Source organism: Oncorhynchus keta, chromosome 13 (genome assembly GCF_023373465.1).
Source record: "Oncorhynchus keta strain PuntledgeMale-10-30-2019 chromosome 13, Oket_V2, whole genome shotgun sequence".
Classification (NCBI taxonomy): Eukaryota; Metazoa; Chordata; class Actinopteri; order Salmoniformes; family Salmonidae; genus Oncorhynchus; species Oncorhynchus keta.
Genome location: NC_068433.1, coordinates 27,606,475 through 27,728,370, shown reverse-complemented (window position 1 = coordinate 27,728,370; position 121,896 = coordinate 27,606,475). Strand labels below are relative to the sequence as shown.

The window sequence follows — 121,896 nt, the reverse complement described above, 5'->3', positions numbered from 1 at the left end:
GGTGGGTCAGTCATGGTGTGGGGTGGCATTTCTTTGGGGGGCCGCACAGCCCTCCATGTGCTCGCCAGAGGTAGCCTGACTGCCATTAGGTACCGAGATGAGATCCTCAGACTCCTTGTGAGACCATATGCTGGTGCGGTTGCCCCTCGGTTCCTCCTAATGCAAGACAATGCTAGACCTCATGTGGCTGGAGTGTGTCAGCAGTTCCTGCAAGAGGAAGGCATTGATGCTATGGACTGGCCCGCCCGTTCCCCAGACCTGAATCCAATTGAGCACATCTGGGACATCATGTCTCGCTCCATCCACCAACGCCACGTTGCACCACAGACTGTCCAGGAGTTGGCGGATGCTTTAGTCCAGGTCTGGGAGGAGATCCCTCAGGAGACCATCTGCCACCTCATCAGGAGCATGCCCAGGCATTGTAGGGAGGTCATACAGGCATGTGGAGGCCACACACACTACTGAGCCTCGTTTTGACTTGTTTTAAGGACATTACATCAAAGTTGCATCAGCCTGTAGTGTGGTTTTCCACTTTAATTTTGAGTGTGACTCCAAATTTAGATCGCCATGGGTTGATAAATTTCATTTCCATTGATCATTTGTGTGTGATTGTTGTCAGCACATTCAACTATGTAAAGAAAAAAGTGTTTAATAAGAATATTTCATTCATTCAGATCTAGGATGTGTTATTTTAGTGTTCCCTTTATTTTTTGAGCAGTGTATATCATATCTAATTTTATTTGTCACGTTTTCATAAACAACAGGTATAGACTAACAGTGATTCTTACTTTTGGGCCCTTCCCAACAATGCAGAGAAATAATATAAAAATAATAACGCAATAAATAAATTCCCAATGATTAACAATGACTCCACTATATACACGGGGTACCAGTACCGAGTCGACGTGCAGGGGTAGAAGGAGGTAGATGTGTACATAGAGTGTACAACATATTACGAACACCTGCTCTTCCCATGACTGTCCAGGTGAAATCTATGATACCTTATTGATGTCACTTGTTAAATCCACTTTAATCCATGTATTTTATTAGGGATCCCAATTAGCTGTTGCCAAGGCAGCTGCTACTCTTCCCTGGGTCCAAAAACATTAAGGCACATCACATAAAAAATTGCAAATAAAACAGATCATATAACATTACTACACCCCTACTTATCCACAACACAAAATGTACAATAGCACCATACAACAATACCATTATGTGTGGAGTGCGTGTGCTAGCATGTGTCTCCTCACAGTTTGTTGTTCCATAAGGTGTTTTTTTTTCAATCTGATTTTACTGCTTGCATGAGTAACTTGGTGTGGAATAGAGTTCCATGTAGTACTGTGTGTTTCAAGGAGTCTGTTCTGGACTTAGGGAGTGTGAAGATAAGGGGAGAAGACCGGTTAAAGAAGGATTTTTTAAGACTTGAGTCAATTGAGACATGGATTGTGTATTTGTGCCATTGAGAGGGTGAATGGGAAAGACAAAATATTTAAGAGCCTTTGAACTGGGTATGGTAGTAGGTGCCAGGCACACTGGTTAGTGTCAAGAACTGCAATGCCGCTGGGTGTTTCACACTCAAGATTCCTGTGTATCAAGAATGGTCTACCACCTGAAGGACAACTAACTGTGGGAAGCTTTGGAGTCAACATGGGCCGGCATCCCTGTGGAATGCTTTCAGCACCTTGTAGAGTCCATGCCACAATCAGTTGCATTGTCTTAGTGACGTTGAGCGAGAGGTTATCCTGGCACCACATTGCCGGGTTTCTGACCTCCATGTAGGCTGTCTCATCGTCGTGTCGTGTATTATGCTTTGAAATCCCTTCCTATAACAATAACCCTCTCTGTTCTAGGACCAGGCTTATAACAGGACCAAGAGTACAGAGCGAAATCAGAGGAAGCCATTCTCTGACAACAAACTTCACCAAACTTTATGGGGACTGAATGCTGAGTTAATAAGGCTGCCAGGCTTGCTAGGACAGACCAGATGCAACTTCAATTAGCACTGGGGTGTGAAGTGAGAGGTGTTGAGGCCTTTGGGCCCAACAAGTGCAGGAGTCCCTCGCAGCCTGCCCCACCCAAATCCAAAGGCCTTTGAAGCCCCTTCCTGCTGTTCAGAGACCATCCACTGGCCTTTTCTACAAGAAATCTGCCTCCAGAAATAAAAGCTTCTCTCAAGTGGGTGTGTCACCTACTCCCATTGCCTGCTGCACTGCTGCTTGGATTCCACCTGGCGATCTGTTCACCTTCTGTCTCCCCCTGTCAGGTACCCCCAAGCTTTCGCTCGCATCGAGCACACACGCACTGTTGGGGCGAGTGACTCTGAACTTACAATGACTAGCCCCAAGTCGTTATATATGAAACATTTTCCGTGTGCATTTTGCTATTTTGTTTTTTGCCTCATGACTCCTGCATGCTTTGTTGACTATGAACTTTCTTGTTTACCCAACCGTGGGACAGACTGTTTATTCCCACACTCGAGACTCTGACTCTCTATTGGTTACACTGACTTTTGGCCTTCCATCCTATTCTAACCACCTCTCTCCGGCTTTGTATTAATGTTACTGAAATTGCTGTATAATATGATCTTGTTGACATCTAATGCACATTCAAATGTCATAAATCAACACTGCAGAGCTCTCCTTGTCCTCTGCCGTGCCTTGATTGTATTACTGCTGATGATGTCTGGAAATGTGCATGTACACCCTGACCCATCTACTGTTGCTAGCCACAATTCTGACTTGTGCTCTGATATCTGCTACACTGATTTCTGCTCTCGGAAAAGCCTGGGTTTTCTGCACTAGAAGCTTATCACCTAAAATGGATCAATTAAAAGTGTGGGTTCACAGCTCCAAGCCAAATGTGTTGGTTATTACTGAGACGTGGTTAAGGAAGACTATTTTGAATACTAATGTTAACCTTTCTGGTTGTAACCTTTTTCGACAAGACAAATCTTCCAAAGGTTGGGGAGTGGCAATCTTTACCAACAATCACCTTCAGTGCTTGGTTGTCTCCACCAAGTGTGTCCCCAAACAATTTGATTTGCTGGTTTTAAGTATTAAACTTTCAAATACCTCTTTGTTGACTGATGCTGGGTGCTATCGTCCTCCTCCAGCACCTGCCTGTACCCTACCTGCCCTAAACTCTCTTCTGCCCCCATACACTAAGTATGAATGTGTCCTGCTAGGTGACCTAAACTGGGACAATCTTAAACCATCTGACCAAGTCCTAAAGCAATGGGACTCCATAAATCTTTCTCATATTATTATCAATCCTAAAAGGTATGACTCCATACACGCAGAAAAGGCTCCTCTTCGCTATGTTAACCTCAAAAATAAAAACAGGTTCAGCCCCTGGTTCGACAGTGATCTTGCGGATTTACATGCATACTCAAGCACATGCATACTCAGGCTGACTGGCTCTTGTTCAGACAAATGAGAAATAAGTGCACTCAGGCTATCTCGAAGGCCAAAGTTAGTTACTTTAAGGAGCGGTTCTCTCTCTGTGGGTCTAACCCCAAGAAGTTCTGGAAAATGGTTAAAGACCTGGAGAATAAACCCTCTTCCTCACAGCTGCCCATTTCCCTCAATGTTGATGATGTGATTGTTACTGACAAGAAGCACATGGCTGAGCTCTTTAATCACCACTTCATTAAGTCAGGATTTGACTCTGCCATGCATCCTTGCCCATCCAACATTTCCTCATCTCCCACCCCTTCTAACGCGACTATCCCCGATGCTTATCCCTCTTTTTCCCCTGCCCTGCTACAAAGTTTCTCCCTGCAGGTGGTCACTGAGTCCGAGGTGCTAAAGGAGCTTCTTAAACTTCTGAGCTTCTTAAACTTCTAAACATGGTTTAGACCCTTTCTTCTCAATTAAGGTTGCTGCCCCTATCATTGCCAAGCCTATCTCCAAACTTTTTAACCTGTCTCTCCACTCTGGGGAGGTTCCCATTGCTTGGAAGGCAGCCATGGTTCATTCTTTATTTAAAGGGGGAGCTCAAGCAGATCCTAACTGTTATATGCCTATTTCTATTTTGCCCTTTTTATCAAAAGTATTGAAAAAACTTGAATAATCAACTGACTGGCTTTTATTTTTATTTATTTTTTACCCCTTTTTCTCCCCAATTTCGTGGTATCCAATTGGTAGTAGTTACAGTCTTGTCTCATCGCTGCAACTCCCGTACGGACTCGGGAGAGGCGAAGGTTGAGAGCAATGCATCCTCCGAAACACAACCCAACCAAGCCGCACTGCTTCTTGACACAATGCACATCCAACCCGGAAGCCAGCTGCACCAATGCGCAATGAGACAAGGATATCCCTGCCCGGCCAAACCCTCCCTAACCCGTACGACGCTGGGCCAATTGTGCGCCGCCCCATGAGCCTCCTGGTCGCGGCCGGCTGCGACAGAGCCTGGGCGCAAATCCAGAATCTCTGGTGGCACAGCTAGCACTGCGATGCAGTGCCTTAGACCACTGCGCCACCCGGGAGGCTTGACTGGCTTTCTTGATGTCTAAAGTATTCTCTCGGATATGCAATCTGGTTTCCGCTCAGGTTATGGACTGTGACACTGTAACCTTAAAGGTCCTCAATTATGTTACCATTGCCCTTGATATTAAGGAATTTTGTGCTGCTATTTTTATTGACTTGGCCAAAGCTTTTGATATGATAGACCATTCAATTTTTGTGGGCCAGCTAAGGAGTATTGGTGTCTCTGAGGGCTCTTTAGCCTGGTTGGCTAACTACCTCCCTCAAAGAGTTCAGTGTATAAAGTCAGAACATCTGCTGTCTCAGCCACTGCCTGTCACCAAGGGAATACCCCAAGGCTCGATCCTAGGCCCCACGCTCTTCTCAATTTACATCAACAACATAGCTCAGGCAGTAGGAAGCTCTCTCCTCCATGTATATGCAGTTGATAGTCTTATACTCAGCTGGCCCCTCCCCGGATTTAGTGTTAAACGCTGTACAACAAAGCTTTCTTAGTGTCCAACAAGCTTTTTCTACCTTTCACCTTGTTCTGAACACCTCCAAAACAAAGGTCATATGGTTTGGTAAGAAGAATCTCCCCACAGGTGTGATTACTACCTCCTGAGGGTTTAGAGATTGAGCTAGTCACCTCATACAAGTACTTGGAAGTATGGTCAGATGGTAACACTGTCCTTCTCTCAGCACATATCAAAGTTACAAGCTAAAGTTCAATCTAGACTTGGTTTCCTCTATCGTAATTGCTCCTCTTTCACCACAGCTGCCAAACTAACCCTGATTAAGATGACCATCCTACCCATGCTAGATTACGGAGACGTAATTTATAGATCAGCAGGTAAGGGTGCTCTCGAGCGGCTAGCTGTTCATTACCATTTGGCCATCAGATTTGCCACCAATGCCCCTTATAGGACACATCACTGCACTCTATACTCCTCTGTAAACTGGTCATCTCTGTACACCAGTCGCAAGACCCACTGGTTGAGGCTTATTTATAAAACTCTCTTAGGCCTCACTCCCCCCTATCTGAGATATCTACTGCAGCCCTCATCCTTCACATACAACACCCGTTCTGCCAGTCACATTCTGTTAAAGATCCCCAAAGCACACACATCCCTGGGTCGGTTGTCTTTTCAGTTAGCTGCAGCTAGCGACTGGAATGGGCTGCAACAATCACTTAAACTGGACAGTTTTATCTCAATCTCTTCATTCAAAGACTCAATCATGGACACTCTTATTGACTGTTATGGCTGCTTTGCGTGATGTATTGTTGTCTCTACCTTCTTGCCCTTTGTGCGGTTGTCTGTGCCCAATAATGTTTGTACCATGTTTTGTGCTGCTACCATGTTGTGCTGCTGCTATGCTGTTTTGTCATGTGTTGCTGCCTTGCTATGTTGTTGTCTTAGGTCTCTCTTTATGTAGTGTTGTAGTGTCTCTCTTGTCGTGATGTGTGTTTTGTCCTATAATATTATTTTTTAATCCCAGCCCCGTCCCCGCAGGAGGCCTTTTGCCTTTTGGTAGGCCATCATTGTAAATAAGAATTTATTCTTAACTGACTTGCCTAAATAAAAGCTGACTATGACTAGTAGAGTAAAGCATTGGATCACACTGAAAAATCTTACATGTTCAGAGAAGAAAATAATCAAGACTCTGACAAGCATGTTCTATTGTAGTTTTGATTATGGGTCTTTTCATTTTTTTTGTATGCTAAAATCTTAAACTTTTGCATAATATATAAATTACAAATCTTTACACAGCAGAAAACAAACTATACCAATATATCTACCCATAAAAGTGAATACAGTAATGCACACTTTATGCCTTATTAGTTAAGAGCTGCACTGACGCCCCCACACCACGAGGCGTCGTGAGTCATTTAGTATCACAGAAACCTTCATAAAATGATACCCTTCGGGATTTGTTTTACTCTTTGCGGAAGTTGCAAGTCTCATAACAGTTACGTACACATTGGGTTGTATATGTTGGATATTGTAGTGGTATAATAAATACGTCAACTTAATTAAAGTGTTTATTTACGAAATGGTCAACCTTGGACTCACAAAAGTGGACGATGCGCTTGCAGCAAAACATCCGGTTGGTCCTTTCTCTTTTTACTGCTTCAACCTTTTACGCAAGACACTGCTGAATGGTTGCTGTAGCTCAGCTGTAGATTACATGTGCTTTGTGTTTTGACGTTTTAAACACGATTATATAAATTTGCTAGGTTTTACAGCTTCCTTGCTAGTTGTGTTCTCAGATTTCTTACCAGAGCTACCTAACCTGGGACACATATTGCACATAAAATAATCTCTCATGATGATTGCATTTTGTATTCAACCCATTTGCGATCTTTCTTCTCTCTCAGGGTTTACAGCAGTATGCTGCCTGTCAGTCTCATGCCTTCATGAAAGGGACAGCGACCTTTATATTGGGTGAGTGACACTCTCCCAATGCTTTGTTTTCACTTCATATAATATCAATTTATTTATGCATGAATGCATCGTGGAGCCTCTTTCATGTACCCTAACATTTCCTGTACTCTATTGTAGGGACAAGTGGATTATTTCTCATACAAAAAGTTATTCAGAAGAGGCTTCCATATCCTTTGCAGTGGAATCTGCTGATTTCAACAGGTGAGAGTGTGTCTGTGTACTCAAATTACAGAATGTGATGTTTAGCTATAACTTGCAGTAATATAGAGTTTAGAATGATTGTCTAAACGTCAATCATGTCTACCTCTTTGTCTCACCTTGTTCCTTTCATTGCCCTCTCTATTCCCCTTCAGCGGCTTCGTCAGTGGGCAGCTATGCAGTGACACGCTGGGAGACAATGAAGTGCACTGACCTATGGATGCTAATAGAGACAGGGAAAGTACCAGACCGAATACCACACAGTGAGTATAGCTGTGGTTCTACTCTATTCTATGCCATTCTATACTACGTGGACTAAATCTCAATGCGGGTTGTGAAGACGGACACAAAATAAGAGGGGTAGACATTAGGTCAGCAGTTTATTCAGCTCTCAGGTCTCTGACATCTCTCTGTGTCTGTCTGTATTGCAGTAGCAGAGCCTGCCCCTGAGGAACCAGCTGGGCCTAAGAAGACCCCATATGGAGATGTGATGGAATGACCACAGGACATACTCATGTACAGGCAACCCCAGTCCTCTGCTTCACATCTCAACCACTCAACCCTATCAATAAACACATTTATTTAGGTATTATGGTTCAACTGCGTCACCATTGGACAATGTTCTGCCATGCTGGACTTAGTTTCACGTGGGTTCAGTGATTGAACCCTTTATATAGATCAGAAAACCTTGTAAATTGATCATGGCATTTTGTCAGATTGGGCCACCCTGACTTGTGTCCAGATGAGTACTATATAGTGCATAGTTGATTTAATATATGGAAAAGGTAAGGGAAAAACATTATATGTTATAGAGTGGGCTTGAGGGTTGAATAAACAATGTCCGTTTGATCACATCCTGTAAATACTTCACCTGTTGTATTCGGCGCATGTGATAAATAAAAATTGATTTACTGGGTTTAATGCGATAGAAATCATGTCTATCATTAAGCTTTTATCTCCTCAAAGGTAAACCACTGTTGACACATGAGTAAGGGTCAGATTTCCAGACCAATAGGCTGTGAGATTTGGATTTGGAGCGCAGGGTTTTTTCTGGATCAAAAAGGGTGGTTGGTAGGGGGTGTGGCAAAGAGCGTGGCTACATTTTATAACACATTTTAGAGGCTCCCATCTTGGAGATGAGAGTCTAAAGCTATTTATCTTGGGCTTCCTGAGTGGTGCAGCGGTCTAAGGCAGTGCATCGCAGTGCTTGAGGCATCACTACAGACCCGGGTTCAATCCCAGGCAGTGTCATTGGCCTAGCGTCGTCTGGGTTAGGGGAGGGTTTGGCCAGGGCGGGCTTTACTTGGCTCATCACTCTAGTGAACCGGGCGCCTTTTGTAATGCAGCTGAGAGAAAATGTTGCATTTTAAAACTTCTTCGGGTTTGGTGTCTCTTCCACGGGACGGTAGAGCTAACGTAGGCTAAATCGATTAGCATGAGGTTGTAAGTAAAAACATTTCCCAGGACATAGACATATCTGATATTGTCAGAAAGCTTCAATTCTTGTTAATCTAACTGCACTGTCCAATTTTCAGTAGCTAATATAGTGAAAGAATACCATGCTATTGTTTGAGGAGGGTGCACAATTTTGAACATGAAAAGTTATTAATAAACAAAATAGGCACATTTGGGCATCTTGATTTAAAATTTTGAACAGAAATTCAATGGTTCATTCAATGGTTAATCTAAAATGTTGCACATACACTGATGCCATCTTGTGGCCAAAATCTAAATTGCACCTGGGCAGGAATAATACATTATGGCCTTTCTCTTGCATTTCAAAGATGATGTATTATCTTTTACCAGATCTATATTGTTATATTCTACTACATTCCTTTCACATTTCCATAAACTTCAAAGTGTTTCCTTTCAAATTGTACCAATAATATGCATATCCTTGCTTCAGGGCCTGAGCTACATGCAGTTAGATTTGGATATGTCATTTTAGATGAAAATTGAAAAAAAGGGGCTAATCCTTAAGAGGTTTAATGCTCATTTCCCACGATTCTACATATTCTGCCATGGAGCTGAGGATTTTTTTGTTTTGTTTTAAAGGTAGTTTCTTTTGCTCAAACAATAAAAAAATGAATACTGCTAAATTGTTTTGGTAATTTTCCTTTCTCCCTGCAGTCTAGTTCTTATTTTGGTGATTGTTAGTTCCCAGAGATTATATTATTAAAAAATATATAGGTCCATTATCTTTTCAACATACTTTATATCTGGTTTTAGTCGTTTAAGTTTACACTTTGTTTTTTTGTTTTTTTTACACTGTTTGCACTTAGGTGACCCGAAAAAACGCTTAGTTGGGCCCGCCCAAGGATTACAATGGCAGAAAAATCCCTGGAGCAGGATACGAGGGCAAATGTTGCATTTTGACAGCGTTCCACAAATTTGTTTTCACTTTTTGGGGGGATTCAAATTTTAAGCTCATGATCCAGTATTATTTTTTATGCCTTGGTTGGCATGCTGTACGGCTGAAACAAACCAATAGTTTCCTAAAGTGCCACTAGTGGTTAGTATGGATCATTGAGGTTTTGTAGAATTCTTGCACATTTAACACAGTTTGGGAAAGGTTATACTAGCAACATAACATACAGTACATACCGTATATAACTAGGTATAATGCTTTGTTTCTCTTTCATTCAGAATTGACTTTATTTAGCAACTCCTCAACTTTAATTTGAGTCAACAGAGGGTGTGAGCAGGATGCTTAACAAAACTGTTTGACAAAGGTCTTCTAGAATTGCATTGTAAGGACTGTACTGTCTGTATTCATCCACATGGTGAATATGTCTCACACTTTATGTAGGCTAATACTACATCAATTTATTTAGGATATTTTATGATTATAGCTTTAAATACTTAGTGGATTTTTTAAATTAACACATTTGTGAGTACTTTGCATGATTTGCCTAATTCTGTTCAATTTAAAGTCAATGGAATTTGCGTTGATGAGAGATGGCAAAGAAGTGATGACCGGAGGGGAGGGAAGTCCACACGAGGGTACGCTAATGTGAAGATGCCTGTAATGATACATGACATAATGTTCATTGAACTGAAGCAGTTTAAAATTATTAGGCTAAAACAGATTAGCACAATGTGTTGATTTCCTGTTAGTGATAAGCATTAGTGTTAACGACGTATGGGATTTATCTCTGAAACATCCATTAAACAGATCATGTTTGCCTTTGTCACTTACAGTATATATATATATATATATATATATATATATATATAGTAAATGCTGTGAGTCTGGAGAGGGGGCTTTGGTCACCATTATTTAGACATGCCACCACTAGCTGGCTCACGTAAATGTAATGCCACTCACATCTCTCGTGCGGATTTGCTCATTTGGTTGAAGAAGAGGCATGAGAGCGTGAAACTATGACCATTTGACACTTCAAGTCAGTGTATTCTACCTCATGTCCTGTCTCATTGCAGTAACGGCATATAGTCGTATGTGTGTCTTAATCTTCTCATGTCCCAAATGACCAGCTTAACTCATTCTATTGACTCTGAATGACTTTTCAGGACATTCAACACAATGTGTACGTCCCACACAATGCATTAGCTGATAATCCAAAAACGATAACACCAAGCTTGATCCGGTGTAGTAGTGGCCACGACACCATTTTGCTCCTCCCTTTCTATAGGTATACACTTTTACAAGCACTTTGCTACACCCGCAATAACATCTGCTAAACACGTGTATGTGACCAATAAAATTGTATTTGATTTGAAGATTGTCAAGGATCTCAGCCACCCGAGCCACCATCTACAAGGCGGAGACAGTACAGGTGAATCAAAGCTGGGACTGTGAGACAAACATTCTCTATCTCCAGGCCGTCAGACTGTTAAATAGTTTCACTAGATGGCCTTCGCCCAGTACCCTGCCCTGAACTTTAGTCACTGTTACTAGCCTTCTCTAGAGCAGAGTTTGTAAGGATTCAAAATATACTGATGCTGGGTAAAACATGAAGATGTAGTATGGTTCAAGCTCCTTTTCTCAAGGCCATTAAAAATCATACTTGAAACTAGTGCTAACAGGCATATTGGAATTGGTCTGATATTTCTGTCTTTATACATACTAGAGGAACAGTGTCATTAATATGTAGTTTGGTATATACACTGATTAACAATGCTTCGAAGAACAAGAACACATTCTACATAAGCCGCCTGTCACGTGATGAATTTGATAGATGGCTTAGACTAGAGCAAGACATGCATTACAATCTATAAATACATACTGCATGTATTTATAGGAGTCTGAAGAATTTGGCTAAGATATCAGTCCTTTGCATCATTATTGTTATAAAAAACACAGGATCAGCTTCATGGGTGGTAAAAATCAGTATGTGTGTAAATAGAACACAATGAGATTGTATTGTATCTTAAACCCTACTGTGACACCATTTGCATAGCTGAACTAGTTTCCTTTTCAAATTTGTGCAAATATGTGTTTTTCTCTCTTAATGGAGGCCTGTGAAACAATAGTCTTTTTACACATAACTATCTGGAGAACCTAGGTGACCAAAGTCCATTCCCTTAGGCACCCAGAGAAGTGCTTAAATAAACCCTCTTAATAAACCCAGAAACACCAGAAAAGCAGGAACAGAATGAAGGCTTGGAAATGGGGGATACCTAGTCAGTTGTACAACTGAATGCCTTTAACTGAAATGTGTCTTCCGCATTTAACCCAACCCCTCTGAATCAGAGATATGTGGGGGGCAGCCTTAATCGACATCCACATCTTAAACACACAGGGAACAGTGGGTTAACTGCCTTGCTCAGGGGCAGAATGACATATTTTTACCTTGTCAGCTCAGGGATTTGATCCAGCAACCTTTCGGGTTCCTGGCCCAACGCTCTAACCACCAGGCAATCCTTGTCATAGATGAGGATTGGATTGGTTTCATTATTTGGGAATAGACATTCACAGTCTAATCTGAAGGCTAAATGAGATAAAGACTTGGCACTATCTGTTCCCTCCTTCAGCCTCCATCGCTTAAATGTACTTCCACTTTTTCTCTGTCTTCCATTATGACTCAACTTAGGATAAAAGTCTAAGATTTGAAGCACTTCCCAAAAATAATGCAGTGACCCAGCTCTCAAATGGTTTGCCACATGCACAGCGATATTGCTGAAGGGAGAGACAGAGATACAAAGCACAAGTAAAAAATATATATATAATATGTGTGCGTGTGAGTTGGCCAGTGGGGTGAGGGTAAACCTATGGTTCTAATAAGTAAGATAAACAATAGCAGGGTCAGGGATAATTCCCTCAGTGCACTCATGGTTTAGCTTCCACTGATGAACTGTGGGCACTGTAGTGTGTGTGTGTGTGTGTGTGTGTGTGTGTGTGTGTGTGTGTGTGTGTGTGTGTGTGTGTGTGTGTGTGTGTGTGTGTGTGTGTGTGTGTGTGTGTGTGTGTGTGTGTGTGTGTGTGTGTGTGTGTGTGTGTGTGTGTGTGTGTGCGTGTGCGCGCAGGCTTATGTGTTTGTGTGACTGTGGCAGTGTATGTGCGTGACAGGGTGAAAGGAAAAGGAGGGGAGGGAGGCTGGTAGAGAATTGAGGATTAAATTGTCTGACTCTGAACCTGCCGATCAGTAAAAGAACACCACTCACATTGGCAGTGCAGTCTATCTCTCCCTGTCACGTGCACACACACACATGAGCATGCACACGCACGCACACACACCATCTTTTTCTCTAGCTATGCTACTACATAGGAGCGTGCACTAGCTGACCCCGGTGGAGTAGCCAAAGAGGGTTTACTGTTAGGATAATTCCTTCCATTACTGACCAAAGCCACTGTGTGTTGGACTTTCTACTGTATGCAATTGTCAGATCCTTTACTATGACAATCAATTTGATCTCACCCTCAGGCATTCAGTGATTCTGTTCGCAAAATCAATATGTTATCAATAATGACTAGTACTGTGTTGGTTGGTTTACAGTGGGAGGAGAGAGTAGAAACAGGGATACATCATAAATGTAGCCTATATAAGTTGCAGCATTCCCTGTGACAGAGTGAAACTTAAATTACATCAAATTAAAAGTTGTCCTCAAGGGATGAGAGAAGAATTCAAGTCTGAGCAAGCGAGGCTTGAGGATGAAATGGAAGTGACTGCTCTCCTCTAATGATGTATCTACATGGAGGAAAGACGAGATAGCTGTGACTTGTGTTAGTTATAAGAACCTTTTTTCTAAAGATATATTACGATATGTTTGGTCATATAAAGCTTACAAAGCCCTATATGTTAAACATTGTGAAATATTAGTGGCTTAGTCAGTTAAAACACTTTCATTTATGGAATATAGTGGTGATACAATGCTCTAATCTACAATGTCTCACTCATAGGCTACAGTGTATCATATGCCTATTACTGTGTATAAACATTATTGTAAACATCTTGGATAAAGAATGACTATTTTTTAAATTTACAATTAGACCCAGATGTAGGGTAAACACACATATTTCCTCACTCATTAAGTGGGTAGGGTATGAATCCTTGGGCGAATAACTTCCGGCTCTATGAATAACAAAAGCACAACTCAAACTTCTACCTTCCACAAGTTCCTACCAATAAGCGCACGGCAATTCTGACGATGACCAATGGCTGTGTCCCTAGACAAATCTGCGCAGACGTTTGAAGGACTGTCCAGTTGAAATAAAGTATCCTGGAGCTGCAAATCCGGAGAGGGAAAGCAGTGTTTCGTCAATGGAAGGCATAAAGAGAAATGGGTAGAATTTCTCATTAATTTTGAATAAATATAGTAGGCTAGGCTACTTATTACAAACGAATAGTTGTTGTATCACGCGCAAAGTAATAAGACTTTATAACCACGTTCTAAGATATATCTTGGTGAGGTTTGAGTTTGCCATTATTCAGTTCAACGATTGATAAATGAATGGCTCTGATAGTGACTGATCGGAGGAGCAAATTGAACGGGTCATCGACAATTTACGGTAGGATTGGCACAAGAAGAGAAGGCAAGACCAGCAGAACCGGTAAAATGCAGCCTAAAGACACGGAATATTCAACAGATGGGTTACCCAAAGCATTTTTACACAGTTTGAGGACACTCTTTGACATCCTTGATGACGGGAAGAGAGGGTATGTGCACATATCGGAGATTGAGAGTCGATGGCAAGGGGCAGATACTCATGATTTGCCCGGCGGGGTGCTGGAGTGCCTGAGGAGGGTGGCCCCACCGCATGGTTGCCTGACATTTGAGCGCTTCGTGGCGGGGTTACGATACTCGATGCTGAACCCGGACAACAACAACCAAATGAAGGGCCCGTCTGCCGTGCACCCGGAACACCCGCACTCTAAACAGCACCATCTGGCAGCGCAAAAACCAGCCCCGCTTTCTGCCTGCTCTGTCGGAACTCGGATTGAAAACAAAGTTATTCCACTGGATCCGAGCAACGGGACCAATAAAACGCATCACAACCGCGCGTCCTCACTTCAGAGTCGGTCCAGACATGAGGAGGGGAACACTGGATACCCAGTCACCTCTGCCGCAGGTGGCCCCGTGCGGTACACCAATGCGGGTTATGAGAGATCAGGCAGAAGTTTGGAACGGATTCCCATTGTGCTCGAAAGCGGTTCGTATCGAGAAGATTCGGTTCGAATGGTGAAGCAAGCTCATCCACAGCAGAGTCGGGTGAGGTCCATAGAGTCCCTTGCGCTCGAGTCACCAAGCCTCCAAAAACCAAGTAAGTTTGAATGTCACTCTTGATTGATTTCACATTGTGATAAATTAAATACATATCTGAATGAGTATTGAGTGGGTCTGCAGGAGAGATGAATTATCTAAGATCAGGACCAGTCATCCATCTCTCTCTCTCGCTGTCTCTCTCCATGGGTGTATTTTGTTTCTCACTAGGGTAAGCGATCGGGAAAGACTCAATGATGTAAAGCTCATTGATCGTCACTCAGTAATGAGATCAAGTGGGTTGTAAACCGGTCAGGGCTATTCTGCTGTCTCAGTCTCATTGACCCAGGTGTGGACATAGAGGGGTATGAAACACACACACGAGCACTTATCATCGCTATACCAGACACGCAGACATCCTCTCACTTAACCTCTGCAACACAACAGGTTAAGTTCCAGGTTACAAAATGTTTAGCATCAAACTAAATCAGTGGTGTAAAGTACTTAAGTAAAAATACATTAAAGTATCTACTTAAGTTGCTTTTTTGGGGTAGCTGTACTTTACGATTGATATTTTTGACTACTTTTACTTTTACTGAACTACATTTCTTAAGAAAATAATGTACTTTTTACTCCATACATTTCCCTGACACCAAAAGTAGTCATTACATTTTGAATGCTTAGCAAGACAGGAAAATGGCCCAAATCACACAATTATCAAGAGAACATCCCTGGTCATCCCTACTGCCTCTGATCCTCTGGGCACACTAAACACAAATGCTTCGTTTGTAAATTATGTCTGTGTGTTGGAGTGTGCCCCTGGCTATTTGTACATTTTAAAAACACTAAAATGGTGCCGTCTGGTTTGCTTAATATAAGGAATTTGAAATTATTTATACCTTTACTTCTAATTTTGATACTTAAGAATATTTTAGAAAATACATTTACTTTTGATATTTAAGTATTTTTAAAACCAAATACTTTTAGACTTTTATTCAAGTAGTATTATACTGGGTGACTTTCACTTTTACTTGAGTCATTTTATATTAATGTATCTTTACTTTTACACAAGTTTGACAATTGGGTACTTTTTCCACCACTGGACTAAGTGTCAGCTGCCCTCTGAGCTCTTGATGCATGCAGTCTCGCAGGTTGACGTTTATTGTCATGAATCCTGCCCTGGAGGCAGAACTGAGCGATTTCCTCTAGATGGGCCAGCTGCAAAGTCAATATTGGCTATGTGTGATCCACCGCCTCCATTCAGCCTTATGTAGACTAGTAACATTTGATATTGCTTTTTGAAAATACACTTCATCTAGTACTTGGCCTATATCCTAATCTGACTTTGAATGTGTCCAGATAAAAATATTTTATTTATATTTTATAATTAGCATATTAGATGATGCTTACCCAGACACTTGTCGAAGTTGATGGGTCATGTGAAAGACATGCTATAACCACCCCCAACCACATCTAGAAAAGTGGATGGATCACTATTGTCTAGACATGTACAGTACACATGTTCATGATATACAATAGATGTCCGTAACCACCCCCAGACATACCTGGCTAACTTGATGGGTCATGTAATCATTCTATTGCGAAGTAGAGTCTTTTGTTTAGACATGTAGCCAGCTAGCTAGCTAAACAATGAACCATAATCCCAGCCCATAGCTACAGTACAAATGGATTGTCATAGCTAGCCACTATGCATGAAATGATAGAGTATGAATCTGCAGGTAGGTAAAACTGTTAATGATAGCTAGATAGCTGTGTACTGTACATGTCTAGACAATAGTGACCTATCCACTTTTCTTGAAAGTCCAATATCTTAAAATCTTGACTGCTGACATGCAAAACATTTTGGGACTGTATCAACAGTGGACTAATGAAAAAGATACCAAAAGTTAGTTTTTGAGTGGATTTTCCATTTAAGATTCAGTGCTGGCAGTCAACATATAATAATAAAATAATAAAAAACAGAACACATTTCCTGGAATGACATTCACTCTCACAGGTGGCCAAAAATAACAAACTGAAAGCCACAGCCCCAATAGGCCAGGCCTCCAAAATCACATTGATCTGTCAAAGTTGTTATTTGATTTCAGACTAATTGAATAGGTTGAAAGAACCAAAGCGTATTTTTGGATCATACCAATCAGAAAAAACACTTCAGATGAAGAACTGTGCCGTCCTACTTTTTACAGTGCAGGACAAGTACTGTGCAATAGGCTCCATTTTGAGTCAGCTAACTGATTCCCAGATCTTTTGATCACATCCTTTCTTTTAGTGTGAAGGTGCCTACTCTGAGCTTGTCATCACAGCCTTGTAACTTCTAATTTGACCTCACCTACACACATGCTAACACCAAACCTTACCCTACACTACACCCATACTGCTAGTGTCAGTGTTTATGGACAGCTCTCTTCAATAACTTAGCTGTTTGTTCTCTCCCTCTATGTGAAGATGATAAGACCAGCCAGGCCGCTGCTGTACATTTCCTAGCCCTGGAACCACTGGAACCACAGCCAAATTGCCACATTAGAACAGAGAACCAGAGCCCACAGCTAGGGGCCACAGCTAGGGGTCAATCCTTCCACACTCACTGGTATTTTACTAATGGGTGAGCTCAGCTAACTAACCACCATTATTTCAAAGCCCTGGTATGCCTTTTAAATCTCTCCGCTCTAGTGAAAAGTGTGTAATTCAGTAATTGGCCTCCAACTTGTCCAGCGTGAGTCACAGATCATGTCTCAAATTCCTCAGGATGCTTAGCCAGAGTTTAGACTGGGGTTTGGACTGCTGCTAACGGGATCATCAGCCCAACCTTTACTGGTCCTTTCCCGGTGCCCTCATTAGACTGGCCTGTGTTCACCGAGGTCGGGAAAGCCATGAAGAAAATCCTGCTTTGTCACATGCATCTCACACACACACACACACACACACACACACACACACACACACACACACACACACACACACACACACACACACACACACACACACACACACACACACACACACACACTTTCTCACTCTCTCACACACACACACACACTCTCTCTCTCTCTCTCTCTCTCTCTCTCTCTCTCTAATGGCCTTGCTGAATCCAAGCATGTCTGTCTGTATAACTGGGAATGTCTGAAGCTATAACTGTGACATGTCCGTGAAGAAGCAGCCTGGAGGCCCTGGCTAGCTACTTACGTCAGTGCCACAGAGCCACTCTAGAGGAGCCTGTACATGGGATTGGAAAGTGTGGTGAATGGTGATGTTAACTCCCCCAGCAAACCCGCTGGATTAGAGCAGATTACCACACGCAGGGTAATTGAGGCACGGCAGCTGTGAAATCCTGCCCACCCCTGAAGAAGTGGCCATTACCCTGCACTCCCTCTCTCTCTGGCACCCTATTCTCTACATAGTGCACTGCATAGGGAATAGAGTGACATTTGGGATGCTGTCTCTTCTTGGGGGATGTCCACAACCATGGATAGAGGTCACGGCTGCCCCTGTGGTACTCAGTGAAGAGGCTGATGTGGTATTGGAGCAGGGTAATGGGCCAGCGGCTGGTGCTGGATTGTGGGCTATGGTTTACAGAGCTACTGAACCCAATGCTTTAGTGTCCTGCCAAGGTTATGCTGAATTAAAGGCATAATAACAATTATCATTCCTCTGGAGCACTGGAAAATAATTCCCACGCTTTTAAAGGCAGCTTCTGGACAGCATCACTGTGTGGGTGAAATGACATCCATGTTATATGATGCTCTAAACATTAGGAAAGATTTAACATTTTTCATGGCTGCAGATCCTGCCGTTCTATCTCTGTGTATCTGAGCAGTGAGCTGTATGCAGCCAGACAGGCAGAGGAGGCTGTGTGGAAGTGGTTGGACAGAGAGAGAGAGAGAGCCTGTCAGAGCTTGCCTTCCTGACCCGTCTGACTGCAGATTAGCTGTGAGGTGTGAGGAACAACTCACCTCAGGAAAAACTGGCTCTAGAGAGAGAGAGAGAGAGAGAGAGAGACAACAGGGGAGGCGCAGAGTACAGGAGGGACATTCTTTGTCAGCCGTTACTGCTCAAGACAACATGACATCACCTGTGGATGCACGGAGCAATAGAAACTGCTATAAAGACGTCCCTCAACTGCCTGGAGTGTTATTCATTCACAGCACAACAGAGTTAGGAATGTAGCACAGGCAAAGTCAGTGCCATATGTGATAATGTCAATATTTCCATCAACACTGAGTTAATAATAGACAATGCTACGGTAAATGTTAAACTATTGTTAGCCTTCTATCCAAGCGTTAAAGAGACTATAATGAGTGCAAATAAAATGAGCTGAGTCTAGATCAGTTGAGTGTGATAGAATAAGCCTACAGATTCCCCCGTGGGTCACCATTTTATCTTCAGCTGAGCAGCATTCATACTCTGTAGGGCAGATTCTGACCCTGATATGATGATTTCAATACTAACTCACTATCTTTCTTGCTGCCTCTCCCACTGTCTCGCTCTTTCTCTTCTCTATACTCTCTCTCACTGACTGGCTCTTTCTCACATGCTCCCTCAAACTAACCTCTCCTCTGCTGTACAATCAAAAAAGTTTTTCATCACAATTTCTTGCTGCTGGAATGGAAAAACAATACATGTTGTGTTTATGTGTTTAGATCAAATGGGAAATGGCACATCAACAGAGGAAACCATTTCAATTAGCAATGCTGTTATAAGGTGTGCAAATGAGGCTTACGTACACTGGTAAACAATATCCTCTTCGGGTGCCAGAGTCCAACTTGAAGACTATCTAGAAACACTAAACTAGGAGCTTTACATATGTCTCCTTACATATTTGGCCACTCTGAACCCCACATACTTCTGCCCTCAAGGAATTATATCCAGTTACCGATTAACAGGATTTCTGGGAGTCATGACACAACATGGAAGACTATCATGTTTTTTCTGCTCTGTTATCTACTATCACCTGAACTTGCATTTTCTTCTCATCTTCCCCCTCAGAAATGTAACTTGTCCACATTCAAAACAACCAGAGAGAAACCTCTTGTCTCTCAGTTGATATTGGTTAGCAGGGAGGTTAGCTTCCTCGTGTGGCCACCATAGGCACTGCAGGATGTCTCACACACAAAATCAAATCAAATTCTATTTGTCACATGTGCCGAATACAATAGGTGTAGACCTTACAGTGAAATGCTTACCTACAAACCCTTAACCAACAATGCAGTTTTAAGAAAAATAAATGTTAAGAAAGTATTTACTCAAATAAACTGAAAATAAATAAAAAGAAGAAAATAGAAAAATAACAAATAATTAAAGAGCAACAATAAAATATCAGTAACGAGGCTATATACAGGGGGTACCGGTACAGAGTCAATGAGCGGTGGCACAGTTTAATTGAGGTAATATGTACATATAGGTAGAGGTAAAGTAACTATGCATAGATATTAAACAGAGTAGCAGCAGCGTAATGCAAATATGGGACGACAATGCAAATAGTCCAGGTAGCCATTTGATTAGCTGTTCAGGAGTCTTATGGCTTGGGGGTAGAAGCTTTTAAGAAGCCTTTTGGACCTAGACTTGGCAATCCGATACCGCTTGCTGAGGACTTTGGCAAATTTTATGGGGTTCCTCTAACACCGCCTGGTATAGAGTTCCTGGATGGCAGGAAGCTTGGCCACAGTGATGTACTGGGCCGTATACACTACCCTCTGTAGTGCCTTGCGGTCGGAGGCTGAGCAGTTGCCATACCAGTTGGTGATGCAACCATGCTCTCGATGGTGCAGCTGTATAACTTTTTGAGGATCTGAGGACCCATGCCAGGGGGAAAAGGAGTTGTTGTGCCCTCTTAACGACTGTCTTGGCGTGTTTGAACCATAATAGTTTGTTGGTGATGTGGACACCAAGGAACCTGAAGCTCTCAACCTGCTCCACTACAGCCCCGTCAATGAGAATAGGGGCGTGCTCAGTCCTCCTTTACCTGTAGTCCACATTCATCTCCTTTGTCTTGATTACGTTGAAGGAGAGCTTGTTATCCTCTGCCAGGTCTCTGACCTCCTCCCTATAGGCTGTCTCATCGTTGTCAGTGAGACACACACACACTCACAAGATTTGGGGTGGGTTTGTGGTGATAATGTGTTAGACTGATGTTATCTCTGGTGATTCAAACTCAAATTTGCCTGATGTGAACCATGCTTCAAACAAAAGAGAATTGTTGACTTGCATAATCAAATCAAATGTATTTATAAAGCCGTTCTTACATCAGCTGATATCTCAAAGTGCTGTACAGAAACCCAGGCTAAAACCCCAAGCAGCAAGCAATGCAGGTGAAGAAGTCCATAAAGCTGGAAAGGGTTACAAAAGTATCTCTAAAAGCCTTGATGTTCATCAGTCCACGGTAAGACAAATTGTATATAAATGGAGAAAGTTCAGCACAGTTGCTACTCTCCCTAGGAGTGGCCGTCCTGCAAAAATGACTGCAAGAGCACAGCGCAGAATGCTCAATAAGGTTAAGAAGAATCCTAGAGTGTCAGCTAAAGATGTACAGAAATCTCTGGAACATGCTAACATCTCTGTTGACGAAGTCTACGGTACGTAAAACAATAAACAAGAATGGTGTTCATGGGAGGACACCACGGAAGAAGCCACTGCTGTCCAAAAAAACCCATTGCTGCACGTCTGAAGTTTGCAATAGTCACCTGGATGTTCCACAGCTCTACAGCAGAATATTTTGTGGACAGATGAAAGTTGAGTTGTTTGGAAGGAACACTATGTGTGGAAAAAAAGGCACAGCACACCAACATCAAAACTTCATCTCAACTGTAAAGTATGGTGGAGGGAGCATCATGGTTTGGGGCTGCTTTGCTGTCTTAGGGCCTGGACAGCTTGCTACCATTGACGGAAAAAGGAATTCCCAAGTTTATCAAGACATTTTCTAATACAATAAAATTGTATTTGTCACATGCGCCGAATGCAACAGGTGTAGTAGACCTTACAGTAAAATGCTTTCTCATAAGCCCTTAGCCCTTAATCATCAATGCAGTCTTAAGAAGTAAAAAGTAATTGAGGAGCAGCAGTAAAATAACAGTAGTGAGGCTATATACAGGGGGCACCGGTATAGAGTCAATGTGCGAGGGCACCGGTTAGTAGGCTGTGTCATCATTGTCGGTGATCAGGCAAACCACTGTTATGTTATCAGCAGACTTAATGATGGTGTTGGAGTAGTGCCTGGCCGTGCCATCATGAGTGAACAGAGAGTACAGGAGGGGACTGAGCATGCAGGAAGTCCATGATCCAGTTGCAGAGGGAGGTGTTTAGTCCCAGGGTCCTTAGCTTTGTGATGAGCTTTGAGGGCACTATGGTGTTGAATGCTGAGCTGCGGTCAATGAATAGCATTCTCACATAGATGTTCCTTTTGTCCAGGTGTGAAAGGGCAGTGTGGAGTGCAATAGATTACATCATCTGTGGATCGGTTGCGGCGGTATGCAAATTGGAGTGGGTCTAGGTTTTCTTGGATAATGGTGTTGATGTGAGCCATGACCAGCCTTTCAAAGCACTTCATGGCTACAGATGTGTGTGCTACGGGTCGATAGTCATTTAGGCAGGTTACCTTAGTGTTCTTGGACACAGGAACTATGGTGGTCTGCTTGAAACATGGTGGTATTACAGACTCGGACAGGGAGAGGTTGAAAAAGTCAGTGAAGACACTTGCCAATTGGTCATCGCATGCTCAGAGTACACGTCCTGGTAATCCTTCTGGCCCAGCGGCCTTGTGAATGTTGACCGGTTTAAAGGTCTTACTCACATCAGCTGCGGAGAGCGTGATCACAGTCATCCGGAACAGCTAATGCTCTCATGCATGTTTCAGTGTTACTTGCCTCGAAGCGAGCATAGAAGTTATTTAGCTTGTCTGGTAGGCTCGTGTCACTGGGCAGCTCTCAGCTGTGCTTCCCTTTGTAGTCTGTAATGGTGATACTAACACATCCGATGAGTGTCGGAGCCGGTGTAGTATGATTTGATCTTAGTCCTGTGTTGAAACTTTGCCTGTTTGATTGTTCATCAGATCAGGCAAATCAGGATTTCTTATAAGCTTCCGGAACATATTCCAGTCTGTGCTAGGAAAACAGTCCTGTAGCTTAGCATCTGCTTCATCTGACCACTTTTTTATTGACTGAGTCACCGATGCACCCTGCTTTAATTTTTGCTTGTAAGCAGGAATTAGGAGGATAGAATTATGGTCAGATTTGCCAAATGGAGGGCGAGGGAGAGCTTTGTACGCGTCTCTGTGTGTGGAGTAAATGTGGTTTAGAGTTTTTTTCCCTCTGGTTGCACATTTGACATGCTGATAGAAATCAGGTAAACCAGATTTAAGTTTCCCTGTATTGATGTCCCCAGCCGCTAGGAGCACCGCCTCTGGATGAGCATTTTTCTGTTTGCGGTATACAGCTTGTTGAGTGCGGTTTTAGTGCCAGTCTGTGGTGGTATGTAGAAAGCTATGAAAAATACAGATGAAAACTTTCTAGGTAGATAGTGTGGTCTCCAGCTTATCATGAGATACTCTACCTCAGGCGAGCAAAACCTTGAGACTTGCTTAGATATCGTGCACCAGCATTTGTTTACAAATATGCATAGACTGCCAGCCCTTGTCTTACCAGAGGCTGCTGTTCTATCATACCTATGCAGTGTGTAACCCGCCATCTGTATGTTAATCATGTCGTTGTTCAGCCACAACTCGGTGAAACACAAGATATTACAGTTTTTAATGTCCTGTTGGTAGGATATACGTGCATTTAGCTCTTCCAATTTATTTTCCAGCGATTGTGCGTTGGCCAGTTGTACGGATGGCAAGGACAGATTAGCCACGCGTCAGCGGATCCTCACAAGGCAGCCTGATCTCTTTCCGCAATATCTTTTCCGTCTCTTTCTCCTGCGAATGACGGGGATGAGGGCCTGTTCGGGTGTCTGGAGTAAATCCCTCTCAACCGACTCATTAAGGAGAAATGCTTCATCCAGTTCAAGGTGAATAACCGCTGTTCTGATTTCCAGAGGCTCTTTTCGGTCAAAAACAATGGTAGCAGCAACATTATGTACAAAATAAGTTACAAAAAATGTGAAAAAACTAACAAAATAGCATGGTTGGTTAAGAGCCCATGAAACGGTAGCCATCCTTTCTGGCGCCATTACATTTTGCAGGAGAATGTTAGGCTATCTGTCCGCCAATTGAAGCTCAACAGAAGTTGGGTGATGCAACAGGACAACGACCCAAAATACAGATGTAAATCAACAACAGAATGGCTTCAACAGAAGAAAATATGCCTTCTGGAGTGGCCCAGTCAGAGTCCTGATCTCAACCTGATGGAGATGCTGTGGCATGACCTCAAGAGAGCAGTTCACACCAAACATCCCAAGATTATTGCTGAACTGAAACAGTTTTGTAAAGAGGAATGGTCCAAAATTCCTCCTGACTGTTGTGCAGGTCTGATCCGCAACTACAGAAAACGTTTGGTTGAGGTTTTTGCTGCCAAAGGAGGATCAACCAGTTATTAAATTCAAGGGTTCACATACTTTTCCCACCCTGCACTGTTAATGTTTACACGGTGTGTTCAATAAAGACATAAAAACATATAATTGTTTGTGTGTTATTAGTTTAAGCAGACTGTGCTTGTCTATTGTTGTGACCTAGAGGAAGATCAGATCTAATTTTATGACCAATTTATGCAGAAATCCATGTATATCCAAAGGGTAGCCTAGCTCTATGTATTTGATACTAACATTATATAAGAGCAAAGATACCCAAACACTAACATGTACCTACAGTGTATGTTATTCCTCACAGCAAATGGTTAGGTTTTCATTTAATGTGTTAGGTGATGGGTACCCAGAAGCATATACAGAGTTCCAACAGTAATTACACATAATTACACATTTTTCTTGTTGTTTTGGCTCTGTACTCCAGCACTTTGGGTTTTAAATGATACAATGACTATGAAGTTAAAGTGCAGACTGTCAGCTGTAATTTGAACGAATCATGAATAATGACGAGTGATAAAGTTACAGATGCACAAGTATCATACCCCCAAGACATGCTAACCTCTCACCATTACAATAACAGGGGAGGTCAGAATTATTTGGAGGGGTATGATATTTGTGCATCTGTAACTTTGTCACTCATCATTATTGATGATTCATTCAGGATTATCCGTAATCATGGTAGCATCGATATGAATGTAGAAGTGTTTAGAAACATATTCTATTCTTATTTACAATAAAAGTGAATCTAAAATGACGCAATACATTATTTACCATTCATTTCTATTGGGCAACAAAATAATCTGAAACACAACCAAAACAAGCAACATTTCCGTAGACATATGGAAATGTCTGCTTTATCCAACATTACAACCAACTAGTTGCAGCATGACCACAAAAAATGGAGGAGACAGGTAGAAGGGGGAAAAGTAAGGAACTTGTCTGTCAGCCCTGCATTAAAGACCATCATTTGTTAAAGAAAACTTTGATAAATAAAAATATATACCAGTTTCATTTAAGGACCAAAAAATTGACAGCTGTGCCATATAAATTGCAAAATAGTTGGGAACAGATTTTTGATATACCGATTCCATGGCACATGGTTTATGAATTGACACGCAAAACGACGCCGGATTCAAAACTTAGAATTTTCTATTTAAATGATTATACAAAATTCTTGCAACCAATAGAATGTTATATATGGGGGATACAATCTTCCCAGCTCTGCAGATTATGCTGTGTGGAGGCAGAGTCATTAGATCATGTATTTTGGTACTGTCCATATGTAGCTTGTTTTTGGTCACAGGTACAGGAATGGATGAAGAATTGCAACATTTACCTAGAACTAACACTACAGACAGCAATACTGGGTGATTTGAAAAGTCATAGTCAATAGATTATTAAAATAATATTTATTTTAGCAAAAATGTGTATCTTTAATTTACAATCTGTAGAAACTATAGGTAGGTATATTCTTTAAAAAAAAGTGTGTATGTGTATATACAAGTTTACATACACCTTAGCCAAATACATGTAAACTCAGTTTTTCCACAAATCCTGACATCTAATCCTAGGAAAAATTCCCTGTCTTAGGTCAGTTAGGATCACCACTTTATTTTAAGAGTGTGAAATGCTTTTATGAAATGCTTTTCACATTCCCAGTGGGTCAGAAGTTTACATGCACTCAATTAGTATTTGGTAGCGTAGCCTTGAAATTGTTTAACTTGGGTCAAGCATTTCAGGTAGCCTTCCACAAGCTTCCTACAAAAAGTTGGATGAATTTTGGCCCATTCCTCCTGACAGAGCTGGTGTAACTGAGTCAGGGTAATAGGCCTCCTTGCTCGCACACGCTTTTTCAGTTCTGCCCACAAATGTTCTATAGGATTTAGGTCAGGGCTTTGTGATGGCCACTCCAATACCTTTACTTTGTTGTCCTTAAGCAATTTTGCCACAACTTTGGTAGTATGCTTGGGGTCATTGTCCATTTGGAAGACCCATTTGCGACCAAGCTTTAACTTCCTGACTGATGTCTTGAATGTTGCTTCAATATATCCAATATATTTTTATGGCGGTTTTGGAGCAGTGGCTTCTTCCTTGCTGAGCGGCCTTTCAGGTTATGTCGGTATAGGACTCATCGGTATAGGACTCGTCGGTATAGGACTCGTCGGTGTAGGACTCGTACTGTGGATATAGATATTTTTGTACCTGTTTCCTCCAGCAGCTTCACAAGGTCCTTTGCTGTTGTTCTGAGATTGATTTGCGCAAAGTACATTCATCTCTAGGAGACAAAACGTGGTACCTTCAGGCGTTTGGAAATTGCTCCCAACTATGAACCATACTTGTGGAGGTCTAGAATTTATTTTTTGAAGTCTTGGCTGATTTATTTTGATTTTCCCATGATGTCAAACAAAGAGGCACTGAGTTTGAAGGTAGGCCTTGAAATACATCAACAGGTACACCTCCAATTGACTCAATTGATGTCAATTATCCTATCAGAAGCTTCTAAAGCCATTACATCATTTTCTGGAATTTTCCAAGGCACTGTCAACTTGGTGTATGTAAACTTCTACAGTGAGTTATTAGTGAAATGATCTGTCTGTAAACAATTGTAGGAAAAATTAAGTCCTACCTGACATGCCATAACTATAGTTTGTTAACAAGAAATTTGTGGAGTGGGTGAAAATGAGTTTTAATGACTACAACCCAAGTGTATGTAAACTTCAGAGTCAACTGTATGTATAAATGTATGTGTATGTATGCATATATATGTATGTATGTATATATATATGTGTGGTTATGTATGTGCATGTATGTATGTATATATAGATACACATATATTGGGTGGAATATATATATATATATACCAAAAATATATATGGGAGATTGGAAATGATGCAGACAATTAACATTGATGGAAGCACAATCTACCTGCAATATTAAAGCTGATCCACCTCCCCCCCAAAAAACAGCTGAGTCACAAGCTTGATGTAGTCATTGTGTGCTATGAATATGAAACTAAATGCTTTACCTTTTACTACTTTAATACACATATAAGTGAATTTGTCTCAATACTTTTGGTCCCCTAAAATGGGGGGACTATGTACAAAAAGTGTTGTAATTTCTAAACATTTCACCCAATATGGATGAAATTACCATCAAATTAAAGCTGACAGTCTGCACTTTAACCTCATAGTCATTGTATCCAAAGTGCTGGAGTACAGAGACAAAACAACAGAATTTTCACTGTCCCTATAGTTTTGGAGCTCACTGTACAATGTACTAACCAGACAGTTGATACCTGTGTTCCAGACAAGATCTGGAAGTCTGTTGGTGACCACCCCTTCCTGCCCTCTCTCTGGTCCAGGTATTGTGGAGGCTGGTTTGCCGAGGTCCCAGAGTGAATCAGCCACAGGATTCACTGCCTCCAGACGCCATGGGCGGAGCCGGGATGAGCAGAGACGCCACACTATCACCAACGGAGTGGGTTACGGAATGGTACGTACACGCGTGCACACTCACACACACACACACACACACACACACACACACACACACACACACACACACACACACACACACACACACACACACACACACACACACACACACACTGTTGCACAGATTTAAGAGGGGCAGTCAAACAACCATGTTCTCAACGCTGGTGATGTTCAGTGATGGTGTTCATGTTAGGGGTCATTTTATCTAGAGGGTGAAGCTGAGAACAGTTCCATATATAAACAGGCCTTTCTGCTCTGTGCAGACTTCTACTGCTCTCTGGCACTTTGTTTCTGTTGGCCAACACCCACCATTCCACCCCTCTCCCTACTTCCCTCCCCTTTTTTCTCAGTCCAACCCCTCTCCTATTGTTGCCCTCCGGATCTCCTGCCCCCCTTCCATGCCTTCTCTCTCTCTCTCTCTCTCTCTCTCTCTCTCTCTCTCTCTCTCTCTCTCTCTCTCTCTCATCCTCTCTCGCTCATCCTCTCTCTCTCTCTCTCTCTCTCTCTCTCTCTCTCTCTCTCTCTCTCTCTCTCTCTCTCTCTCTCTCTCTCATCCTCTCTCTCTCTCTTTCTCTCTCCCCCTGCCTCTCATTTCTCTGAACCCTACTCTCTCTCCCTTTCTCTCTGTCTTTTCCTCTCTCCTTCCACTCTTTCTCTGCGTTGAGTTGTAGAGGGAGCTGCTCCCCCTCCCCCTTCCTCCACCCCCCTCTGATTGCCTGTCCACATGGTAATGAGCCGGGTCGGACCCAGGGGCCTGGAAGCAGGGGACTCGCTTGGTCCACCCGGCCCAGCCTGGACAGCCGTTTGGGCAGCCTACACCACTGTCTTCATCCCTCTCAGCAGCAGTCTGTACAGCAGTAAGGCGCTGCACTTTTTCCTTTGGGTGAGTGAGAACAATTACAGGAGAGACAAAGAGAAGGAGGGATATTTAGACTGGCCATTGAGGAGTTTCCATGTATATATATGTCTACTACCCACTCCAGATGCGTGTCAAGCTGTGTCAATATTTAACTATGGAGTTATGAGCAGAGTCAGAGAGAGATAACAAGTTGTCAACTAGCTGAATTTTTGACAGTTCTGTTGTGTGTCTGTGGTTAATGAGTTGTTGAAGCTAGTGAACAGTGCCAGTGGACACTGCTAGTGTGGGGTTGTCATCTTAATGCTCTCGCAGTTGTATGGTAGTTTGTACTGTTTGGAGCTGCTTCTCCCTGTATTCTCCCTGTATTGGATTTAGGTGATATTGTTTATATGCTTCTCCCTGTATTGGATTTTGGTGATATTGTTTATGTGCTTCTCCCTGTATTGGATTTAGGTGATATTGTTTATATGCTTCTCCCTGTATTCTCCCTGTATTGGATTTAGGTGATATTGTTTATATGCTTCTCCCTGTATTGGATTTTGGTGATATTGTTTAGATGCTTCTCCCTGTATTGGATTTAGGTGATATTGTTTATATGCTTCTCCCTGTATTTGATTTTGGTAATATTGTTTATATGCTTCTCCCTGTATTGGATTTTGGTGATATTGTTTATATGCTTCTCCCTGTATTCTCCCTGTATTGGATTTTGGTGATATTGTTTATATGCTTCTCCCTGTATTCTCCCTGTATTGGATTTAGGTGATATTGTTTATATGCTTCTCCCTGTATTCTCCCTGTATTGGATTTTGGTGATATTGTTTATATGCTTCTCCCTGTATTCTCCCTGTATTGGATTTAGGTGATATTGTTTATATGCTTCTCCCTGTATTGGATTTTGGTGATATTGTTTAGATGCTTCTCCCTGTATTGGATTTAGGTGATATTGTTTATATGCTTCTCCCTGTATTTGATTTTGGTAATATTGTTTATATGCTTCTCCCTGTATTGGATTTTGGTGATATTGTTTATATGCTTCTCCCTGTATTCTCCCTGTATTGGATTTTGGTGATATTGTTTATATGCTTCTCCCTGTATTCTCCCTGTATTGGATTTAGGTGATATTGTTTATATGCTTCTCCCTGTATTCTCCCTGTATTGGATTTTGGTGATATTGTTTATATGCTTCTCCCTGTATTGGATTTTGGTGATATTGTTTATATGCTTCTCCCTGTATTCTCCCTGTATTGGATTTAGGTGATATTGTTTATATGCTTCTCCCTGTATTGGATTTTGGTGATATTGTTTATATGCTTCTCCCTGTATTCTCCCTGTATTGGATTTTGGTGATATTGTTTATATGCTTCTCCCTGTATTCTCCCTGTATTGGATTTAGATTATATTGTTTATATGCTTCTCCCTGTATTCTCCCTGTATTGGATTTAGGTGATATTGTTTATATGCTTCTCCCTGTATTGGATTTTGGTGATATTGTTTATATGCTTCTCCCTGTATTCGATTTAGGTGATATTGTTTATATGCTTCTCCCTGTATTCTCCCTGTATTGGATTTAGGTGATATTGTTTATATGCTTCTCCTTGTATTGGATTTTGGTGATATTGTTTATGTGCTTCTCCCTGTATTGGATTTAGGTGATATTGTTTATGTGCTTCTCCCTGTATTGGATTTTGGTGATATTGTTTATGTGCTTCTCCCTGTATTGGATTTTGGTGATATTGTTTATGTGCTTCTCCCTGTATTCTCCCTGTATTGGATTTTGGTGATATTGTTTATATGCTTCTCCCTGTATTCTCCCTGTATTGGATTTTGGTGATATTGTTTATGTGCTTCTCCCTGTATTGGATTTTGGTGATATTGTTTATGTGCTTCTCCCTGTATTGGATTTTGGTGATATTGTTTATGTGCTTCTCCCTGTATTGGATTTTGGTGATATTGTTTATGTGCTTCTCCCTGTATTGGATTTTGGTGATATTGTTTATGTGCTTCTCCCTGTATTCTCCCTGTATTGGATTTAGGTGATAATGTTTATATGCTTCTCCCTGTATTGGATTTAGGTGATATTGTTTATATGCTTCTCCCTGTATTGGATTTTGGTGATATTGTTTATATGCTTCTCCCTGTATTGGATTTTGGTGATATTGTTTATATGCTTCTCCCTGTATTCGATTTAGGTGATATTGTTTATATGCTTCTCCCTGTATTCTCCCTGTATTGGATTTAGGTGATATTGTTTATATGCTTCTCCTTGTATTGGATTTTGGTGATATTGTTTATGTGCTTCTCCCTGTATTGGATTTAGGTGATATTGTTTATGTGCTTCTCCCTGTATTGGATTTTGGTGATATTGTTTATGTGCTTCTCCCTGTATTGGATTTTGGTGATATTGTTTATGTGCTTCTCCCTGTATTCTCCCTGTATTGGATTTTGGTGATATTGTTTATATGCTTCTCCCTGTATTCTCCCTGTATTGGATTTTGGTGATATTGTTTATGTGCTTCTCCCTGTATTGGATTTTGGTGATATTGTTTATGTGCTTCTCCCTGTATTGGATTTTGGTGATATTGTTTATGTGCTTCTCCCTGTATTGGATTTTGGTGATATTGTTTATGTGCTTCTCCCTGTATTGGATTTTGGTGATATTGTTTATGTGCTTCTCCCTGTATTCTCCCTGTATTGGATTTAGGTGATAATGTTTATATGCTTCTCCCTGTATTGGATTTAGGTGATATTGTTTATATGCTTCTCCCTGTATTGGATTTTGGTGATATTGTTTATATGCTTCTCCCTGTATTCTCCCTGTATTGGATTTAGGTGATATTGTTTATATGCTTCTCCCTGTATTCTCCCTGTATTGGATTTAGGTGATATTGTTTATATGCTTCTCCTTGTATTGGATTTTGGTGATATTGTTTATGTGCTTCTCCCTGTATTGGATTTAGGTGATATTGTTTATGTGCTTCTCCCTGTATTGGATTTAGGTGATATTGTTTATGTGCTTCTCCCTGTATTCTCCCTGTATTGGATTTTGGTGATATTGTTTATATGCTTCTCCCTGTATTGGATTTAGGTGATATTGTTTATATGCTTCTCCCTGTATTCTCCCTGTATTGGATTTAGGTGATAATGTTTATATGCTTCTCCCTGTATTGGATTTAGGTGATATTGTTTATATGCTTCTCCCTGTATTGGATTTTGGTGATATTGTTTATATGCTTCTCCCTGTATTCTCCCTGTATTGGATTTAGGTGATATTGTTTATATGCTTCTCCTTGTATTGGATTTTGGTGATATTGTTTATGTGCTTCTCCCTGTATTGGATTTTGGTGATATTGTTTATGTGCTTCTCCCTGTATTCTCCCTGTATTGGATTTTGGTGATATTGTTTATATGCTTCTCCCTGTATTGGATTTAGGTGATATTGTTTATATGCTTCTCCCTGTATTTGATTTAGGTGATATTGTTTATGTGCTTCTCCCTGTATTCTCCCTGTATTGGATTTTGGTGATATTGTTTATGTGCTTCTCCCTGTATTTGATTTAGGTGATATTGTTTATATGCTTCTCCCTGTATTCTCCCTGTATTGGATTTAGGTGATATTGTTTATATGCTTCTCTCTGTATTCTCCCTGTATTTGATTTAGGTGATATTGTTTATGTGCTTCTCCCTGTATTCTTCCTGTATTGGATTTTGGTGATATTGTTTATGTGCTTCTCCCTGTATTTGATTTAGGTGATATTGTTTATATGCTTCTCCCTGTATTCTCCCTGTATTTGATTTAGGTGATATTGTTTATGTGCTTCTCCCTGTATTCTCCTGTATTGGATTTTGGTGATATTGTTTATGTGCTTCTCCCTTTATTTGATTTAGGTGATATTGTTTATATGCTTCTCCCTGTATTCTCCCTGTATTTGATTTAGGTGATATTGTTTATGTGCTTCTCCCTGTATTCTCCCTGTATTGGATTTAGGTGATATTGTTTATATGCTTCTCCCTGTATTGGATTTTGGTGATATTGTTTATATGCTTCTCCCTGTATTGGATTTTGGTGATATTGTTTATATGCTTCTCCCTGTATTTGATTTAGGTGATATTGTTTATGTGCTTCTCCCTGTATTCTCCCTGTATTGGATTTTGGTGATATTGTTTATATGCTTCTCCCTGTATTGGATTTTGGTGATATTGTTTATATGCTTCTCCCTGTATTGGATTTTGGTGATATTGTTTATATGCTTCTCCCTGTATTGGATTTTGGTGATATTGTTTATATGCTTCTCCCTGTATTGGATTTTGGTGATATTGTTTATATGCTTCTCCCTGTATTGGATTTAGGTGATATTGTTTATATGCTTCTCCCTGTATTTGATTTAGGTGATATTGTTTATGTGCTTCTCCCTGTATTCTCCCTGTATTGGATTTTGGTGATATTGTTTATGTGCTTCTCCCTGTATTTGATTTAGGTGATATTGTTTATATGCTTCTCCCTGTATTCTCCCTGTATTGGATTTAGGTGATATTGTTTATATGCTTCTCTCTGTATTCTCCCTGTATTTGATTTAGGTGATATTGTTTATGTGCTTCTCCCTGTATTCTTCCTGTATTGGATTTTGGTGATATTGTTTATGTGCTTCTCCCTGTATTTGATTTAGGTGATATTGTTTATTTGCTTCTCCCTGTATTCTCCCTGTATTTGATTTAGGTGATATTGTTTATGTGCTTCTCCCTGTATTCTCCCTGTATTGGATTTTGGTGATATTGTTTATGTGCTTCTCCCTTTATTTGATTTAGGTGATATTGTTTATATGCTTCTCCCTGTATTCTCCCTGTATTTGATTTAGGTGATATTGTTTATGTGCTTCTCCCTGTATTCTCCCTGTATTGGATTTAGGTGATATTGTTTATATGCTTCTCCCTGTATTGGATTTTGGTGATATTGTTTATATGCTTCTCCCTGTATTGGATTTTGGTGATATTGTTTATATGCTTCTCCCTGTATTTGATTTAGGTGATATTGTTTATGTGCTTCTCCCTGTATTCTCCCTGTATTGGATTTTGGTGATATTGTTTATATGCTTCTCCCTGTATTGGATTTTGGTGATATTGTTTATATGCTTCTCCCTGTATTGGATTTTGGTGATATTGTTTATATGCTTCTCCCTGTATTGGATTTTGGTGATATTGTTTATATGCTTCTCCCTGTATTGGATTTTGGTGATATTGTTTATATGCTTCTCCCTGTATTGGATTTTGGTGATAGTGTTTATATGCTTCTCCCTGTATTGGATTTTGGTGATATTGTTTATATGCTTCTCCCTGTATTCTCCCTGTATTGGATTTTGGTGATATTGTTTATGTGCTTCTCCCTGTATTCTCCCTGTATTGGATTTTGGTGATATTGTTTATGTGCTTCTCCCTGTATTGGATTTTGGTGATATTGTTTATGTGCTTCTCCCTGTATTGGATTTTGGTGATGTTGTTTATATGCTTCTCCCTGTATTGGATTTTGGTGATATTGTTTATATGCTTCTCCCTGTATTGGATTTTGGTGATATTGTTTATGTGCTTCTCCCTGTATTCTCCCTGTATTGGATTTTGGTGATATTGTTTATGTGCTTCTCCCTGTATTCTCCCTGTATTGGATTTTGGTGATATTGTTTATGTGCTTCTCCCTGTATTCTCCCTGTATTGGATTTTGGTGATGTTGTTTATATGCTTCTCCCTGTATTGGATTTTGGTGATATTGTTTATATGCTTCTCCCTGTATTGGATTTTGGTGATATTGTTTATATGCTTCTCCCTGTATTCTCCCTGTATTGGATTTTGGTGATATTGTTTATATGCATGTGGCAACCCCTGCAATCCGTTTTAATGATAGGTTAAATATAAAACATTGTGATTTTAGATATGACAACATCATCAGTGTCATGCCATTGTTGGTGTTGTATGCTTTGTCATTTTAACACGGGTGATGTTAGCCTTGTCAGCTAGCTGGGACATGTACCCTCTCCCCTCTCTAACTTTTCTATCATTCCCCTTGCACTTTCCCCCTCTCTCTACAGAGCTGCCCTCTCTGTGGTCCACCACACAAACACACAGCCTGACACTGGGTCACGCTTAATTCCAGCCACAATCCCCCCCACCCCTCTCCGTCTTTCTCTGCTCTCTCTCTCTTTCATCTCTCTTTCTCCTCTCCTCTGTCCTCTGTTTGCAGGTCCCATTCAACCCAGCAGGGCCAGAGCTGAAAGGGAAAATGTGTTTAGTATGCAGTGATGGCACAAGAGGTTTATCCTGGCTGGTTATAGTCCAGATCAGATAACAACAACAGTATCAGCACACTCTGACAATGCTGGTTGGTTTATGTCATTGGGAAATAGGTCTTTGTACAGACATGGTTTTCCCAACAGTGATAGTGTATAGAGAGAGTGGATGACACATCAGGTGGCTGAATGCCAGGAATGGGGCCTGTCCTGTGCTGGGCTGTGCCACTGGAGGATAAGATGGTCAGCACAACTCAATGCTGTCTGCCTACCACTGGGACAGGACGGCCTGTTGGAGTGGCTACTGTTTACCCATTCTCAGGTCTATGCACGGTTACCATGGCGCCGGGCTGATTGCTCCTATGAATATTTCTCTTCCTTTTGAGGTCGGGGTACAATGCTGGCACAATTGGCCCTGGGCCATTGTCTCAGGACAACATGTAGAGATGTAGCTTTTTGACCATCATAAATGTGACATGCAAGCTTAGCTAATACACAACATTTACCCTGGGATGATTGTAAATTAAATCAAATCAAATCAAATTTATTTATATAGCCCTTCGTACATCAGCTGATATCTCAAAGTGCTGTACAGAAACCCAGCCTAAAACCCCAAACAGCAAGCAATGCAGGTGTAGAAGCACGGGACCCCTAAATTAGGGACCCCTTTTTTGGGACTCAGGATGAGTCTAAGCTTGAGGAGCAAGCAGCAAGCATACAGAGTCGCCAAATGACTTCAGGTTAGTGACCCAAATTGATGATCATAGTGAGATAGATGTTGACTCCCTCTTGCTCCAGCTGAAGCAGATGAAGGAGTTGGAACAGGAGAAGGACTCTCTGCTGGCTGGTCTGGACTTGGTGGAGCGGGCTAGAGAGTGGTACCAGAACCAGATCCACAATGTCACAGAGAGACAGAGACACGTGGGCCAGAGCAACCACTGCACGGTAAGGACTGTTCATGAGGCTGCAAAAAGAAGAAAACAAACTGAAACAGGGAGGGACTACCTCCTGGACTTGTCCATTTTTATTTTAAAAATTAATATGTCCCGAAGGCCTCCGAAGAGGCATAGCGGTCTAATGCACTACATCAAAGTGCTAGAGGTGTCACTACAGACCCGGGTTCCATCCCAGGTTGTATCACAACCGGCCGTGATCGGGAGTCCCATTGGATGACGCACAATTGGCCCAGCGTTGTCCGGGTTAGGGGAGGGTTTGGCTGGGGGGGGCTTTACTTGGCTCATCGTGCTCTAGCGACTCCTTGTGGCGGTCCGGGCGCCTGCAGGCTGACCTCGTTTGTCAGTTGGACGGTGTTTCCTCTGACACATTGGGTGGCTGGCTTCCGGGTAAAGTGTGTGGGTGTTATGAATTGTGGTTTAGCGGGTCAAGTTTCAGAGGAATCATGCCTCGACCTTTACCTCCTGAGCCTGTTGGGGAGTTGCAGCGATGAGACAAGATCTAAATTGTGGGGGGAAAAGCGAGTAAAAAAAAAATATATATATGTGCTGTATATATATATTTTTTTAAATTACAAGTAAAAAAAATATGAATATTTCCTAATGAACATGACCCAGGTCATGTACAGTATAATGCAGTACAATAGGTATGGATAATATATAAATTCTCTGAAACTGTCTAGTTCTTACTGTTTCTCTTTCTCTCTCCCACCAGGATTTCTTCACAGAATCCCAGAATCAAAGTCGCATGGATGTTCTGCTTCCCAAGCTGCAGGAAGCCAACCGCTGCCTTAATGACCTCATTTCCTGCTCTGGAATGGTGAATATTGATGATTCACCTTGAAAGAAGACATATTACCTGACTGTGTGTAACTCAGCCTCCTCACTGCCCTATGAGGAATGGTTGTCTCATATAACTGTGCAATTTCAATTTCTAAGTTCAAGTTCCAGTAAGAGGAAAACTCTTACTGAAATCCTCTCAGTGGCAATTATATGTTGAAAGTTTTTTCTATGTTTTAGACAGAGAGTATAGTCAACCCTAAACACTGGAGTCTTTACTGAAACATGGTAAATAATGGTGAATAATTTATTTCTCTCTCTCCCTCTTAGCAGTCTTTCCCATTCTCTGGCACCCAGCCCACCGCAATCTCCTCCAGCTCCCAGCCTCCTGCCACTGCCCCACCACAAGCCATTCAGAGACTGAAGGACCAGAACCGCCTTCTCACCCAGGTAAACTGAAGATACTGTTAGATGTCAATTAAATGTACTGTATATACTGTGTATGTATCCGTCCCCACTGTCCCTCTATGATCGTCTAACCTCTACCTATCTCTTCTCTTCTCCCTGCTGCATCAAAGCTCTGTATGTACACTCCTTAAATGCACAATAAAAGCTTGTTTAAACTCTCTTCTCCCCGGTCCATGTCTCCCCTCCTCATTTCCTCCTCTACCACTCCTCCTCTCTCCATCCCTCCATCCCTCTCTATGCCCTGGTGTAGGAGGTGACTGATAAGAGTGAGCGCATCACTCAGCTGGAGCAGGAGAAGTCTGCTCTGATCAAACAGCTGTTTGAGGCTCGCGCCCGGAGCACGCATGACAGCAGCACCATGGACTCCACCTTCATCTGAATACAGACACCATAATACAACTGTAGTGGTCTCCAGCTCTATCTGACCCCCCCCACTCACAACAAGACAACTGTATCAGACTCAACTCACCACTCCTGGCATGATGAAAGCACCTTGAACTTTGACCCCCCCCACCCTCTGGATCTCCCCAACTGACAACTCCACTTAAAATGGCCTGCACACTAATCTGGGCCGACCCCTCCTAGAGGAGAGGGACCCCCGAGTCCACCGTCCTCTGATACCTCACCCACTGGGCAGAAAGCCTGGAACACCATAGTCTAACCATTCCTAACTGGGATCTTCCCAGGATTCTACTCCCCCTCGAAATACTCCATGGATCTATTGTGATCCACTAGGATCCTACCTTATTTGACCAGACTTTCCAGACTTCCCTCCCATCACAGTATAAGCTATGTGATTGGACATCATGAACTAAATCTCAAACCCCTACATGGAGCTACTGGATCCCTGACAATCACAATGACAACAGCTCCTGTACAAATGCATTGGAGGGATTCCATTGGACACACACTACACAAAATGTATTTATTTTATGAAACATTTATTCCAGATACTTTGATCTCAGTCATACTTTGGTAGATATTTCTCCCCTTGTATTCCAATATATCCATTTGTGTATCTCAAACCTCATTGAAATGGTTGGTATGATGAGAAGCTGGGCTCTCCTGACCTGGAGGAGCTTACTGGTTTCTAGAGAGCTTTTCCCATCCCTGGGCGCCGAAGACGTGGATGTCGATTAAGGCAGCCCCCCGCACCTCTCTGATTCAGAGGGGTTGGGTTAAAAGCGGAAGACACATTTCAGTTGAATACATTCAGTTGGACAACTGACTAGGTATCCCCCTTTCCCTAAGGAGGACAACATGACTGTATAGTATCTCATTTACTGTTTGTCACTCTTTGTACCCTTAAGTGAGCCAAATACACATGATGTGAAGCACTAGTATATATAGTCTATTAAATACTGGGTGGTTTAAACCCTGAATGCTGATTGGCTGACCACTATGGTATATCAGACCGTATACCACGGGTATGACAAAACATTTATTTGTACTGCTCTAATTACGTTGGTAACCAGTTTATAATAGCAATAAGACACCTCGGGGGTTGGTGGGGGGTTGGTGGTATATGGCCAATATACCAAGGCTAAGGGCTATATCCAGACATGCTTTGCGTCGTGCGTAAGAACAGCCCTTAGCCGTGGTATATTGGCCATATACCACACCCCCTCGGGCCTTATTGCTTAATTACCCATCATCTTAAGAGTATAACAGAAGCGCAGCATGTAACTGTTGTTTTGTTTCCCTTAAAGGGAATGTATTGAGAGCACTTGAAAAGTGACACATGTCCTACAAGCCAAGGAGACCTAGTAGAGGAGAGGGTAGGAGAGAAGTTTGCACGTAGAAGAGACTTGAAGATGAGAAGGATTGGTATTTTCTGAATGTGTTTGAGCCCTGGTCCCTGGTGGCAGAGGGACCACTGGAACGGGACAGGGTTCAGAGAAGAGTAATGTTGGATTGGCTAGTGGGAAAAAACGAGTCCTCCTTGGTTGATAGACTTCAAATGTAATGTAATGTGCTGTAATGATTCATGCGAGACTGGCTTTATAGTGCCACTTCCTCTCTGCCTTCCTACAGAGGTGTCTCAGAGCCTTTGTGTCAAAAATAAGTAATGCCATGTTAGTACAGGATGAACAGAATGTGCTTTGTGAGACCTGGTTCGCTGAGAGGTTAAAACCAAGCATAGGTACTGCTGCTCTTTCAATGCTGTGCTCATAATGGTCCCACCGAACCAGAATCTAAACCAGTGGCCTCATAAACCACATAGTCAACTGGGCCCATTCAGTCTTGAATCCTCTTACATTTCTAATTGAGAAGATGTTTTTTAGTGGCAGTAATTGCTATTTAACGCAACTATGTAATGATTTTGCAATGCAACTCTTATTAGGTACTGTTGTGAAGTCTGCATATAAATACTCTCTGCTGTGACTGACTGCCTAGCTGTCTCTCCTGTTTGATTTGATGTCTTTGGTCTTGTGATTATCTTGCTTCACATTGCATGTTAGTGAATGCCTCGCTATCCTTTCCTCTTTCTATTGAAGTATTCCCACTTAACAGTAAAATGAACTTGACCATAAGGTGCTATATTCAGGCCCCCTTTTTATTTATCTTGCAGTGTTTCACCTTGAGATCACTTTGGCTTCACTCTTCTATTCCTTTGTAATTACAGGGTCAATCCAGATGGTCATCAGTGGAAGAGGGTTTTGAAGATTTGATATATTGCCTCTGGTTGCACAAAGTCTACTTGATTTAGAAAGAGGTCACCTCTATTCAGGGGGATGTTACAGGATGTTGACTGAAAAGCTGTTGGGTGCAGGTGTCTCCAAGTCATGTTTTACATGGCACAGTTGGGAGCTTAGACCTTTCATATTACTCCTCAATTAATATTCCAACCTCTTTTCCAGCACGGCAAACATTTAGAAAATGAAGTCAAATAGAAAAAATACTTACTTTGGTTAAACAAATGTTTATATGGACAGCACACTGGGAAAATATGACACATTTGCATTAATCTTTGATTGAGTTGTCAGAAAACATGAATTCAAATCGAAATCAACCAAACCTTGTTGTTGATTTTGTAGTTGGAACCTGGGTTAAATTTAGAAATCGGAAACACCTATCAAAGAGCCATGTCGGGAACAACGTAGTCTCAAACAATGTTTACATTATGGGAACAACGTAGTCTCAAACAATGTTTACATTATGGGAACAACGTAGTCTCAAACAATGTTTACATTATGGGAACAACGTAGTCTCAAACAATGTTTACATTATGGGAACAACGTAGTCTCAAACAATGTTTACATTATGGGAACAACGTAGTCTCAAACAATATTTACATTATAGGAACAACGTAGTCTCAAACAATGTTTACATTATGGGAACAACGTAGTCTCAAACAATGTTTACATTATGGGAACAACGTAGTCTCAAACAATGTTTACATTATGGGAACAACGTAGTCTCAAACAATGTTTACATTATGGGAACAACGTAGTCTCAAACAATGTTTACATTATGGGAACAACGTAGTCTCAAACAATGTTTACATTATGGGAACAACGTAGTCTCAAACAATGTTTACATTATGGGAACAACGTAGTTTCAAACAATGTTTACATCATGGGAACAACGTAGTCTCAAACAATGTTTACATTATGGGAACAACGTAGTCTCAAACAATGTTTACATTATGGGAACAACATAGTCTCAAACAATGTTTACATTATGGGAACAACGTAGTCTCAAACAATGTTTACATTATGGGAACAACGTAGTCTCAAACAATGTTTACATTATGGGAACAACGTAGTCTCAAACAATGTTTACATTATGGGAACAACGTAGTCTCAAACAATGTTTACATTATGGGAACAACGTAGTCTCAAACAATGTTTACATTATGGGAACAACATAGTCTCAAACAATGTTTACATTATGGGAACAACGTAGTCTCAAACAATGTTTACATTATGGGAACAACGTAGTCTCAAACAATGTTTACATTATGGGAACAACATAGTCTCAAACAATGTTTACATTATGGGAACAACGTAGTCTCAAACAATGTTTACATTATGGGAACAACGTAGTCTCAAACAATGTTTACATTATGGGAACAACGTAGTCTCAAACAATGTTTACATTATGGGAACAACGTAGTCTCAAACAATGTTTACATTATGGGAACAACGTAGTCTCAAACAATGTTTACATTATGGGAACAACGTAGTCTCAAACAATGTTTACATTATGGGAACAACGTAGTTTCAAACAATGTTTACATCATGGGAACAACGTGGTTTCAAACAATGTTTACATTATTAGTTTCAAACAATGTTTACATCATGGGAACAACGTAGTCTCAAACAATGTTTACATTATGGGAACAACGTAGTTTCAAACAATGTTTACATTATGGGAACAACGTAGTTTCAAACAATGTTTACATCATGGGAACAACGTAGTCTCAAACAATGTTTACATTATGGGAACAACGTAGTCTCAAACAATGTTTACATTATGGGAACAACGTAGTTTCAAACAATGTTTACATTATGGGAACAACGTAGTTTCAAACAATGTTTACATCATGGGAACAACGTAGTCTCAAACAATGTTTACATCATGGGAACAACGTAGTTTCAAACAATGTTTACATCATGGGAACAACGTAGTTTCAAACAATGTTTCATTATGGGAACAACGTAGTCTCAAACAATGTTTACATTATGGGAACAACGTAGTCTCAAACAATATTGACATTATGGGAACAACGTAGTCTCAAACAATGTTTACATTATGGGAACAACGTAGTCTCAAACAATGTTTACATTATGGGAACAACGTAGTCTCAAACAATGTTTACATTATGGGAACAACGTAGTTTCAAACAATGTTTGCCAGTGCGGGGTGTCTATGGAAAATCTAGAATCTTAAAACTGCTGGTACACAAATGTCTGGATGTATGTATGTCAGTGAGGAAGAGAACAGGTATTACATGAGATGTGATGTGTTTCTCCTGCATGGTGGAGAGAATGAGGCCTGGTTGTGTGAGGTCTGTCTAGAGAGAGATTGACTGATACATCCTCATCTGATACACTTTGTTCCCCTTCTATTGTATAACTCCTTGTGTCTGTTGTTGCTTGTTAATAGCACTATTAAATAATCACACACATATACACTAGCACTGAAAGATTATGACTGATTTTGTTTCCAAATTGTCCATTCTCATCAAATATAAAAGTCACTAGTGCCAAGTTGATAGACAGGTTGAGATGAATAACCTTTGATTGTGTGTTATTGTAACAGGAGGGATGGACAGACACACAGTGTAACTAACCAGAAGATCTACCATGCTTAATGATCTGTCTATCAATAAGAATATCATTGAGAATATTAGGCACCACTTCCAGTTTGCTAGAAGCTATATAGTCAACTCTCAGATAGAGATCTTTGTATCTTCTCTGTTGAGAAATAACACATGTGGCTTCTCTGACAGATCAGTGACACCCATTGTAGTTGAGTACGGGGCTCTTGCCTCACAGATAACCATCCGATTAGGAAATGTCCTACTACGTTCTCACTGCATGACATAATTCATCCAATATTCATGTTGTACCCTTGGATTTTACTAGGTCAGATCCAGTGGAGGAGATTTTAATAAGGAATATAATTCTGTTTGTCGTGGGCATATAATTCTCTGGAAAAAACTTGATTGGAATTGGTGTAATGTCTTGCCAAAGTTTTAGAAATGGTGAGACAGCGGGGTTTATTCATTAGAGACATGAGTTTAAAATATATTATATATGTAATACCTATAGAGCAAATTAACAATGAACATATGACATTCACATTTTTTATTGCTCTACACTTCACCAGCTTGAAACACAACAACAACAACCATGAACATTCCTAATTAATTCCGATTAAGTCCACTGATTCCACTTGAAGCATGAATTCCCACTAATTAAAAGGGCACCCAAAGCAGCAACAACTAAGCATATTGAGTCAGAGACTCCAAGGGCAGTTTTCCTCTGCTGTTCATCTCTCTCTCAGAGACTAACTAAACAGAATGGCATCCCAGGGGCATCATGTTGTCTACATGACTGACTGCTGCATGGTGGGGTCGTGACTTTTACACAACGCACTGTCTGTGGGATAGGAGAAGCATGAAAACAATGTCTGGCATTATGTGTTCTTCAATTATGTGATTTCAGGTTGTCACTTTTCTCTAAGATACTTGCAAGAGAAAGGGATTTAACTCAACTAAATGGCATCTCCTTTAAACCTATCAGTTTCATTGCTGTCATTTTCATCAAAATTGGCAATCTAATGAGGCTGAAATTACAACGAAATTACATGAAACAAAATCAGAATGGAATCATTAAAATGTATATGACATTTGAATGTGGGGACATTTAAATGAACTTTGGTTAGATCTTTTGTCTGCTGATAAAAACAGAACCTGGTCTTGTGGCTGCAGGTGGAGCTCAGAGCCCCGGGCTGAAAGTGGCGCGTGTCTGGGAGTCTTCCCTTATATGAGCAAAATATGTCCTGTATGAACATAGAACTAATGTAGACACAACCTTGGATTCAGTCACGATGAACAAACCTGGGTTGTCTTTCGACAGATGCTGTGTAACCATTAACCAAGATAAACACACAAAGTTATACAGAAGTTATAACCATATTCACCCCCCAAAAATCAAGACAGAAACAAATCAGACATACAAATTAGTAAAGGAATCAGGTGAATCCTTCTGGACTGGATCCAGTTGAGTTGATTGACTGTCATTGGATGAAAAGTTTATTCAAATACTTTAAAGATAACCACCAATATGTGGCATCATAGTGAAGTGTCATTTAATTCCAATTTATAATTGAAAAAAGCTTCCTTCATTTGTGTAGATGTCTTTATTTCTCTAAGTTACGGTTCTTCCATAATTGTATGAAAATGAAGAAAGAACAATCTGTGCTCTGTAATTTGAGAGGTCATCTGAAAGGTCAAACAAACTCTTTATGAGATCAGTTTCTGACATTAAGAGTAGGCTATTAGGAGCTATTCTATATATCTGTACAGATAACATGCCAAACAGCACATGCAGGCTATGCATCAAGGAGCCTTTTTCGCCAATGAAGCCAAACACAAAATCCTCACTGCCAATGTACTGTGTACACCACTGACAGTCATCACGGCTCACGGATCACAAAATAATGCATGTCATGCCCATGTAACAGATTACCCTTTGTTACACTGAATTTCAGAAGTGATCTTCTGGATTGTTACATCAGTTGTTTACCACCAAATTTCCGTCAGGCTCCAATGGCGTGTTGCATCATTGCCAATCAGTGTGAATGGCAATGGCTTCTCACGACACATTCTCCAAACAAACCAATGGAACCATTATACCCACACCTCTCTTTAAATGTATTATTATTACTATATGTATTACACTATAACTGTTTAATAAATGACAAAACAGTACTGTTACATAGTGTTTTAGCCATGCAAATGGCTTAGTGATGTGTGTACAGTGAGTTAACGGCCAAGCGTGCTATGGATGCCAGGGGAAACATTTTCCAGGTTTCCACACCCTTATCTTCATGTGGTGATTGGAGCGTCAGGATCCCCGTAGTGTTGGGTCATCGGTGAGGGGGTGTTCTCTACACCTTATTTTGAGGTGAGGGCTCAGTCCATACTCACACACTCACAGATGAACACAAATGAAGAATTAAGGAGGATGAGCAACAGTGGAGACACCACAGTGCAGACACCATACAGTGGAGACACCACAGAGCAGACACCATTCACTGCAACACAGAGCTGAACCAGCTGAAGACATACTGTTCCGTCAAACCAAAAACCCTGTATAACCAGTAAGTCTGTCTCTTTATTTTGCATAGACTGGGAGGTTCTCTCCATTCAAATGTTTTATTACCAAAAGCCCTGTGACCTACCAGTAAGTCTGTCTCTTTATTTTGCATAGACTGGGAGGTTCTCTCCATTCAAATGTTTTATTACCAAAAACTCTGTAACCTACCAGTCAGTATGTCTCTTTGTTTTGTATATACTGGGAGTTTCTGTCCATTAAAATATTTTCAGAAACCATCAATGGGCTTCTTATCAGTCGAGCTCCAGGTCAGGTGTCCAGAATGTAGACTAATAATAACAGAACAGAAGAACCAAAGTTTTCATTTATATTGTCAAGCATTGTATATGAGTCTGGGCTTTAGCTACCGTACATAGGAATATCTCCTAGGAAACAGAGTACATACGGCAAGTCTCAGTCTTTATTACGTGCTTAGAAACTAAAAAGTCATGTACTCACAGTTTACGTTTAAACAGTGGTACATATTACAAACATGTGGTAAGGGGAATATATCAGACAACTAGATTCTGGAATTAGGTAACACAATTTTTTTTTAAGACAGATATTAAGTCATGTTGATGTTCTTCAGTGGGTAAAGAGAAAAATGAAGATGCTACAGGAAAGGTTGTTTTAAGTGTGAAACTAGCTGTTAAAGAAGTTGTGCTAAATCTAACAAGTTTGTATTATTTTTTTGTCCAGATATAGAGTTCTTGTCCAGTGTCCACTGAGTCTCCCACTAGTCCAGTCATCATGGAGGTGTTCTTCAACTCGTCTTTGCTCTTCATCTCACAAAAACCATTAAACTACAGCATAGGGGACAAGACTGTATATGAGCAGTGTGACGGCATGCCAGCCGTGCTTCTCTTCTACCTGGTGCTGCAGTTCATCAACATGTTCTTGGGGATCCCAGCCAACGTCATGGTGCTGTGGCTCCTGCACAAGAACAAGAGTGACTCCACCACCTCGGACATCTTCATCCTGCACCTGGCCATCCTGGACACCTTCTTCTGCCTCATCCCCCCTCTGGAGCTGGCCAACATTGTCTACCTGACCACCAGCAGCACCTGGTACGTGCTGCGCTTCTTCTACGGCGTCAAGGACTCCTCTCCACTCTTCCTGTCCTGCATCTGCCTGGACCGCTACATGGCCGTGCTCCACCCAATCACCTTCACAGAGCTCAAGGACCGCAGCCACCGGCCTGTGCTTGCCGCCGTCGTGTGGATTGTCACGCTGGCCTACTCCACCGCCAAGTGCGTGGGCAACATCGTGAACTTTGACAAGGTTTTCACAATCATGATCCTGGCAGCATTCGCCTTCATGGTATTCTGTAATGTCGCCATCCTATGGGCCCTGAGGCAGTCTGGGCCGGGCCGTGACGAGATGCACCCTGTCAAGAAGAGAGCCTTTAAAATGGTCCTCATCATATTGGCAATCATTGTTTTGAACTACTTCCCTCCTGTGGCTCTGTTCCCCTTCCAGCAATACTTCTCCCCAGATGTATTCCAGTGCTACATCCACTACATTGCCTTTGGCTTCATGGACATTAGCAGCAGTATCCAACCTGTGCTTTACCTGTCAAAAGAGAAAATACTACCACAGAAACCTGGCTGCTGCTGTACCAGAAATACAGCCAACTCAGGATGATCCCTCAACACACATACTGTACTGGTAGAAGTCTGGTTATTATGGTGGGAAGTAGTTTTGGTCCAAAACTGACAATGTAAGGACACAAGATGTTGGTAGACTACTAGTAGACAACTATTCTCAGATTTAAGGTGAAACTAAATTAGCATATGGGCTAAATGTTTTTTTTTTTTAAACTTCCTTTATATCTTTGTTTTTACTTACTTCATGCTGCATATATGGGGATGGGGATCTAGAAAGTAAATGCAATAAAATGTTGAGCATACTCAGTTCTTTTGACATGTGTTTGTATGCCGATGTCATTTCATGTTACTTCTGTTGTATCAAAGGTGTGTAATGAATTAGTAACACAAATATTAACATATACTCTATCATGTCTTCGAGGATTATGCATTTGGTTGTCTGTATACCAACTGATTTGAATGCTGGTGTCAGAATGATAAAAGGTCAAAAATAAAATTGTAGAAATAAATACAACACTGTAGAAACTGAGGAATGGAGGTATTTGGTTTTGATCAATTATTTTTAATTTGGACTAACAGCAGAATATATTCCATATTAAGGATAGATCCTCAGTAACAAGTCAATTTTTATGTATCATTTACCACAATACATCGGCCAATTAATTACACTTTGAATAATAAATAATTTTGAAAGTTTGGCATCATTCTTACCAAAATAATCCAATATTCTACCATAACATTCATGTCTTAAAAGTATGGCTTCTAAAACCATTAACTGTGAAAATTAGTGACATGTTCATAGATTAAATAAAATGGTTTGTCTCTAGGTAAAAGCCATTGCAACCAATCATTATTTACACCTTGCACAGCCTAAAATGCATGACACTCTTTTAAAGAAAATCAACATTTTGTTGATCGAGAATGCCTTAAAAGCTATGTACAATGTTAGAAAATAACATTACCGCTTTATACATAGAAAGTCTAACACAAATGACAATCATTACCATACTTCATTACTGGCAAGAATGGCTCTTATGCTACATACACTCAAAACTGTTTCCTGTCCTACTACTTGGGGAAATCTAAGCTTGAGTTCTTCTGAAATTCAGCAGTGTTTCTACAATGTACTGATACATCAACATTAAATAGCCATATTATATAGAGTGCACTGTAACACATACAGTAACATGACATAACAGTCTTAGTCTTCAGTCTTTATTTCCAGGTTATGGGGAACATCAATCCCACTGGTACTGCTCTCATTCTCCTCAGTCCTCAGCTCTTCGGTCCTCAGCTCTTCAGCTCCATGAGTCTTCTGGTGCTTTTTGAGGGATGACTGGTCGGTGTAGGTCTTCCCACACTGGTCACAAGGGTAGACCTTCTCCTTGGTGTGGACCTGTTCGTGTCTCTTCAGATGGCCAGACCTACTGAAGCTCTTCCCACAGTAAGAGCAGCTGAAGAGTTTCTCCCCTGTATGAGTCCTCAGGTGCAGCTTGAGGCTGCTCGCCACACTGAACCTCTTACCACACTCTGAGCATGTGTACGGTTTCTCTCCTGTGTGCATCCGCTTGTGTATGGTGAGGTGGCCTGCCTGGCTGAAGGTCTTCTCACACAGGTCACAATGGTACGGCCTCTCCCCTGTATGAATCCTGTAATGTGTTTTCAAGTCCCCCATACCATTGAACCTCTTGCCACACTGTACACAGCAGTAAGGCTTCTCACCAGTGTGGATTCTTTGGTGTATCCTCAGGTTACCTGCGTTGCTGAAGGTTTTGGCGCACACAGTGCAACTGTATGGCCTCTCTCCAGTGTGAGTTCGTAAATGGACTTTAAGCTGGTTGTGTTCACTGAAGCGTTTCCCACAGTGTGGGCAGCAGTACGGTCTCTCTCCCGTATGAACACGCTTGTGTATCCTGAGCTGGCCCGGGTGACCGTAGTTCTTACCACAGAGGTCGCAGCTGAACGGTCTCTCTCCCGTGTGAGTGCGTTTGTGGGACTTGAGCAGGTCTGCTCGGCCAAAGCGTTTGCCGCAGTAGTTGCAGCAGTGGGCCTTCTCGCCACTATGAGTCCTCAGGTGGATGTTGAGGGATTGCACTCGCCTAAATGTCTTCTCACACTGGGTGCAGTTGTAGAAGCCTTGTGCGTTTTTAGAGGACTCTGCAGAGTTCAAAGTGGGTAAAATATCCTCCCCACTCATCCCAGCAGGGTTACATCCCATGTCAGGGTAGTATGTCAGGAAGGGGTCTTCTTCTGGTTCAGCCTCTCCAGTTACATTGTGACACAGCCTTCCCTCTGAATCAACAAAATGGCCGCACTCGTCTCCCATCTCCATGTGACTGTCAGACACTATGGTGACTTTGACGTCACTGTCGCTGTCTCTAGAGTCCACATCTGTGTCCAGTGGTGACTGAAGGTGTTCATCATACTCTTCAGGAATGATGTAATTCACCTCAGCACTCTCTGTCTTAATTTGCTTAGAAGCCAGGTTGAGAGGAGACGGGGGCTTTGAGAGGTCTATGGCGTAGTCATCCTCCATATCAGGTTCTGTCTTTATGTTTTTGAACATTAAGGCAGAAACGTTTTGTAGGCATTCTGGTTCCTGCTGAGTTGCTGCATCTGTAAAAGAGACAGACCCTCTGCTCTGAGGCATTTTGTCCTTCTGCTGTCTCCTGGAGCTCCTTCGCTCATCACCCTGTGTTTTGATTGGCTTCTGGGATTGGCCGACAACTGAATGGCTGGAACAGGTCTTCCTTGACAAGTCAGGGAGGTGAACAGCATCCTGGATACTTCCAGGGTCTGTGCAAAACAAAACACATGTTTAAGTTTTTTTTAAAGTAAACTGTTATCCATGGTTTCAATGGGTGCCTGGAAAAGGACATGTAAACATGCAACAGAGTGAGGGTCAGCTTGGCTCGGTGGCCATATTGAGGGCGGCTTGTACCTCAAGTTTGGACAACAAAGGACAGTTAGGCCAACCTCGTCATTATGCAACCAGGTGTGAATCGATAGATGCACACATTTTTAAAACAACTGTGCATTATGTACATACCCTTAACTATCGAATCCCTGTTGTCTTGATCGTGCAACCTTTGTCTAAGATCTTCATTCTCAGTTTCAATTCTTTGTAATTTACCCTTGTACTCAGACAATGTCTGGTCCACTGACTCCAATATGTCACTCACTGTGGCTTTAAAAATCGCATTCAGAGACGACTCCAAGAATACTTTTAAATCTTTTGACTTGGCCATAGTTTACTAATAAATAGCATACAAATAACCGATAAACATATTTTAAAACCGTCTAAACTATCTTACAATATGGGTGTGTATGATGTTGCTGCCGTGTACGGAACAAAGCGAACCAATAAACGTCGCGTGAAAGTGACGTACCGTTCCTTCGTTTCGTTGTTCTCTTTCGGTAGTGCCTTTTTACCGCCTCCGCAGTTTAGGAGTACGCATAGCATGTGTGTTGGCCCTCTATTCAAGCGTAGTAGCCACCTGGCAGGTAAAGGTACGTTTAATGTTCATTAATATGACATGCATTTAGTGCATTCTGTCGAGGGGAGCTTGTAGGGGGTTGTTTGGTGATTTGACACGTGTTTACTGTTCAAGTAGCTAGTGTTCAAGAAGCATAGATCCAAGTTATACTACTTGTCACAACAACTAGCTCTTCATGTGGTGTCCTACTGTATGTAGTGCTACAAAACAACATCATTTAGGAAGTCAACACATGTAAAGTGCTTGTTTACCTTTATTGTTATTTTGATGTTTACATGGAACAATCCTTATGAAAAAACAGAGGGAATGTTGTCTTGTAACAGCGTCTTCTTCCTCTGTAAGTAGACCTGGGGAATAGGGTCCAATGGCTTACATCGTTATTTGCTTAAACGAATGCCTGCTGTGTTCTGAGGCTCTACGAGTTCACTCCCTTGTGTCAGTCTGAGTTTCAGGAATGAAGTTCAGACACTCCCCTAACCTGTGTGGGTGCCTTTAGGCTGTGGGCAGAGGCCCAATGCTCTCAGGTGTCTTTGTGCGCTTTCTCTGACTGCCAATCACAATGTGCCTTTTCTTCCTGTTTGTTGCCTCTTTCAGCTCTCTCATTCCACTCCTCCTTCTCCTTCCCCTCTCTTTCCCAGGCATATCCGTGTTGCAGATGAGCAGAGAGTGGCGGAAGTCTGGGATCTTTTGCCTGGAGATGAGAGGTATCTGTCACAGAGGAGTGGATCAGGACTTGTGAGTTGCATGCGTCCTCTCTCTGTGACACCCCAGGCTAGCACTGTCTGAGAGAGGCTGTAAGACTTGTTTGTTGTGGGTCTGTGTTGCAGCACCCAGATTGACAAGTCACTGGAGGGATTACGCCGTGTGCTGTAAGCCGTCTATCTACATGGAAATAAAGATCCCCCCCCCCCAGACTGACTTAAAGCCCTACTAGCTAACTGATCATATGATACCCCTTGAGAAAGCTTGAAAGGGTAAGTCGATATCCAAGTTTACTATGAAATTGGCAAGTGTTACTCTGTGAAACCTTGGTAGTTTTTAGGGACATTATTACCTTTGTAGCTCTAACCGTGCATTTAATGTATTTGAGTTTTTAATGATCTTAGCCATGTTCTAGTTTCCATACAACAGTAGTGCTTATTATCTTGAGTTTTTCCACACATGAGTAATATATGTATTTTAAACATGTTAGTCTGTTGGTATATATGGTTTCATTCAAGTTTGTGGTTTGATTTCTGCATATTTTTATGTGTCATGTAGCGGCTTTGGTTGTGTTGTTTAATAGTCAATGTGGTTACAATCAGTTTGGAATCTCACTCTGATAGCCTGTGGGCTGCTTCAACACCTCTAGACTAGAGTTTCATGCAAAGTGTATGCTAATACAACGGTCCACTGGTAGGGGATACCAACAGATCCACATAATTACTGGGACATCCACAAGTTCATGTAATGGTTCATCAGCTGCGCTAAACCTTTGCCATTGTCTTCTTGTCGCTATTCCTTATACTTTCATTCCCTAATTTGGCTAAACATAAGTTGGTAATTTTAAAGGACACAACTGGAATCTCTGTTTTATCAATGCACGTTTATTCCTCAACTTTAAAAATCTGAAATCTTCATCGCCAGCATCATTCAAATCTAAGTACACAGATTAGTGTTGTTATTACACCAAACAATAGATAGGCCTATATTGTGCCTGCAAGGGAACAATGTTCCTCTAATTAGATTTCAAGTGGAACCCATAACCTCCTGAATAGCTTCAAATCTTATACCTAAGGAAAGTTGATAACTGTAAAGTGTTTTGTCCAGACTCCAATGAAAGAGTAAAAGAGTTGGTACAATACGTGTGGCTCTTTATACAATCTCAATGAATCTCAATCGCAAAAATCCAATGAGGAACTATGAGGTGCAGAAAGAACGTGTCCATTGATCATTCTAACTTTCCTCCACTCTTTGGTATTGGTAGATGCAGCGCCAGCCCAGCAGCCTGACAGGAAATGAGAAATGAGCACCTAAACAGGAAGTGTGGCCAAGCATTGTCCCGGATGTCGGTTGTGTGACGTGAGTAGATTATTGAAGAAAAGACTGAGAGAGTGACAGAGAGAAATGGAGTGAAAGTTTAAAATGGATGGAATAGGTGTCCAGTATTTGAAAAATTTCCACATTAACCTACTTTTTATGACAGCGCAATTCTGAAGACTTGAGGCTTAAAATGAGGCTTCACATGAATCGTTACCAAAATGCTGTGTTTAAATCAGATAGTGTCCTTGGTATGGATCAACAATACTACTGTATATCTTCACTGATATTTTCAGGGTCTGTCCATGGACAGTGACATACATGTACATACATTTACGTACATGACATGAATGTACATTGCGATAGCTCAGGTTCATGGTTAGCAGTAGACATGGATATTCATGGCATCTGTTCACACCCGAACCCTCTGGCTCTCAATCTCTCTCTCTATATTTGCTCTCCACCTTTTCTCTCTCTCCCTCTCTCTCATTCGGAGAGAATACTCTTCTGTGGTCAGGAAGTAAATGCGCCTCTTTAATGTTTCAACAAAAGTCATTGCAAGGCGCGTCCGCCATGCCACGCCAAAAGAGAGTGCAGTAAACAGGGTTTATTAAAATAAATGAACAGTGTTTGGTATACAGAAGTGAATGGTGAGTGTTGGCTTACGTTTTAATATGTTTTAGAGGCTCTTGGTTTGTTTGTCACTGAACCATGGCTGTTTGTGTGTGTGAGTGACATGAACCGCCACAGGTCTACATTTAGGGATTTTGTCTTTCTGTCAATTTAAAGAATGTTAATCTCACACCATAGTCCTGTTTTAGAAATTGTATACAATTTACTCATTTAAATGTCTTACTGTAAGAGTCTTAATATATTAGTCAGGTAGACAGTATTGGTGAGTAGATTTTAGACATGAGGCAGCAGACTGGTATTTTCTCTTGGATGTACTGCACCTGTTCAGATAGGCTTTCCTTTCATAGCTGCGCATAATATATATACAGTACCAGTCAAAAGTTTGGACACACATACTCATTCAAGGGTTTTTCTTTATTTTTACTATTTTCTACATTGTAGAATAATAGTGAAGACATCAAAACTATGAAATAACACACATGGAATCATGTCGTAACCAAAAAGGTGTTAAACAAATCAAAATATATTTTATATTTGAGATATTTCAAAGTAGCCACCCTTTGACTTGATGACAGATTTGCAAACTCTTGGCATTCTCTCAACTAGTTTCATGAGAAATGCTTTTCCAACAGTCTTGAAGGAGTTCCCACATATGCTGAGCACTTGTTGGCTGCTTTTCTTTCACTCTGTGGTCCAACTCATTCCTAACCATCTCAATTGGGTTGAGGTCAGGTGATTGTGGAGGCCAGGTCATCTGATGCAGCACTCCATCACTCTCCTTCTTGGTCAAATAGCCCTTACCTCTCAACAGTTTTCTTAGTATTAGCCTATCTAGTAATTTCATAATCACCCAAGTTTGGTAGCCTATGCTGTTTGAGGCAACACTTTCTGGCCATGGCCATGGTTGTTCATGCGGTGGTCACAATATATCACTGATCAAATGTTCTCATAAGGTTCTCAAAGATTTTGTTACAGGAACAGACCTTTTTTCATGCACATTTTTTTGTATACAGCGTTTGATAATTGAAATATCAGCCTCAACTTTTCGAGTTGCTTTTTTCTTTCTGAAGGCTTATCTGGGACATTTCTGGGGACAGCTCTAGACAGGGACAGGCCACCAAAATCAGGTACTCTCCCTGGATATTGGGGACGTCTGGTCACCCTACTCTACAAACACTACTTTGGGAATTTATGAACAAGGAGTCAGTAGTTACTCTGGGGTTTGGATTAATGTGTGTTGTGTAGTCATTTTGTTGTACATGAATGTTCTTGCTTACTAGGGCAGCACCGGAATCTATAACCAACCACAGGAGTCTACCATGACAGCATCATTGTGACCTAATTCCGAGATGTATAACCTGCCCTGCACAGAGTAATGAGAATGAACTAAGCTGAACCGTATCTCTCTGCTTAGGACTGAGTGTAGAGAGAGGTTATGGAGGAGGCTATGGTGTGCTCTCCTCTCCCAGACCTCAAGCAGCCAAACAGCCAGGCATGCACCTCCTTGGAGCTCCTACCACCGAGCAGGCCCCTGGAGGAGGCTATTCGGTGGGGAGAGATGGAGAAGCAGGTGAATGAGGCCGAAAGGGAGAAAGAGGACAACTCTCCTCAAACTGGAAGGATCTCTGAGGAGCCAGAGGAGCACTGGGACTCCATGACTTTACCCGTGTACCCTATGACCTGTCCCAGTGTCCTTCCGTCCTTTGCCACAGTGCAGTGGGACATGCCTGACCTTTCCCCTGACACACCCTTCCCCATGACTGATAATAGCTTGGCCGATGAGCTGGATTCCAGTGGAGCAGCCAGTCTGGACTGGACTGTGAACCCGCTGTCCCTTCACCACCACCACCAACAGCAGCAGCAGCAGCATCAATCCTGTGTGACAATGATAAACATAGAGCTGTCTGTCCAGGAGAAGACAGAGAAGCACAATAGACCGGAACAGCAGTTGCCTCTGGACAGTGAAAACTCCCATCCGGTACGTGAGCCCAACAGGGAGGGACTGTGGTTATGTGTCTGTTTGAGATGATAGCATTGGGTACAATGTGTGTGTGTGTGTTTGTCTGTCTGCTAGAGTGCAAGAGGAAGATAATATTTAGAGTGATAAATACCAATACTTCTGTGTTCATAGATACCAGTATTTAAGTTTCAGTCATAGGCGGAGAAGAGGTGGATGGAATATATACCGTTATACGTATCAGTCATCTGAGACCCAGGTCCCCTCTGTCTGAGTGCTGATCATCCCACGTCTTACTTAATCACAAGTTCTCCCCGGCCCGATGTTTATTGTTGACAGCTGCTGTTGCAATTCCAGGCATGTGACACACCGAGCCCAGATGTGGAGGCTTCAGCACAACAGCTATTTGAGGAACATGGTGAGTGCAGGCCCTAGTCATTGTTCAAAAGCAAATCACAGGCAAACTCTTATGTTAGCAACGGTCGTCGAAATTGTTAAAAGGTTAAAAAAAAATGGATTCAATTAAATGCATGAGTTGGACAATAGATGAGGATGCTCCAAACTTATAGAATTTAAAAAGTCCTAGCTTATATATCATTGTACTGGCACTGACAAAGAATGAATGAAGTTTAGGCATTTTGATGGGAATTCAGGTATTCAATTTATAGTAGAATTGAACGTTTTTCATGCACTCATATATAGATTTTTTTTCTCATATCAGTTTTTTTTAAATGCATTGTGATAAAATAAAGAACTGTATGTGCCTCATTTGCATATACAGTACATTTGGAAAGTATTCAGACCACTTTACTTTTTAAAAACATTTTGTTAGGTTACATCCTTATTTAAAAATGGATTTTCCTCATCAATCTACACACTATACCCCATAATGACAAAGCAAAAACAAGTTTTTAGACATTTTTGCAAATGTATTAAAAATAAAAAACTGAAATATCACATTTACATAAGTATTCAGACCTTATACTCAGTGCTTTGTTGAAGCACCTTTGGCAGCGATTACAGCCTTGAGTCTTAATAATAATAATAATAATAATATATGCCATTTAGCTGACGCTTTTATCCAAAGCGACTTACAGTCATGTGTGCATACATTCTACGTATGGGTGGTCCCGGGAATCGAACCCACTACCCTGGCGTTACAAGCGCCATGCTCTACCAACTGAGCTACAGAAGGACGCTACAAGCTTGGCACACTTGTATTAGGGGAGTTTCTTCTTTTCTGCAGATCCTCGAAGAGCTCTGTCAGGTTAGATGGGGAGCATCTCGCTGCACTGCTATTTTCAGGTCTCACCAGAGATGTTGGATCGGGTACAAGTCCGGGCTCTGGCTGGGCCACTCAAGGACATTCAGAAACTTGTCCCCGGAGCCACTCCTGCATTGTCTTGGCTGTGTGCTGAGGGTTGTTGTCCTGTTGGAAGGTGAACCTTCTCCCTAGTCTGAGGTACTGAGCGTTCTGGAGCAGGTTTTCATCAAAGATCTCTCTGTACTTTGCTCCGTGCATCTCTTCCTCAATCCTGACTAGTCTACCAATCCCCTCTGCTGAAAAACATCCCCACAGCATGATGCTGTCACCACCATGCTTCACCGTAGGATGGTGCCAGGTTTTCTCCAGACATGATGCTTGGCATTCAGGCTAAATCTTGGTTTCATCAGACTAGAGAATTTTGTTTCTCATGGTCTGAGAGTCTTTAGGTGCCTTTTGGCAAACTCCAAGTGGGCTGTCATGTGCCTTTTACTGAGGAGTGGCTTCCGTCTGGCCACTCTACCATAAAGGCCTGATTGGTGGTGTGCTGCAGAGATGGTTGTTCTTCTGGAAGGTTCTCCCATCTCCACAGAGGAACTCTGGAGCTCTGTCAGAGTGACTGTCAGAGTTCTGTCAGAGTGACCATTGGGTTCTTGGTCACCTCCCTGACCAAGGCCCTCTAGGAAGAGTCTTGGTGGTTCCAAACTTCTTCCATTTAAGAATGATGGAGGCCACTGTGTTCTTGGGGACCTTCAATGCTGCCAAAAATGTTTGGTACGCTTCCCCAGATATGTGCCTCGACACAATCCTGTCTTGGAGCTCTACGGACAATTCCTTCGACCTCATGGCTTGGTTTTTGCTCTGACATGCATAAAAACCTGTTTTTGCTTTGTCATTATAGGGTATTGTTTGTAGATTGATGAGGGAAAACATTGATTTATTCAATTTTAAAACAAGGCTTTAACATAACATTGTGCCAGCAGAATACCAGCCTGCATCCCACTGCTGGCTTGCTTCTGAAGCTAAGCAGGGTCTCCCTAGATGGGAGACCAAATCCTGCTGGAAGTGGTGTTGGAACTCCAATAGGATCCACCCTTTCCTCTGGTCTAAAGAAAATATCCCAATGCTCTGCGTAGGGTGCTTTTCGGATGGGATATTTTACGGGTGTCCTGACTCTCTGTGGTCACTAAAGTTCCCATGACACTTATCGTAAGAGTAGAAGTGTTAACCCTGGTGTCCTGGCTAAATTCCCAATCTGGCCCTCATACCATCATGGTAACCTAATCATACCCAGCTTACAATTGGCTCATTCATCCTCTCCCCTGTAACTATTCTCCAGGTTGTTGCTGTAAATGAGAATGTATTCTCCGTCAACTTATCTGGTTAATTAAATTAAAAAAATAACAAGTGTGGAAAAAGTGAAGTGTCTGAATACTTTCCGAATGCACTGTACATAGTATACACTAATGCACTGTACATAGTATACACTGTATACACTAATGCACTGTACATAGTATACACTGTATACACTAATGCACTGTACATAGTATACACTGTATACACTAATGCACTGTACATAGTATACACTGTATACACTAATGCACTGTACATAGTATACACTGTATACACTAATGCACTGTACATAGTATACACTGTATACACTAATGCACTGTACATAGTATACACTGTATACACTAATGCACTGTACATAGTATACACTGTATACACTAATGCACTGTACATAGTATACACTGTATACACTAATTCACTGTACATATTATACACTGTATCCACTATTTACATGAATTACTAAATGAATATAAAGGGGTGGAACAGGGCTGCAACCACTAAAAACTTGCCCTGTCACTAGTCTTATACCTGTAACTAGTCTTATACCTGTCACTAGACGTATACCTGTCACTAGACGTAAACCTGTCACTAGGCTTATATCTGTCACTAGACTTATATCTGTCACTAGACTTATACCTGTCACTAGGTTTATACCTGTCACTAGGCTTATATCTGTCACTAGACTTGTATCTGTCACTAGACTTATACCTGTCACTAGACTTATACCTGTCACGAGGCTTATACCTGTCACTAGGTTTATACCTGTCACTAGACTTATACCTGTCACTAGGCTTATACCTGTCACTAGACTTATACCTGTCACTAGACTTATACCTGTCACTAGGCTTATACCTGTCACTAGTCTTATACCTGTCACTAGACGTAAACCTGTCACTAGACTTATATCTGTCACTAGACTTATACCTGTCACTAGGCTTATACCTGTGGCTAGACTGCCTCATGAATTATTCATTACTGTTGTTGTCATGTAACCTTGCATAATTCAACAAGTGTGTCAAGAGAAGGATACTATGCAATTTAAAATAAAAAAATGCCTGGCTCTAGATTACACCTATCAATACATATTTTACATTATTTGCGAAATCAGACACATTTTAATAATCCAAGTGTTAATTTTTGGAAATTGCTTTCATTTCAGAGCATCTAATTTGTAAAAATCAACACTCCATCAAAATCAAGTTATTTTTTTCCTCTTTCTTGTGACGAGACGGTGTGTGAGACGGTGTGTTAAGTCTCAGACGAAGCATTGTTTCAGATACAGCGGAAAGCCGATGTAATCCATTGAGCTCATTTCAGCCATTACCGGAGTGTGTTTGATGGGTAATTACCAAAGTTTCCGCAGTCGTTACGTTAAGAGAAAAAAACAATGGCATAAGCCAGAGTGGGAAAGAGTCACCTGAGTAAAATGAAAGCAATCAATCCAGCGAGATGAGTTAAGAGACAAGTGGATTTTGCACCCCCTAAACACAGGAAATATATGGCTGAAAAGGAGAGATCCTTAGGTGGGCAGGGCATGTGCGTTGCCACTTATATTAGCACACAGCTTGCATTTTTCCAAACACTGATAATTCCAACCCAATTTGAATGTTGTACAGTTTATTGAACAATTTTTGACATATTCTGATAGATGGTCCCATTTCAAATGCTTTTGACTTCTCGTGCCACTTTTACTTCATAAAGTACAGAGTGACTTGGTCAATGTTAATATGGGTATCTCTGTGTTCAGACTCTCTTTCAGAAAGCTCTCCGTGGCAGGAGACAGAGAAAGAGATGGGACAGCCTGTGACAGAAGATACTATCCCACCCTCTGACAGAGCTCCTAGCCCTGTACAGACAGGAGAGTCAGAGACTGGGCAGGATAGTGAGAGTCTAGACTCTGTACTGGGAGAGGAACAGGAACAGACTAGTAGAGTGCTAACAATACCAATCAATTCAGAGCAAGGATCAAGTTCTGCGAACTATGAGGAGAAGGAACAGGCTGTAACTAATTTAGTTTATAATGGAGATTGTGACGAGCAGACAGAACAGACCGAGCAGTCAGAGGGGAGGGAACAGTCAGATAGGGAGGGGGAATCCGAGACTATAGAACTCTTAGAGCACCTGTTTGAGCCAGCTGAACTGAAAGAACAGTCAGAACTCACAGAGAAGTCTGAACACAGTTGGCAGTCAGAGCCTAACCACACAAAACAGAGTGAATACAAAGACAACACCGAGACAACAGAGCAGCCAGAAGAGTCTGAGCAACTTGTAGAGTCCGACCAGGTAGAGCATTCAAATCAGTTAGGGGAGGAAGAACAGCAAACTGAAGAGACCCGTTTACAACAGGCAGAACAGTCAGACAAGATAGACCAGTCAGAGTCAGAGCAGACAGAATGTTTAGAATCAAAACAATTGCAACAGACACAACATTCTCAACAAATAGTGCACTCAGAGCAGACAGAATTTTCAGTGCAGACGGAACCACAGACAGAACCATCACGGGAGATGGAACACTCAGAAGATTCTGAGCAGTCAAAACAATCAGGGGATACAGAACAGACGGAACAGTCAACAGATTCTGACCAGTCAAAACAATCAGGGGAGACGGAACAGTCGGAACAGTCAGAGCAGACGGAACAGTCAGATCAGACAGATAACAAACCAGTACATTCAAAGCAGTTAGATCTATGTTTCCATTGCACAGAGGAACTTGAACAGTCAGACCGTACAGAAGAACAGAAACAGTCAGAGATTGAACAGCCAGCGCAATCTGAACTGACTGAGTTGACAGAAGAGAATGCGCAGACAGATCATTCCAAGCAGGTAGAAGAATTGGAACCAAAAGAGTATAAAGAGGATTCATGTTTGCCGCCCAGGGAAGGAAGTTTAGAGCAACTGGAGTCTCAGGTACAGCAAACAGAGGCCTCAGAACCAGTGGTGGTTCATATGAATGGTGGAGGTTTGGACAGGGAGAAGGCCTGCAGGCTGGCTGAAAGACTCTACAGGCTGGATGGGATCCACAAGACAGATGTGGTCAAACACCTAGACAAAGAGTAAGAACTAAAGGCTGCAAAACATGGAGTGACCAAACGTTACATTACTTGGTTCTTATGCAGTAGTAACTATCAGGGTAATGATCTAGTAAGTACGTCCAGAGTTTCTTTCGCAGAAGGTGTCACCTTGAATCATGCACTTGACCTGTCCTTGTTTCCCTGCTCCTCTCTAATTCAGCAATGGCTTTAGCCAAGCTGTTGGGCAGGAGTACCTCAAGTTCTTTGACTTCACCGGTCAGAGTCTAGACCAAGGCCTGAGGTTAGTCCTTCACACATCCTAATGAGATTTCTCCTAGTTCACTATAATAGTAACAAGTAATGCTCTTAAATTAACATATTCCGTTGATAAATCATTCTCTACTTCCTCTATTTTGCCCTCCTCTCCCAGGTCTTTCCTAAGGGTGGTGGTGCTGATCGGTGAGACCCAGGAGAGAGAGCGAGTACTGCAGCATTTCTCCTGTCGCTTCCAGCAGTGCAACCCTCACACCTTCTCCTCTTCAGGAGAAGTACTCACACTCACCTGTGCTGTGATGCTTCTGAACTCTGATCTGCATGGACAGGTGAGTCCCCACTGCAGTGATGAAATACTGTGGCAAACGTGTAGATATTTAGGCCTTTCACTGTAAGGAAATGGTTGTGTGGGTTGTGGGATATGTACACATTTAAACATAATGTTTTTGTGTCTGTCCTCAGAATGTGGGTAAAGCCATGTCTGTGTCCAGCTTCGTGTCCAACTTGGATGGGATGAATGAGGGTGAGAACTTCAGCAAGGAGCTGTTAAAGGTAAGATTACACTCCTCATTCTACACCTACTCAATATTTCAGGAGAGACTGTTAAGTGTCCTTATGTAAGACTTAAGTGTCCTTTCAGTGTCCTTCTTTCAGTGTCCTCTTGTCTCTTTCTCAGGCTCTCTACAACACCATTAAGACTGAGCCTCTGGAATGGGCAGTGTAAGTAGTCTGACTTAAGAACAAGGAAATGGGTATCATTATTCTAAATTATTTACCACCAGCTGTTCAGTATCACAGTATTCTGTTACTTTCCCCAATAGATTTTGATTTTGTTTCACTTCTCACCTTTCATATTTTAATTCCTCTTTTATTTAATCCCCATTGCTTCTTCATTTCTCCCCTCATCTCTCTATATGCCCTGTGCAGTGATGAGAAGGAACTGAAGAGCTCCATGCTGTTGGTGGAGGACGCTAAAGAGGACGCACCCTTGCGCTCCAAGAGCAACCCGTTCCAAGATGTGCCTCATGACAAGAAGGCCACAGTGTTCAAACAAGGCTTTCTCAAACGCAAGGCCCACGCTGACATCGATGGCAAACGCAGTGAGTTAGATTGTGACATTGTTTGCACAAAAACATAGGAACTAAAATGTCAGGGCAATAAAACATGTACAAGAGCATCATAGTGTTTTGATTAATCTTTTGATGATTCATCAGTCTGACTAAATGATTAAGTGTGTGAGTGTGTTTGAGAAGCATCCTTTGACCTCAGGAGTGATGTAATGTAACTGTTTGTGACAGCTCCTTGGGGAAAGAGAAGCTGGAAGACCTTCTATGGAGTGCTGAAGGGAATGGTCCTCTACTTACAGAAGGTTAGTCTCCTCCTCCTCCTCTTTCTTGTCAACTCCTCCTTTTCCATACTTACCATTGAACAGCCTGTTGATAATGTCCAGGATGCCTTTCACACTAACCCCTCACTGCTAGTTTACCTTGTCCACCCCCTCCCCAGGATGAGTATAAGATGGAGTGGCAGAGTACAGAGGAGGTGGTCAGTGTGCACCATGCCCTGGCAGAGCAGGCAGCAGACTACACTAAGAGACCACATGTCTTCCGTCTGCAGACTGCCGACTGGAGGGTCTTCCTCTTCCAGGCCTCGTGAGTCTAGTGTGTGTGTGTGTGTGTGTGTGTGTGTGTGTGTGTGTGTGTGTGCGTGCGTGCGTGCGTGCGTGCGTGCGTGCGTGCGTGCGTGTGTGTATGTGTGTGGTAGTGTCAAAGAGAGACAAGAACTATATCTATGTAGTATTGGAATTGTGAATGTACGTTTGTTATACATGAGACTAATGTGTTTGATGGTGTGAAGGAACAAACAAATGAATCAGGATGCAACAGTCCGGTAATCCCATGACTTTGCCTTTAATTCACATGATATGTTCTTATACAGTATATAAAACTAATATTAGATATATGTTAACTAATACAGTATATTCTATGTACATGGACCCATTGTCGTCCTTCAGCTCCACAGCAGAGATGAGTTCATGGATCAGTCGTATTAACCTGGTGTCAGCCCTGCACTCTTCTCCTCCCTTCCCTGCTGCCGTGGGCTCTCAGAGGAGGTTCTGCAGACCCATCCTGCCTGCCTCCCAGTCTGCTCACACACTGGTACTGTACTCACCACACACTTTCACACTCTTGGTTCACTCCCCATAGTCCCTGTCTCTTTGTTTTCTAATCTAATGCATTGTTTTCATCTTTGTAAATTGTGATATTTAGTGGTCTAGTAGTACGTTGAGACTGTTATGTACTATAGTTGTGCTGAGGCAAGTCGGGTCATCTGATCCTAGATCTGTGGTTAGGGACACCTTGTACCTAGTGTGTTGTGAGCCTGTTCACTGAGCCTGGCTCTCTGCTGCCCCCTGCAGGAGAGACAGCTGCAGTCCCATGCTCGCATGCTGCTGTCCTTCCAGGAGGACCTGGCCTACCTGCAGCAGAGTCTCCCTGAGAGCCGCAGAGCCAAGGCCAAGGCCAAGGAGCTGGAGGAACACCGTGTCAGAGAGGAGTACCTGCAGCATGAGGTGTGTGAGAGGACGATGAGTCTGCGTGGTGTGTGGATATGGGTTTGTGTGTGTGTGAGTATGTTCTTGTTTGGTCTTTAACTCACAGTCCCTCTCACCCCACCTCTCCCTACAGAAATGTCGCTACGAGGCCTACATCCAGATGCTGGAGGTCTGGAAGGGTTTGAATCAGTCAGTCGATACTGAGGTGGGAACCAGCGAGCTCAGCCTGTTTGACAGAGCTTTGTGTAAGGACACAGTGGATGAAGAGGGAGAGGAGGGAACCCTGAAGAAGTCCCACTCCAGCCCCTCTCTGGATGTGGAGATGGCCTTGCCCCACGTGGTCAAAGTCAAACGCAACATCTCGGAAAGACGGACCTATCGCAAGATCGTCATACCTCGACGCAACCGGGACATATGAGAAAAGGTGCCCAAAAGGGATTAAAATATGACTCTTACATGAGTTTTTAAATGGCTCCTTTGAGGACATAGACACAATGTGTTACTTCTAAGCACTGTCCTTTTCGTTTTCATTTTCAGCAAGAAGGCAAAAGTCATCAAAACAGAATGAATCAATCTCAGGGATCTTGCTTGTGTCCTTTTCTTTGTTACATTTGCTTTACATAAAAGTATTTAATTAATATTTGTGCACTTTCAATTGAACAAAATGAATTAAACCTCAGAAGTCAATGCTCCCTGCTGAGACAGGTCAAGAAGAGTGACAATGTTTGTCTCTGAATGATTTTATTCCCTTTAAAATGCACATGAACATACCTACACCTCTGAATGTCCTGTGATATGTTGAGATTCGTGTTTATTTCTATTAGAAATGTATCTCTGCAGTTACAAAATGTTACTTGTCTGTGCCATATGGTCTATGTATGCAGTGTGCAATTGTAACCTCAAGAGGGTGCTATACAACAGCATATTACACATGAAGGCATGTACAGTTTGAAAAATCATCAAAATTAGGTCAATATGCTCATTTTAAGTTCTTGTATCTTTTATGTAATTTTATATAAACATATTTGGACTGCATCTCCATGAAAGACTAACACTACCGTTATATTACACTGTAAGTATCACAATTATTTTCTGAGAACAGAGAAGTTTATGATAGTTCATTTATTTGAATCCCAATTAGCCTTTTTGAGTTTAGTTCAATTATCCATCCCGATTCATTGAGCCGGCCAGTCACATATCCCCTTGTGGTAATAGGAATGGCATAAAGGGAATTAATAGCAGACAAAGACAACTTTTTGATCTCTCTTGGTGGCACATGGAGGAGTTCTGGGCCGTTTTGTTCTCTTTCAGAGTGACATCTTCAGCCGCGGTCAACCTGGAGTGTCTCAATAAAGAACAGGATGTTTCAGAAGACCCCCACATTGCTCCTTAATGTCACTGTTGTGGATGACACATAGGAATGTGATGTGACAATAAGGAACGCAGTTAGGGGCACAGACAATACAGATGGGGCTAACCTTGTCTCACTGGGCTGGTCTCTTCAGGATCAAGATTGGTAGCTTTAACAGGAACATACGTACATTCGTAAATAAAAGATACATTCATCATTTTATTGGGAACCAACTAGGGCCCAGAGTTTTTCTTGTTCAGGTCACATGGTAAGGATAAAGGAGGGACCCTTCTTATGAGACATGGGTTCATCAAATATGTCATTTTATGATATTGCTGATACAGGACCTGGGTTAATGTGATAATGCTTATGTGTATGTATTTTCTGTGAAAATAGTTCCTATTCATTTATTTTAATAACAACAGACTATTAAGATGAATTCAGACTAAAGATGTGGATGATTGATTGAGCAAATGATTGGCAGGAGCATCAGGCCATGGCAATGCTCCAGGTGTGTCTGTCTGATAAACTGAAAAGACGCCATCTTGGAAAACCTTCATGTTATTGGTCTGTTGTACATGAATTGTAACAGTAGGAGAAATCCAAAATCCTGCTGTTCTGGGACAATGTTAACCTGTTAAACACATGAGACCTCATTTATCAATGATGCATAGGCACAAATATAGGTGCAAATCATGGGTGGGATTATTTCGACGCAAAGTGTGAGATTTATCAATATGACTGGTTGATTGAGAGTGTGCGTAGATTTACACACAGCCATGACCATGCATACGCACAGGGCCAGTGGTGGAACAAGGGAACTCCTTGTCAAGAGTAGAATTGGGAAAATGTATGTTGAAAATTTGTAAAATTGTGAGAGTAATAATTAAATAAATGTTCGATTTCATAGGATTTCCATTGTGAATTCATGAAAAATATCTTGACATGCTGTAGCCTAGAATTTGACCACATCAGTGCATTTATTACGATAATCCATATAAAGTATAGTCATGTGTTAAATTAGAGGTATGTGTGAAAGTGAAGCTATTGTTGAAATACTATAGAAGACATATAATGGGAAATGGAATGAGAAATGGCTTGCTCCGTTTGAAGATTTGGCCCACGCTGCATTTCTCCGAGAGCACGTTTTTAGAGACAGGTGGGACTTTTTCTGCAGAAAGTACAGATTGGATCATCCGATATCATTTCTCAAAACCAATGTTATAGGATTTTTGAGGATTTAAGACCTACTTTAAAAAGACAAACACATGCTATTCCGGTTCACATCCAAGTCTTATCTGCCAAACTAACCCTGATTCAGATGACCACCCTATCCATGCTAGGAGACGTAATTTATAGGTCGGCAGGTAAGGGTGCTCTCAAGCGGCTAGATGTCCTTTACCATTCGGCCATCAGATTTGCCACCAAAGCTCCTTATAGGACACATCACTGCACTCTATACTCCTCTGTAAACTGGTCATCTCTGTATACCCGTCGCAAGACCCACTGGTTGGTGCTTATTTATAAAACCCTCTTAGGCCTCACTCCCCCCTATCTGAGATATCTACTGCAGCCCTCATCCTCCACATACAACACTCGTTCTGCCAGTCACATTCTGTTAAAGGTCCACAAAGCACACACATCCCTGGGTCGCTCCTCTTTTCAGTTTGCTTCAGCTAATGACTGGAACGAGCTGCAAAAAACACTCAAACTGGACAGTTTTATCTCCATCTCTTCATTTAAAGACTCAATCATAGAAACTCTTACTGACAGTTGTGGCTGCTTCACCTGATGTATTGGTGTCTCTACCTTCTTGCCCTTTATGTTGTTGTCTTTGCTCAATAATGTTTGCACCATGTTTTGTGCTGCTACCATGTTGTGTTGATACAATGCTGTGTTGTCATGTGTTGCTGCCATGCTATGTTGTCTTAGGTCTCTCTTTATGTAGTGTTGTAGTGTCTCTCTTGTCGTGATGTGTGTTTTGTCCTATACTTTTATTTTAATCCCAGCCCCCGTCCCTGCAGGAGGCCTTTTGCCTTTTGGTAGGCCATCATTGTAAATAAGAATTTGTTCTTAACTGACTTGACTAGTTAAATAAAGGTTAAAGAATATAAAATCCACCCTCGTGTTTTTGGCAAGAGCTTTCCATACAGAATCACACAACATGTTGAAGTCAAGATGCGTTTCTTTGCCATGATGCCATCAATTGGTTCCCAAATACAAACAGAGCAATAGACGGCACTCACATCGCCATGAAATCACCATCCCAAAACAATTTCAACTATGTGAAAAGGAAAGGCTTCCACTCTTTATGTGCAGGTGATAGAAATATTTGATGCGGAAAAGCTGCTGCTGAATGTGGTGGCAAGGTGGCCAGGTGGAACGCACAACTTGTTCATTCTGCAGAACAGCAATGTTGGCCTATACACCTACAGCTGCAAACTGGTCTTAGAGCATTTCATATTATTCTGTACATAAATCCAAGACCCTCCATTTAGAACGATATGTTACGTTTCATATGGTATGTATTCATTTGTGGATGTCGATCACCCATTTCATATGATATGTTACGAATTACTATTAGTATAATGTTACGAATTTGCAAAACATACAATTGTTACAAATTTGCCAAATGTGCTACAGTGGGGCAAAAAAGTATTTAGTCAGCCACCAATTGTGCAAGTTCTCCCACTTAAAAAGATGAGAGAGGCCTGTAATTTTCATCATAGGTACACTTCAACTATGACAGACAAAATGAGGGGAAAAAATCCAGAAAATCACATTGTAGGATTTTTAATGAATTTATTTGCAAATTATGGTGGAAAATAAGTATTTGATCAATAACAAAAGTTTATCTCAATACTTTGTTATATACCCTTTGTTGGCAATGACAGAGGTCAAATGTTTTCTGTAAGTATTCACAAGGTTTTCACACACTGTTGCTGGTATTTTGGCCCATTCCTCCATGCAGATCTCCTCTAGAGCAGTGATGTTTTGGGGCTGTTGCTGGGCAACACAGACTTTCAACTCCCTCCAAAGATGTTCTATGGGGTTGAGATCTGGACCTTAAAATGCTTCTTACGAAGCCACTCCTTCGTTGCCCGTGTTTGGGATCATTGTCATGCTGAAAGACCCAGCCACGTTTCATCTTCAATGACCTTGCTGATGGAAGGAGGTTTTCACTCAAAATCTCACGATACATGGCCCCATTCATTCTTTCCTTTACACGGATCAGTCTTCCTGGTCCCTTTGCAGAAAAACAGCCCCAAAGCATGATGTTTCCACCTCCATGCTTCACAGTAGGTATGGTGTTCTTTGGATGCAACTCAGCATTCTTTGTCCTCCAAACACGACGAGTTGAGTTTTTACCAAAAAGTTATATTTTGGTTTCATCTGACCATATGACATTCTCCCAATCTTCTTCTGGATCATCCAAATGCTCTCTAGCAAATTATTAATTTGATTGCTTTTCTGATTTTCGTGACCAAGTTACCTGCCTCTGGGTGTACATAATGTTTTTCTGGTATATCGATAAACTTACACAAACGCTTGTATTCTTTTCGCTGTAAAGCATCATTTCAAAATCTGAGACGACAGGGTGATTAACAAAAGGCTAAGCAGTGTTTCGCTGTATTTCAATTGTGATTTCATGAATATGAATATTTTCTAGTAAGATTATTTGACCGTTGCACTATGCTATTTAGCGTAGTTGATGACAATTATCCCGGATCCGGGGGGTCCAAGATGCTAAGTAGTTGCAAAGTAGCTAAAAAGTTGCTATTTAGCTACAATTCAAAAGTTGTACGTTATGAGATTTGAACTCGCAACCTTTGGGCTGCTAGACGTTTGCGTTATATGTCCACCCAACCACCATACTTTCGTTTTTGCCTTAAGTAACAATCTGTCTTACGTAATCATACCAAACATAACATATCTTACTAATTTGAGTGTCCTGGATTTACATTTACTATGTTAAGTCTAGTCTATGAGACCAGGCTGGCCTAAAGGAGGGGGTTGTTGAGGATGGATGGCTGTGGTGTTGCCTACTCATTTGCCTATTCATTTGTCCTGATGGTCCTCTCTTTGTAGCTATGTTTTTATTTTTACTGGTCAAGCCACAACTGAGCGAGCCAAATAACACCTTTTGGTTACACTCAATTTCAGTCCCCCCATGGTTGTGCCATTGTATTTCATGGTACGGCATTGTATATACTCTACAGGCTTTAAAGGGATGATTTTGACCATATATGGTTAATTAGGGGGGTTTGGAAATACAAACATCCAAGGTACTGCAAGAGCACTGAGGCTGAGAACAAATTGGAATTTCTCAATAGTTATCTCCTACTGGTGTGCATATGGCGCTGGTAGGATTGTTTGATAAATCACACTTTTTAGGTATATGACCATTCTAAATTCAGTTCTAAGTAGAATCGTTTCTATGCCATATTGATAAATGAGGCCCATGGACTTTAATACATTCACATATGGTTTCTTCTTAATGCATGCAGGGAAGAAATTGCAGTGCATACTTTGGCTTTCATCAATGGATGGGTCTTGACCCAGGCTTTATGCATGGCCTCTGGACCATGACAGCAGCAGTGGTGCTGGGTTGGAGTGCCATCTTTCTCCGCTCCACACAAAGAGTGGCCATGGCAGTCAGGCAGGCAGGACTCAGCCTTGCATTAGCAGAGGTTAGGGCCATACTTCAGATGGAAAGGTCCTGTTTTTGTTCCGCCTTCTACTCCCCCATTCTGTCGACTGGAGAGCTTTGTGGCGCTCTGTCAGGGCTGGTTGGGTAATTAAAAAGGCCAAGCCAGAGTTGTGATCATTAGGGGCTTGTCCAACGGTTGCATTGGGCAGCAGGCTCAAAATAAGCCCCTCCATGCATAAGGTGTGACACATGCACACAAACACTCGTCCTGTTCTGAACGCCATATAACATTCCAAAAGCTCTAATATAGACACACACACACACTGTATGTGTCCCTTTGCTTCCTTTTCTCCGTCTGTCTCCTGCCTCTGCACTATGTCCCTGCCGACACACATTGTCCATCTGGTGCTGACGCCTCCCACGCTCTACTTGTTACTTTTTTATCTTTTATCCACACTAACCCTTTATTTCTCGCTCTCGCACCCCTCTGTATTCGATTTAGCTTTTAACTCCCTCTACCTCTCCCCCTCCTCTTTTATATCCTTGGTCTTTCAGTCGCTCCACTCTTGACTGCTGGCGTCGTGGCGTGGCTTCCTCTGTGGCCCGGCTCTTGAATTCTCTCTTTCTCCCTGTGATCTTTTCAGGAGTCTCTTTTCCATTTGGAACCTGGTCCCCCCTTCACTGAACCACTCTGTCAGCTCCCTCTGTTCCACTTGAGGTAGAGAGTCTCTAGTGCGCGTCTCGACCCCTGGACTGGAACACACACACACACAAGGAGCAAGAGAAAAGGTGCTCAATTTCATAGTTATGCTGTTTCCTTAAGTAACTCTATTGTCGATCCATTTTATTGTTTCATTTCAGTAGTTTCATGTTCACCATCGTATTTCCTATTGCTCTCCTCCTTCTGCTTTCTTTTGTCTCTGTCATAGGTGACCAGATGAGAGGGCACGGAGGCTGGAAGTACAGAAATAGCACTGGCTACATCTATCCTTTTCTTATTCCTGGACAACACTCTATATGTTGTTTTCCCCTTTTAGACTCACAGACCAGACATATTTATTTTACATGCTGAGCAGACCCAGGCCGAACATGAATAACACTTCGATGTTCTACTCTTTCCTCCATACCCTTTAGAATGAAGGCCTTTGTACCCGTGGAGTCTCTCACTGGAACAGCTAAGGTAAAGTGCCTGGCTTAAGGGCATTTCAATGCATGACCTAACTTTGCCCTCTCCACTTCCACACACTCCTGCCTGTGACAACACTCCCTGGGCAGGGATTCAGTGCTTCTCAGACACACTAGCTGCAGACAAACATAACGATACATAGCGTTTAGAGGCAGCAGGATGCTGCCGTTAGAGCTCTTCATCTGGGAAGGCAGGACCAACACTGAATATATGTTGACTGTGTTTTTCTTTTCAATCTAAGCTTGACTCATCTTTAATCAGTAGTTGTGATGGGGTTTAATCTTGGTGTTATTCATGATAGATCTACAATAGTACTTTATAGCAAATTACATGTTGAGTGTGAGGAAAGTATGTTTTGAAGAGTCTGATGGAGATACCAGTGTTGGTCTTGGTTGACTCTGTCCCCATGTCCAGAGTTCAGGACTCTCCCTCGGGGCAGTACCTGATACCTGGCAGATTTTATCCAGGTGGGTGTATATAGGTGCGTGTGTGTTTGGGTCCGGAAGGTGTGTGCTTTGAAAGGTGCGTTTCTCTTGATGTCTCCAGTCAATAGTGCTTCCTGCCCTCAGGGCTGTGTGCTAATAGGCCAGTCAAACAGAGGGCACCTGTCTTTCACCTCCGATCCTACCACAGGCTCACAGAGACTGTCTGTTTGGCCACTTCTTTCCTGTTTGACCACTGCAATTGTTTTATGTCCTTCTATGGTTTAATGGACCGATGAGATCCTTAAAGTTGCTGAGGGTGTTTATTATAAATGTTTGAGGGAGCAGAACTGTTTTCATCTGTATAATTGAAAGTAGAACTCTTATTAAAATATGTTGATTGGTAATCACATAAGCTTTTCTTAGGTTGATTCTGACAAAGAGGAAATATGGTGACGTCATAGAGACCATTCAGAATTGGTATAACAATTTCATTCCAGGACAATGAGCTCATTTGAAATAGTTCCAATTATTCACGTTGGTTTGAAAGAGGAGGAATCTTTATGTAACAGACCAACAGGGCTCACATTAATGAACGCAGCGCCATCCAAATCAATAAATTAAGGTGATGTGTTCACTCACACAGTCTGGGTTAAGTGCTTTTCTCCAAGCCACAAAGCCTGTCCTCACAAAGGCGTCCGGCAGACAAGAGACCCTCAGCGCAACCTTGCAGCCTCGCCATTCACAGTTTAAAACAACAGCAGCCTGTGTTTCATTTAGGCAGACAAATATTGTCTTGTGCACAATGCTTATTTGCGAGTCTGAGTTGGTTCACCAGTGTCTCAGGCCCAGAGATAAGTGGTGAAGTTTCCAGTTGACTGGCGCGGGACAACTCTGACCCGTCATTCCACTGATTGCCACACACTCCGCTCTGCACTGCCTTTTTGTCAGCAGCTCCTCCAGGGGCCCCTATCTGTCTCTTAGTTTGTCCCAGTAATGGCTACACACACATGCACCACACACATGCACTGCACGCACCACACAAACGCACACACACACACCACTCTGTCCCTCTCTGTGTTAAATGTAGTTACCCCAAGCCCCCAGCGCTCTCCCCATCCTGCTGGCTTTGTCTCCCCTCAGCTGTTCCGGCCGGGTGCCTGTATTGTGCTGCCGGGCTCATTACTAGAAGCACTGTGGCCCAAAACCTCAATACTAATAGGCCCACTGTCGCCCAGAACCAGGATTGGGATGGGGAGGATGTGTGTGTGTGAGGGAGAGAGAGAGCGAGAGAGAGAGAGAGAGAGAGAGAGAGAGAGAGAGAGAGAGAGAGAGAGAGAGAGAGAGAGAGAGAGAGAGAGAGAGAGAGAGAGAGAGAGAGAGAGAGAGAGGGAGAGAGAGAGAGAGAGAGAGAGAGAGAGAGAGAGAGAGAGAGAGAGAGAGAGAGAGAGAGAGAGAGAGAGAGAGAGAGAGAAAGAAGGGGGGGTGAAGAGAGAGGGAGAGAGAGAGATTAAGTATTTGTGTTGTAGTTGGTTGTGGCGGCATTATGTTGTTTTCGACTCTTTGGCTGCAGGATTGTTAATGTTTAACAGTTGCTGTTATTATTTCCCTGGCAGTCCATCAGCTGGCTCTGTATGTGGAGGCTTTGGAATTTGAATTTGATGCTTTGGGGGGATTGTCTCATTTTGCTGCTGTTAAAAAAACAGAGGGGACATATACTTTAAAGCTCCTCTGTGTCTCTGGATGTGATGTGTGTTTCTGTGTGTCTGCGAAAGAAACTGAAAAACTGTGTTCCGTTCGATTGATGTTAGAGTGGCATCCCACTTCAACAACAATGAGGAAGGGAGCATTGTCAAAAGTAGACAGGACAAGACAGGACAGGACAGGACAGACTGTAGAGGAAGGGAGCATTGTCAAAAGTAGACAGGACAAGACAGGACAGGACAGGACAGGACAGGGCAGACTGTAGAGGAAGGGAGTGAGCATGAGGGTTGCAGCTTGGACATAGGATAGAGAGGTGTGAAGATAGAGAGAGAGAGAGAGAGAGAGAGAGAGAGAGAGAGAGAGAGAGAGAGAGAGAGAGAGAGAGAGACTGCACGCTGGGTATGTACATCATCAATGGTAGGCTTCGAAGGGACTCCTACATTAGCTCATGTCTTGGCAGTAGTACTGTAGACAACTTTATCACTGACCTCTACCCAGAGTCTCTCAGAGCGTTCACAGTCAGGCCACTGACACCTCTATCAGATCACAGCAAAATCACAGTCTACATGAACAGAGAAATACTCAATCATGAGGCATCAAAGCCAAAGGAACTGAATAATATTAAGAAAGGTTATAGATAGAAGGAAAGTAGTGTGGAAACCTACCAAAAAACAATTAGGCAACAACAAATTCAATCCCTTTTAGACTACGTTCTGGACAAAACATTTGACGTTTGACTGTAATTAGTGTAAACTTGGCAGTAGAAAACCTAAACAGTATATTTTACCTCTCAGCTTCCCTATCAAGTCTAAAAAAATCAAACAGAAAACCAATTTTCTTTTACAACAATGCCAATGGTTTGATGAAGAATACAAAAACCTAAGAAAGATATTGAGAAACCTATCCAACCAAAAACACAAAGACACAGAAAACCTGAGCCTACGCCTTAGCTATGGTGAATCACTAAAACAATACAGAAATACACTACGGAAAAAGAAGGAACAGCACGTCAGAAATCAGCTGAATGTAATTGAAGAATTCATAGACTCTAACCACTTCTGGGAAAATTGGAAAACACTAAACAAACAACAACACAAAGGGTTATCTATCCAAAACAGAGATGTATGGGTAATTTGTAAGTCGCTCTGGATAAGAGCGTCTGCTAAATGACTTAAATGTAAATGTATGTAAATGGTAAACCACTTCTCCAATCTTTTTGGCCTTACAACAAAACACAAAAGGCAAAAACATATTCATGATCAAATACAAATCTTAGAATCTTAGACCCACTGGATTCTTCCAATTACATTGAATTTACTAAAGGAAAAAATAAAAACCCTCCAATCCAAAAGGCCTGGGGTGTTGATGGTATCCTCAATGAAATTATAAAATATACAGACCACAAATTCCTATACTTAAACATGATCCTTAGCTCTGGCATCTTCCCCAACATTTGGAACCAAGGACTGATCACCCCAATCCACAAAAGTGGAGACAAATTTGACCCCAATAACCACCATGAGATATGCATCAACAGCAACCTTGGAAAAACCTCTGCATTATCATTAACAGCAGACACGTACATTTCCTCAGTGAAAACAATGTACTGAGAAAATGTCAAATTGGCTTTTGACCAAATTACAATACGACAGACCCTGCACACCATAATTGACAAACAAATCAAAATAAAGGCAAAGTCTTCTTATGCTTTGTTGATTTCATAAAAGCTTTTGACTCAATTTGGCATGATGGTCTGCTATACAAATTGATGGAAAGTGGTGTTGGGGGAAAAACATAGGACATGATAAAATCAATGTACACAAACAACAAGTGTGCAGTTACAATTGGCAAAAAACAGACATTTCTTTCCACAGGGCCATGGGTGAGACAGGGATGCAGCTTAAGCCCCACCCTCTTCAACATATATATTAACAAATTGGTGAGGGCACTCGAACAGTCTGCAGCACCCGGCCTCACCCTGCTAGAATTTGAAGTAAAATGTCTACTGTTTGCTGATGATCTGGTGCTTCTGTCCCAACCAAGGAGGGACTACAGCAGTACCTAGATATTCTGCACAGGTTCTGTCAGACCTGGGCCCTGACAGTTAATCTCAGTAAGCCAAAAACAATGGTGTTCCAAAAAAGGTCCAGTTGCCAGAACCACAAATACAAATTCCATCTAGACACCTTTGCCCTAGAGCACACAAAAAACTATACATACTTCGGCCTTAACATCAGCGCCACAGGTAACTTCCACAAAGCTGTGAATGATCTGAGAGACAAGGCAAGAAGGGCCTTCTATGCCATCAAAAGGAACATAAAATTCAACTTACCAATTAGGATCTGGCAAAAAATACTTGAATCAGTTATAGAACCCATTGCCCTTTGTGGTTGTGAGGTCTGAGGTCCGATCACCAACCAAGAATTCACAAAATGGGACAAACACCAAATTGAGATAGCATGCAGAATTCTGCAAAAATATCCTCCGTGTACATTGTAAAACACCAAGAATGCAGGCCGATACTCACTAATGATCAAATCCAGAAAAGAGACATTCAATTCTACAACCACCGAAAAGGAAGTGATACCCAAACCTTCCACAACAAAGCCATCACCTACAGAGAGATGAACTTGGAAAAGAGTCCCCTAAGCAAGTTGGTCCTGGGGCTCTGTTCACAAACACAAACAGACCCCACAGAGCCCCAGGACCAACTTGCTTAGGGGACTCTTCTCCAAGTTCATCTCACTGTAGGTGATGGCTTTTTTGTGGAAGGTTTGGGAATCACTTCCTTTTAGGTGGTTGTAGAATTTAATTTCTCTTTTCTGGATTTTGATCATTAGCGAGTATCGGCCTGCATTTTTGGTGTTTTACAATGCGCTCTGTGGACCTTGTGGAAGGTTTGGGAATCACTTCCTTTTAGGTGGTTGTAGAAATTGTAGAATTAATATCTCTTTTCTGGATTTTGATAATTAGCGAGTATCGGCCTGCATTTTTGGTGCTTTTACAATGGGCTCTGTTCACAAACACAAACAGACCCCACAAGCCCCAGAACAGCAACACAAACAGACCCAACCAAATCATGACAAAACACATTGGAAAGAATTAACAAAAAAACTGAGCTAACTAGAATGCTATTTGGCCCTAAACAGAGAGTACACAGCGGCAGAATAACTGACCAATGTGACTGACCCAAACTTACGGAAAGCTTTGACTATGTACAGATTCAGTGAGCATAGTATTGCGATTGAGAAAGGCTGCCATAGGCAGACCTGGCTCTCAAGAGAAGACAGGCTATGTGCAGACTGCCCACAAAATGAGATGGAAACTGAGCTGCACTTCCTAACCTCCTGCCAAATGTATGACCATATTAGAGACACGTATTTCCCTCAGATTACACAGATCCACAAATAATTAAAAAACAAACCCAATTTGGATAAACTCCCATATCTATTGGGGGAAATACCACAGCCAATCACAGCAGCCAGATTTGTGACCTGTTGCCCCCCAAAAATTAGCAACCAGTGAAGAACAAACACCATTGTAAATACAATGAAGGAGGGAGGGATGACGGAGGGCGGGAGAGAGAGGGGAGGGAGAGAGACACAGTATACAGTAAATAAAGAGATGTCATGACTCATCTTCGTCAGTTGCTAAGTACTGCCCTGATTACATTGTATTGTTTGCCAGTTATCATTGATATTGTGTGCTTCAAACCATTTTTCAAAAGGCAGCTTAGCCTTTGTTTTATTTGATTTTTGATGGTTCTTTTCGTGGTAAATTAAGGCCATGATACACTCAGTCTTTGAAGGGCGTACAGTAGCCTAGGCCTATGTTCATAAGAAAAACAACACATTTATTGAAATAAATTAATATAGTAAAAAACAACAACACTAGGCCTACATAACAAAAAAATGTGCTATGGTAAAACTAAAGTAAACTAAACAAAATGCTATTTCAGCCTGTAATTCTATAATGTATGAATCTTTATTCTGAAGTAGGCTACCACCCTCAGTTGAGCAGTGAATTTCAAACACAGATTCAACCACTAAGACCAGGGAGGGTTTCAATGCTTTGCAAAGAAGGGCACCTCATGGTAGATGGGTAAAAAAAACTGACATTGATGATCCCTTTGAGCAAGTTATTAGTTACACTTTGGATGATGTATCAATACACCTAGTCTCTACAAAGATACAGGCGTCCTTCTTAATTCAGTTGCCAGAGAGGAAGGAAACCACTCAGGGATTTCACCATGAGGCCAATGGTGACTTTAAAAGTTATGCCGTTTAATGGCTGTGATAGGAGAAAACTGAGGATGGATCAACAACATTGTAGTTACTCCACACTAACCTAATTGACATAGTGAAAGAAGAAAGCCTGTACAGAATAGAAATATTCCAAAACATGCATCCTGTCTGCAACAAGGCACTAAAGGAATACTGCAACAAAAAAAAAATCAAACTAAATTCACTTTTAGTCCTGAATGCAAAGTGTTATGTTTGGGTCAAATCCAATACAACTCTCCATTTTTCCAGAATAAAAAAGAAACGAATGGAGCTAAGCACATGCAAAATCCCAGAGGAAAACCTGGTTCAGTCTTCTTTCCACCAGACACCGAGATGAATTCACCTTTCAGCAGGACAATAACCTAAAACACAAGGCTAAATCTACACTGGAGTTTTTGTTACCAAGAAGACAGTGAATGTTGCTGAGTGGCCGAGCTACAGTTTAAACTGAATTATACTTCAAATACAATGGCAAGACCTGAAAATGGTTGTGTAGCAATGATCAACAACCAATTTGACAGAGCTTGAACATTTTTAAAAGAATAAAAGCCAAATGTTGCACAATCCAGATGTGGACTTACCCAGAAAGACTCACAGCTGTAATTGCAGCCAAAGGTGCTTCTACAACTTATTGACTCGTGTGTGAATACAAAAAATTGCAGACATTTCATAAAACATGTTTTCACTTTGTCATTCAAATCAAATCACATTTTATTGGTCACATACACATGATTAGCAGATGTTATTGCGGGTATAGCGAAATGCTTGTGGGTAATGTGTGTAGGTGGGTGAGGAAAAATATATGTTTAATCAATTTTGAATTCAGGTTGTGATACAATAAAATGTGGAATAAGTCAAAAGGTATGAATACCTTCTGAAGGCACTGTATGTGGCATGTAACCTATTACATTCGACAGCTCACATTCAAGGGTTAATTGCGCGGAAACTCATTGATGAAGTTGAATATGAAACAGTAGGGCTAGGGGAAAATCAAGCCAGTAACGAATTGATCCCTAGTCTAACGTTAAAAATAATACAATTCGAGACAAAACGGGATTGGGTCCCTTTCGAAACAAAAATACATTTTTTTCCAGAGATAGCCTTTATGTATAGGTCTACTCTCCAACATCGTGGGGTGTGGTTTGGTATTTCGTATTGGCTGTATCCACGGCGGAGAGGCAATCCGTCAAGTCCCGCGGCCTTTGCTGTGACGGTGGGTCCAGGTGGGCTGTGGCACCGCCGAACCATGGCCTCGTTACCGCGGTATAATAATGAGGCCGCAAAGAGGGGAGAAATAATTGCAAATAAAACTACATGATGCAGAAAATAAAATAATAAATTAAACAGATGTGCGTGTGTTCAGGATCATTGCTTTCGTCCTCTTACGTTTCCAGTAAATTGCTGAGTTGCAGAAAATAGGTAACATTTAAGAGTTTTGCAGTAGAACCATATAGGCCCTACTACTAGTACTACTACTACTAATAATAATAATGATGATGACAATGATAAGTTACTCTGTTATAACTATTTAGTTCACTAATGTACAGTATTTATTGTGCACAATGGGAACCCTACGTCCTACATCCATGGCAACAAAGTAGACCTACTGTCTTTGTGGAGAATTTAACAGCACAAATAGGACACAGTAAAGCAGTGTGACTGTGAAGTAGTAAGATATGGTCGGATAATGTGTTGATCGTTGTAAAATAGCAGAACAACTATTTCGACTGCAGGCTAAACGGCCTTCACCTATTTTACACCTAAAGATTTTCACTGATACTAGACCCTACAGAATTGGACCCAAGTTTTAAATTCTGCTTGTGTGACACAAGCCTACATACTATTCCAGTTTTGTGATTATTACACAATAGGAGTTTTGACTTGATTTAGTAAGATGTCCAAAAAATATGCAAGGCAGAGAATCACTTTGTCATGCTTTATTTTATTAAAATAATTCTTTAGAAATTCCGTATTTACATCTTCAATAATATTAATAACAGTATAAGAAAAAAGTGTTTAGTCACAGTTCTTACGAAACATCAGCATTACAACAAACTCGAAATATCATTGAAGAAAACCCCCCAAATCTTTCATGAGTCATTAATCCCCACAATATTCACCCCAAATCATCCTCATGATAAAGTTGCATTTTTTTCTTAAGAGCAGTTTGCAATTTACTATATATACATATTGCCAAACAAGAGTAGCGTAACCCAGACAGTTCAATTCATGTCGCACATTTTCTTTCACAAAGACATGAGGACATTTTGCAATGTTAATGATACCATGTGTGACTGTATTCCTCATTTAGACTATTGGCACTGTGTCACATTTAAGATCTGGAAGGTTTTGCTGGGTGATGAGCTCAAATAGGCTGAATTTTGAATTCAATACAGAGAATCCTGAAAAACATACCCTGGAATGCAAAAGGGACATGTGTATTGTATAAAACTGTTGTAAACTTGATGCAAATTCAGGCCTAACTTCACATAAAAGCAGTTACCACACAGTGACACCATAATTCATCCTATGATGTCACCATGAAGTCAAAAATGCATGTCAGAGTTGTAAAATGTGCTAAAAATAAAGTCTTTGGTGAAACAGCTTTAGAGTGATGTATACATGATGCAGGATTCAGGGCGTTGCCTCTGAAAAAGTCATAGAAATCAGTTGCCCAAATGTATTACAGTGTTTAGAATGTCATGTGTAAACGTGTAAAGTCATCCTGGATGAGGCTGTCATTAAAAACAAATAAATAATTCATTAGTTAGCCATGGGAAGGTATTGTCCATGAGTTCATGCTCAAGCACTGCTGGTCCAGTGTTGCCATTAAAAGTCTCCAAAGTCTCCATATGTTTACTTCCCTGTCCATTAATTGGGAGACAGTCCAATTCTCATCATAGCTTCCTATCCCTTGCTGCATTTGCCTATTGGTCCCCATTACCAGTCCTCTTGATGAGGGTTAGTCCATGGGAGCTAGAGATGGTCGTAGGCTGCAGTGGATGGTGGAGCAGTGCGGGAGGCCGAGCTATAGTAATAGGGTGAACCTGCAGGGGGCGACAGAGATAAAGGAGTTTACTATTGTGGTTTGTTTTTTAGCTTGGCTTTGATGGTGTTAGGAGGGACAATGCAATGTAAAGCAGGCTTTCTTTATCCCATCCACCACATGACAATAGCAGATGGTTCAGATGGAAATCTGCCCTGCTTGGATAGTTTGTCCCATGAATAAAGCTGCCTGTTTTGCAATCTCTCTTTTAAGGATGGGTCTGCTACTTGATGGAAGAAATGTCACAGAATGTATTGTGTTATGCATAGAATTAAGCATTTACAACACACAAGCATTAATACTGTTTATTTTCCCCTGTGTCGTTAATAACTGGTGAAATCAGCTGGGCCAAGGTGACACGAGTTCTCAGGCTAGTCAGCTCCAAGAGAGTTACTGTACACCAATGGGCAGCAGTGGTTTGAAGCCGACCTCCTGGTAATTGGGTGACTAGTTTCCATGGGGACTAGGGGAAATCATGATACATGTGACGTGACTGAAACCAAACATTTGGCTGTACATGATTTCCTGGTTGGAGTGAGGATATGTATTTGTGGATTTCCCATTGATACTCAGGGTTCATTCATTGTATCTTAGGTTCAAAGCAGTAGAATAAGGTTTAAAGTATAAACTTGACATGACATGAATGGTTTGTATTCAACATTTCAAAGGGAAGCTTTAAACAAACATTTTAATTGGAAGCTGGAACTTTTATCTACAACAATTCAGTCTGATCCGTGAGTTATATTCTGAAGACCTTCATTTTGTATTTGTTCATGAAGATCACGTTCGATCCAATCATAACATCAGCTTTATAAACAGTACAGTCCTGTGTGGAATCATACATCGTTCCAGTACACAAACAACACTGACTACAGTACATGCTTCTAATACTTATGAAAGGTGAACACCACTGTGCCGGACTGACTGTGACTCACCCAAAATGCTGGAGTTGGTGAATCTCCAAGCTTCACTGTAGGAGGTATAGGGGGAGTGAGTGTAGGTCTGGCCAGAGTAGTCTGCACCTGTAGGACAGGGAACAAAAAAACAACACATGCATCAGATGTACATTGAGACATATATACAGTAACCAACATCATTCAGTAAGAAGTTCAAACACGTACGTATAGCCTATGGACAAAATTAAATTACAGTCTAGACAATATTATGCATTATATTTCTTAAAAAGACACAACTTCCTCAAAGTTTTATTTTGCCTTCATTTGAGGGTGTTTGTCCTCTTGCCAGCATCTGCTAAGACTTAGCTCATAATTCACCAACGGTTAGGGTAGCTTGTAAACCATTAATCTATGAGCCAGGTGAATGGCTAGGGGTAAAATCCCTCGACTCATTGATGCGTGTGGCTAGTCTCCACATCCTCTCTATAGCATTTAACCCTCCCCTCCCTGTCCCTCCAAAATGGCCTCCTCTCCTCTCTATCCCTCACTTCCTGCTTTAGCCTTTCTACCTTTCTCTCTGTCCTCTTTTCTTCTTCTTCTTTTTTTTTTACATTCCAATATCTAATTGGTAATTATGTTGGCTGGATTGAATCCCTCCGCTCCCCCCCAGACCCCCCCTTTCTGTGAGTAATTGTGTATGAACGCTTCCTCACAGCGAGCCCACCAGAAAAATAATAAATCAGACCCTCTCATTTCGCGCTTCGGAGGGCAGACTTCAAATAAAAAAGGCACATCACACACACACACACACACACACACACACACACACACACACACACACACACACACACACACACACACACACACACACACGCACGCACGCACGCACGCACACACACACACACACACACACACACACACACACACACACACACACACACACACACACACACACACACACACACACACTCCCCCTCTCTCCCTCTCACCCGGGCCCACTCTGCCACCCTGTGGCCCCCCACCCTCTCCCCGTCTGGTGGGGCCCCTGGTTCCCATGGCGATGTGTGGTCAGAGGGGCGGCGTGGGGGTGCGGGCAGCAGGGCGGAACCCCCAGCCTGTTCCCTGTACCCCCTGGGCCCTGGCTGCACCGCCGTGCAGTTCACCAGCCGAGCAGGCTACTTATTAACCACCATGCCTTCCTGTTAATCTCCAATCCTCCCTCCCAGCACTTATCTCTCCCTCTCTCACTCCCATCCTTGCTTTTTTAACGTTGGTTTTGGTCACTGCCTTACCCCAAAACAATGTTTTGTTTTGTTGTCTACATTCTTCTCAGTGGTGCTTTGTCCTCATAGCATATTCAATTTTAGCTTTCCCCAAAGGGAAAACCCAGATGGGATCATGTTTGGGTCACAAATAAAACTATGAACTGCATTTAAGGGCCCAGTGCAGTCAAAAACATTATTTCCTGTGTTTTATATATAGGAGATTGGAATAATACTGCAAAACGATTGCCCTTTTAGTGTAAGAGCTGTTTGAAAAGACTGCCTGTCATGTCAACCTGTTTTGGTGCGATGGAGTTTTGGCCTTCCATGCTGGCATCACCATACAGTAAATTAGTTAACAGACCCATAAGAAAGAAAGTTCCAAACCTCTCTGCCAATAACAGCTCATTTTCTGTTTTCCCCTCCCCACTCAAACCACTCCCAGACAGTCCTTGCAAAATTATGGCTTAAGAAATCGCTCATTGCTAAAAACAATCACAGTATGGTACTTAATTGTTAACGAAAAATGATTTGATATTGAGATAAAAAGGGCTGCATTGGACCTTTACGTAAGCTCAACTGAAAGGAGAGACTTCATTCATTTATTTCTCTGAAACCCCATCTGAGATGCCAATGGCTGTCTCAATGTGAATGTCAATGGATGGGAGTCTTACCTGCTACCATGCCAGTGATGGCGGAGGATGAGTAGCCTGTCTGGCCACTGGAGGGGATGTGAGGAGGGTAGCCGGGGAGAGTGGAGCTAACCATGTCCCTTCCTGAAACAGAGAAGGACAAAACACACAATGTCAGCTCTTCTCAGGAGGTGGATGTACACATGAAAAACAAATAAATTCTTTGGCCCCCCCAAAATATGTGTCATGTACATGAAATCATGCCAGGTACCATTCCACCATAGGTATTTTTATTTGATTTATTTAACCTTTCTTTAACTAGGCAAGTCAGTTAAGAACAAATTCTTATTTACAATGACGGCCTACCCCGGCCAAACCCTAACCCGGACGACTCTGGGCCAATTGTGCGCCGCACTATTGGACTCCCATATTCTACCATCATATACAGAAAGTGATGTTCGTGTACAGTACTGCACATGGGGTTTGGTGGTTGTGGCAGGTGACATGATAAGAGAGTGTAGTCTACCAGTATACTGTCCATATGAACCCCCTACAGGGATTGGCAATGGATGAGATGAATGCTTCATTACCTGCTATGAGAGACTGGCTGCTGAACTGGCTGTACACTGGTGCATGATGGGAGAATGAGTTGAAGGCATGGGGGAAATGGTTGGAGCTGCTGCAGCTGCTACTGATAGACACAGGGGCCTGCAGCGATTGCAACTCCAGAAAAGCTGAGTTGGCCACCACATTCGGAGAGGGGCTTGTGCTGGTCACCTCTGGGGACATTTCCTGTTTCAGACAAAGTGGGAGGGGCTGTAGGGGGTCTGAGGTGGCACGGCCAGTGGTTCAGTGGATGGGTGAGAAAATGAAATAAAATGGAATTAACTGATATGAATGGATTAACAAGTACACAGCAGCAATAGCCTGTTAGCTGATTGAAATGAATGATGAGTGAATGGGTACTACATCGTGTTTGATGTGTTTGCGAACTGCACTGCGGATAGACATACAGCACATCATGTACATCTGTTTTAAATTAAACTTGAAAGGGTGCTTTGGGCAGCTTGTGATAATACGCCAAATTAATTGCACAACGCATCAGCAGGCACGGCAAGCTAAAATGTGGCTGCACTACAGAGATAAACATCAACTGCTATGATAGCTCAGTCGGAAACCAAGATCTATAATCAGATTGATGACAACCGCATTTGATACAGTTTAGAGTATACACGCCTAAACAGACTGCTATTACATTCACAGATTATGAATGCATTATTACATTCAACATAACTGTCTTTGTGAATTGGGTCTTCAGATATGCTGATGGAAAACAATGCTCCCATGTGTCAGCGTGTTCAGTTTGTCCTCGGTTTCATCTTTAAGCTCTGATATTTGTGCAGGGTGAGAAGGCAGCATCCATCATAAGAGTTTTACCTGCCACCACAGTGTAGCCCTGGTGTGCTGCCAGATTCCGACCAATAGCAGCACTCGATGTTGAGAGGCTGGTCTTCCCGTCTTCTAGACTGCCATTGATGAGCGAGAGAGGGTACACAGTCTGTGGAGGATTGATCGGATTAACTATTTGTGTGTAAGTGTGTGTTGCATGTGTGAAAGCGAGAGAGGGAGAGAATAAGAAATTGACAAAGAGAAAGACAAAGAAAGACAAAGAGAGGGACAGAGAGAGTAATTTTGGGAGTGGAGTTAATCAGGATCCACCAGCTCTCAGTGCCAATGTGCCATGTAGGCTGCTGTACCTGCTCGGTCTTGCTAGCTGCAGCAGAGCTGAAGGAGTCTGGGGGGTAGTGGTGGCGGTCGAAGCCACAGTCCAGGTGCTGCGGTGGGAAGTGCTCTGGTCTCAGTTGCTTTCTAGGAACGCCCCCACTGCCCTGAGAGTCCACACTGTGTCTACAGCTTTCCTGGTCACCTGAGAGAGAGAGAGAGAGAGAGAGAGAGAGAGAGAGAGAGAGAGAGAGAGAGAGAGAGAGAGAGAGAGAGAGAGAGGAGAATTTAGGATTGCACGAGAATTTGGGATTGCACGAGAATTTGAGGGTACTTACTATCGTCATGGCTCCTCTTGCCCTCCTGGCTGGGTTGTGGTATCCCCAACAGTCCACTGATGGAGTAGGTGGAGCCCAGGGAGTCGGACTGGGGTGACTCAGGGGGAGTGACGGCTGAACTGGGGACTGACAGACAGACAGACAGACAGACAGACAGACAGACAGACAGACAGACAGAGGGAAATGGACCATTATTACTCCAATATTATCGTTGACCATTAGCGCTTAATCTTACGTACCATTAAGCATGGAGTTTCTTTAGGCTTAATACTGCATGATCAGATCATAATGCTGGACCTTAGTGAAGGCGTGTGTCTGTGCTTACAGTGGGGGGAGTGTTAGCGCTTTGTTAATCACAAGGGTGGATGTGAGTGTGTGTGTGTGTATGTGTGTCTGTGTAGAAACTCACTGAGTATGTGTCCTGGGCTTAGGCCTTTGCCATCCAGAGGCAGATTGAATGGCTGCTGCACCTTGGTTCGGATTATTCTGGAATAAAGAGCCGGGATTAGAGAACAGTGCAAAATCTATTGAACCACTTCAGTGGGTGAACAGTGAAAACTCTTTTTCTTCTGCCCAGTTCATTTCTAAACACTTGTCTTACATTACTAAAGAGATCACAATGGTTATTTTAAAGGTCCACTCTGATGTGTATTGGTTTACACATAGCATAATGTAGAGGTTAGTCATTACCTGTTGATAGAGCTGACACTGGGCACGGTGTCGCTGTCACACACTCCCTCTGCCAGCAGCCTGTCTCTGATCTCCCAGGCAAACATGGTGGGGTTCTGACGTTTGTAATCTGCTATTTTATCAACCACTTTGGGAGTGGCCACCTTGGGCTTGGAGCCCCCAATCACTCCTGGCTTGATGCTGCCAGTCTCGTAGTAGCTGGAAAAGGACAGAGAGATTTGCTACATAAGAGAGCAATATAGTGAATGTGGATGGTCATCATTTCCATTGTACAAAGATTAGTGTTTACGATACCAATTCCATACTCTATAGCGAACCCAGAATGTTTAAATAATGGGAGACAGTGGTTCTTGGTCGAAGTGTCTTGAGAACACAATGGAGGGCCATAAACAGTATAACCCCATTGTGTAAAGTTGCAAAAGTTCTATGAGGTCCTCACCGTCCCAGGATCTTGCTGACACAGCCGTGGCTGACGCGGAGCTGCCGGGAGATGTCACAGGGACGGACGCCCTGGTGGGCCATGTCTACGATGCGCTGCCGGATCACCTCCGGAAGCGGACGGCCGTTCACAAACATTCCGCCTAGTTGGTTAAGACCCCCATGACCTGGAGGAGGAGGGGGGATGAAACATACATAAATGTCATGGAACCTGAGCCCACTACCACCCACACTCAGCACTACCTCTTACAGAAGATACACACACACGCACACACACACACACACACACACACACACACACACACACACACACACACACACACACACACACACACAGGGAGGGCTGACTAAAATGGGTTCTGAGCTGATTTTACTTGTCTTCAGGCTATTTGTTTGGTCTGAAACAGGGCTTACTTAGCACCTAACATTCTTACATAGATAGGATTATGACATACTACAGTCAGGTAGAACAAAATAGATTAATTCATGAAATAAATAAAATATTATTTAGGTGTCTATTGGCAAAAGTATTTTCAGAATGCATGAAACAAATAGGATAAAACAAAGTGGGTCATTTGGATTCGTAAGAGAAGATGTAATTGAACCTGTTGGGAAAATTCAGCACAAAGTAAACAAGAATGAGTGAAGTACAATATATTATTTATCTAATTTCTTCACAAAATGGTGTATGTCATGAGCCAAAAAATGTGCATTTATTTCCTGGAATTTGTTTAAAAAGCATTGTTTTCAATAAAGTTAATTTAAGTTGGGGATTTTTATGTTGAGGAGAGGAGACAAGCATGTCTGGCGAGTTCAAGTTTATATATAATTGATATGAACGTTGGATCATAAAACAGTTAATCAAAATATAAGTAACCCTAACCCGGGTATACTGCTCAGTAGGGCTATATAAAAAGAATGACATCAGCGATGTGAATGATGCACATCAGAACATATTTTGTAAATGTACCATGCATAATTCATTGTTGTTTTAAAAGAGTGGTAAAAGAGGGTAACTGACCAATTAAGTCGGATCTAGCTAGAAATTTGACAGCTTCTGGTCTAGACAGCTCTGTGTATGTCTTCCACATTCTAGATGTTCTCAATCCTGGTTCTGACCTCTAGATTCCTCTCTCCGGGTTTGGGTTTCCTATGGGACACACAAGGCAGCGAGAGCAGGGTAGTCAATCCTCGCAGATAAAGTAAGTTTATCCTAACTTTGATATAAATTAATGTCACGTTAAACGTTATAATACGGATAGATTTAGATGTGTTATTTTTGTCAGAAGTTTGGGGCCTATAAAATGGCATAATTTAGGCATATTCTAGCACGCGACGTGGAAAAACAGCTCACATGCACAATGATCCCCTATTGCCATAATTTCGATTTCAACATACCCTGAAGTGATACTGTCTACGCTACAATTCTATTGCCTAAATATCACGGTAAATTATTTGTCATCATGTTATGTTTTGGAGTTTGTTTTTCTACGATTTGGTTAGTTATTCTTTGGAAATTGTTGTATGTATGCGAGGTCAACATGCTCCTCCTACACAGCAAAGTTCAATGTGAAACCAGCTCTTTGATTGACATGTATAACACGTTAATAGTCTAATGAAAACAAAACATTACAATTACGCAAAATAAATGTTAACCATTCGTTATTTATATATTAGACACTTTTACATTGTGAGCAAGTCGACCATTTCCAATGACTGTTTAGGTCAAATATCACTCAAATAGGCTTTCAATAACTTGATTCACCCCACACAAATGCTGTAGGCTTCTCATATCTCCACATCGATGGGCGGCTGTCGGTAGTCAGTTGGTATAATAAGGTTAATATTATAAATACAATATAGGGTGATGTAGAACTATAGTGATTTAATGAAATAGTTACTCCTATTTGGCCTAGGCCTATAAAACTCATGTTTCACCACTTATACGCTCAGGATAATGCGCATATTCATTTGTAGAAGAACATTCATTCCCTTGTGTCCAGGCTGAAAATAATACCATAGGCCTGCACCAGGAAATAGGCTACATGTTCTAGTTATAGTTGGCCATTTTAACGTAAAAAAATAAATACAAAAATCGACTTATCCTTTATGTGAGGACTTGGGAATGCAGCTGTGGAGAGGTTTGCCACGTAATTTTGAAAGTTGTCAGCAGCTACTCTGTCTTTCTATGGACTGCATCAGTGACTTTGTAAGAATCCCAACGCTTTTAATTTAACCCATTCAGCAGCTTGCTTCCCCTGGCTCTTTTTTTCAGTCCTTTCCCAGCTCTCATTTCCACATCAAACGGAGGCCGGACGAGGCTGGGTGGGGAACAGGAGCACCATTAACGGTGCTAGCGGAGTGTGTAAAAATCTCCCCGCCAAGCTTCACCAACCTGCAGGATATTAAAGCCAAGCAACCCCAAGGGAATAAACACACGCGCACTCTCTCTTTTCTGTCACACACACACACACACACACACACACACACACACACACACACACACACACACACACACACACACACACACACACACACACACACACACACACACACACACACACACACACACACACACACACACACACACACACACACACACACACACACATCCCTCATACTGACTTTTTATTGTAATTGCACAATTATAAGCCTATATGGTCTCCATGTATGCGCCATTTATAGATATGCCATAACTTCTTCTTTAGGTTGTTTCCCTTGAAATAATTCATCTTTATAGTTTTCCCCATCAAAGTGGATTCGAATTTATAATCCTCTGTAAAATGTACAATTTTATTGGTTCTCATATTTGTCACTGTCAGTAGACCGCTACCACCCGGTAACTAACTCTACCATGCACCTTTGAGGCGACATAGTCATGGAACACTGGTCACTTTAAATAATGTTTTACACATTTCATATGTTTATACCGTATTCCAGTTAATAACTTGACGTGTTTTGTCATTTAGCAGTAGTGAGTTCATACATCGCCGTAGATTTTTCGTATTGGTGCCCCGTGGAAATCGAACCCATAACCATGGCGTTGTAAGCCCCATGCTCTACTAACTGAGCCAACTGTACATACACTTTTCTTCAGGTATACTACATATTATATCCATATACTGTTCATATGGTCTATAGCTCCCATCACACACACACATATATATACAACAATACACAGGAATCTATATGTATGTGTGATGGGATGTATAGACAATATGGACAGTATATGGATAGAATATGTAGTATATCTGGACTACTCCTAACATTTTTCTTTTTCTTAATTCCATTATTTTACTTTTTAGATTCGTGTGTATTGTTGTATATTGTTAGATATTACTGCACTGTTGGAGCTAGGAACACAAGGATTTCATTATAACCGCAATAAAATCAGCTAAATATGTGTATGCTACCAACACAATTCGATGTTTGATTTGGTTTGATTTGAATTATACGGAAATATGCCTAATGTTATAGGTCTACTACAGCCCTACCGTTTTGGATGCATGTTTACGAGGACATACTCTACAATGTAACATAAGGTGCCGTCAAAACGCCTGAGGAAATATCTGCCATAAGTGTTTTGTTGTTGCTTATATTAAATAGAATATACACAAAATATTGCAGAACCTCTCACTTTCATGAAAACCATGTTGGTTCCATAATAACTTCAATAATGCAGCATTTCTGTCACACTATTTTGTTCCTATACCCTTTGATTGTGTAAGCTATATCCCACTAACTCACCATGAGGCTATGGAATCAATGTGTGGCCACACTGGTCAAGATTAGCCTTACCCATTATTTAGTTCAAATTCAAAACAAGATCGTTTGTCTGTGATTTGTCCAACATTGCTTGATTTCCATTACAATTACTGATAACACAAGAAATTAAGACTATGTTTCACATAAGCAGGTGTTTGCTCCTGCGCTCACAGGCCATAAGCTACAATTATTTATCAACCACTAATTTAGAGATCGAGCCTACATTTGACAACTTGGTTGACTATTGACTATCCTATACTCCCAGCAATTTTAAACAATATGTATTATGTCACCTTTGTATGTCACGTAATTTGATTACATCCATAAACCAACAAAACAAAAACATTGAGGTGCAATGCGGCACTATAACTTCTGAACGGTTATTGTAACCCCTGACAGAGGGTGCTATGATAACATGAAAGAAGATGGCGCGTCTGAGGCGACAAGAGGGTGTCATAATTTATGCCGCGGGGTAGACCGGGTGAAACGTAAACAAGCCATACCATTCAGCTCCCCACGATTCCATCATTAACTCGATTGAAGTGACAATGACCACGGATTGGCCCAAATCTATATCTGACAGCTAAACTAACGTCCAATTAACTTCCCAACCCCTCCACAAGAGAAGGAAAATCTATTAGTTCACCCTGGCTTTCTGTTGAATGAACACACACACGAATTATAACACCATGCTCAACGTTCAGAATTGTTGGTCAATCACCGATAGTTTGCTTTCGTATAGGCCTAAATGTTACATTCATAAATGGACATAACTTTTACAAAGACCCTGAAATGAAGGAAAATAAATCTAAAAACAATGTAGGCCTATAAGGACAGGTGCACATTAAGTTATTCAATTAGTGATCCTTATGGCTTTCATTGATTAAGGTTATTGGCCTTCCAATCTCTACTTTGATGCATAGAGACCAATTACTGTATAAACAGCCAGGGGCGAATTCTAGAAACCATGCTAATGTGTTCTATAAAATATATTCCTACAAAACAGTCTGTTTCTGTTCATAAAGTCCTTACTCAACATGAATAATGTCAATTTATTAGAATGAAACAACAAACAATATTTCAGGGTTTCCTGATTCAAGGCAGCCGTAAACCACCATTTCGTTGGTGCACAAATCCAGTTTATTATCAGCCTAATCACCCAATTACTTGAAAAGCAGTTCATTTTCATGCCATTAGAATTCCCCATGAATAATGTTAGATATTTCTACTGAAACATAACTGGAAAATATTGACAGGCACTTATTCCGTTGTCAACACCTATAGGAGCATAAACTTTTGACGGCTGATTTCTGTCTAGGCTACAGCCTCCAAAATATTTAGTCATGCCTATATTACATTATTTTGCTTGCTTTGACAATTACATATTTCATATGTATGAATGATATCTTCTGTTTACCGGCCAAAATATAGCAATACGAGGGAAGGGGGTCTCAGATCTTGTGTTTTACCTCGTCCGGTGTTGTTGGACATATCTCTGAGGTCTTGGTCGTTGGGTGTCCTTGCCAAATGTAAGAGGGTCCACGCGCTCTCTCTCTCTCTCTCTCTCCCAGTTAATTAGATGTTTTTAGTCCATGTGGGGCCTCGCTTGGCATGAATGTGTTCATGAGTGCACGCTTAAATGCTCTGCAAGAGGACATTGTCATAGTTAATATGGGTTTGTTATGAATATCGTGTGGTGATGTTGTGTTTCTTTAGTGTGCCTATATTTTTTCTTGCCCGCGCTGCAGTTTTAAGTTGAGTCTTCCGTTCTCTCATCTCTTATCGCCCTCTTATTTTCAAAAATATATCTAGGTCTGTAATAAACCAAAACAAAAAACACTTTTCACTGCTTATCGTAGCCTATACTCCGTAGTAGGATAGCCTTGGACATTTGTTGGGACTACATTACTCGAAGCCAATATACTGCTCATTGTTAATAAGCTACACATTTACAACCATTTGTTAAATATTTTAACAACCATTCACATTTGCTAAAACAGTGATGTATCACATGAATAGCCTTTCGAACATTGCTTTTACAATCTAAAGCACATAATTGGGGCAAAGAATTACCTTCGCCTTGCAGAAAAAAAGGTCCGGGCAGATATCCTTATATTATTATCCAATGCTAGACCACACTGGCGAAAATGTAACCTCGGCCGGGGAGATCCAAGTCAATCGTTGATAAAGCGTCTGTTATGATGCTCTCTCAACAGTCAAGAGGTGGTGTAACTGTTTAGGATCCGCTACTAATTCTGTGCGAGGTTTTATCCAACAGATGCTCTCCGAGGCGCGCAGTGGAGACGGTGCGCGGCGGCCATTGGATGATGGAGTCGAGCGGGGTGCAGTAGAACGAAGGATGAGGTGTGGCTATTTGAAAAGAGGGTGTCACCCTTCCCAAAGCCACATGGATGACTGATTTTGTGGTTTGAGTGGCACTCCACCCAACACAGCACACTGACTGAGCAAAACAGCAACGTTTACGGAAACACTCGTCAAGAAGCGGGTTTGTTTTCATTCACCCCCAGCGACAGCTTCGCTTTGATTAGATTGTGTACAAGATGTGACACGATTTCCGGGGGTCTGTGAATTCAGGTTCATTTGGAGTACACTGTTTTCACACACAATTTGGTAGGTCTTACTTGATTTGTTGTGATCTGTCACAATTTCTGCTATCACACAACAGGTATAATAGGCCTATGTCCCCTTATTTGAGTGATAAAATGATGACTAAATAGGCCTATACCATGTCAGGGACATGGGTGTATGGCCTATATATTGAAGATGTTTAAATCATAAAGTTTAAGTACATCAGATATAGTGTATGACATAGACCTACTTACAGTCATAATTGAAGTATATCTAGGCTAGCTTATTATTTCGTTTCAGGGGACATAATTAAATTAGAATGACAAAATAATGGATAAAATAAAAGGTTGCATAGGCTATTGTTAATATTTTATTACTTTTACACAACTTTCAACCAATTAAATATGGCTCAAATAGGCTCTGGTTGCCCATATTCATTTAGCTTGCATTATTACTTTTTGCACATTAATAGCCAACATGTCTGTTCCAATATAATTGCTTATTGTCTTTGTTAGAATAGCCTTTTTCAATTGTGTTTTTATTACTATTTGCATATTATTATTATTATAATACTTATTACATTATAACTGTTTTTATTCAGTTGTTACACATTGGTAGATGCAAAGGTAAATCCCATACAACATATCCTAATCTTCAACATTATCGCCACCTTCAGTCAAAAGAACTACTCGGTACTTGATATGAGATTACATTATTCTATTACCTTTCAACCACTTGCCCTTAGATTGCTTTCTGTGGTTGTTTGTGTCGTTGTAGGTCAGACAGTGTTACATGGATTGTGTTCTATCTCTCTAAGCACCTGAGCAAAGCCTACTATCCTGTTCGTCTCTTCAGTTACCATCAATAAGCGCTGTAAATGCCAATGCTACATTTCTAATGGTCTCTTACATAATACTAGTCTATAGACAGGTCTTTCACCAGTTAAAGTGCCTATCCAGTTTACATTGTTCAGACATTACGTCTGAAAATCCCACGTCTGTTCTATTTTAAACATGTTGGTTATGATATATAGCCAAAGCGTTCTGATGTTGTGTATTGAATGCTTTAGTTTATTTGACCCATTCACCACTTAATCGAAGTGAGTGCGCGCCATGAAATACGCGCGTGGTTCTTCGCAACAGGGTGTCGGTGTCCCTCTGCGTTCCAACACTGTTAATGTTGTTCTCGTGAGCTTGTAAAACAAACACAACACCACTAATGACTCTCGTTTATGGCCCCATGTCTCCTAACATGGCCACAGTGTCGTCTGCCCAGCAGAAAGTACGGGCTATTTAACCATATGGCTCGTGGCACCAATTTACAGTTGTTTTACAATTTTGCCAGCTGAAAACATGGCAAAATTGAGTAGTCAAAAATGCAACATTTTGCCATGGAAATTGGTTGGAAAAACAGAACAAATATGGTCCGAGCAAGAGTAGGTCCTTCAAAACAATCTAATAGAAACTCCGATTGACCAAGGCCTGATAGTTGCGAGATTAGGCTACGACCTATAGGCAAGGAAGATAGAAGAAGGGGACCCTTGTGCGCCCCAAACAATTTAACATCATTGGTCAATGCACCTCAATTCCTTATCTCGTTAGGCTACAATTGCTGAAGTCATTCTCCATCTTCCCTGGCCCGCGGTGCAATGTAAATACCATTACATCAGTGCCGCTCCGGGACAAAAGGGCGAGTGTTTTGAAATAAAAAAAAACTGTCGAGGGACTAAAGCGAAACATAACGTTAGATGGAAGTAGAGAATTCCTCTATAAAGTGGAGAGAGAGCGCGCGAAGGGCAATTGCCTGGGGAGGGGAGAGATGGAGAGAAAGAAAGAGGAGAGACAGAGGTTATCGAGAGTTTAACAGGGGATTAAAACTTCTAGATGGGTATGTAGATCAGAGGTGTAAATTGTAATAATGTTTAATTTCAGGGGTTTTGTTATGTGGCTTGCTTTGAGGCAAACTGGCCGCATGAATATACACCCAATCAGATGGCTGGGTCATAGGGTACCCATTAATAATTATTATTATAAAAAATATAGTATGTTAATCTTTATTAGTCTACCTTTGAAACTGTTAAAATAATTATATGACCCCCCCTATCCTCCTAGCCCATTTTGGTACATCATTCCAGCTCTTCCTAGTAGTCCTAATATTATAGTGATGATGATGATGATGAAGATGAGAAGATGAGAAGAGGAGGAAGAAATTGAAAAAGAAGAAATAACATAATTAGGCCTCCATCAATTTAATAACTACATCGACGATTATGATGGGGATATTCATGTTGTGTGTATTGTCAAAACTTCGTTCAATAACTATGATGAATTATTCACCTAAAATAATCTGTTATATTTCCAATAATCTCATAACTCATTTGACAATTAAACAGTGCGACTGCATAGTTATCACGAGCCTCTGCAATACAAACATACACATGGAGAGCGTCGCTCTGCGGGGAATACAATAGGCCTATATATATAGTTTCTAAACTTTTTGTAAATAGTCTATAGTCATCTATAATCATATCGAAATAAAACCTGAAATATTCGAATAAAGAATATAGCATATGCAATGAATCTGGTTTTAGATAAACTCGTAGACAGTTTCTGAAAGGATTCTTCACCCAGGCCATATCAACAAGACAGTTTAATTTGCAACTTGATTGATTATTAATAACCCCTACTTCCATTGCTCTGCGAGATTTTATCAAGACAACCCGCAGATGGTTTTTCAGGTCTGCACATCATGTACAGTGCATGCCCTGCAGTTCAGAACCACTCTCAGATTTGGTTGTCAACATGCAATGGAGAAAAGCATTTCGCCAGAGGATATTCTCAAGCTCTTATGCGATTTGACTCTAGAATGGACCGACACAATAAACTTAGCGCTCCGGTGGAGCCAGTTAATACAAAGTAAAATGAAAATCTGAAGAAAAAAAACATACATTGATCAAAGAAAAATACATCTTTATAACAGTTGTAGGATATGAGCACAGCCCACCTTCAGCAAAAATGCTAAAAAACATTGCTTGCAAAAGAATAACGTCTCCTCAGTCCAAAGTTGCTGTGATTTTTCCCATGAATACAGTTACTATGGCTATAGCCTACTTTCTTTAAATGCATGTTTTTAAATGAATGGCTCAACGACTACTAGCCTACCACCGTTTGCAGATTGGACGAAGTAGTGCTCTTGAAATACTGTTGCTTTATCTCGACAGGTATAGCATCAATGATCACACCAAATTAAAAGAAGAAGCATCAAAAGTCTATGTTTTAATCGTAATAATTAATTAATATTTTAACAGTAACATTTCACCACTGCCAGAATAATTGACATTTTCTGAATTTCAATCACAACTATTCTTTCCGTTGTGCTACTTTTCCCTGAGGGCAATATTGAATTACTTTTCTGTACAAAAATCTAACATGGATAGGCCTACAATACCTATATTTAAATCGCTCACTTACATACGTGATACTCTGTGATTTTTTTAAGGGCATGAGGCCAAAGAAGATGCACGCCCCAAATGTGTCGGGTGTGTCTTGTTGATGGTTGAGAATTTGCAACCGGGGTCTCCGGATTAAGCTTCCCCGACCAACTCTGGACCGGCAACAAAGTTCAGACCCCGGGGTGACAGGTGAAAACCAGAGGGCAAAGGTTTGGAAAAGCAGGATCAATTCTGGTCCAAAAGAGAAGCTACAAATATAAAATGAAACCGATTCACAAATGACGGGCCAATATAGGCTACCATAATATCAGGCCTGTGCTTTTCAACTGAAGTGTATCATAAGTGCATTGGATTTAAGTTGTAGCCTCAAGCAAAACAATTAATATTCCATAATAACAAAATATTTTTTCACGTATTAGGGCTAACCTTTCTTAAGCTTGACACTTTACACCGGTAAAAGGCATGTTGTACACCATGCAACTCAGCGGAGCTATTTTTCACTGGATAATGATTTTGAGAGACCATAAAGGGAACACCACGAAGTAGACTACTGCAAATTATATATTTTTCAAATATAGGCTATGACATGACAACTGATAAACCTAAGAGGCCCGACATTTAATCGGTGTAAATTATAAAAAATCCAAAATGAATTTTCTATTGGGCTTGGCAAATGCTCAGGCTATATTAATAGGCGTACACATTTTTCAAATTTTCGTAGTGTACACACTGCATAGGTCTAAAAGACAGCCCACAAAATAAGAATAGACCGAACTGTATCGAGAGAGTGGGCTAAAGAACAGGCCAGATTCAGTTGATAGACATAGCTTATAGGCTGTTTTTTCTCATACCACCAACATTGTCACCAAAATTGTAATTTTTCTGACTTAACTTTCCGTTGTGAAATTCTTGTCAAACTATTTTACAAAAACTAAACGACCGTTTTGTCTTGTCGTAGTCTCTCCACCTGCAGAGGTGGGTGCGAAGTGAAGAAAAAGTGAATTCGCGTGCACGCGCGTTTCCCGTCCCGGTCTCTGCGTGATGCATTGCCTCCACTTGCTCCACGAGGCTCCGCTTGTCACTCTGCACGCTCTGCAAGATGAATGGGCTCATATTAAAGCCCACTTTATAGCAACTTTTATAAATATACCCTTACGCTTGTCTCTTTGTTGTCAGCGATTCGAGATGAGCCAGATAATTAGATTATAATAGCTGAAGAAACGCCTCAATATTGCTGATTCCATTATCTCCTTGCAAACATTTTTTGCCTGCGTTGGTCCAAACTTAACCGTTTCCACCAGGGTCCTGTTACAATTCCAATGCATTCTTATTTTATTCAATGCGCCCTCTATTTTTCATGGATTTCCACTCATCTACACTCACGTTTGATGTCCATAGTACTTTTTTCCTGATGTTCCAACATATAGCATGTTCTATATTCTTCTTTATAGTCTCCTTAAATATTTAATTTGTGTTAAAGGGATAGTTCACCCAAATTACAAAATTACACATTGATTTCCTTACCATGTAAACTGTCTATGGACAAGTTATGACAATCCATGTTTTGGTTTAGTTTCCCTGGCACTGTTTCCACAAGCGAACATATAATGGGATGTCCAAATCATCCGAAGGTATTTCAAATTGATTGTGAAGCTTAACAAAGTCCCTTTTAGATGTTTTGAACATGTATGAAAAATGCAAATATCGGTCCCATGACTTGAATGGGATTTGTGCCACAAATGCTAAAACATTAGCATGTGGAAACGGTGTCAGGGAAATGAAACTAAAGCATGGATCGCTGTCATACCTGGTCCATAGACTGCTTAGGGTAAGGAAACCAATATGTCATTTTGTAATTTGGGGGAACAGTCGTTTTAAATGTATGTCAACCATGCAGTAAATGCATTGCATAGTTTAGACCTACATAAAAGGATCCAACTAGAATTGCAGAAGCTGTACCATGCATATGTGAGGGGATACAAATAGCCTACTGATCAACTACAGCATGAGGAGAGCATGAGCCCCCCTTGAAACCATTACAAGATGTCATTAATGCATCCATTGATGCATTCAGTCATTAATGCTTAGTTGGGCTATGTAAATTAACAGTATGTTGCCAATTGCCATATGTGATTTACCCACTTTTAGTTAGGTACTCAGTCACTCTCTCGACTGACCCTCTGATGTATATGTTGCAAACAGCGACCTTTTCCTGTTCTTTGGTGCTTGCCTTTTCTCTCATACCTCCTCTTACCATCTGTTTTGGTACCCCTCTATTCTGTCTCCATCTTTCTATCCTCATCTTCCTGTGTTTTGTGCACCGTCACCCCCCTCCAGCTTTGTCTGCCCAGTCCAGCCCCCTCTATTGTTCACCCTCTGCCTCCCATTTCCACTTTGGGTCTGACCCCTGACCCCACACCCTGTTCCTCTCTCCCCCTGGCACCCCAAATCTTCTTGTTCCTCTGTTGACTGCTCCCCCTGAGGTTTTGGGGCTAATAACTGTTGCCGGCAAGCTCCTCACAAAATCCCAGCGTGACGGCCATTGTACAGGCCACAATGGCACCCAGGCGGTAAAAGCCATTAGCCACGGAGCGGCTTGCCCCACATTAAGCCCTACCTGCCCTGCCATCCAGCCTATTTGGGCTCTACCTTTCTCTCTCCTGTCACTCTGCCTACCCTTCTCCTTTTCTCTCCACCTATCTCTCTCTTTTTCTCTCTCCATCTCTCTCTCTCATTCTCTTTCTCTCGTCTATTGTGACTATCATCAGTGACTTTACTTCAGACTCGCAGGCTTGAGGCAGAAATCTCACACACTGAATGGTGTCTGCCTGGTCTGTGGTATAGTAGTCAAATTTGAGTCTTTTTGCGCATAGCAGCTTATTCAAAGGATTATTGTTTGATTCATGCATGTTTTATTAAGAAAATATGTGGACCTTTCCCTCAGAGATTTTGCAATTAATTTCAAGGCCCAACGTTCAAAATGTATACCTTATTAACCACATTAAATTGTCTGGGCAATGATTTTCCTCAGCTATTTAAAACATTTAAACACAATCCTAACACAGAATCCCCTTTTTAAAAAAGGACATATGGATGAAAGAGATAAATTCAATCAATGAGATCAGGGCTACTCCTTAAACAAAGACAACTGCTGGCCTCCCGGGTGGCGCAGTGGTTCAGGGCGCTGTACTGCAGCCCCTGGGTTCGCGCCTAGGCTCTGTCGTAACCGGCCGCGACGCAAAATTGGCCTAGCGTCGTCCGGGTTAGGAAGGGCTTGGCCAGGAGGGATGTCCTTGTCTCATCGCGCACCAGCGACTCCTGTGTTGGGCCGGACACAGTGCACGCATACTGTGCAAGGTGTTTCCTCCGACACATTGGTGCGGCTGGCTTCCGGGTTGGTTGCGCACTGTGTTAAAAAGCAGTGCGGCTTGGTTGGGTTGTGTATCGGAGGACGCATGACTTTCAACCTTCGTCTCTCCTGAGCCCGTACGGGAGTTGTAGCGATGAGACAAGATAGTAGCTACTAAAAAACAAACAATTGGATACCACAAAATTGGGGAGAAAAAGGGGTAAAATAAAAAAATAAAAAAGACAACTGCTAACATGTGAATGATGAACTTATGTTTACAGTAATATGTAGACAGACAGAGAGACAAACAGGCAGACAAAGTATAAGCAAAGAGAGAGTTGGATGGTCAGAGTGATTAGTAGTCCCCCTCTTCCTGCCTGTCAGTCAGGGTAGTGGTTTCCATAGAGACTGACATCACAAGGTGCAAAGCAGTTGCCTGTATGTTGGGGGCGGGGGGAGTTGAGAGGACACAGGTGAAGCCATGTTCAGGTGGTCCATTGTTCAGGTGGTAAATTTTCAGGTGGCAAAGATTCTACACCACCGGAGAGATACTTGACAAACGAATGGTCAAAGAAATCAATTTACAGTCCAACACAGCATAATTGGATTATTCATCTAGATAATGTTTAACATCAGTCAACTCAGTATTTAATCAGTCAATGGAGTGCAAGGGAACAGCCTATAGGCTCTGTGAGTCTGAAATGCTGTTCATGAAGAAGATACAAGAATCTGCAGAATCTCCACCCACTCAATTTGATGTGTAGAGAAAGGTCTTAGGTGAAGTTGGCCATAATAGAGGGAGGAGGGTGCAGCTGTGTTGATGAAGCCATAATGTGTGAGCAGGAGATTTTGACACATGGAATGAGCCAGAGGGCAGAAGGTCAGGTAAGGACTGCCACAGGGTCCTCCTGGGTTCACAAAGACCCCCAATCCTTTTCAGACAGGCCTGAGCAGTGTCCCTCTTGTGCCCCAATTCCAGCAGCATCCTTCACCCCCCTCTGAGAAAGACAATAGGCCAAAACACATCAGCTCCTCCCTGTTTGATGGGTAACTCTTCCCTTTTTCATATGTAGACCTCGCAGTTAGCTGACACAGAAAATACCAGGAAAAATGTGGGGCCCTATGCCCTATTACAAATAACAAGGGCCCATGAGTTTTTCCTAATCAAGTCACTCATTGATTTGAATACATTCAAATACAGATACATTTTTATGCGGCCCACTATGTATCTGGCAGTTGGTGTTTGTTTGTTTGTTACCAGTCATGAAGTCAGTCCCCTTTTGTCAATCCAGCGAGTTTATCACCACAGTTTACGCCATAAAACAGGAATGTGCTTGATATGCAAATTAACCATGCATGCATCGAGTTCCATTATAAGAGGGAGAGTGCTCCCCATGCACACGAGCCCCCCTGCAAATCTACTGCTGAGATGTCCCGTGGACACGTTGTCTGACGATTACGGACGGCCCAGAGTAATAGCAACGTAATTAGGCCTTTATTGCCATGTAATTCTCCGTCAAGCACATTGTCAACATCTTGGTTGATGAGGTTGAAAGTGAGATTGGAGCCACTGACCCAGGTCAAGCTTGATAATTATAGCAACCTTGCAAAGCACTCTCTCCCTCTCAAGCATGCTTGGTAAATGTGTGATAGATGTTGGTTATGTTGTGGTGTTTGTCTTTGTCCCAGTGTGGATATACCCTGTCGTTTTATTACGATATACCTTCTGCTATTCATTTGAGTGTTTCATTTGTCAGCTTGAGTGAAACAGTTTAGGAGGGGTGAAGACAGAATGCAAAGGGGATTGAACTAGGGATGGCTAGGGAAGCAAAGTAAGGAGAGAGGCAGGGAAAAAGAGAGAGAGTAGTATCTCCTCCTCCCTAGCGTGTCACTGGCAGCGTGTCACTGGCAGATTTGCTGGTGCGGAAGCAGATCTTTTCCCTCAGTGACTCTATTAATTTACCTCATTTATCTTAAACCCCCCCCATAAATACTGGAGACCTCAGTCAGAGTGAGAGTATGTGTGTGTGTGCGTTTGTGTGTGTGGGTGTTATGTGTGTGTGAAAGAATAAAAACACAGCAGCTCCCTTTTCCATTCCCAGAGGACAAATCCGTAGCGGAAAAACTCATTTTCCTGCAAATAGTTTGTCAGCCAAGCTAGGAGAAGTGATAAATTATCACAAACGTTAGGTGAGGGAGGGTGAGTGGGAGAGGAGAGAAGCCCTCCCTTTCTCCTACTCTCTCTCTCTTTTCCCTTCCCTCTCTCCTTTCATTCTACTTCTCACTCTATTTCCTTCCCACATACTACCTCTCTTTTCCTCCTTTCTATTTACCTCAATTGCTCTGTTCCCCCTCTTTCTCTCCCACTCAGATATAAAAAACAAACACATTAACGTAATACACACACACATTCACATTCACATTCACATTCACATTCACATTCACATTCACATACACATACACATACACATTCACATACACATACACATACACATACACATTCACATACACATACACATACACATACACATACACATTCACATACACATACACATACACATACACATACACATACACATACACATACACATACACATACACATACACATACACATACACACATTCACATACACATACACATACACATATACATACACATACACATACACATGCACATATACATACACATACACATACACACATTCACATACACATACACATACACATACACATACACATACACATTCACATTCACATACACATACACATACACATACACATACACACATACACACATTCACATACACATATACATATACATACACATGCACATGCACACGCACACGCGCACACGCACACACACACACACACACACACACACACACACACACACACACACACACACACACACACACACACACACACACACACACACACACACACACACACACACACACACACACACACACACACACACACACACACACACACTGCCCGGTACAGTGGAAATTGGGAAAATGTTGCTGCCCCTACAACTCAAGTGTGACTCCCCATCCCAAATGATAAATTGATGGGCTGCAAAATGGATTTGTTTTCAACTAGTAACACATCAAAGAAATAATAATTCTGCACGGGGAGTGTGGCGGAATGATGAATGGGTTGGACAGCTGGATCACAACGGAGCAATGTAGTGAGAGAGAGTGAAAAAGAGAAAGAGAGAGACAGAGGGAGGGGGGATGAGTGAGAGAGAGAGAGAGAGAGAGAGAGAGAGAGAGAGAGAGAGAGAGAGAGAGAGAGAGAGAGAGAGAGAGAGAGAGAGAGAGAGAGAGAGAGAGAGGGAGGGGGGATGAGTGAGAGAGAGAGAGAGAGAGCGAGAACAACTGGAAAATCAACAAGCAAACAAACATTGCATTGGTCACTGAAATAGTTTGCATGCTGTTTTCATACACAAAACTAGCTGAAATAGACACACTCCAGATAGCAGATTATATGTGTGACTGAGAAAACAAGATGAATTGAAAGGAACGGTCCAGCAGATGTCCTTATAGCAGAAAGTGTTGGCACCATTCTTTGAAATGATGGAATTCACTGCTTCATTTAGCCTCATAAATACAGTTTAGTTAGTTAACCATAGTGATTTATGATATATTTTCAGAGCCGTTTGAGCAATAATTTAGCAGCCAGCTGAGCTATAAAAAGTATTTGAATATTCAGAAGAAATGTTATCTTTACTCTTTAAGTTGAGTAAATGGAAAGGCTGAATTGTCAATTTCACTTGTGACTACCTTGCCAACTAAAGGCGATAAAACTGTCATTTCACTTGTGTAGAAATATGATTTACATTTAGTTTGGTCGAAGTTGTAGGATTTTCTGCAGACATCAGCTGAAAGTAACCAATATATTTGCATAGCTCAACATTCTCACAATATTACAACAAATACAATAGTATTATTTCATGGTGTGGGACTCAGATGGGTTCTGTTTTCAACAGAACAGAAAACTGGTGTCCTATATTTTGTTTCATGAAAGATTGATTGAGAGACTGATGTTTTTGAATGCTTTATAGTAAGGACCTCTTTCAGTACTCAGGAGTTTAGGCCTTTTAGCATTTTTAAATGCCTGTAAAAAAGTGACGAGTAGGAGTCCAAATAAAATCAAATAGAGAAGCACATTCGGCAGTTGGAAGTGAAATAGGCCACTCTCTGCGGTGCTTTTAGTGTGGCAGCTGTCGGCCATATATTTACACATAAATCTACACACAACAGAGCTGAAATATATTTTATAGGCACCTAAACCTCTTGTTAGGATGATTACAAAAACAACAAGCTGTTGTTGATGTAAGCTACAGTATTTCAGAATTGTGCGTATCAAGGACATTGGCAGAAGACAACATACTTTCCATTCTCCCTTTGCTTGGGTCAGTCCTCTTCCCAGAAAATGAAAGTCTCATAACTATGATGTAATTGTCAAAATGGAAAGAAGAAAAAAGTACATTCGGCAAAACACACTGAGACGAAAAATGTGAACAGGTGACGGTTTTTAGCTCAGGCTTTTTTTGAACCATTTCATATTGATTCATTAGGAGAATTTCCTATCATTACCATAGTGTTACAGAGATGCCATATCCAGTAACCTCTCTCCATCTGTACGTCTCCCGCTCAGCCCTCATAACGCTCAGTTAGGGATCTCACAAAGGTAATAACCATAACAACAAAGGACATACAATTACCATAAGTACTATCATCACCATCCTCATAATCATCATCATCATCATCATCATCATACAATTATAATTACAGCCCCAGCCAAACAGTGCACCATTCTGCCGCTTTATTCACACTGTAGTCAAGCAGTATTGGAAAAACACATTTATTTGAGACACCATTAGGCATGGCAAATTATTAATAACGGCTGTTATACCTTTCATTTTGTTGACTTTGTCTCCCTTTTTTTCTTTATAATTTATATTCTATGTCTACACACAATGTGTTTTGTATCACTTTTTATCAATATCTCTTTTTATTATTTTTCTCTCCCCCACACACACACTCTCTCTCTTGGTTTACCCTCTCTCGCTCTCCCTCCATAGTGATTGATGGAGTTAGGCGACAGAGCAACGTGTGGCCACCAGTCCGAGACAGCCTGTTTCTCAGCATTCACTGAAAGAGAGAGAGGAAGAGAAAGAGGGTATGGGAGGGAAGGAGAGAGAGTGGGGGGAGAGAGATAGAAGACAGAGAGAATGACAGAGAGAGGGGGGAGAGAGCGAGGGGGGAGAGAAAGAGAAGAGAGAGGGAGGGGAGGAGAGAGAAGGGAAGACAGAGAGAGGGAGGGACAGAAAAGGGAAAGGAGGGGAGGATGGGGAGGAAGGGAGAGAGAGAGGCTGGGATGGAGGGAGGGAGGGAGGGAGGGAGGGAAAGAAGGAAGAAGGAAGAAGAGAGAGAGAGAGGGAGGGAGGGAGGGAGGGGGAGGGAGGGAGGGAGGGAGGGAGGGAGGGAGGGAGGGAGGGAGGGAGGGAGGGAGGGAGGGAGGGAGGGAGGGAGGGAGGGAGGGAGGGAGGGGAAGGAAGGAATGAAGGAAGGAAAGAAGGAATGAGAGAGAGAGGAAGGGATGGAGAGAGAGAGAGGGAGGAAGGGAGAGAGAGGGAGGAAGGGAGAGAGAGGGAGGGAGGGAGGAATGGAGAGAGAGAGGAAGGGAGGAAGGCAGAGAGAGAGAGAGAGTGAGGGAGAGAGAGGGAGGAAGGGAGAGAGAGGGAGGGAGGGAGTAATGGAGAGAGAGAGGAAGGGAGGAAGGCAGAGAGAGAGAGAGAGAGAGGGAGTGAGGGAGGAAGGAAGGAAGGAAGGAAGGGAGAGAGAGAGAGAGAGAGGGAGGGAGTGGGAGCGTGGAGTGTATGAGGGAGAGGGGAGCTCAGCTGAAAGCCGCAGACTTAATTCTATGCATCATTAAGCAGTCTCACTCAATGCAACATCCCCTATACATCATCCACGCTCAGTAAACACAACAATGACATTACATTAGCAACTGCAAATGAATTTTCTTTTAAGAGGGAAATTGAGAATACTCTCTTTTTTCCCTCTCTCCCGCTCTCTCACACACACACAGACCGTCTGTTTGTGTGAGACGCTCGCAAAACTCAAACCCAAGCCATTAAAAACAGGAAGATATTCAAACAAAACAAAAACACCAACAATATTTCCCTTTCCCCCTTTCTCTGCCTCTCTCTCTTTCTATCTCCGTCTCTTTCTCACTCTCTCACAGAGAATCAGAGATTCAAATGTACACACACCACTCTGTTATATGATCTTTAAGCATATATTTGTAAACGTCTGTCATAATATCACATGGATATTACAGTACTTTTAATTTTGCATGAAGTAATTATGAAATATCTTGAAAAAAAATGTATGAAAAAAGGTTTTGGTTTCTAGAGAGGGATGTTTTACACTTTTGGGGACAGTATCAATACATATTTTTATTGAATGTTTATTTAACGAGGCAAGTCAGTTAAGAACAAATTCTTATTTACAATGACGGTCCAGGAACAGTGGGTTAACTGCCTTGTTCAGGGGCAGAATGACAGACTTTTACCTTGTAAGCTCGGGGGTTCAATCTAGCAATCTTTCGGTTACTAGCCCAACGCTCTAACCACTAGGCTACCTGCCGCCTCATATTGTGCTTTTAGGACCAATTTATTTTATTTTATTAGGCAAGTCAGTTAAGAACAAATTTTTATTTTCAATGACAGCCTAGGAACAGTGGGTTAACTGCCTTGTTCATGGGTAGAACAACAGATTTGTACCTTGTCAGCTCAGGGATTCGATCTTGCAACCTTTCGGTTACTAGTCCAACACTCTAACCACTAGGCTATATCTAAAAAAACATATTGTATAGATTCCTTCCCTATCATAAATATGCATTTGAATATGTTTGGTTATTTTCTTATTTCTATAACAAATTATATTTCTTCTGCTTACCTTTTAATTTTCCAATTCTTTTGTTCTGCATAAATATTTTCAGTCATGACAATTCTCATTGTCAGAAATCTGTGTATCCTAAATAACACACTCCAGTCACTATTAAGGCCTAAGACAATGTGAGTGGCATAAATGATCAGGCTAATCAAATTAATAATTATGTTTTTATTGCACACATTATGTATTTTTCTCCAAGTAATCAGCCTTTGAAGTCTAGGGAATCCATAAAGGCCATGCAATAGATCATCTCATCTGGCCGACGTGTATGTATATCGCCAGGCTCGTTTAAGAATATTGAATCTGTTACAGTAAAGTAACCCCCCGGATTGAGTCGAATGTAAAAATCCATTCCTTTCATGCATCTGTGAAGAGCTGTCATTGTGTGCTGTAATGACGGATGACGCCGGCTCTCTCTTTCAGCAAGAGGTGATAAAAAGTCAAATTATGACTGCTGGGGAGACAGGTGGGGATGCACGGACACAGAGACAGGGAATTGGAAAAGATCCGTCAAGAGATAAGGCCAATCAGTCAATGAGGAAAGTATTTCTTCATGTGAGTGATGGAAAGCGTTATTCTCCGGTGTGCAGTCTGGAGTCAGGGGTTAGCGAGGGGTCAAGAACATGACCTTTGACCTGAAACTAGCTGAGGCAGCAGAATACCAGACTGCTCCAAAGACCTAAAGTCTTTTAAGACTTTGCACAATATCGCTTTCAAATGAACCTAATTGAATGTAATTTGTATTGTGGAATAGATTATTATTTGTAGCAACTGATCATCATATAATTGTAATGGCACATAATAACAAGCACATTAAAGGCTGGATGAAATAATAGCCCAGAAGTGAATGAAGATTTTCCTATAAACACAATTTTCCTATAAAAATGTTGCATAAAACCCATGCAGTGCTGGACACTGTGTTCCATCCATTGTACTGGTATTCAAAAGACTCCCTTACTGAAACAGTGTGGAGAAATGACATCCCATGGCACTCTGACAGCAAACAGAACAGTACTGCATGTCTACTCTTGTGCATGTACTGTATCTGTAACACAAGATTCCTTATGTCACAGTGGAAATATGACCCTGACTGAGCAGACAGCCTAGTACTATCGCTCTCTCTCTGCTATATATGTCTCTGTCTCGTCACCATCAAACAGAACGAGGCCCCCTGCCAAGATGAACTTAGTGGTGACCCCTTGGCTTTGGTCTGGGTTTGACCCCCACTGAGGTGTGAGGACAGCCTCTACCCCTAACGGATGGAGCTCCAGCCATTTTACTGTCCCCATCCCTGGCCTTTTATGGCCTCTGCCTTGATTACAGTGTGGCCCTTATTGGCCCCCAAATCCATGTCCTGGGGAGCGGCAAAGTGCCTCCAGAGCTGTTAGGGCCCCAGAGAGAGAGAGAAACAGACACATCAAAGAGGCTATGGGAGGAATGCCGACATTTGTTTGTTTTATCATCTGGCATTCTGCTGCTTAATCAAAAAGGATTGGCTGGGAACGAGGCGCTGAGCACTCCGATGGCCAAACAAACACTCCTCGCTGCTGTAAATGTATCTGCTGGTCAGATAGGGCAGATTAATCTCAGCCTCGCCAGCTCCCCTCGCTCTCAACACGGTGGGATATGTGGGTGGTTTCAGAACGGGAGTAAAGTGGGACCTTGCTTGATATGATAACACATTGCAGGTGCAGGACAGAGGACTGAAAGGCCTTTGAACATTTAATGCCTATTAATGTCATATTCCTCATCATCATAATCCTTATCATAAGAGCCACTGATCCTAAGGTATACTATGCTCTTGGCCTGTGGTTTAGTTACAAAGACTGTGTGACACACAACACTTTAATTAAGTCAGAGGATATCTCTCTCTTTACCCCCTTGGTCAATCTGTCTTTGTGTCTTTCGTATCCCCTGTGTGGGAGGCCTGTGTGCTGGGGTGAGAAGCTGGGAAAGTCCCATGATTTATGGCCTACTGCAGGCCTGACTGCCTCTCTCCTCAATGAGGTTAGCAGTAGAGGTAACGAGGGTTGATTGCTTCACTCTATTCTCTTATTTGTGAAATCCTATATTGTTCATTGGGATTTATTGTCACTCGCATCCTTTCCACTTTACGATCTGATTAACAATCCTATTCGGGAAAAGGGGAAATGTTTTTACCATTACACGTCTATATGTAATTGACTGCATTTTATTAGTTTGATTATTACATTGTGGAGATCAGATGTTAATAATTAAGCAATGCAAAGAGAAAGAGAGGTTATGGAGATTTTATCACCTGTCTCACATGGTCGACTTTCATTTCCCTGTTCTATTTTTTTCACCTTTAGAAGAACGCAACATACACATAGTGTACAAAACATTAGGAACACCTGCTCCTTCCATGCCATAGACTAACCAGGTGAAAGCTATGATCCCTTATTGATATCACCTAAATCCACTTCATTCAGTGTAGATGAAGGGGAAATTGAGACATGGATTGTGTATGTGTGCCATTCAGAGGGTGAATGGGCAATACAAAAGATTTAAGAGCCTTTGAACGGGGTATTTTTTTATTTCACCTTTATTTAACTAGCCAAGTCAGTTAAGAACAAATTCTTGTTTACAATGACAGCCTAGACCAGCCAAACCCGGACAATGCTGGGCCAATTGTGCGCCGCCCTATGGGACTCCCAATTATAGCTATGTGTGATTCAGCCTGGATTCAAACCAGGGTGTCTGCAGTGACACCTCTAGCACTGAGATGCAGTGCCTTAGACCTCTGTGCCACTTGGGAGCCCGGGTATGGTAGTAGGTGCTAGACGCACCGGTTTGAGTGTGTCAAGAACTGCAACACTGCTGGGGTTTTCATGCTTAACAGTTTCCCGTGTTTATCTAGAATGGTCTACCACGAGAAGGTCACAACTGTGGGAAGCAACGTGGGCCAGCATCCCTGTGGAATGCTTTCGACACCTTGTTGAGTCCATGCCCCGAGGAATTGAAGCTGTTCTGAGGGCAAAAAGTGTAACGCAATATTTGGAAGGTGCTCCTAATGTTTTTTACACTCAGTGTAGATCCTTATAAAACTAGAAAAGCATATTCTACACTGGAACAAATCCAAGAGCTAAACGTGGGATTTTTTACTTATTTCCTCAGATCTTAAATGTATCTCCTTCTAGATTTCCTCATTCTGTACGTAAATACATTTATCTTTACATGAAATATTTGTCTTCTTAGGTAGAGTAATGACCACTATAGCTTTCAAGCGTACCAAAGCAGCAAACCACTGTGAACATGGATGGATCACACTTGTGCATGGTCTACTAAATCCTCCACACCTCCATGTTGAATCACCTTGAGGTCCAGTTGAATACACCTGTTCTCGTTTTGCATCAGATGGAGGATCAACTGACTCTGGGTTATTAAAGTCAGCCAAGCTTACATGGAGAGCAGGGCAAACCGCAGAATATTGTAACTCAAGGCCAGAGGAGGTTTGTTTTTCTCATGGCAAAGCACCCAAATTATGTTGGTATGAAGAGTGCTATATAAATGCAAATTGTATGTGAGATCTACTAGAGCCCTGGAAAAAGGTTGTGTGTTAATGTCCTATAACACCACAGTGGAGCACTCAGCCCAGGCAGATTAGTATGGGCTACGTTTTTAAAAGACAGAATTGAATTTTAAAAAATGCAATTGCCTTTGTGGAAAATCATAAACAAGGTGAGAACTTCAGTAATTAAATGGTTGAGGTATTCTATTTGATTTACTGTATATGCAAGAGAGATTGTTGTAAATGCTCCAGTCAGAGATTGTTGGTACAGTTCATGGTATTTGCTTTACTAAGGGAAGAACTCTCATGCATATAATGTTATCTTATTAAAATTCTAAGATATGAAATCCAGAAATCATCATAGTTATGTTTCGTAGTCATTTTGGGCTTTTATTGTAGGGGTGCAGATGATCTAGTCTAGACCAGTAGTCCAGACAGATGAGGGTGGGAAAGCAGGGAAAGGTTAACATTTTCAATAAATGATTTCTTGCTTTGCTTGTTTGTGTCCTAAAGGATAATGAATAATGACTTTTTTTGACCTGTAAAATAAACACCTGATATGGATTAATGAATTAAGTGCATAACATAAAATCCTCACATAAACATGTTCAAATGTACATTGTTGAAGTACAGTACAAGGAGTATCCAACGAGTGTGGATCTGTGAGTGCTGTGAGCAAGCATTATGTCATGGAGATCAATAGTAGAGAAATGGTGCCCTCTAGTTATTTTCTAGGAGAAACACAGTCCTTCTGTCTGACATCCTGTACGTGGGAATTACTGATACACAGAGGAATTTCCCTGACCCACTGATACTAAGGAGATAGTTTCACATACACACAATAAAGTATTCAGCTGTTTATACTTTTAAAAAACTACTTTCAGAATGTAGACATCTTCATAAGAAGCATCACGACTATTACAAAAACCTGGCAACATTAAGTACACAGAAATGACAGTTGAGTAATAATTGAATAATTTCCATTTTTTAGATAATAACATATATACAGTATAAACAACTCAAGAAGCATTAATGAAATGCTGGTTATGTCAACATTATAGAATGCTTCTCTTTAAAATATTTGCTCTTTTGCAACTGACCCATGATCTATTTAAAGATCACAATACTGTAAAACTATATTATGAGCAAGTCAAAAGCTTTGATTATGAACACCACTCCACGTTTCACCTCCTACCCTTCGTTTGAGTGTTAAGTATAAGTATGCCCCTGGCGTCACTTCTTACGAACTGCTATGTTCTTGCACACCCATGGCATGCCATCCTATAAAGTGAGGAAGTAAACAGACTCATAGTGTTCAACATTAGAGTGCAATCAGTGTCTGTGAGGCTCTCTAAATGTACATATATGTGTGTACTGTGTTGTATGCAAATGTAATGTATGGGCAGTTCATGTGGAGATATGTGTGTTTTGCTGCGGTGACTGCAGAGCAGGCCTGGATAAGTCTCTGATGATGTGCAGATTGAGGCCCATCACACATGAGGTCAGGTGACATCATTACAAACAACGCAAGTTGATACTTAGGTTACAGCTATGTAATGAGATAAGGTAGTCCTGAGGCATGGTTCTAGGGTTCAGGTCCTCCGAGAGAGGAGAGAAAAGAGAGAAAGAGAGAGAGAGAGAATTAGAGAGAGCATACTTAACTTCACACAGGACACCGGATAAGACAGGAGAAATACTCCAGATATAACAGACTGACACTAGCCCCTCAACACAAACTACTGAAGCATAAATACTGGAGGCTGAGACAAGAGGGGTCGGGAGACACTGTGGCCCCATCCAACAATACCTCCAGACAAGGCTAACCAGGCAGGATTTAACCTCATCCACTTTGCCAAAGCACAGCCCACACACCACTAGAGTGATATCTTCAACCACCAACTTACCATCCTGAGACAAGGCCGAGTATAGCCCACGAAGATCTCCCCCACGTCACGATGCCGAGGGGCGCACCAACCCGGACAGGAAGATCACGTCAGTGACTCAACCCACTCAAGTGACGCACCCCCCGCATTGCAGTGAAAGTTAACATTATTTTCCCGAATGACATCACCAAGACGTAACATATATATCGAAAACAATAGTGGTCCTAAAACGGAACCTTGAGGAACACCTACATTTACGGTTTCTAATCTCTCTAAAAGAATGTGGTAATCGATGGTTAAAAAAGCAGCACTAAGGTCTAGGACCACGAGGACAGATGCAGAGCCTTGGTCTGATGCCATTAAAAGGTAATTTACCACCTTCATGAATGCAGTCTCTGTACTAGGATGGGGTCTAAAACCAGACTGAAGCCTTTCGTATACATTGTCTGTCTTCAGGAAGGCAGTGAGTTGCTGCTCCACAGCTTTTTCAAAATGTTCTGAGAGGAATGGGATATTCGAAATAGGCCGATAGTTTTCTATATTTTCTGGGTCAAGGCTAGGTTTTTTCAAGAGAGGCTTTATTACTGCCACTTTTAGTTAGTTTGGTACACATCTGGTAGATAGGGTGTCACGAATCCCGTTTCCTGAGTCTGTTTTTTGCCTGTGTTCTGTCCTGGAGTGTTTTTTCCGGCGTCCTGGAACGCACCCTGTCTGGTTGCCGGGCAATGTAGCCAGTTGGGAGTTCTGATTACCCGCACCTCTACAGGAGATAGCAGGTTCAATCCAAAACTTATCTGCTAGCTTGACACAAATCCAGGATCAGCTCAGTTTGCCGGCGATTCATTCACCACCTGTTTCACCCATCTCACCTGCCGTGTCTGGTGCGGTTTCCTTCCGTGAAACCAAGGTACCGACGCCTGATAAATATGAAGGGGATTTGGGAAGATGCCGTTCGTTTCTTATGCAGTGTGGGTTAGTGTTTGATCTGCAGCCCCATTCTTACGCCACTGACAAGGCTAGGATAGCCTTTGTTATTGAACTGCTGCGTGGAAGAGCTCTGGAATGGGCTTCAGCCGTTTGGGAACGACAGGAGACCTGCATGGCTTCATACCAGGAGTTCACGGGAGAGATGAGAGCTTTTTGACCATCCAGTCCGAGGTAAGGATGCAGCTAAACGTTTGTTCACTCTTCGTCAAGGAGCTCGCAGTGTGGCAGACTTTATGATCGAGTTCAGGACATTATCTGTGGAGAGTGGTTGGAATGAGGAGTCACTACAAGCGGCTTTTTACCAGGGGTTGTCGGAGCAACTCAAGGACGAGCTGATATCCTATCCAGAGCCTAGTGACCTAGACAGCTTGGTCACTTTATCTATTGGGGTAGATAATAGAGTCCAAGAGAGGAGGAGGAGAAGCAGTGGGGCCCATCCAATCAATCAGCAACTCGGTTACCATTCGGTTCAGGAAGTGAACCAGAACGTATTGATCGTTATTCCCCACACGGGATTAGTGTAGGGGTCTTGCCACCAGATCCTGAACCAATGCAAGTGGGGCGACACGGGCTAACTAAGGAGGAACGCCAACGTAGACGTGAGACCAACAGCTGTCTCTACTGTGGTAGCTCGGGACATTACATCTCCGCTTGTCCACAGCGCCCGTTAAACTGCCCGGCTCGCTAGTTTTGGGAGGAATTTTAGCGAGCCAGTTTCAACCTCTCAAAGATCCTGTCAGACCCCGTTTTCCTGCGACCCTTATGAATAAGGATCAGAGCTTAGAGATGAACGCTTTTATCGATTCAGGTGCCGATGGCAGCTTTATTGATGCCGACTTGGTGGAACAGCTGGGGCTTTCCAAGGAGCAATTGCCGGAAGCCATTGAAGCAACCACTCTGAACGGCAGTAGTCTGGCACGGATCACTATGAGGACTGAACCGGTTAAGATGTTGTTGGGGAATCATTCAGAGTTTATCTCCTTCATTCTGTCCTCGCCCCATGTTCCTCTGGTTCTTGGTTACCCCTGGCTGAAGGAACACAATCCCTCGTTTGATTGGGTGACGGGTAAGGTAACTAGTTGGAGCATTGATTGTCATGCTAACTGCCTTAGGACTGCCTGTTCTCCTGCCGTTTCCAGTCAGGTCAATGACTCTGCTCCTCCTGATTTGTCCCTGGTTCCAGAAACATATCACGAGTTGGGCAGCCGAGCGGAAATGGAGGAAAACTCGCCTCCCTGCGGACCTGGCATCCTTTCACTCCCTCCTCTCTACATTTTCCTCCTCTGTCTCTGCTGCTAAAGCCATTTTCTACCACTCTAAATTCCAAGCAGCTGCCTCTAACCCTAGGAAGCTCTTTGCCACCTTCTCCTCCCTTCTGAATCCTCCTCCCCCCCTCCTCCCTCTCTGCAGATGACTTCGTCAACCATTTTGAAAAGAAGGTCGACGACATCCGATCCTCATTTGCTAAGTCAAACGGCACCGCTGGTTCTGCTCACACTGCCCTACCCTGTGCTCTGACCTCTTTCTCCCCTCTCTCTCCAGATGAAATCTTGCGTCTTGTGACGGCCTGCCGCCCAACAACCTGCCCGCTTGACCCTATCCCCTCCTCTCTTCTCCAGACCATTTCCGGAGACCTTCTCCCTTACCTCACCTCGCTCATCAACTCATCCCTGACCGCTGGCTACGTCCCTTCCGTCTTCAAGAGAGCGAGAGTTGCACCCCTTCTGAAAAAAAAAAAAAAACCTACACTCGATCCCTCCGATGTCAACAACTACAGACCAGTATCCCTTCTTTCTTTTCTCTCCAAAACTCTTGAACGTGCCGTCCTTGGCCAGCTCTCCCGCTATCTCTCTCTGAATGACCTTCTTGATCCAAATCAGTCAGGTTTCAAGACTAGTCATTCAACTGAGACTGCTCTTCTCTGTATCACGGAGGCGCTCCGCACTGCTAAAGCTAACTCTCTCTCCTCTGCTCTCATCCTTTTAGAGTCTAGACCTATCGGCTGCCTTCGATACTGTGAACCATCAGATCCTCCTCTCCACCCTCTCCGAGTTGGGCATCTCCGGCGCGGCCCACGCTTGGATTGCGTCCTACCTGACAGGTCGCTCCTACCAGGTGGCGTGGCGAGAATCTGTCTCCTCACCACGCGCTCTCACCACTGGTGTCCCCCAGGGCTCTCTTCTAGGCCCTCTCCTATTCTCGCTATACACCAAGTCACTTGGCTCTGTCATAACCTCACATGGTCTCTCCTATCATTGCTATGCAGACGACACACAATTAATCTTCTCCTTTCCCCCTTCTGATGACCAGGTGGCGAATCGCATCTCTGCATGTCTGGCAGACATATCAGTGTGACGGATCACCACCTCAAGCTGAACCTCGGCAAGACGGAGCTGCTCTTCTCCCGGGAAGGACTGCCCTGTTCCATGATCTCGCCATCACGGTTGACAACTCCATTGTGTCCTCCTCCCAGAGCGCTAAGAACCTTGGCGTGATCCTGGACAACACCCTGTCGTTCTCAACTAACATCAAGGCGGTGGCCATTCCTGTAGGTTCATGCTCTACAACATCCGCAGAGTACGACCCTGCCTCACACAGGAAGCGGCGCAGGTCCTAATCCAGGCACTTGTCATCTCCCGTCTGGATTACTGCAACTCGCTGTTGGCTGGGCTCCCTGCCTGTGCCATTAAACCCCTACAACTCATCCAGAACGCTGCAGCCCGTCTGGTGTTCAACCTTCCCAAGTTCTCTCACGTCACCCCGCTCCTCCGCTCTCTCCACTGGCTTCCAGTTGAAGCTCGCATCCGCTAGAAGACCATGGTGCTTGCCTACGGAGCTGTGAGGGGAACGGCACCTCAGTACCTCCAGGCTCTGATCAGGCCCTACACCCAAACAAGGGCACTGCGTTCATCCACCTCTGGCCTGCTCGCCTCCCTACCACTGAGGAAGTACAGTTCCCGCTCAGCCCAGTCAAAACTGTTCGCTGCTCTGGCCCCCAATGGTGGAACAAACTCCCTCACGACGCCAGGACAGCGGAGTCAATCACCACCTTCCGGAGACACCTGAAACCCCACCTCTTTAAGGAATACCTAGGATAGGATAAGTAATCCTTCTCACCCCCCTTTAAGATTTAGATGCACTATTGTAAAGTGACTGTTCTACTGGATGTCATAAGGTGAATGCACCAATTTGTAAGTCGCTCTGGATAAGAGCGTCTGCTAAATGACTTAAATGTAAATGTAAATGTAAATTAAGTATTCAGTAAACAGAAGGCTCTGTCCCTTCCTCCCCACCAACCTTATGACTGTGCGATTAATCTGTTTCCTGGAGCTGCCTTTCCCAAGGGACTGTTATACAGTATCTCTCGACCTGAACGTGAGGCCTTGGAGACCTACATCAAGGAGTCTCTAGCTGCAGGTCTCATTCGGCCCTCGTCATCACCTCTGCGAGCAGGTTTTTTTTTGTGAGCAAGAAGGATGGCTCTCTTCGACCGTGTATTGATTATCGGGGTTTGAATGATATTACGGTCAAGAACAAGTATCCCCTGCCCTTGATGAGCTCGGCTTTCGATTCTTTACAGGGTGCTACGGATTTTACGAAGCTTGATTTACGTAATGCTTATCATTTGGTTCGGATCAAAGAGGGGGACGAGTGGTTGACTGGGTTCAATACTCCGATGGGACATTTCGAGTACCAGGTGATGCCTTTTGGACTGACCAACGCTCCTGCTGTGTTCCGAAGTATGGTGAATGACGTTCTGAGAGATATGATTGGTATTTTTGTGTTCGTTTACCTGGATGATATTCTCATCTTCTCGAAGGAGCTTTCTAGCCACGTTCAGCATGTCAAGCAGGTCCTGCAGCGGTTATTGGAGAACCGTCTGTTCGTGAAGGCTGAGAAGTGTGATTTTCACGCCCACACGACGTCCTTCCTCGGGTACATGATCTCCAGGGGAGAGATAAAGATGGACCAAGAGAAGGTTCGGGCGGTTCGGGATTGGGTCCAGCCCGGTACGAGATTGCAGCTCCAGAGATTCCTGGGGTTTGCACATTGTTATCGGAGGTTTATCCATGATTCGTACATCAGCTGATATCTCAAAGTGCTGTACAGAAATTACAGCCGGGTGTCCGCCCCTTTAACTGTATTGACGTCTTACACCAGAAAGCTCTGTTGGTCTCCTAAGGCAGACCGAGCATTTCTAGATTTGAAGAGCCGATTCACCAACGCCCCGATTCTCTCTCAACCTGACACTTCCCATCAGTTCGTTGTGGAGGTGGATGCGTCTGTGGGGGTGGGCGCCATCCTGTCCCAGCGTAGCTCCACTGACGGTAAACTCCATCCCTGCGCCTTCTACTCTTGTCGTCTTTCTCCAGCTGAAAGAAACTATGATATGTGGGTAACCGGGAGCTTCTCGCTGTGAAGCTTGCCTTGGAGGAGTGGCGTCACTGGTTGGAGGGAGCGGAGCAACCATTTGTGGTCTGGACTGACCACAAGAATCTGGCTTACGTGCAATCGGCTAAACGTCTCAACTCCCGTCAGGCCCGGTGGGCTTTGTTTTTTGGACGCTTAAATTTTTCCCTGACGTTCCGACCTGGGTCGAAGAACGGGAAGGCGGACGCCCTGTCCCGGATGTTCTCCAAGATGGAGGAGAGCGGGGCCAAGACTGAGACGATTCTTCCCCAGAACGTTGTCGTGGGAGCCGTTACATGGAGGATTGAGGAGGAGGTGATGGCGGCTCTTCGGACACAGCCCGGGCCCGGTAACGGTCCACCCGGTCGGTTGTTCGTGTCTGAGTCGGTTCGTTCTGCTGTCCTTCAGTGGTCCCACGCCAGCAAGATAGCTTGTCACCCTGGTGTTGCTCGGACTATGGCGCTACTGCACAGACGATTTTGGTGGCCTGCCATGGGAGAAGATACCCGGAGGTTTGTTGCCGCTTGTCCTGTTTGTGCGCAGAATAAGAGTACCAATCGGGCCAGCTCTGGGCTTCTTCACCCCCTACCTATTCCCCGGCGACCTTGGTCGCATCTGGCCCTGGATTTTGTCACGGGGTTGCCCTCTTCTTGTTGGTAACACGGTTATTCTGACCATTGTGGACAGATTCAGCAAGTTTGCCCACTTTGTTCCCCTCTCCAAGCTGCCTTCTGCCACTGAGATGTCCGAGATCCTGGTTAGGGAGGTGTTCAGGGTCAACGTGTTGCCCTGTGACATTGTTTCTGACCGTGGTCCTCAGTTTACCTCTGCTGTCTGGAAATCCTTCTGTTTGGCCATTGGAGCTACAGTCAGTCTCACATCTGGATTTCACCCCCAATCTAATGGTCAGGCGGAGAGAGCCAACCAGAAGATGGAGTCCACGCTGCGCTGTCTTGTTTCCTCTGATCCCACCTCTTGGTCCTCTCAATTACCCTGGGTTGAGTATGCTCATAATACTCTCCCTTCATCTGCCACTGGGATGTCTCCCTTCCAGTGCCTGTACGGTTACCAACCTCCCTTGTTTCCTTCTCAGGAGCGGGATCTCTCGGTTCCTTCTGTCCAGACCCACATTCGTCGTTGCCACCGCACCTGGCATCGGGCCAGGAAGGCCCTCCTTAAGGTTTCTGACCAGTATCAGATCCAGGCGAATCGTCGCTGTATTCCTGCCCCCGCTTATACCGTCGGAGATAGGGTTTGGTTGGCTACACGGGATCTTCCTCTACGGACTGAGTCGAGGAAACTGTCACCGAAGTTCATTGGTCCGTTTGTAGTGGAGAAGATCATTAATCCTGTTGTGGTCCGACTCAAGTTGCCTGCTACACTAAGAGTACATCCCACCTTTCATGTCTCCTGCCTGAAGCCGGTTCTCCTCAGTCCTCTGTTGCCCCCTCCTCCTCGTCCTCCTCCTCCTCTGATGATCGGAGGTGCTCCTGTCTACACGGTGCGCCGCATCATGGACTCCAGACGGCGGGGTCGAGGGTTCCAGTATTTAGTGGATTGGGAGGGATATGGTCCTGAGGAGTTGGATTCCTCGGCGTCAGATCCTTGACGATGACCTGCTTCGTGACTTTTACCGCCTCCACCCTGGCGCTCCGGGTAGTCCGCCCGGTGGCGTTCGTCGGAGGGGGGGTACTGTCACGAATCCCGTTTCCTGAGTGTGTTTTTTGCCTGTGTTCTGTCCTGGAGTGTTTTTTCCGGCGTCCTGGAACGCACCCTGTCTGGTTTCCGGGCAATGTAGCCAGTTTACCCGCATTTGTATCCCATCAGCTATCTGCACACCTGGTCCTGATCATCTCTCCTCTTCATAAGCCCGGACCTGACATCCATTCCCTGCTGGATCGTTAGCCATGAACAGTATGTTGTGCCATAGTATCAGCTTCAAGCTGGATAGAATTTGTTTTTTTTGTTTTTTACGTATTGCTTGCCTTAAACTTACCTCCGTTTGTTCTGTCTTCAGTTACTCACCCGGATCATTTACCCCATTCCCGCCTGGTCGTCGGAGGATTCCGCTACCCCATTGGATCCACCTATTTACTCCCATCAACTCACCACCGCTGCCCGCTATGCCACCTGGATATATCTACACATTCACTTGTAAATAAATACTCACCTTCTTCCTACTCTCCTTGTCCTGGTCTGCTTCTGGGTTCGATTTTGAAAGAACGTGACATAGGGAGCCGTTTATTATGTTCAACATAGAAGGGCCTAGCACAGGAAGCAGCTCTTTCAGTAGTTTAGTTGGAATAGGGTCCAGTATGCAGCTATAAATGTTTAATCCCAGCCCATATCCCCGCAGGAGGCCTTTTGGCTTTTTGTAGGCAGTCATTGTAAATAAGAATTTGTTCTTCACTGACTTGCCTAGTTTAAATAAAGGTTAAATAAAAAAAGTTTAAAAAAAACAAATGAAGCCTCTGAGATATCTACTGCAGCCCTCATCCTCCACATACAACACCCGTTCTGCCAGTCACATTCTGTTAAAGCTCCCCAAAGTACATACATCCCTGGGTCGCTCGTCCAGCTAGCGATTGGAACAAGCTGCAACACGCACTCTAACTGGACAGTTTTATCTCAATTTCTTCATTCAAAGACTCAATCATGGACACTCTTACTGACAGTTGTGGCTGCTTTGCTTGATGTATTGTTGTCTCTACCTTGCCCTTTATGCTGTTGTCTGTGCCCAATAATGTTGGTACCATGTTTTTGTGCTGCTACCATGTTGTGTTGCTACCATGTTGTTGTTGTGTTGCTGCCTTGCTATGTTGTTGTCTTAGGTCTGTTTATGTAGTGTTGTGTTGTCTCTCTTGTCGTGATGTGTGTTTTGTCCTATATTTATATTTTATAAACATTTAATCCCAGCCCCCGTCCCCACAGGAGGCCTTTTGCCTTTTGGTAGGCCGTCATTGTAAATAAGAATTTGTTCTTCACTGACTTGCCTAGTTAAATAAAGGTTAAACAAAAATAAAAATGGGGACAAGCCCAAACCATGAAAAACTGCCCCAGAACATTATTCCTCCTCCACCAAACTTTACAGTTAGCACTATGCATTGGGGCATGTAGCTTTCTCCTGGCATGCACCAAAAATAGATCATAAGTCAGACTGCCAGATGGTGAAGCATGATTCATCACTCCAGAGAACGCGTTTCCACTAATCCAGAGTCCAATGGCGGCGAGCTTTACACCACTCCAGCTGACTTTGGTATTGTGCATGGTGATCTTAGGCTTGTGTCGACCCTCCCACTCTGTCTGCCGTATTCTCTCTGTTATTTCCTTATTAGGATGCTGGTGGGCGGAGTTGGGAGGGTCGTCAGCTACATGGGAAACACCTGGGCCCGGTGTCTCCCAGGATAAATACACCACTTCCCCATTCATGGAGGAGACTCTCTCCATGCAGACACCTTTATAGATTTGGTTGTTTTTCTTGGTGGCTTTTTGGTTGTTTGCTTTGGAACCTTTCAACACCCTGCATTATCACATTCATTCAAAACACTCACTTACACTACTGACTACTGATTACAGACACCATTGTATATTATACTTAGTTACTTATTTAATAAATATATATTTTATTACTCCTTATCTCCACGTTGTCTCCCTTTTGTTACGGGCTTTGAGCCGGTTCGTGACAGGCTTGTGTGCAGCTGACCGAGTCTCAATGTTAACAGTGAAGAGGCAACTCCGGGATGCTGGCCTTCTAGGCAGAGTTCCTCTGTCCAATGTCTGTGTCCTTTTGCCCATTATAATCTTTTATTTTTATTGGCCAGTCTGAGATATGGCTTTTTCTTTGCAACTCTGCCTAGAAGGCCAGCATCCCCGGAGTCGCCTCTTCACTGTTGACTTTGAGACTGCTGTTTTGCGGGTACTATTTAATGAAGCTGCCAGTTGAGAACTTGTGAGGCGTCTGTTTCTCAAACTAAACACTAATGTACTTGTCCTGTTGCTCAGTTGTGCACCGGAGCCTCCCACTCCTGTTTATATTCTGGTTAGAGCCAGTTTGCGCTGTTCTGTGAAGGGAGTAGTACACAGCGTTGTACGAGATCTTCAGTTTCTTCTCAATTTCTCGCATAGAATAACCTTCATTTCTCAGAACAAGAATAGACTGACAAGTTTCAGAAGAAAGTGCTTTGTTTCTCGCAATTTTGAGCCTGTAATCGAACCCACAAATGCTGATGCTCCAGATACTCAACTAGTCTAAAGAAGGCCAGTTTTTTTGCTTCTTTAATCAGATCAACAGGTTTCAGCTGTGCTAACATAATTGCAAATGGGTTTTCTAATGATCAGTTAGCCTTTTAAAATTATAAACTTGGATTAGCTAAAACAACGTGCCCATTGGAACACAGGAGTGATGGTTGCTGATGGGCCTCTGTATGCCTATGTAGATATTCCATTAAAAATCATCCGTTTCCAGCTACAATAGTAATTTACAACACTAACAATGTCTACACTGTATTTCGGATCAATTTGATGTTATTTTAATGGACAAACATTTTTTGCTTTCCTTTCAAAAACAAGGACATTTCTATGTGACCCCAAACTTTTGGACGGTATTGGATATATATAAAAAAAGTATTTGTATTATCTGTCATTTGCACTGCCTATTTTTTAAATGTATTTTATTGTTATTATTTTTTATACTTTGTTTATTGCATTTTCAATACCAGCATTTAAAAAACAATTGCACTTGTAAGTTATTTGGTAGTAATATAGAACAACACATCAAAGATAACAATATAGCAAAACATAGAGAGACAGAGATAGAAAATACACTTTTACAAAAAAATAAAAATAAAAAGGATAAATATATAATTTGATACAGTTATAGGTCAACTAGAACAGATAATACCGTCCTTAACATCTGAGATGTCGTGTATGCACATACCAGGCCTCTTGCATGACAAATATATAAATATACATCACTCTGGAACTGCAGGGAAATGTAGTCGTTTAACATAAGAAAAGAAGGGAGCCCACATTGCATAGAATTTGTATACAGACCCATTGAGTGTGTTATATTTTTTCCAACTTTACGCAACTCAAAACAGATTTAATCCAAAGAGCATGAGAAGGGGCTGCAGAGGATTTCCATCTAAGTAAAATTAATCATCTCGCTAACAAAGTGACAAAGGCAATTACATCCTTATTCATTTTGGTCAACTATATTGT

At 42.2% G+C, this 121,896-nt stretch overlaps 6 protein-coding genes and 1 long non-coding RNA gene across 31 annotated transcripts; 5 read left to right on the top strand and 2 right to left on the bottom strand.

Moving 5' to 3' along the window:
* Positions 1-6,389: 6,389 nt before the first annotated feature.
* Positions 6,390-8,027, top strand: tmem141 (transmembrane protein 141). The gene is made up of 5 exons (XM_035775956.2): positions 6,390-6,575; positions 6,847-6,913; positions 7,031-7,114; positions 7,267-7,374; positions 7,543-8,027. The coding sequence occupies exons 1-5, from the start codon at positions 6,522-6,524 to the stop codon at positions 7,608-7,610; spliced, it is 381 nt and encodes a 126-aa protein (XP_035631849.1). The 5' UTR covers positions 6,390-6,521; the 3' UTR covers positions 7,611-8,027.
* Positions 8,028-13,792: 5,765 nt separating this feature from the next.
* LOC118387524 (suppressor APC domain-containing protein 2-like) lies at positions 13,793-37,557 on the top strand. 2 transcript variants are annotated; one of them, XM_035775958.2, is made up of 6 exons: positions 13,793-14,834; positions 27,666-27,796; positions 35,728-35,874; positions 36,598-36,702; positions 36,996-37,112; positions 37,381-37,557. In XM_035775958.2, exons 1-6 carry the CDS (start codon positions 14,024-14,026, stop codon positions 37,507-37,509), a joined length of 1,440 nt encoding a protein of 479 aa, XP_035631851.1. In that variant the 5' UTR covers positions 13,793-14,023; the 3' UTR covers positions 37,510-37,557. The 2 variants fall into 2 exon arrangements, with proteins under 2 accessions (XP_035631851.1, XP_035631850.1); XM_035775957.2 differs by having other exon boundaries at positions 36,993-37,112.
* LOC127906771 (uncharacterized) lies at positions 28,689-35,715 on the top strand. 11 transcript variants are annotated; one of them, XR_008062813.1, is made up of 5 exons: positions 28,689-29,199; positions 29,773-29,861; positions 31,654-32,215; positions 32,543-32,965; positions 33,005-35,715. It is a non-coding gene; the product is annotated as an uncharacterized LOC127906771 (long non-coding RNA). The 11 variants fall into 11 exon arrangements; XR_008062812.1 differs by lacking the exon at positions 28,689-29,199 and adding an exon at positions 29,206-29,555; XR_008062809.1 differs by lacking the exons at positions 28,689-29,199; positions 29,773-29,861 and adding an exon at positions 29,873-30,640 and having other exon boundaries at positions 30,975-32,215; positions 33,005-33,321; positions 33,461-35,715.
* Positions 37,558-45,305: 7,748 nt separating the features above from the next.
* On the top strand, positions 45,306-47,334 carry LOC127906770 (proteinase-activated receptor 3). Its single transcript, XM_052459897.1, has one exon. The coding sequence runs from the start codon at positions 45,710-45,712 to the stop codon at positions 46,601-46,603; it is 894 nt and encodes a 297-aa protein (XP_052315857.1). The 5' UTR covers positions 45,306-45,709; the 3' UTR covers positions 46,604-47,334.
* LOC118387525 (zinc finger protein 664-like) lies at positions 47,108-50,473 on the bottom strand. Of its 3 annotated transcripts, XM_035775960.2 has the most exons (3): positions 50,315-50,472; positions 49,956-50,063; positions 47,108-49,362 (listed from the first exon to the last, which is right to left on the bottom strand). In XM_035775960.2, exon 3 carries the CDS (start codon positions 49,214-49,216, stop codon positions 47,768-47,770), a length of 1,449 nt encoding a protein of 482 aa, XP_035631853.1. In that variant the 5' UTR covers positions 49,217-49,362; positions 49,956-50,063; positions 50,315-50,472; the 3' UTR covers positions 47,108-47,767. The 3 variants fall into 3 exon arrangements, with proteins under 3 accessions (XP_035631853.1, XP_035631855.1, XP_035631852.1); XM_035775962.2 differs by lacking the exon at positions 49,956-50,063 and having other exon boundaries at positions 50,315-50,473; XM_035775959.2 differs by lacking the exons at positions 49,956-50,063; positions 50,315-50,472 and adding an exon at positions 49,616-49,947.
* Positions 50,474-50,665: 192 nt separating this feature from the next.
* On the top strand, positions 50,666-65,382 carry LOC118388096 (PH and SEC7 domain-containing protein-like). 9 transcript variants are annotated; one of them, XM_052459896.1, is made up of 17 exons: positions 50,666-50,798; positions 50,891-51,037; positions 52,030-52,124; positions 53,786-53,842; positions 53,996-54,693; positions 55,030-55,090; positions 59,034-60,339; positions 60,518-60,598; positions 60,728-60,899; positions 61,033-61,122; positions 61,247-61,290; positions 61,498-61,670; positions 61,869-61,939; positions 62,077-62,222; positions 62,585-62,729; positions 62,990-63,142; positions 63,258-65,382. In XM_052459896.1, exons 5-17 carry the CDS (start codon positions 54,151-54,153, stop codon positions 63,540-63,542), a joined length of 3,270 nt encoding a protein of 1,089 aa, XP_052315856.1. In that variant the 5' UTR covers positions 50,666-50,798; positions 50,891-51,037; positions 52,030-52,124; positions 53,786-53,842; positions 53,996-54,150; the 3' UTR covers positions 63,543-65,382. The 9 variants fall into 9 exon arrangements, with proteins under 9 accessions (XP_052315856.1, XP_052315847.1, XP_052315848.1 ...); XM_052459887.1 differs by having other exon boundaries at positions 55,012-55,090; XM_052459888.1 differs by lacking the exon at positions 53,786-53,842 and having other exon boundaries at positions 54,130-54,693; positions 55,012-55,090.
* A 13,261-nt stretch (positions 65,383-78,643) lies between these two features.
* On the bottom strand, positions 78,644-91,774 carry LOC118387526 (paired box protein Pax-8-like). 4 transcript variants are annotated; one of them, XM_035775963.2, is made up of 13 exons: positions 91,584-91,773; positions 90,980-91,154; positions 86,767-86,895; positions 85,747-85,912; positions 85,308-85,505; positions 85,027-85,103; positions 84,618-84,743; positions 84,315-84,484; positions 83,995-84,115; positions 83,148-83,384; positions 82,600-82,701; positions 80,703-80,789; positions 78,644-79,768 (listed from the first exon to the last, which is right to left on the bottom strand). In XM_035775963.2, exons 3-13 carry the CDS (start codon positions 86,834-86,836, stop codon positions 79,698-79,700), a joined length of 1,425 nt encoding a protein of 474 aa, XP_035631856.1. In that variant the 5' UTR covers positions 86,837-86,895; positions 90,980-91,154; positions 91,584-91,773; the 3' UTR covers positions 78,644-79,697. The 4 variants fall into 4 exon arrangements, with proteins under 4 accessions (XP_035631856.1, XP_035631858.1, XP_035631857.1 ...); XM_035775965.2 differs by lacking the exon at positions 86,767-86,895 and having other exon boundaries at positions 91,584-91,774; XM_035775964.2 differs by lacking the exon at positions 90,980-91,154.
* Between the last annotated feature and the right edge of the window lie 30,122 nt (positions 91,775-121,896).

What these genes read in the sequence shown, in the direction of transcription:
- LOC118387526 (XM_035775963.2), bottom strand. Translation starts at nt 86,836, where the DNA reads ATGTGGAAGACATACACAGAGCTGTCTAGACCAGAAGCTGTCAAATTT. An exon ending in AGTGTCAGCTCTATCAACAG is followed by an intron (nt 85,104 to 85,307) that starts GTAATGACTAAC and finishes TCTTTATTCCAG; the next exon opens with AATAATCCGAACCAAGGTGC. An exon ending in CATCACTGGCATGGTAGCAG is followed by an intron (nt 80,790 to 82,599) that starts GTAAGACTCCCA and finishes CCTGTCCTACAG; the next exon opens with GTGCAGACTACTCTGGCCAG.
- LOC127906770 (XM_052459897.1), top strand. Translation starts at nt 45,710, where the DNA reads ATGGAGGTGTTCTTCAACTCGTCTTTGCTCTTCATCTCACAAAAACCA.
- LOC118387525 (XM_035775959.2), bottom strand. Translation starts at nt 49,814, where the DNA reads ATGGCCAAGTCAAAAGATTTAAAAGTATTCTTGGAGTCGTCTCTGAAT. An exon ending in CAGGGATTCGATAGTTAAGG is followed by an intron (nt 49,363 to 49,615) that starts GTATGTACATAA and finishes TGTTTTGCACAG; the next exon opens with ACCCTGGAAGTATCCAGGAT.
- LOC118387524 (XM_035775957.2), top strand. Translation starts at nt 14,024, where the DNA reads ATGGCTCTGATAGTGACTGATCGGAGGAGCAAATTGAACGGGTCATCG. An exon ending in TCATTTCCTGCTCTGGAATG is followed by an intron (nt 36,703 to 36,992) that starts GTGAATATTGAT and finishes TCTCCCTCTTAG; the next exon opens with CAGTCTTTCCCATTCTCTGG. An exon ending in AGAACCGCCTTCTCACCCAG is followed by an intron (nt 37,113 to 37,380) that starts GTAAACTGAAGA and finishes GCCCTGGTGTAG; the next exon opens with GAGGTGACTGATAAGAGTGA.
- LOC118388096 (XM_052459888.1), top strand. Translation starts at nt 54,151, where the DNA reads ATGGAGGAGGCTATGGTGTGCTCTCCTCTCCCAGACCTCAAGCAGCCA. An exon ending in TCAGCAAGGAGCTGTTAAAG is followed by an intron (nt 61,123 to 61,246) that starts GTAAGATTACAC and finishes TCTCTTTCTCAG; the next exon opens with GCTCTCTACAACACCATTAA. An exon ending in AGGAGTACCTGCAGCATGAG is followed by an intron (nt 63,143 to 63,257) that starts GTGTGTGAGAGG and finishes CTCTCCCTACAG; the next exon opens with AAATGTCGCTACGAGGCCTA.
- tmem141 (XM_035775956.2), top strand. Translation starts at nt 6,522, where the DNA reads ATGGTCAACCTTGGACTCACAAAAGTGGACGATGCGCTTGCAGCAAAA. An exon ending in CGCTTGCAGCAAAACATCCG is followed by an intron (nt 6,576 to 6,846) that starts GTTGGTCCTTTC and finishes CTTCTCTCTCAG; the next exon opens with GGTTTACAGCAGTATGCTGC. An exon ending in ACCAGACCGAATACCACACA is followed by an intron (nt 7,375 to 7,542) that starts GTGAGTATAGCT and finishes TCTGTATTGCAG; the next exon opens with TAGCAGAGCCTGCCCCTGAG.